The sequence below is a fragment of the Hypomesus transpacificus genome, chromosome 11, assembly GCF_021917145.1.
Source record: "Hypomesus transpacificus isolate Combined female chromosome 11, fHypTra1, whole genome shotgun sequence".
In the NCBI taxonomy this organism is placed as follows: Eukaryota; Metazoa; Chordata; class Actinopteri; order Osmeriformes; family Osmeridae; genus Hypomesus; species Hypomesus transpacificus.
This window is the reverse complement of record NC_061070.1, coordinates 1,649,984-1,794,162: the sequence shown is the minus strand read 5'-3', so window position 1 is coordinate 1,794,162 and position 144,179 is coordinate 1,649,984. Positions and strand designations below refer to the sequence as shown.

The window sequence follows — 144,179 nt, the reverse complement described above, 5'->3', positions numbered from 1 at the left end:
TTAGATTAAACTTTATTGTCCTTTTACAGAGTATAGTACTGAGGGAACGAAATGCAGTTTAGCATCTAACCAGAAGTGGAAAAACAGCAAAAAGTGGAGAGCATGGCATGTGTAAAGTGCAATAAGTGAAAAAATAGACACAAATATTTTTTTCTTTCGTTCGCACAGAATTAAGTCCAGGTCCATCCAGACACAGCTAAATACTTAACCATCCAGTATTGAAATTACATTGGTAAAAACTCATTTCAAACCATTTGGTCGTTTGTCATTGCTATTTCTGTTAAATTGCTACTTTGCATTCAGCAATTTTCCTCTGTTTTTCAAGGTTGGTTAGGGTTGGGATTCTCTTTTCTTTCAGCAGATGTTGCAGATACTCGTAGTGCCTATTTGTGTGGTGGGGAGATGGGGAGAGAGAGAGGTGGGGGGAGAGAGAGAAGGTTGGAGAGGAGAAGATTTTTAGTGCACCTGGAAGTTTGTTTCAGTGCACCCGGGAGTCCGTTTCAATGTGGCCTAAAGTCTGTTCATTGTATAAGGAAGGCACAGCCTACTTTCTGCCAAATACTTCAACATGTTGCTGCTCCAGATTTGAAAAGAAAATCAAGAGGGGCAACTTTCCTTCTGTTACGATATAGGGAGGAAATGAGGTGTAGCCTATAAAAGGAGGTGTAAAAGATGATGCTATAGCCTACTTGATGCGCAATGGCTGCTCTGGCACTGCTAGAAGATTTTTCAAATAGGAGAATCCGGAGAGCGTTTATTCAGAGACCAAACTGATATGCTGGCCCACGATGATGACTGGCTTATGAGTCGATTCAGGTTGCCATGGGCTATTCTGTTGGAACTCTGTGCTGAGCTTGGGCAGGCTTTAGAACGTGAGACAGCAAGGAACCACGCATCACCTGTCCCCTTGCAAGTTCTCACCACACTGGGCTTCCTCGCAACGGGGGCTTTCCAGCGAGAGCTGGCTGACCGGTCAGGCATTTCCCAACCATCCCTGAGCCGCACCATGCCAGCTGGATGGAACGGTCCATCCGTATGTCACCCCGGTACATACAATTTCCCTTCACTGTTGGTGCGCAGGCCAACATTACCTGCAATTTGCAGCGATGAGCCGATTTCCAAATGTAATCGGAGCCATCGACTGCACTCACAGTGCTATAAGGGCACCATCTGATCACGAATTTGCGATGTGAACAGAAAACACTTCCACTCCATTAATGTGCAAGTGATGTGTGATGCACAAATGTGTTTGACAAATGTTGTGGCATGGTGGCCTGGCTCTACCCATGATTCATTTATCCTGCGAAATAGCAGTGTGGGGAACAGACTTCAAGCAGGGGCCGTGCAGGATGGCTGGCTCATTGGTAATAGCATAAATGTCATTTATGATCATTAAGATTCGGTAAAATGAGGCAATTAGCTTGTATTGGTTAATGTATACTACCCGTATAGGTGACCGTGGTTACGCTTTGCAAACCTGGCTCCTCACCCCACTCACAAACCCCCAGAATGAGCAAGAGCGGCGGTACAATGATGTACACACTCTGGCTCGGTCAGTGGTGGAGCGGACCATAGGGCAGCTAAAAGGCCGTTGGCGCTGCCTGGACAAGACTGGTGGCATGCTGCTTTACAACCCACAGAAAGTGTGTCGCATTGTGCTGGCATGCAGTGTGCTGCACAATGTGGCTAATACACGTGGTGTGCCTCCGCCACAGGCCGAGGCAGATATGGATGAACCCGACCATGGGCCCCCCCAACATTAGCAGCCTTCCAGCTTAGGCTACAGGTCATACAGAACATGTGAAAAGGTAAGACATTATGCATTTACCTTTTAAGTTTTTTTTTATTGCGTCGCATATATTAGTCAGACCACCATTAACTCGTCTTAATTCTGTCACTATTTCCTTCATGGTGTTCACAATTTCGATTTGTGACTGCAGCACAGCATCTGTGAGAACACGGCCAGTCTGGCGTCCCTCAGCAGCGGAGGCACGTGGCGCAGCTAATCCAGTGTGCGCTCCATCCCCTGCGGTGGAGGTGCTGGCCACACATGGATCCCCCTATCCCCCCCCCTCCTCCTGGGTCTCGCTCGTGCCAAGCTGCTCAGTTTTGAAGAGGTCTGCCCTTAAACCACTGATCAGTTAACAACAATTAAAGACAATTATTACTTTATTCTTTCTATACTGTTTAAAATGTTTTGAATATAATAAACAATGTTTTATCTATACCTTGCAATATTAAGCTCATGAGCACATAACCTTTGATTATGTCCAGGAGAGAAATATGCCTATCTATTAATGACCAGAATCAGATTTATTCGCCATGAAAGTTTGCACAGACAAGGAATTTGCTTTGGCAGGATATGTTTCTTTTATCATTGATAAATTGATATTATTCTGTTTTATTATGCCTGCATAGCCATAAGTTGTGTTTTTGTAAGGTGTGACTATGAAAGGCCTGGGTCACAAAAGCAAGTCAGAGGTCACACTATTGCCAAAGTGTATAATGCCATGCAACTTTGAACGAGGAAAATAGAAGGAATGACAAGGCCATTTCTGGGAGCCCTATCAAAAGACCCAAACAAAAGCAATTTACCATACAGTGTCCTTTTTCAGTGCCTGCGAATGCTATGCTAATCATATTGTATCCTCCCATATTGTGATACCATATACTCTCTTGATTTCCTGTAATCATTGTCCAGTCTTCTGTGATACTCGACTTGAGTGTAACAGACACCTGCACCTCACATATGTGTAATAAATGCTTTGATTTTGTCTTAACCTTGTCTCGACTAGATCTTAACAATTCCTTTCAGTGACTTGGCACTTTCAGAGCAATTGGGTAAAAGAGACGCTTCTTCAGTTTCCACATTATCTGAAATAAACAAATTAGCCTACATCAGTTGGTTCAGACTACTTCTTGTGCGTAATTTGGGAGGAAATGTGTGGTTTTTGTAACTGGTTTTTAAATGTGTCTGAGTTGGTGTATTTCATACCTACCAGGATGAATGTTTGAGTCCCCCTCACTTGCTGGCAGAAGTCCAGCTATGAGTGTCTCGCCGATGATTGCAGCCACCCTTTCCTCCTGTGGCGTGAGCGCAGGTGCTCCCGCCCCCCCACCTGTAGCTGCCACGCTGGTACGATGCGCCACCACTCCTCTTAATTTCCAGTTTGACATCGGACCATTTTTTTTTATATCTGCCATGTCCGGTTCTCCGAACCCACAGCATTTACGGCCTTAGTGACAGTTTGCCACTCCGCCGACTGTCTTTTGTTAGTAACACCCAAACAGGACACATTTTCTTGCCTCCACCTCTGTTATAAGAACCTCGATCTCAGTCTGTGAAATTCGTCTTTTTTACCTGTTTAGTCATTTTGATTCAGAGGAAGAAATGACCTCGGGGGCGCATTTATAGGACATTTGCATATTAATTTATGGGAGGCGGCAAGGCGGAGTCAGTGGCTTGTTCACGTGCGGTCAATTTTCACAGATTGTGATTTATAAAGGAAAGATGCGCAGGACCTGGCGTACGACCGGTTTTATACATGTGAATATTTCTGTGCGTAGGTACTTTCCGAGTTATGGCCGTACGCTGTCTTCTCGTATGAAAGCTGCGCAACCTTTATACATGTGGCCCAAGGTAATTTTTGATATGATCAGATCCTGCTCCCCAGACTTTCAGAGATTGGGCATCTCTGGCACTGCACTTTAGTGTATCTCATCCTACCTGTCGGGAAGATCCTACCAGGTCTCCTGGGGAGGCAAAGTGTCAGGCCCCCGCCAACTGGTGTCCCACAGGGCTCTGTCCTTGGACCCCTCCTCTTCTCCCTGTACACCACCTCACTTGGACTAATCATCACCTATATTACTTTTATCACTTGTATTATTGTGGAAGTTTGTGGCCGACCCCTCCCACCCTGGACACTCCCTGTTCCAGCTACTCCCTTCCGGCAGAAGGCTGCGGTCCATCAAGACCAAAACCTCACGCCACAAGAACAGTTTTTTCCCATCTGCTGTTGGCCACTTTAACAAGGCCAAGGACTCACACTGACTTTAAATCTCAATCTGCACAATGACACCCAGCACATCTGAATTTTTTTGGTATTTTTAGGTTAAATTGTAAATTATTTTTTATTCCCCTTAGTATTAGCTAGACCCCCCTTAGTATTAGCTCAACTTTGCTCCTTTGTATAGTTAGTCCACATATTTAAGTTTCAATATTCCATTACGTTTAATGTATGCACCTCCCTGCCAAAGTAAATTCCTTGTTTGTGCAAACACTCATGGCGAATAAAATCCCTTCTGATTCTGATTATTGTTGTTATTGAATTTATGTAAAGCACCTTGAGCTGCAATTCTTGCATGAAATTTGCTATATAAATAAAGTCTTATTATTACATGGCTTCTCCCACCACTGCTACGCTGAAGACTGGCAGCTGTACCTGTCGTTCCACCCGACTAACCCAGGGATCTCAGCTAGAATCGAGGCATACCTCACATACATCTTCACCTGAATGACCAAGTACCACCTCCAGCTGAACCTCGCCAAAACAGAACTTCTCATCATCCCAGCCACACCCTCCATCTCCCACGATCTCTCTATCACCCTGGGATCTGCAACGGTGACCCCTTCAATCCTCTGCCAGGAACCTCGGGGTTACCATGGATGACATGCTCTCCCTCACAACCCACAATGCTGCAGTCTCCCGGTCATGTAGATTCACCAAACTCAAGGCCCACGGGCCAAATGTGGCCCGCCACGTCATTTTATGTGGCCCGCAGAAGCTTAATGGGCTATTGAAATAAGTCTACGCTGCTTTACAGCATGCATTGACCATAAACGACATCTCTCACCATGCATTTCGATTGTGTTACGGCAAAGTGACAATATCTCGCCTCTAGAAAGCAGTGTATGCACATCAGTGTTAAACGCAAAGTTTAACTGGGTGAAGGCGAGCATGGTTTGAATAACAGCACTCCAATGCAGCCGGTTCTGCGAACGTACCCCATGTGCATTTTCAAACCCAACCCCTCGGGCATTCAACCCAAGTTGGTATCGCTCTCGAACTTGGTTAGAGTACTCAGCCAAGCTAGCATGTTTCTGCTTCCCTTGTCGACAATTTGGAGCCAGAAATGAAGAAATCACCTTCATTAGACAAGGTTTTACCAATTGAAAAATGGCAATGTTTATTTTACATGAAGCTCAAAAAGCTATTCTGTGTTCAAATGAAGGGCAAAAAAAGTTTTTCTCTCGCGCTATGCGCGCTTGCATTTAGTCACCAAACACTGAGAAAAATATGCAAATGTATCCTGCAAGAAAAACAGCAGATTGTCCAAGAATTAAAAGGCGGATGTCAATTGCAGCATAATAGGCCCTATGTTCACAAAAGTTACAACAAAAACACCATGTTTTTACATTGTTACTGACGTTCCATCGTAGTTACAACTGGCCCTTTGACGGCAACCATAATGCTGATGTGGCCCTCGGTGAAAATGAGTTTGACACCCCTGCTCTACAACATCAGATCAGACCACAAGATCAGGAGATACCTGTCTGAGCATTCCACCCAGCTGCTAGTCCAAGCACTTGTCCTCTCCAAGTTGGACTACTGCAACTTGCTGCTCGCCGGTCTCCCAATGTGCACAACCCGCCCTCTCCAGAAGATTCAGAACGCATCAGCCCGCCTGGTTTTCAATCTACCCAGACGCTCCCATGTTACCCCGCTCCTCATCTCCCTCCACTGGCTTCCCATCACGGCCCGTATCAGATTCAAGACCCTGGTACTGACCTTCCGAGGGGTGAACGGGACTGCACCCGACTACATTAAGTCTCTCCTCCAGCCTTGCACCCCCACCCACCACCTACGGTTTTCTTCTGACAATCGTCTGGAGGTCCCACCGCTCAACAGCCCCTGCTCCCAACACAAGCTCTTCTCCTGTCTGATCTCCTCGGAGGTGATTCCCCCAGTGGTGGAACCAGCTCCCCACCTCCATCAGAGACACTGACTGTCTCCCCACCTCCATCAGAGACACTGACTGTCTCCCCACCTCCATCAGAGACACTGACTGTCTCCCCACCTCCATCAGAGACACTGACTGTCTCCCCACCTCCATCAGAGACACTGACTGTCTCCCCACCTCCATCAGAGACACTGACTGTCTCCCCACCTTCAAGAAAAGGCTAAAGACGCATTTGTTCCGGGAGTACAACGGTACTTAGGAATGATTTGCTGGACCTGACGTTAGTTTCCTCCAGAAACACAATGACTCTTATTAAGGGACTTGTTGCTCTTGTTGGTTAGTTGTAACTGATTTAACTTCTTGTACTGTATGTGAATTATGTTGTTGCTTGCTTTCCTGTAGGTACACATGCACTTTTTGAGGTTCATGTTGTTTAACTACATGCACTTATATTTCTTCCCATTGGCACTTATTTTCTTTTCACAATGTATGCTTCATGTTTTGGCTACCCACAATGTTTTTGGGGCTATCTAGTTGTTTATGATCATTGACCCAAGCACTTTTGGATAACAGACATACCTGCACATGAAGAGAAAACACAAAATATGTTAGCCCTTGGTGCAACTCCCAGCTCTTGGCCACCTGTGTGAGCACATGGAAACTTTCTCACCACTGTCCCCAAAAAAAACAATCAGTAGGCTACCTTAGTTAGCAAGCTTGTGGTATTTGTTAACGTACATTTTTAGGGTCCACATGGTTACAAAACATATGTTTGAATAACATCCCGTTGTGTAACTTTACCACAGTTTTCTGTTGAACAATTTTCTGAGCCAAGGACAACATACCTTGCTAACCAAAGGTCAGGTCGAAAAGAACATGTTGTTGCATAGCAGACTCTCTTATCCAGATCGACTTACAGTAAGTACAGGGACATTCTCCCGAGGCAAGTAGGGTGAGTTGGGTCAAGCACACTGTTCTTGCCTGTGATATTCTGCCCTACATGACCATCAAACCACTGAATCATTACTGCAACGTCATGAAGCTCTGTGGACAGTGTGTGGTTATTCCATTGTCTGCGGAAATCCCTCACCAGCCTTTGGATTCATGGTAGGTAAATGTAATGCAGTGGAAATATGTGCAGCTCTGACAATGAATCCAGATGGTTTTGGTTCTCCATTAATGTAAACATGTCCGCGGCCACAAAGACCCTATTATTGATAGCAGGCTAGTGACGGCAACTAGAGAGGGTACAATTTCTGGGGAAATTGTGAGGTGAGTTTGCATCGGTTGTCAATGGGTCCATTTAGTTATTGAAAACTAATATTTATTTATTTTATTAATACGTGTATACTTATTATTTATGAAGATTGCTTGGATAAAAAAAACACATTTGTTGCTGCTCAATTAAACTTCTAAATACTAAGAGTGAAGTGTACAATGAAACAGGTTTCTCCTGTCATTTCCCTTAGAGCTAGAGGGAATGCTGTTAGCCTCACATATTTGAAAATGTTGCATCAAAATAAAGAAATTGGGCAATCCTGTGTAAAAATTGTCCCAACCTATATCTAACAACGGTCACTAGCAGTACAGGGCTCTATAGTGCGCCCATTTTACTCGCATATGTGAGTCAAAATGTGTGCGATCATGAAAAAGGATTTTAGCGCACGGGTGCGAGCGAGTTTCAACCATAGACATACAGTCACTGTTTTTAACCTATTCAGCTGTCAGTCACATGAAAAGAGATGATGAAACCCAAAAATGCTCAAACCATTATTTGCAATGGTAAACGTTTATTCCTTCTTTTCTGAGATTTCAACTAATAATTGAGACTCGGATAAACCTCATAGGCTGCGTCCTGCGATAGCCTACTGCATCTGTCCTGCGCTTTAAGAGCCTGGCTAGCGATCTGGCTAGCTAACCTTCACCCTCGGTGTAAACAATCGAACTAAGCAAAGTAACGTCCAACAATACACATTTCAAAATAAACGATGTTCAGCAATAGACACATTTTCACCCTACATCACACGACTGTCAAGCAGGCTCAACTGCGCATGTCAGTGGCAAAAGCCGTACTTCTCCCGGGTATAATACACTTGGAGTGTCAATCAGGTCATCATATATGTCTGGCCACTGTATTGCAGGGCTTGACAAACCTTTTGAGGCACAAGTACATTTACCTTTCACTTGTCCATGCACATAAAGTCACTTGACTCCGATTAAAGAAATCCGAGATGCTGGCTATCTTCACCAGGCTCGTATCTACAAAAGGCAGTCCTCCCTGAAGTTTTTGGTGTAGAATGGAATGATATACGACATTGTGCCAGTGAGCGACCAGAGTCTGACTCTGAGGCTAACGTCAGAACAGTATAACGCCGTGGGACGCAGTCTCACTCAGATTGCCAGTTTTACACAATTCACAAAACAATCGGACCAGCTGGCTAAAAGCAGAATCACCATATATCTTGAAAGATGCCCTACTCGACTTTTTTTGGTGTAGAATTGACCGAACTGTAAAATTATGAACTTTGAGACATGAAGCGACCAAGACGAGACTGGCTGCCGCCTAACAGTGCGTGTCCACTGCAGCAACGCAAATCGCTTGCCATCGCTCGCCTTCCCACAGTTCACCACGCTCGGGGGCGTTTCAAACAGATTCATGTAGAATATAGTTCTCTTAAGTCACTGTTGTAATGGCCAAGTGTGCAGACTTGGGTTTGCGTAGTTGCAACATCGATCAAAATACAACTTGTATACAAAATTCAAAACTGTTTAATAGACATATACGTTGACATGTGTAAAAAACTTTTTTTTACTATATTCCTTGGTCTCTGCTAATCTGTCGATACGGTAGGGAGTTCCAGCCGGGCTAGCTAGCTAGTTACCACAGAACGAAGTTACGTAATGTGACTAAACTGAATATGAAAATACAAGCACCCACAACTTCAGCAAACCTTGCGCCATGCATCTTTTTTTTGTATTAACATCTCTGTACGAATACAGCTATGTATCGTACAGGACTGGGTAAGCGGCCACACAAACGATTAGTTTCTCCTCCACCATGAAACCTAGAAATGTTTACCATGGTTGCTACGTTGCGAGAAACAAGAAAACACTCCGATTGGCCATCGCTAGCGAAAATCGCTCCCCATTTGCATGAAGTTAAGAAAATCTCAACTCTGTCGCATCGCTACCCACAATGCACCACTCAAGCAATTCGCCTGGCTCCATAGAAAATGAATGGAAAACATGTTGTCACTCGCATTGCGTCGCTGCAGTGGACACGCACTTGTAAGACAATGCAGTCTACCGGGCCACATTCTCAGTCAAATGTCAAGACTTTCGTGACCCAAATCAAAATTCTGATGTGACAGATCAAATGGGAAGCGCTTTCTCTCTTAACGGCTATCTTCCTTGACCTTTTTGGTCTCTACAAATCAACTATTTGTATTATCCTCGTGGTCCTTTTGCCATAATAAATGCTGTCCTTTCCCAGTTTTCTGCAACCACATGGCGCGCCCATCCCGAATGTTTACAAACAAGAAATTGGTCTATAGAAACTTTAAAAATGCTTCATCAACAGAATTCACCCCACATCAAGCTTTCGGCGAGCACAACCTTTATTCTCTCACATATATATTTATTACTTATTTTCCTATCCCTAAGGATCCTTCAATATTTGGACTAAATAGACAAGGCCAGTGTCATTAGGTTCGTCTTGTTAGCGATTACGTTGCTTGTATTGGGATTTATGTTCCATTGCATGGTTTAGGCTTGAATTTTGTTGCAAAAAGTCCCTTTTGTCGCACAAGTGGACTCAGTGCTAGGTTTACGTCACAATGTCAGGACACGTGAGCAACGATGCATAGAAACAACGTGCTAGTAAGACTATCGTGCCATGGTGTACTAGCAGCATCATACATTTAAGCAGTTCAAGACTTGCATGTACAATAAGTAATGTCATATAAAATTATGTATTTAAACTCAAGCTTGTGTGATGAGTCGCAGACTTAAGTGTTGCCAATTTAGAGACTCGCTAGATCTGGCGACTTTTCACACCCTCCTGGCAACTTTGCTGTTAAATGCAACCAGCGACAAATCTAGCGACTTTTTCCAGTGTTGTTTGCGGCTTGTGACGTAAAAGCACGGATAGTTTTGCAGTAGGAGAGACCGGGGTTGTTTGGCACACGGCCTTTTTTAGTCGTTTTGAAGGTCATAGAATCAAAATTGTAACATCCAAATGTTTGCCTTCTTGACCTGCACTGATCTATGTTACAACATCTAAAGATCGAATGAACCTGAATAGGGGGAGGACCACAACAGACAACATGCTTGCAGCAGTGCGACAAGTGACACTGTACAATAAAATTATACGCAGTACTGCTAAAGATTTTAATATTCCCTTTCCTTTCAGACACTGACATCATACTGCAGTAAAATGACCCCAGACCAAATTGAGGGCAATGACCACCTCTCTATTGGGTTCAAAAGAAACACGCAGCTGTTCTCAACTGACATGTAAAGGGAGGTGGTCGAATATTTAATAAAACCTGCAGATATTTAATATGGCCTGTCTCCAGCAGAAGTTAGAAAGCTGGTGTACCACCTTGCCACTGCCCATGATATTGAAGTCCCCTTAAAATGGACAGTACTACAGCAAGCTAGCGCTGACTAGTTCACTGTATTTTTGAAGAGGCATCCATGCCTATCTATTCTCAAGTCAGTGGCAACTAACCTTGCTCATGCCGCAAGTTTCAACAAGGATAATATGGGTCATTTTTTTAACCTTGACCTTGTCATGCAGAGGCACAAATTTCAGCCCAGTGACATCTGGAATATGGATGAAACGGGGGTGACTACAGTTCATTGACCAAACAGAGTTGTTGCCAGGCAGGGCTTACAGCAAATCAGGCCCTTCACCTCTGCTGAGCGAGGGATACTGGTGACCCTTGCATGTGCAGTTTCTGCAACAGGGAACAGCATTCCACCCAATTTTATATTTCCCAGGGTAAACTTTCGGGGCCATTTTATAATAAATGGCCCTGTTGGCTGTAAGGGGGGGGGGGAGGTTGAATCCATCAGGCTGGATGAAGGTAGAACACTTCCTTGAATTCAAAACATTTTGAGATCTGCAAAGTGTTCAACTAAGGCCATGCCTCCTTCTCCTCGACAACCACATGTCACAAATGTCCATTGATAACCTTAATTATGTTAAGGAGAATGGCATAACAATGCTGTCCTTTCCCCCGCACTGCTCACATCGGCTGCAGCCACTTGATTGCCCCGTGTACGGGCCTCTGAAGAGGAACGTAAATACAGCATGCGATGGTTGGATGCTGAAAAACCCAGGGACAACCATGTCAATCTATGACTTGCCTGGGATTGTTGCCACAGCATATCCAGCAGCTGTTACCAGGCAAACAAGGTGTTTCCTTGTAATAGGAACATATTTTCAGACAAGGATTTCTCCCCACCCTATGTCACCGACCGGCAAAACCCAACTCCTGAGCTCCGCCCCAGCCCCACCCCAGCCTGACCAATGCTGTCCCACAGCCCCACCCCAGCCTGACCAATGCTGTCCCACAGCTCCACCCCAGCCTGACCAATGTTGTCCCACAGCTCCACCCCAGCCTGACCAATGCTGTCCCACAGCTCCACCCCAGTCTGACCAATGCTGTCCCACAGCTCCACCCCAGCCTGGACAATGCTGTCCCACAGCTCCACCCCAGCCTGACCAATGCTGTCCCACAGCTCCACCCCAGCCTGGACAATGCTGTCCCACAGCTCCACCCCAGCCTGACCAATGCTGTCCCACAGCTCCACCCCAGCCTGGACAATGCTGCGCCAAAAAAGCTTTTTTCCAAAAGCTGGGCCTAGGAAAGTGGGAGGTGCTGTCAGGTGGAAGACAAAAATCTGCAAGTCTGACAGACACACCAGAGGAAAAAGATCTGGAGGATGAGAAAGAAAATTTAAGAGTCTGAAGAATATCCAGGGCTTGGTTTACATCTATTGAAATTTCTACCCACTGGTGGACCAAAGGTAGCCTGGTCCTAACCAGACTGTCGTACATTTCATTTGTACAGAGAGTCTGGCCTCGCTCCATTGACAAGCGTTGACTTCCTTGTAGGCGGGTACTCTGTTGAAGTTTACCCACAGCCACTCTGATTTGCCATAACCAATCGCTAACGTTCGCCTTAGCCAATTCCTTCAACACTACTGTAACAGAGCTAGCTGCTGTAGCTGGAAAATCAAACTGTTCCCGAACCCCGTGGGGAGGAGGGCCACAACATCATGGCCACCAACAAAACTCAGCAAAACTTGTTCTTGCTCCGGCTTTAGTTTATAGATATTCGGCAGTTTTGCCACAACGGACCGAATGGCTTCGCTCGCATCTTTCTCCACCGTTATTATGGAACTACAACACAAACTAGCGCACAACATCAACATCATCGTTCTCAGCCTCTCCCTCTGTTCGCTAATTCGCCGATAGAAAATCAACCTGCAAAATTGGACTTACGTACCGAATGGCCAGACCAAGTACAGAAACAAAATCCAAATTGAGCGGAAGTATGTAAGACGGCAGAGCCAGGCTAGACCAAAGGCAGACTAAGGGAACTCATTAATATTAAATAACCTCCTAAAGTGAAGTTTTCTTGTCATGGGACCTTTAAATCCACGCTAATATTAATAACCTTTTCGAAATTGTGTGCCTGTTTGTGCACATTCTGAAGATTTTTTGCACTGAATTTTTACTGTCAGTTCTGTTTTTGAATAAAGGGTAGGAAATGCTTTTTTGTTTTTTCATCGGATTCATTGATTAATCAAAAAAAGAATCGACAGATAAATCGATTATTAAAATAATCGTTAGTTTCAGCCCTAAGCAGATGGTGCTGTTTGATTTGCGATTTATTTAAAGTTTTTAAAAACAGAAACTGACTGTGCCCCAAAATGTTTGTCTATGCCCCTAACGTTTTTCACTTGGGGGCACATGACCTCCTGCAAAAAAAACTTGCCCTGCAGTATTAGCTGTAATCGTGATTCAAAGAGTACCCTCTGCAAACTGAAACAATGCCCCAAAAAACTAGCCTGGTCCTAACCAGACCCTCGTACATTTCATTTGTACAGAGGGTCTGGGATGTCTCGATTGACAAACGTTAACTTCCTTGAAGGCGGGTCCTCTGTTGAAGTTTAAAACTATTGGATCCGCCCAGAGCCACTCTGATTTGCCATAACCAATCGCAAGCGTTCACCTTAGCCAACTCCTTCACCACTACTGTAACTACTACACCACTTCACCACTACTGCAACCACTACTGAGCTAGCTGCCGTAGCTGGAAAATCAAACTTTTCCGAACCCCGTGGGGAGGAGGGCCACAACATCATGGCCACCAACAAAACTCAGCAAGGAATGTTCTTGCTCCGGCTTTAACCTATATTCGGCAGCGTTGCCACAACCGCAGAATAGTTTCGCTCGCATCTTTCTCCGCCGCCATTACTGAACTACTCAAACAAGTGCACAACATTAACGTCATCGTTCTCAGCCACTCCCTCTGTTTGCTGATTGGACCTACAAAAAATGTGTTTCTGGAAACCGACTTCAGAACCGACATCCCAGACCTAGTACAGAAGCAAAATCCAAATTGAGCGGAAGTATGTAGGAGGGCAGAGCCAGGCTACCAAAAAACGTAAAGAAGCTTGAAATGTATTTCTTGAAAACTGGCTAATATAACAAGTTTAGGCTACTAGAAGTGATAATTATGTGTCAGTAACAATGTCCCTGTCTTACAGTGTGTGTCCAATACAGTGGAGCGGGAAGCGTAGGCTTCCAATTTATTTTAAAACAAGCCAGGCGTTAATACTTGCGTAGTGTGTTGTTGGAGAGCGAGCGGGGAGTGCAGCGTTGCGTCAATTCTGTGTAAATGAGAAGTGTTTAACGCTAGCGTTGACCAATCGGTTAGGTTTCTTGTAACGTAGCAACCGCACTTACCCTCTCACCCCTCTCCCACCCCTCACAGCAAGAAAGTTGTAGGTTTGATTCCTGCCTGGGACCTGTTAGGATTCAGGTGGGTTCCTGGGCCTTTCTACATGGAGTTTGCATGTTCCCAAGAGGTTTCCTCCACAAAGAACCCCAATATGACACCCTGCAGACAAGATCTCTCTTCTGCCCATGTTCCTGGCCAGGCAGGAGGTCAGCACCTGGACCTGACCCCGGTTTCCTTCCTGAAACAGGACGCTGCCTGGCTGCCTGCTTGGTGTGTGTGTGTTCCACCTCTCCTTGCATGTGCGTGTGTGAGATGAATAAAGGATTCTCTCTCCTTGTCTGTTCCCCCAGCAGGACATCAGCATGGCTGTCATCTCTAACACACAGCGACAGCTGTAATGCACACTGGAATGGACAGCATGGAGCTCAAGGATAACTCTGTACTTGAAGGACAAAGGATGAGGAAAGTCCTCAGATTGCAGGTGTGTGTGGGGGGGGGGGGTGTATATGTGTGTGGGGTAGTATCTGGGTGGGGGAGTAGAATGTGCAACTAACAAGCACTAGGATACTCTAAAGGTATTTCAATATTAAGAGGAATTAATGAGACAGTGATTAAATCAAAGACCAACCCTCTTTAGCCTACAACCCTTTCCCTCCTCTATAACCTCCTCTATCACCTCTCCTTCCTCTATCACTTCTCTCTCCTCCTTTCCCTTATCTTACCTCCTCTACCCCCTCTATCACCTAAGTCGCTGCCGGCAGACGGTTCGGTAGAAACAAACAAACAACGCGAGCCAATAGCGCCGTTTGTATTTGCAGTACTCCTATTGCCTTATGCATGAAATGTAGAGGGACGTAGCTTCACCTTGCTCTCCGTTCGCCGTCTCTCTCGAAATGTTGTTGTTGGTAGTGGTGAAGAGGTCAAGCGGAAAGGGCTGTATCACCAGTTGTTATAATGAAACCAGCGCCACGTATTGTACTGGGATATATGTAGGGCTGTCCCCGACTAAGATTTTCTTTGGTCGACCAAGACTCAACTAAGACGTCCGAAAAAAACTAATAATAAGACTCGTATCACCAGTCCTGTTGTAACCGAATGCCGATGGTATTTAGTATCTCTTACAATGTACTACAAATAAAAAATATTGTTTGTTTAACATGCAAATCATCAGAGCGCGCTTATCACTGACTGAAAACTTGCAGCATACGAACTTACGTAGAAGCTGAGTGGGGAACGGTGCAACAGAGAAAGATGTTGTTGTCTTGGCCGGAGAAGATAGTCATTCGATTTGGATGTGATTCTTATAATAGGCATGTTGATTTTTCAACCCAGCGCGTTAGCATGAGCGAAGTACGGCTAGACCAACTTACGTTTTTCAGGTGGTAGGCTACATCGTATTCTACGTCAAACTATGAAAAATAGCCCGTTGTTGGCAGAGTTTGCATTCATCGTTTTTTGAGTCACCCGGTATTTTGTAAATGTAAATGTACTTTAATGAAATGCTGCCATACCACATATTTCTTTGCCATTTTGACTAATAACACAGACAAAGTAGGCTATGGTAGAGTTTGTAATTCTGCAGCCAATTGTGCTTGTGCCGTGTGCAAAAACCGAACCAAAACAAAGCGCAGATTAATGAAAGGGAAAACAGTAACACCTTTTCTTTAAATTAGATATTTTTCGAGTTGGTTTATTTGTCTTAAATAATATAATCTACAATTTCTGTTGAACATTTCGTTAATTCAGCAATGATGACACAAGCGGGACTCAGATCTCACGCTGCCATATGGCAGGTCGACTAAAAAAAAATCTTGGTCGACCAAGAGCATATCGACCAGAAAATCGACTAAGTGGGGACAGCCCTAGGTATATGACATGCTTTCGGCCAATGATTCGGTTTATTCACTGCCATTAGGGGTGGGCGATATGGCCAAAATCTTCAATCACGGTATGAGTAATTTTATATCACGGTTACGGTATATATCATGGTATAGTAATTGTTCTGTAAATTCAATTAAGAAATGGTACAAAATAACCATACCGTACATCATCACACTCTATTATTTATTTATTACAAACAAAAACAACTGCCTCACATGAGACAACACTTGAGTTAAAAACAAAAGACTCAAACTGTATTGTAGCTACAATATCCAACTTATCGATTAAAGATTTTCTGGACTGCGTTAGCTTTCTAGCTATCTGTCTACCTAGACACAATAATTTGCGTTCAGGGGTTAACAAAGTACCTATCTATCTTATCGACTATGGAAACTTTATCAAATGGCTTCAAATTTTACAATGAGGTGGCTAACAAGTAACACTAGCAGGAAGTAGCATTGCTACGAGTGTTATGCTAGGTTGCTAGGTAACGGAAGCTAGCTAGCTAGCTCTTTTAATGAATGCTCATTATGTATTTGTAGCCTACTTATCATTTTGATAATAGGCTAATATAGACACTTAAAGCATGTGTTACCTTCATTATAAGGCTTATATTAGGCTTTAAATTTGTTTGCGGCTCCAGACAGAATAGATTTTTGTTTTTTTTGTCCAATATGGCTCTTTCAACATTTTGGGTTACCGACCCCTGTCCTAGAAAAAGACTGCTAGCAACGCCACAAGTGTAATTTAAAAGACCAGTTTAAAGTTTAAAATTACACCAATTTAAAGTGTAATTTTAACTAGAATTTTACAGCGCGAGACATAAAACTGGAACAACAAATCAAATTGGTTACCTGCAGAATGGGACATCAAATATATAAGTAATTAACATCGGCATGAATGTGGTCCGCTTAGACAAAATACACTCCACATCGAAAATTCCGTCAGACCAACGCAAATGTGCTTCAGGTCAAACGAAAATAGCAAATCAAATAGAAGTTAAACTACAATTCTAAATATCGCAAGAATGTGATTTATATGATGGCTTATATACAATACAACAGCCAGACTTTTAATTGACACGTTTAATACAAAAATATAGTATAAAGTATACCGCGGTTTAAACGGTATAGCCAAATCTCTCCCGGTAGACACATTTCAACCGTCACACGGTACATACCGTCATACCGCCCAGCCCTAGCAGCCATCATAACGTAGTTGGTTTGACAAAGCAGGTGCCAAGATGGTGTCCATGTGCAATTTAATCCCTCAAAATATGCAAAGGCTTATGGGTGATCAACAGATGTCATCCTTCATATAATGACCCTACTAAAACAGGATGTAATGTCAAATTTCAGTCAATGAGGGTCGAGCAGGAAGAGGAGGAGAGGGGATGGGAGGGGAAGAGGAGGAGAAGAGAAATGAAGAGCAGGAGAATGAGGAAACTTCATTTGAATTAAGGTAATTAGAGAGGCTGATTGATTGGCTGGCTGTTAACAGGCAGGACTGAGAGCAGAGAGCAGTGATGTGTGAAGGAGATGAGGTCGATATTTACACCTCTACTTTAATAACATCAGAGGCATCTCTTCTCCTCTCTCTTGGTTTCTCTCTTTCTTGGTCTCTCTGTCTCTCCATTTCTCAGTCTCTTCCTCTCTCCATCTCCCTCTCTTCAAGGTTAACAAAACTTTACGTAAATTCAGTTTACCAGGCTAGTTTTAGCCGTAGTCATATTTCCTGTGCTGTGGCTGAGAAGCACAGCCTACGCCCACACACACGCACCTGTCTGCTGGTCCTCTGTCTGCATCAGTAATTCTATTCCCCTCCTCTGTTGTCTGCCAGCTGAGTTGTTACTGTTGGTGTGTGCATGAGTATTGTGACTGTGTGTGTGTGTTTTCTGTGAGTGTTCAGTGTGTGAGCGTGAGTGTTCCGTGTGAAACAGGTGCTCCTCCTAGAACAGGTACATCATTTTTATGTGACGCTCAAATTAAAAGCCAACTCCTCCCAAAGGGGTGGAGGTTTTATAACAGCTTCATCACGACAGGAGGAAGCACCTCGGCTTCAGCGTGATGATCGGAGGATCTGTCGAAAGACTGCATCTCAGTTTACCAGGCTAGTTTTAGCCGTAGTCATATTTCCTGTGCTGTGGCTGAGAAGCACAGCCTACGCCCACACACACGCACCTGTCTGCTGGTCCTCTGTCTGCATCAGTAATTCTATTCCCCTCCTCTGTTGTCTGCCAGCTGAGTTGTTACTGTTGGTGTGTGCATGAGTATTGTGACTGTGTGTGTGTGTTTTCTGTGAGTGTTCAGCGTGTGAGCGTGAGTGTTCCGTGTGAAACAGGTGCTCCTCCTAGAACAGGTACATCATTTTTATGTGACGCTCAAATTAAAAGCCAACTCCTCCCAAAGGGGTGGAGGTTTTATAACAGCTTCATCACGACAGGAGGAAGCACCTCGGCTTCAGCGTGATGATTGGAGGATCTGTCGAAAGACTGCATCTCCTTTTGATTGACAGCGATTTTGTACTATAAAAAGTAGCAGAAGCGATTTGAGACAGTCAATTTTCATCATAGCTTTCATACAATTATACACCACATTCCTTGTTTCAGTTTAACCTAATTCCCATGTAAATACTTTTTTTTTTAAATACGATGTAGGCCAAAAATCATCTCTCCCTCTTTGAAAGACCAGCAGCCGCCACTGGTCTCCACTCACCTCCTCTCCTCCTACCCCTCTGCTCTCCTACATAGCTCTTCTCCTCCTACCCCTCTGCTCTCCTCCTACCTCCTTTCCTCCTACCCATCTGCTCTCCTACATAGCTCCTCTCCTCCTACCCCTCTGCTCTCCTACATAGCTCCTCTCCTTCTACCCCTCTGCTCTCCTCCTACTTCCTCCCCTCCTACCCCTCTGCTCTCCTCCTACCTACTCTTCTCCTACCCCTCTGCTCTCCCCTCAGCTGCTCTCCTCCTACATACCTCCTCTCCTCCTACCCCTCTGCTCTCCTCCTACCTCCTCTCCTCCTACCCCTCTGCTCTCCTCCTACCTCCTCTCCTCCTACCCCTCTGCTCTCCTCCTACCCCTCTGCTCTCCACTCAGCTGCTCTCCTACATACCTCCTCTCCTCCTACCTCCTCTCTTCCTACCCCTCTGCTCTCCTACATACCTCCTACCCCTCTGCTCTCCTCCTACCTCCTCTCCACTCAGCTGCTCTCCTCCTACATACCTCCTCTCCTCCTACCCCTCTGCTCTCCTACATACCTCCTACCCCTCTGCTCTGCTATATAGCTCCTTTCCTCCTACCCCTCTGCTCTCCTCCTACCTCCTCTCCTCCTACCCCTCTGCTCTCCTACATACCTCTCCTCCTACCCCTCTGCTCTCCTTCTCGTACCTCCTCTCCTCCTACCCCTCTGCTCTCCTCCTACCTCCTCTCCTCCCACCCCTCTGCTCTCCTCCTACCTCCTCTCCTCCTACCCCTCTGCTCTCCTACATACCTCTCCTCCTACCCCTCTGCTCTCCTCCTACCTCCTCTCCTCCCACCCCTCTGCTCTCCTCCTACCTCCTCTCCTCCTACCCCTCTGTTCTCCTCCTACCTCCTCTCCTCCTACCCCTCTGCTCTCCTCCTACCTCCTCTCCTCCTACCCCTCTGCTCTCCTTCTCGTACCTCCTCTCCTCCTACCTCCTCTCCTCCTACCCCTCTGCTCTCCTCCTACCTCCTCTCCTCCTACCCCTCTGCTCTCCTCCTACCTCCTATCCTCCTACCCCTCTGCTCTCCTTCTCGTACCTCCTCTCCTCCTACCCCTCTGCTCTCCCCCTACCTCCTCTCCTCCTACCCCTCTTCTCTCCTCCTCTCCTCCTACCCCTCTGCTCTCCTCCTACCTCCTCTCCTCCTACCCCTCTGCTGTCCTTCTCGTACCTCCTCTCCTCCTACCTCCTCTCCTCCTACCCCTCTGCTCTCCTCCTACCTCCTCTCCTCCCACCCCTCTGCTCTCCTCCTACCTCCTCTCCTCCTACCCCTCTGTTCTCCTCCTACCTCCTCTCCTCCTACCCCTCTGCTCTCCTCCTACCTCCTCTCCTCCTACCCCTCTGCTCTCCTTCTCGTTCCTCCTCTCCTCCTACCTCCTCTCCTCCTACCCCTCTGCTCTCCTCCTACCTACTCTTCTCCTACCCCTCTGCTCTCCCCTCAGCTGCTCTCCTCCTACATACCTCCTCTCCTCCTACCCCTCTGCTCTCCTCCTACCTCCTCTCCTCCTACCCCTCTGCTCTCCTCCTACCTCCTCTCCTCCTACCCCTCTGCTCTCCTCCTACCCCTCTGCTCTCCACTCAGCTGCTCTCCTACATACCTCCTCTCCTCCTACCTCCTCTCTTCCTACCCCTCTGCTCTCCTACATACCTCCTACCCCTCTGCTCTCCTCCTACCTCCTCTCCACTCAGCTGCTCTCCTCCTACATACCTCCTCTCCTCCTACCCCTCTGCTCTCCTACATACCTCCTACCCCTCTGCTCTGCTATATAGCTCCTTTCCTCCTACCCCTCTGCTCTCCTCCTACCTCCTCTCCTCCTACCCCTCTGCTCTCCTACATACCTCTCCTCCTACCCCTCTGCTCTCCTTCTCGTACCTCCTCTCCTCCTACCCCTCTGCTCTCCTCCTACCTCCTCTCCTCCCACCCCTCTGCTCTCCTCCTACCTCCTCTCCTCCTACCCCTCTGCTCTCCTACATACCTCTCCTCCTACCCCTCTGCTCTCCTCCTACCTCCTCTCCTCCCACCCCTCTGCTCTCCACTCAGCTGCTCTCCTACATACCTCCTCTCCTCCTACCTCCTCTCTTCCTACCCCTCTGCTCTCCTACATACCTCCTACCCCTCTGCTCTCCTCCTACCTCCTCTCCACTCAGCTGCTCTCCTCCTACATACCTCCTCTCCTCCTACCCCTCTGCTCTCCTACATACCTCCTACCCCTCTGCTCTGCTATATAGCTCCTTTCCTCCTACCCCTCTGCTCTCCTCCTACCTCCTCTCCTCCTACCCCTCTGCTCTCCTACATACCTCTCCTCCTACCCCTCTGCTCTCCTTCTCGTACCTCCTCTCCTCCTACCCCTCTGCTCTCCTCCTACCTCCTCTCCTCCCACCCCTCTGCTCTCCTCCTACCTCCTCTCCTCCTACCCCTCTGCTCTCCTACATACCTCTCCTCCTACCCCTCTGCTCTCCTCCTACCTCCTCTCCTCCCACCCCTCTGCTCTCCTCCTACCTCCTCTCCTCCTACCCCTCTGTTCTCCTCCTACCTCCTCTCCTCCTACCCCTCTGCTCTCCTCCTACCTCCTCTCCTCCTACCCCTCTGCTCTCCTTCTCGTACCTCCTCTCCTCCTACCTCCTCTCCTCCTACCCCTCTGCTCTCCTCCTACCTCCTCTCCTCCTACCCCTCTGCTCTCCTCCTACCTCCTATCCTCCTACCCCTCTGCTCTCCTTCTCGTACCTCCTCTCCTCCTACCCCTCTGCTCTCCCCCTACCTCCTCTCCTCCTACCCCTCTTCTCTCCTCCTCTCCTCCTACCCCTCTGCTCTCCTCCTACCTCCTCTCCTCCTACCCCTCTGCTGTCCTTCTCGTACCTCCTCTCCTCCTACCTCCTCTCCTCCTACCCCTCTGCTCTCCTCCTACCTCCTCTCCTCCTACCCCTCTGCTGTCCTTCTCGTACCTCCTGTCCTCCTACCTCCTCTCCTCCTACCCCTCTGCTCTCCTCCTACCTCCTCTCCTCCTACCCCTCTGCTCTCCTCCTACCTCCTCTCCTCCCACCCCTCTGCTCTCCTCCTACCCCTCTGCTCTCCTCCTACCTCCTCTCCTCCCACCCCTCTGCTCTCCTCCTACCCCTCTGCTCTCCTCCTACCCCTCTGCTCTCCGCCTCCTACCTCCTCTCCTCCTACCCCTCTGCTCTCCTCCTACCTCCTCCCCTCCTACCCCTCTGCTCTCCTCCTACCTCCTCTCCTCCTACCCCTCTGCTCTCCTCCTACCTCCTCTCCTCCTCCAGTTGTTTAATTGTAACTTGTTTACATGCTCTTATGGTTCTTCCCTTTGGCACTTATTTCGGTTGTTCACAATGTGTGCTTCATGTTTTGGCTACCCGCAATGCTTTGGGGCTATCTTGTTGTTATTATCAGTGATATGCACTTTGTAAAGCTCTCTCTTGGAAGTCGCTTTGGATAAAAGCGTCTGCTAAATGAATAAATGTAAATAAACAGTAGGGTAGGCTAGTGTCATAGGGGTGAACTATCCAGTGAACTAGAAAATTAATGTAAAATATATTATGATTTAGGCCGAAAATGAGCTTCCCCTATTTGAAAGACCAGCAGCCGTCTGCGCTTCAAACTCATGTTGTTGCGCTTATTGAGAACTTTATTTTAAGCTTATTTTCCAACAGAGAGGTATGCCATTCTGAATGATAAAAGTAGGATGCAAAATCCCTTCGAATTTTAGAGTCCTGATACTTTGCTTGAGTTGACGCTTAGTCCTGCACAAGAAACCGAGATGTTGCAGCTCAGCTGCGATCGCACTGACCCTATGGATCTGTGACCTTATCGTCATTCTGGATAAGCATTTTGTCAGAATATCCTGTCCTCTGTAGGGCCAGTATTTCTATGCTTAATCCTTCCACTACCACGTACATGTGCGAATTTAGCCTGGCTGCCAGCCCAACTTCGTCCCGCCCACAAAAAAATTTGGTCGGGAAGTTGGGTCTGGAGGATCTCGTATTGGGGACAACTACAGAAAACCAGGATCTGGGCGGACCAATTAAATTGTCAGGGCGGGCTTTATACGATTATGGACAGATGATCAACAGTAACGTAATCAACAACGTCACCAAAGAGCGCTTGGGCTGAATTCGTTTTCAACAAACAACATTTTACATTGCTCTGATTGGTTGTAGGTCTATCCAATTGAGCGAAGAGGCATTTGTTTTACGAGCTCGGTTGACACACGCCCCATAGTCACAGCCCAACGGAGAGTTTTCAGACTCATATTCTGACTAGAAATCATGAGTATGACAACGTCAGGCTAGTGCGAATTGGGATTTGCTCACAAAAATGAAGACAAAGCACAAAAAACTGACTGCATGCTGAGCCTGAGCACAGAAACTGACTGCATGCTGAGCCTGAGCACAGAAACAGACTGAATGCTGAGCCTGAGCACAGAAACAGACTGAATGCTGAGCCTGAGCACAGAAACAGAATGAATGCTGAGCCTGAGCACAGAAACAGACTGAATGCTGAGCCTGATATGCTTGATGCGCTCTCCTCCTGCACCCTGGACTAGAACGCGCTACAAAAACGCAGACAGATCCACCTATCCTATTAGCAATGTTGAAATGGTACAACATGTTTTGTTTAATTTGTAATCTTCTAGTAATTATTACATATTTGTTCCAATAGTTCTGGTTCAATTGAATGTTGAAAATAAGAAGAAATGGGCTATATGTTTTTTTTTTATAGCCTATATCTAGTGTCCAATTAGGCACGTATTGGATAACTTTTTTAAATATTGCTGGTTCAATTGTTCAGCGATGAGTGATCACTCAGTCTGAGATAGCTTATTAACAATGGCATTAGGCCTACAAGTTCTGAAATAACAATGAAATAACAATAGAATATTCTCATTATTGTTCAATAATGGAGAAATCCACCTTAATTTTGTAATTTACGAATAATGTCTATTGGCTTGGGTCGCGAAGGCTTGTGACTTTTAAAATATGGGTCCCCAGAAAAAAAGTTGGGGAAACACTGATCTAGAGAGACTGGCAGCAGGCTGACCAGGAGAGGCTGGCAGAGGCTGACCAGGACAGGATGGCAGAGGCTGACCAGAAGAGGCTGGCAGAGGCTGACCAGGACAGGATGGCAGAGGCTGACCAGAAGAGGCTGACCAGGAGAGGCTGGCAGAGGCTGACCAGGACAGGATGGCAGAGGCTGACCAGGAGAGGCTGGCAGAGGCTGACCAGGACAGGATGGCAGAGGCTGACCAGAAGAGGCTGGCAGAGGCTGACCAGGACAGGATGGCATAGGCTGACCAGGACAGGATGGCAGAGGCTGACCAGGACAGGCTGGCAGAGGCTGGGGAAGATAAGTCTAGGTCTGTTAGGAGAGTGTGTGTGTGTGTGTGTGTGTGTGTGTGTGTGTGTGTGTGTGTGTGTGTGTTGGAAGAGTGTGTGTGTGTATGTTGGGAGAGTGTGTGTTGGGATAGTGTGTGTGTGTGTGTGCTGGGAGAGTGTATGTGTGTGTGTTGGGAGAGTGTGTGTGTATGTGTGTTGGGAGAGTGTGTGTATGTGTTGGGAAAGTGTGTGTGTGTTTGGAGAGTGTGTGTGTATTTGGAAAGTGTGTGTGTATTGGGAGAGTGTGTGTTGATAGAGTCAAATCAAAAGGTATTTGTACAGCCCTTTTTACAAGCAATGTCACAGAGGGCTTCACATACGCCCATAGACCTGCCCCTCAACCAACCTAAACCCTCAAGGAAGTCAAGGATAAACTCACAGAAAAACTCACTAGAGAACAAATTGAAGAAACCTTGGGAGGAGCATTTCAGTGAGGGATCCCCTCCTCCAGAGACAGTTAGTGAAATAGAGGTACAGAACACAGGCTAAACATACAGCAGGGAAGTGTAAATGGGTGTTGAAACACCAAAATCCAACTTGGGTCAGTTGGTAAATGTCAGTATAAGCAGAGGTAGCCACAGGGCTGGGTACTGTGATCGGCGCAGCATCACAGGCCAGGGGGTGAGGAAAGGGACCGGGAACTCACTGTCGTCCTCACTGAGCCTCTTTACAGCCTTCCCTTCCTGCCCAAGTCCCCCACACCCGAGTTACAGGAAGTCCTCTCCTCTGAAACAGGAAGTCTTCAGCTCACCTATCCAGAACAACAGAAGTTCCACGATGGGCAGGGCTTGCATGTGCATGAACCCTGATTTGCAAACTAACACCTGTTCATCTGCATCCCCGTATTGCAAAATCATCCAATCAGGACTCCCTGCTGGTTTAATTAGACCAAAAGCAGGTAATCTTCACAGCAGGCACAACTAATATTTTAAATCTGGGTGTGTAGTCTGCTGATACTCTGCCTCACTGCTGAGTCAGCGCGCAGAGCGGGGGGAGAGCAGAGCAGAGGGAGTATGAGAGGCTGTCTAGGGTGAAATTCCAGAAAAACGTGCTCCTCGACGTGCACGCATCACTTGTGCTACCCCATAAAACACTCATACACATGCACTCATCAGTTACTCTTAAGCACTGTACTACTGATATCATGCCAATACATCTAGAGTTAACACATAAAAATGTGTAATTTTAATTTGTAATTTATTAATTTAAAAGAGAGAGATGTATCATGTATAGATGGCCATGACATCGTCATACTATTAGAAACATGGTGTCGGCAAGACACAGACTCTCACTGTCCCCCAGAATACACAGAAATTCTACTACCATCCCTCAAACAGAAAAGTACCAAACGTGGCAGAGACTCTGGTGGGGTTATTGTATGGTACAAAAGCGAGTTATCAAACCAATTAAAACAAATTTAAAAAGCACCAACACATATCTGGCTTAAATTAAACAAAATCACCATCACATGTGACAGCGATTTATATATATGTGCAGCCTACACTCCCCCTCAGGAATCACCATATTTTAATGAAAACTTCAAGAAAGAAATCTCCAAGTAGAGATCAACCACTACGAGGCCCAGGGTAATATCTTACTGATCGGAGACCTGAATGCCAGAACAGGATGTGAGCCTGACATGGTTGATGCTGCTTGTAAGAATCACATCTTTAGACAACCCTCACTGTACCATACCCACACGATCTCCCAGAGAAACAACCCTGATTGTGTTGTTAACAAAACGGGCAAAGAATTAGTGCATCTCTGTCGCTCCCTAGGCCTCTACATGCTCAATGGTAGGACCAGAGGGGACTCTTTAGGAAGGTTCACATACTGTTCAACTCTTGGAACTAGTGTAGTCGACTACGCTATCACTGACATGGACCCCTCCTCCATCAGCGCATTCACTGTCAGACCTCAGACACCACTAACAGACCACTGTCAGATTAATGTCTATCTGAAAACAAACGGACAAAAAAATAACAAACAACCTGAGCCCTGCAAAATGTTTGAACTACAAACATACAAATGGGCTCCTGACAGTGACGACACTTTTAAAAATATATTAACATCTCCTAAAATTACCAACCTAATTCATGATTTTCTCTCAGCCAAATTCCAAACAAATCAATCTGAAATAAATAGGGCAGTAACAGAAATTCTTAACATCTTTCACAAATCTGCCAAGAAGGCAGGTCTTACTAAAAAGAGTTATATGACAAAACAGAAGCCCAAAGGTGATGAATGGTTTGATGAAGACTGTAAAAACATCAGAAAAAAATTAAGAAATCTGTCTAATCAAAAACACCATCAACCTCAAAACACAGACCTGCGTCAGAATTATGCCGAAACACTGAGAGAATACAAACGAACTCTAAAGCAAAAAAAAGGAAAACATTACAATCAAAAGCTAAAAGAAATAGAAGACTCAATTGACCAAAACCTATTCTGGAAAAAATGGAAGAACCTAAACAAAAATGAAAACAAACACTTAACTATTCAAAATTGTCACATTTGGAAAACACATTTTGAAAACCTGTATAAAGAAATGCCACTTAACAGTCTAAACTCTATCCAGAAACAGATACAAGATAAATTACGAATACTTGAAACAACCATCAAAAACAATCAGGACCCACTTGATTACCAAATTACAATAAAAGAACTAGAAGACAACATAAAAAAATTAAGATCAGGAAAAGCCAGCGGTCCTGACAGTATCAGGACAGATATGCTTAAAAACAGCACTCCTGAGCTGCAGCAGGCCCTGCTTAAGCTGTTCAACCTGGTCCTTGAAGCGGGTTGCTTCCCTGAAATATGGAGTCAGGGATTTATTTCCCCAATATTCAAGAGTGGAGACAAATTGGACCCAAATAATTACAGAGGCATTTGTGTGAGCAGTAACATAGGGAAGGTCTTCTGCAGCATTATCAATGCCCGAATGCTGGCCTTCCTTACGGAACACAATGTCTTGAATAAAGGACAAATTGGCTTCCTACCAAATCACAGCACTACTGATCATGTTTACACCCTACACACCCTAATAGATCAACACATATACCAAAACAAACAAAAAAAGATATTTGCATGCTTTATTGATTTTAAGAAAGCTTTTGATTCAATCTGGCAAGAAGGGTTATACTATAAAATTCTTCAAAGTGGTATAGGTGGTAAAGTTTATGACATAATCAAATCAATCTATGTAAAAAATAAGTGCGGAATAAAAATTAACAATAAAAGAACGGATTTCTTCACTCAAGGACAAGGTGTTCGCCAGGGATGCAACTTATCTCCAACGCTCTTCAATGTGTACATTGATGAGCTAGCAGTACTGTTGGAACAATCTACAGCCCCTGGCCTCAACCTAAACAAAAGGGAAGTCAAATTCATACTCTATGCAGATGACCTAGTGCTGTTGTCACCCACAGAGCAGGGCTTACAGCAGCATCTGGATCTGCTAGAGCAATACTGTCAGAACTGGGCCCTGACAGTAAACTTAAAAAAATCTCAAATAACGATCTTCCAGAAAAAGCCCAGATCTAAGGAAAACAAACATATGTTCACTCTAGGAAACACCACACTAGAGCACACCCTGTCCTATGACTACCTGGGGATCAAAATCAGTGCCTCTGGAAACTTTGGACTGGCAGTGAATGCGCTAAAGGAGAAGGCCTCTAGAGCCTTTTTTGCAATTAGAAAAAAATTCCACAAAATAGACATACCAATCAGAATCTGGACAAAAATATTTGATAGCATAATAGCACCAATAGCGCTATATGGAAGTGAGGTATGGGGTCCACTCAGTCAGCATTGACTACACTAGATGGGACAAGCATCCAATAGAGGCCCTGCATGCTGAACTCTGTAGAATTATATTGAACATACAAAGAAAAACACCCACAAATGCATGCAGAGCAGAATTAGGCCGATATCCATTAATTATAAACATCAAAAAAAGATCACTAAAATTCTGGATACTTCTCAAATTAAGTCCCCAAGATACACTGCAATTTGAAGCACTGCAAACCCAAGAACTGAACCCCCAAAAGAGTCCTTTCAGTCAGCTGGTCATGAGACTAACCAACCAACACCTAACATTGCCCCATCTCAGATCAGCACTGCTCCACAATCAAAAATCAGAGTACACCAAATTGTTCAACAAACCAAAAAGGCCTATCTGGAACATTGGAACAACCAAACCAAAACACAAAACAAACTAAGTTGCTATCGGGCCCTAAACAGAAACTATGAATTGGCTAAAGATCTTTATACTGTAAAAGATGTAAAACAGAGACAGATCCTGACCAAATACAGGATCAGTGACCACAGTCTAGCCATTGAAAAAGGCAGACATAAGAAAACCTGGTTACTGGAAGAGTCCAGAGTGTGCAGCCACTGTACGACAGGTTAGGTAGAGACAGAGATGCACTTTCTACTACACTGCCAACGGTACAAAAATACCAGACAGCATTTCTTTGTTAAATTTTAATCCCTTGTACCATCGTTCACTTCACTGTCTGATGATGAAAAGCTAAAAGTGCTCTTAGGGGAGGGACACACAGCCCCCCTATCTGGACGATTTCTAAAAGAGGGTTGATTTTATGTAAAGCACCTTGAGCTGTAATTCTTGTCTGAAATGTGCTATATAAATAAAGTCTTACTTACTTACTAAATGCCTTTGAATTTGATAAAACTTGGGATAACGCAACAGTGATTCAGAAAGTTTGTGACGCATTCAAAACCAGAGGACAACTTCCAGGTGGTGTGGGGCTAGTTACATTTTGTGGTTACCAAGAAATAAATGGCATTGGATTATGCCATTGACATATTGTTATAATTATACAGAGAGAAATGTGCTACAAATTGAGCTAAAATCTTGATTTAAATCCTTGGCCTAATTTATTATACAAGTGTTCACAACCTTTTCCATTTTTCCCCTTCAGTTTGGAAATGCTTATGCCATGTGGAAACAAGCTGGTTGCTGCAGCAGTATCTGAAGGCAAGCAGTTGGATGCCGAGGTCATTCATAAGGTTTTTAAGAAGTCATCCCTATACCTGAGGCCATACCAAACACTTGAGGTGAGATTGATGTATTGAAGAACAGAGGCATATTAAGTAGGCCTAAGATCATCTGCTTTCAACCCTGGTCCTCAGTGATCCTCTGCCCTACATGTTTGATATGTTTCCCTACTCCAACCATCATCTGGCCAACATGAGACACAGTCCCATACCCGGCCATCATCATCTGGCCAACATGAGACACAGTCCCATACCCGGCCATCATCATCTGGCCAACATGAGACACAGTCCCATACCCTGCCATCATCATCTGGCCAACATGAGACACAGTCCCATACCCTGCCATCATCATCTGGCCAACATGAGACACTGTCCCATACCGTGCTATCATCATCTGGCGAACATGAGACACTGTCCCATACCGTGCTATCATCATCTGGCCAACATGAGACACAGTCCCATACCCTGCTATCATCATCTGGCCAACATGGGACAGTCGGCACAACCGTCCACAAGTAGTGAGACCGGACCCTGCCAAAGTGATTATGGGACATATATAAATCTGATAAAAGACTCATCTGAGGAAGAAGATTATTTTTACAGCGCCATTAGAGCCAGCATCGATGACCAGACATGAGTGTGTTATGCTCCTTTCTTAATAGATTGGACGACATTTACCAAATAATTCTCTGAAATCACAATTGATAAGTGTGTTAATTTGTATGAATCAAATATGACCTTATTCAGTGTGTTCTGAAAATACCTTTTAGGACATTCCTTAAAAAATTGCTTTACCTATCACAATTAAAATTATTCAACAAAACTCCTTTACAGACAGCCGCAAGAAGATATCCTGGTCAGCAACATCTTAAAGGAGCTGTCAGAAAAGATCAACAGCAGGAGCATTTGCAAGTTCAACATAAATCGCTCCAATGATCTTGATGGTGCCATCCGAGGCTTCAAAAAATTGACATACAACCCCAATAACACCATGTCAATCAAGTTTTCTGACAATAAGGGGACAATTGAAGAGGCTGTTGATCTTGGGGGGCCAATAAGAGTTTCTTCGGCTGCTAATAGAGGCACTCTTCAATCAGGGATGTTTGAAGGTCGTGAAGGCCATCTTAACTTGGCTCTGGATTCCACTGGTTTGTATACCTCATGTTGTCTATAAATAGTCTGAATGTTTAGGCTACTGATGGTCTGGCAATAATAGACCTTTTTCACAATAACTGGAAATGCGCAATCAATGTGGAAGTTGACTTCCTGTCAAGCATCAACACATCAGAAAATGGATCCGAGACTCTCTGAGAGTCTTCACAACTTCGCTCACAGATTTACCAACAATTACATTTGCTGACGTTGCAAGACGGGTGGAGTAAAACTCAAAAAAGGAAATAAATAAAGGGTACACATTTTTCCATGAGGGATTTGTCCATCAGTATCAATGTAAGTGGGAGCGATCAGGCTAACTGTTAACCACTGAACTGGGCAGCGCAACGATCGAGCAAAACACGAAATCATCGTCATTTCTTACGTGCGTTTCCCAAACATGCTCGTAAGGAGTAGGCTAATCTATGCGCTTTCAAGAGCTACGAATTTTCAAGAGACACTTTAGCTGATTCCCGGCTGGGAATCATCGTAGCTACATTTACATTTAGTTATTCAGCAGACACTCTTATCCAGAGCGACTTACAGTAAGTACAGGGACATTCCTCCCGAGGCAAGTAGGGTGAAGTGCCTTGCCCAAGGACACAACGTCATTTGGTACGGCGGGGAATCGATCCGGCAACCTTCTGATTACTAGCCTGACTCCGTCACCGCTCAGCCATCTGACTCCCGTTCACTGGCTGCAGTTGAAGCCCCTCTGGTTTCAAGAGGCGAACAGTGATCCCTAAAACGTAGTCGTCTAGGTAAAGTGTCTGTAGTGTTTTAAAAGGCACCCATACCAATGTTTCCACAGATATGATTGATATCTGACCGAGCTACACCTGGGACTCGTGATCATCATTATAATACAATTTTGTGACTCATCAAGTCGAGACATAAACTTAACCATCAGGTTCCTCAATAGAGCCTGTAAAGTGCTTAGCCCTGAGTCAACAAAGAGCTTACTAGCACTGCTACACCTGGGCTTTTTCAGCAGTATCCTCAGACAGTCATTATATGCTACCTGAAGTTTGCGCAGGGTTTCCTTTTTGTAGCTGCCCCATAAAGAGGCTGCATACATGGGGGTGCAGTAAGCACGAAACAAGCTCACTTTCACATCATCAGAACAGCAGTGGAACTTCCTGACCAACATGTTTGCCTGGACATACAACATTCGTCTCTGCCTGTACATGTCAGCATCATCTTCCATCTTGTCAGTGATGATGTGCCCAAGATATTTCGTACAGTTGGATCCACAGAGGGATTGCCCTGACAGGTAAAACATTGGAAAATGTAGCTTCTGATCTTCCTTGGTCCTACATATCAACACAACACTCTTTTTTGCATTGTACTGTACGTCAAACTCGACCCCATACTCGGAGCATATATCCAACAGTGTAAGCGGCCCCATTATCGTCCACAAACGTTTCTTCCGTTAATTTCTTAAAGAAGATATGCAGCAGCAACAAAAGAAAGTAGCCTAACTCATCGATATGTACACATCTTATATTGCTGCACACCAAATTACAGCTTCTTACTTTGAGATGTAAATACGCTCTCAAACCGTATGTGTAGCATCTGCCTTCCGCAGCATCAAACTGACATTTCTCCATTGAAAGTGATTGGGTGGACGATAATGGGACCCCTGGCTAACTCCTAAAATCAGGAAAGTAACTTTTCTAGGCATATCTTTATTGGATTTCAAAACTGGAATGTTATAATATAGGTATCTACATATTAAAGTGCAATGCTGTGACATAACGTTTTTTATTTGTTTTAAAACGACATCTTGGAAACATTTCTAACGAGCGTCGAGAGCTACTGTAGACTCACGGTGTTCCGTGCAAACTCGGACGTAGAGCGACTTTAAATAAGGCTGCAACGGTCAAAAATAAGGCTACAGCTAATCTGATAGCATCGTTGTTGCCGTAAAACGCTTGGCAACTTTCTGAGCTATGATTGACATGATGTTGAACCAATAATATAGGTCAAAATATAAAAAAACGGCGACATCCGGCGTTGTTCGGCACACCATGAGTAGCTCACGGTGTTCCGTGCACTCTATTATTTAACTCATGGTGTAACGTTTGCTCCTTTCCACCAGGGGTCCAACAGATGGAAACATGTTTAACTGACAACCACAACGATAAAACATTTAAAGACACTTGTGAGACACATATAAGAACCTTATATGTGTTTATACTCATAATATAATATACATAATATGCATAAGTATAATATGGATACTATTATATGGATAATAATAATCTGTATAATAACCTAATATACATTATTAGTCTTGTCTAGCTTGTATTTGTGTGGTTGTATCAGTTATTCGCTAGCACACAGGTTTTCAGGGATACTTTGTGGGAATACAGTGGAAGCTCCTGTGATTCTAGTGGTTACCCCTTACCTTGAATATGCGTCTCAAAATGAAAGCTGTTGGAAAGTTGGCATCCGTCACAGGGTTCTCACAGGGACAAGTTATTCCTTTGGCTAGACTACTTCTCAGCATTAGAAATACAAGGTGTTGTGAAATGGACAAATTGTATGTGGACAAAGCCAACTTCAATTCATAATTGCATTCACTCTTTATTTCCATAGCTATTGTGGTTTCAAACTAGCATAACTACATATCCTACACAAAGATATAAAATTGTAACCCCGAGCCCTGCCTTCAACAGAGAACTGTGAGATGTTGTGTTTAGAAATACATTAGGATCATTAGCTTCCCTGCAAGAACAGGTACTGACAGGAGGCGCAACGAGAACGCTGATCCATATGCCTCCCAAAAAAAACTATTAACATTAAAGTTGATTTTAAAAGATTAAACTGATTAAAGATTGAACAGTTGAAATGCCAAAGATAGGCGGACAAACCGATTGCGCGACGCCAAAGGTGTCTTTTTTCCTTCTGTCACTTCTGTCCGGACAGGATAGGAAATGCAGAACATATTCAACAAAAACATTAAACAGAACTGGTTAAAATAGCCAAAGATAGCAAACATATATACAAAGTGCTAGATCTCACTAAGATAGCACTTGGGGCAGTACCAGTCCCCTGCTGGCACACTTGCAATCCCCAAACAGGTGAGGTGGAACCAGAGCTCGCAAAGTTCACACTGTACCCACTCGTCACACTGTACCCACTCCTCCTCACCTGAGGGAGGGGATAGGCTACGGCAGACAGCGCAGTGTCCGCCAAGCTACTCCACTACTGCCATCTGCTTCTCCTTCTCTGCCCTCTTCCTCTCCTTTTCCTCCCTCTTCCTCTGGGCCTCCTCCCTCTTCCTCTGGGCCATCTCCCTCTTCCTCAGCACTTCTGCCTGTCTCCAAAGCCGCGCTTCCTCCTTCTCCTTCTCCTCTTCCTCCTGTCGGACCAGCAGCTCGTTATATTCGTCACTGGTGACGACCCGAGCACCAAGTGGTGGCCTCCTCCTCACCACTGGTAGCCGCTGGTCTTGACGGTTGGCCATCACAGGGGGCATTAAAATGTCTCCCCACTTGGCTGAGACCAGACCTGCCCGCACCAAAGGATTAGATGGAGCAGGTCCATGGCAGGTGCAGGTTCGGCAGCAAGGGGTTGCTGCAGGGGGGGCAGGGCCGGTGGAGGGGGCTGGGCCGGTGGTGGTCGCCGTGGTGGGGGCTGGGCCGGTGGTGGTCGCCGTGGTGGGGGCTGGGCCGGTGGTGGTCGCCGTGGTGGGGGCTGGGCCAGGGGTTGGGCCGTTGGTGGGGGCTGGGCCGGTGGTGGGGGCTGGGCCGGTGGTGGGGGCTGGGCCGGTGGTGGTCGCCGTGGTGGGGGCTGGGCCAGGGGTTGGGCCGTTGGTGGGGGCTGGGCCGGTGGTGGGGGCTGGGCCGGTGGTGGGGGCTGGGCCGTTGGTGGGGGCTGGGCCGGTGGTGGGGGCTGGGCCGGTGGTGGTTGCCGTGGTGGGGGCTGGGCCAGGGGTTGGGCCGTTGGTGGGGGCTGGGCCGGTGGTGGGGGCTGGGCCGGTGGTGGTCGCCGTGGTGGGGGCTGGGCCGGTGGTGGTCGCCGTGGTGGGGGCTGGGCCGGTGGTGGTCGCCGTGGTGGGTGCAGGTCTGACTTTGGTCAGCTGCGTCTTGTCGTAGCCTCCCCTGTTGCAGGGGAAGAGGCCTGTCCTCCTGAAGGCTGCTCTGATGTTTTCAGGCTTGGCAGCCTTAGGCCAAGCCTCCTTAAGGAGGGGGGAAAAGTTTTTTTTCCCCAAAAAAACATCCCCCCTCACCAGGCCAAGACGGGCAGCATCCCTGTCAAAGATCCTCTTGAGAGGACCAAACACCCCCACATCCAGTGGCTGCATGATGTGAGTGGTGTGCGCAGGGAGGCACACAACCACCACCATGTTCTCTCTGCAGAACCGGATGGCTTCCCTGTTCTTATGTGGCTCCGCCTGGTCCACCACAAGGAGCAGAGGCCTCTCTGGCGGGGCATGTTTGATGAAGTGGCCTAGCCACTTCAGCCACAGGCCACTGTCCATGTACCCCTTCTCTGACCTTCCATAGATGGCACCAGGGGGACCTTCCAGGGCATATGGAGCACTCGGGAGGCAGCCAGTGAAGATGGCAACTGGGGGATGTCTGCCCCTGCAGCACTGATGCAGCAGTGCACGGTGATGTGCTCCCGGGTGGTCACCTGCTGCCGGTACACGTGCTTCTTGCCCTTAGGCGCCAGCACCCGCTCCCTGGACTTCGGTTTGTCCCCAAACCCCGTCTCATCGGCATTAAACACCAGATGAGGTGTTGTGTGGAAGCCGTGCTGGTGGAAGATCGGCTCATACAGCTCAAAAAACCCATCGATGGCTTCCTCGGTGGCCGCAAACACCCTGGCCCTGTCTATTTGGCTGGGGATCCTGGTAGACAGCTCCGGATGGCGAGCCCGGAACCGTGACCACCAGTTGTCACTCAGGCCCCGCTCCAGATTGACCAGAGATGCCCTCCCTGAGGCTCTGACCATCTCCAGCGCGTACACCTTGATGGTGGCCCGGCTCAATGGCCACCCATGGTCTGCCATCCACAAGGAGTACCTGATGAGCTCCTCCTCCTCATCCGGAGTGATGGCCAGGTTGGTGTGGGGCCCATGGGTGTACCAGTCACCCAATCCTGGAGGGTTGTGGCAGGCATGCCACATTCCCTGGCCACTTCCCTCACACTCCTCCCCCCACTCACCTCTGCCACCCTTACCTCCATCTCCTGAGGGGTGTAGGTTCTCCTCCTCTTTGCCTGTTTTGATGTCATGGCTGTAGAAACAGGCAGATAATTTGCGTTATCATTTGTGGCATAATAGATGAAGCTCGAGTTCTTCTAGATATTGTTTTGGCTGGTGTGCCACGGTTAGGCTACAATACAGTATATTGATGATCATATATTGATCATACTAAGTCTACTAATAAAGGCAAAAGACACCACAGGGATTTGAACCCCGTCCTGACAAAGCAGGAGTGCCACCACTGGAGTCAAAGGGAGCGCCACACAGTAGTAGACCCTACTGTACCTGTTTTCTATTTCATAATATATTAAATAATGTTGACTATAGCATCAGTAATAACTGTTCAGTAATTGTATTTGAAGTAAGAGAAATATCACGTCTAAACAATATTGTTCAGTCCTATGATTTTAGGTTGCGGCTGCATAAGACACAACATGACAGTTAAGGTTTCCTGAGGTAATTTAAAAAAAATAAATTGTCTAAATGGGTAGTTTCGATAATGATTGTAAAGGAATACTTTGGCGTTAAATAAAATACGATCAGTTTGACGTAATTCAATACATAACAAGACATTTATATTAGTTGAATTATTATTATGAAATGAATTGATTTCAAAAGATATAGCGAAGAAACACTCAGCCATAGGCTACACAAATCGCATAGGAAACGAATGTTTCCATGTTGTGTTACGCGTATTTTGATCGTATTGTCTGGGTTAGCAGCGACGTTCTTCGTATGAATTTTTAATATGTGGTGTCAGAAGGAGCTTTGATGTCATGGTAAATACGGCTATTGCCTCGGAACAACCCCAAATACGTGATTAGTAGCCTACATTCGGGTAGTGTCTATGGGAACCAGTTGATTCAGAAGAAGCCAAATCAAAATGTTACCTGAAGGCCAACTTAGTTGACAAGTACGTAATCATATTGCTTGCATCTCAGATCTGATATGGCACGCGGTGTAAGTCAACGGACTTACGTGTGAACGTATTTTTGCTCTAGTGGGATCGAATCCCACTTCATGCGAGCCTGCAAATGTTTTATTTTGTCTCCATTTATTTTGTCGCAAATGGTAGCCTAATGTAGTGCGCACGTAGGCTATTGGCCTACTTTCATATTTGCCGCAGCAAATATGAGATCCGACTTGAAAATCGCCAGTAATATGTTTGCGAATTTGTGACGAATCTGGTGATGGAGGCGGACTGATAGGTGCACGCACAGCTGGGGAACCAGTTGAATTGGGAACCAGTTGGGACGTAACACCGGCCATTGCTGTCAGCTTGGTACATGGAGGCCCGTCCCCTCTGTTCACATCTGTGGTTGAGGCACCAGACATGACCAAACCTGACATTGATGATATCACAGATGTGGATCTGCGTGAAAAGCTGACACAGGTTTATTGGGGAAAAATTACAATTTTATATTTGTCACCTGTATATTGACTCTTTTTTCCGGAAAGGGTAGGTACTACACTTCATCGCTGATTGGATGCAGTAGGCTAACAAGAAATAAAAAATTGATCGACAGAAGTACAAAATGCAATAGCCTAACAGTTACTTGCACCAGGACATTTGTTTGGCTATCGAAGAATGTAGAAAATAGTAGGCTACTTATGCAAAAGTATAAGTTGTGTGTTAAACGAAAAAATCTACAGCCAAACAACCATGACGGCATTTCGTAAAAACTACACTGTTGTGGACTATTAGTTTGTTCTTCTGAAAAATCCTGCTTCCTTCAACTGCATTTTTAGCGTGCGCATAAGCTACTTATTTTAATGTTGTGAAACGTTAACTGTATTTCTAAAATTGTTTAATAGGAATGTCCATGATTAAAATAAAGAGTAGAGCAAGTCATGACTGAATTGTTAACATGTTTCTTATTTTCTTCCAACCAAAACGATCAACTTCATGATAATGACAGTTACGTGGACCAGGATGGTTGTTTGGCTGTCGATTTTTACGTTTAACACGCAACTTGTGCTTTTGCATAAGTAGCCTACTATTTGCCTACTGCATCCAATCAGCGACAAAGTGTAGTACCTACCCTTTCCGTTCAGAGTTAATGTAATGTGTTTTTGGGTTAATATAATGTCTTTTTCCATTTGGGGGAGCGTGTTTTTGTATTGAACAAGTCATCCTATTAGGGGTTAGTTGACTCGTATTCAGGGGGAGTGTTTTCATTTTGGGGATGTACTCATATCGGGTGGTATGTTTTGCACTTCAGGGCCACCATAGCTTACAGAGGAAGAAGGGACAACAACACTACAGGACTTGCTAGTATTTTAGGAGTTAGGAGTTTCCTCCTCCGCCCTCTTTGAAATTCCTGCACAGTGGAGGAATGTATCCACTAGCCAAAAAGTGTGTTAACTGCTTGCGCTTGCCTATCTATAGGCACTTTGAAGCTTTCAAAGAAGCTATGGACTTTGCCATTCACAACACACAGGGTTTCGGCATGGCCTAAATCCAGTACAGGATTTCCCTGGAATATGTATCAAAAAGGCTGAATACATAATCAAACTAGCATAGTACTTGCTTTTATCGAACCTGCAAACTTGTCGCTTTTCTTGGTCAATTGGGTCATTTACATGAATCGTGTAGAACCGGAGAGTTTTTTTGGGGGGAGGGGGGGGGGGCTGCCCTGCCCTTCTTCTGCATGCCATGCAGGATAAGAATTGCTATAAAAAAATATATAATTCTTATAATTGACATTTCTATGGGCCAATTGGAATCTTAGCACGTTTTCTTTGGGCCAACAGAATCTTAGCACTTCCGTCAGAATCTTTGAGCACACAGCGTCAACTGTTACTTGCACTGGCCAGCTTGCACTGAGGATAGCCTACCGAAGTTACTTGCACTGGCCAGCTTGCACTGAGGATAGCCTACCGAAATTGAGTTAGCCAATGTCGTTAGCGATGCTAGCTAACGTTCGTTTTCTAGCTGCATATAACATTTCCCTGTGTCTTGCAGCTGTGTGTTTAGCAAGTAGCAGTATTTCCAAGCCCTGATAGTTTAACTGAGACGACGCAGTAGATACGACGTGCATATATGTGCTAGACTCGATAGAACTAGCACTATAGAGGGTTTTCACGGACGTCACATTCTGGGTAGTAACCCGGATGCGCGGCCATCTTGGAGGCACTCGATGTAAACAACTCAACGGAGTACAACGAAAATAACGTAAATTCTACACTCTTTGGTACAACTGTAGCCATGTCTAAACGACCGAAAAGGTCACCAAAACATGTCATTCAACTCATGACAACTCATTCATTTGTAGCAGATAAACATCTAAAAACATGCAAGCTAGTAGGCCCAAAAACTAGGATTGAGCAAATGCCTGTGTGAATACCGTCCAGAATGTGGCACTGGCGTTTTAACAGTTTAAGACGTATGTAATTAGCCGAGTGGTCTTTACACCCTTGGCTACTAACCTGAACTTTAATGCCACAACCTTAACTTGATGTCAATCTGTTCAGGAACATTTCATCTACAGGACTGTGAAACCGCTAAACTTTTTCCAGTTGGGACTATTGAGATATTTGAGTTTAAGTCCGATGAGTGCCTGCACCCATTCACTGCAACAAAATAGCTTCATGGAACTCGACTCGGAATCTGAGCTTCAGGGACGCTTGACAAGAAAAGGCAACATTTGGCGTGTCAAGCATTTTAGGTTTGTTAATGTAACTGTATACATATCTCAATCATACTGGCTTATCAGCTCACATGTTAAAGTAGTTTACATCCAAAATCGCTTTCGTAAAAGTAGCCTCTTTTTCACAAACAGCTGATTAACGGAAGTAGCTTTGAGGTAAAATTAAAAACCTTTAAAAACGTCTACATTTAGCAAGTATTATTGATATTATTGTGCACACGTATTTTAGTATCGTAAATATTTCATTTAATTCCTTACTTTCCCCAGGAATAACTAATAAAACGTATTTCAGGAAAAACGCTCAAACGGGTTTGTCCTCCCTACTATATGGGATAGACTGTTGCACAGTACTAGCGTTAATAGCTTAAGTACTATCTATCGTGCCGTGGTGTACTGGCAGCATCATACATTTAAGCAATTCAAGACTTGCATGTGCAGTAAGTAATGTCTCATTAAATAATGTATTTAAACTCAAGCTTATGTGGTGCGTCACTGTCTTCAATGTCACAGGCTAAACTTTATGTAAAAAGAAACGTTTTTCATATCCGGCACATTCAGTGAAGTTTGGCTAGCAACATCAGCAGGGCTCTAGACTGAGACCAAAGGGTTGGCTTTTTTTACTGACAATAATCGCTTCCAGCAAACTTCTTTTGAATCAGCCATTTCCCTCTAAATAAATATCAAGCTTATTTATGTGTTTGGCTGCATATTTTCAGTTAGCAGATGGTGCTGTTTGAATCGCGATTCCATCTGAAAAATACTGCTGGTGACAACGTTGTTAAAATAGTTAGTTTCAAAGGGGGTTTGGCTTTTTTTATAATAAACTGACTCATCTGCAACCGACGCACGCCCTACAATTTCCCCCATAAATTGTACCATCTCTAGTTCATCTTTCAAGTAATAAGCCCCTGTGTCCAAGTGTTGAGCATTGAATTAGCTGCATGGTCTGTAGAGATCTTGGGACGAAGCTGCAATAGCGTACATAACAGAAAGTGTTACATTCTGTAGAAATTGTGTAAATGATGTGTTGTTAGATAGTCCGAGGAGAATGAGTGGAGTTGGTGAGTTGCAGTCATTCGCTATAGTTCTAATACTAATCTGAGGCTAGTCTCCATAGATATCTATATTATGTCTATGGATATCAATGCCTAGTCTCCACGTCTCCCCAACGTGATATCATCACCTAATTGCGCTAATAGGCTAATGCTAACACCTAAAACAACAAAAACTGGTCTTTAACACCATTTGGAGATTTTTTTTAATGATATACATATCTTGAGAACTTCATGTACCCATTTATCAACAGGGATGTTTAACCTGCAATATGGCTTTTAATCACGCTCAGAAATGTGTCATTTGCATATTAAAATCACAAACAAATCGGGGCGGAGGCACGCCCGCCCCTGCGACAATGTCACCTTTTTTACTCTGAGGAGTTTGCAGGTCTGTTTACTGAAATCAAGGTAAAATAATTGTTAGCAAATGCCCTAATACTGATTGTAAAACTGTTGTTCAGTTTACTTACATTTATTCATTTACTTTACTTGTAGTTTACATTACTTTATTTTACTTGTCAAAATGTTTTGTATTTTTATCTTTCCATATTTATCTCCTGGCAAATTAAAGATTTAAAGCGATACTGTAAAACTTTTGTTCAGTTAACGTGTCAAAATGTTAATGTTTTTATTTTTAGCTTTCTATGTTTATCTCCTGGCAAGTTAAGGATTTACAGCACTTTAAATCAATACTGTAAAACTGTTGTACACAAAATGTAAATGTTTGTATTTTTATCTTTCTATGTTTATATCCTGGCAAGTTAAGGATTTAAAGCACTTTAAAAGCGATACTGTAAAACTGTTGTTTAGTTAACTTGTCAAAATGTTTATGTTTGTATTTGATATCTTTCCATGTTCATCTCCAGGCAAGTTAAGGATCTAAAGCAAGACTGTAACACGTTAATACTCTAAAAACAATACTGTACAAACATTTGAAAAGGCTTTTATTCAACTGCACATAACAATAACAGAAGTTTAAGACTATTCCATTGAACATCTTGTTAACAAGAAAGCAATAACGATTGTGAAAAGATTAATGCCATTCTTTCCATCATCAGTCAAAGGATTAATTATTTGACAGATTTCTTCTAATGTAGAGTCATTCACAACAAAAATGTTGCCAGGAACGACTACGCTGCTGTTGAGTTGATGTTCGGCCAGTGTTTCACTGTCAGCAATAACTGGGTCTTCGGAAGGGTCAAGCACTGTTCACGCGTTTGATACTCTGTCCTATATGACCATTCACACCTCTGAACCATAATTGCAACGGTGTCATGTAGATCTCTTTTGACAGTGCGTGGTTATTCCATTGATTGCGGAATTCCCTCGCCGACCTATGGATTCGTGGTAGGAAAATATAATGTAGTCAAATATGTGCAGCTCTGACAACGAATCCAGAAGGTTTTGATTCTCCATGAATGTAAACAGTTCCGCGTATAAGTACGAAACGACACGATTCAGCTCAGTCAAAAGTCGTTCAATTCTCTGGTTGTGAACACTGCGGCCAGCAATAATGCATCTCCTGTTCAACCCTCTCCTGCTCAGCATGAAACGAGCTACCTCAACGTTCTCCGTTCCGCGATCACAACTGACTCTTGATGGCAACCCAAAGTTACGCACTCCCTCTTCAAACAGTGTTAGCACACTGGACACACAGTTGTTTGTTAGACAATCTAAATATATAATAGAACGGCCCGTCAACACATCCGTGGAACACCATTCTCCAGTGGATAAGTTTGTGATTTCTATCTGTTCTGTCATGATATGTAATAAATAAGTCAGCGGTCAATCAGGATGTGACCCCACATTACATTTATGCTTCCAGGTGGTGGTAGGTGACTTATTTATTACATATCATGACATGTGCCTGTGAATGAAGATGGAAAAAGACAAAGAAGAAGTATATTTAGTTATTAAACGTCAACTGTTATTATTTTGAATTGGATCAGACCTTTAGGGGTGCTCAGCCCCCAATGAGAATGTGACATTCTACAGTGCCTTGCAAAAGTCAGAGTCAGATGGCTGAGCAGTTAGGGAAACGGGCTAATAATCAGAAGGTTGCTGGTTCGATTCCTGGCTGTGCGAATGACGTTGTGTCCTTGGGCAAGGCACTTCACCCTACTTGCCTCGGGGGGGAATGTCCCCTGTACTTACTGTACGTCGCTCTGGATAAGAGCGTCTGCTAAATGACTACATGTAAAAGTGCGAAACCCCATTGCTATAAATCCCTAATTTCCCTGTATAACAATTAATACATTTATCAAGTTCAAGTCTTTTATTTGTCAGATGCACAGAACAACACAAGGTTAGACTGGGCACTGAAATTCTTAAGACAAGACAACGCAAGCACCTGACATAACATAACATATAAGTACACAGAACAAATTTACATCTATGCTGAGCTTAGATAAGTGAACTTCCTGAATATACAGATAGCAATAAATAAACGACTATACTAACCCTAAAACTTCTAAAATTACAGATAACAATAAATAGTACGCTATACTAACCCTAATGCACAAAAAAAACTGTTTCAACCCTATAACCTATCTAACCTAAGTGGAGTACAGTGCAATAGTGCAAATTTGCAGATCAGTGACTATGTCAATGACCAAACAGGAGCCTGGTGGCGAGGTACAGTAGTGCAATGTTACTGAAAGAGCAACCAGTAGCTGAAAGTGACAGTGTATAAGTGACTAGTGTGCAGTAATAATGTCCATATCAGTGTCCATTGAGAAGCCTGATGACCCTTGGGTAGAAACTGTTGTCCAGTCTGCGTGTGCGCGACCGGATGCTGCGGTAACGCCTGCCAGAAGGCAACGGGGTAAAGAGACTGAAGGATGGGTGGGAACAGTCTCTTAGAATCCTGCTGGCTTTCCTTAGGCAACGTGTGTGGTAGGTGTCCTGTAGGGCTGGGAGCTTCCTGCCGATGATGAACTCAGCAGAACGGACCACACTTCGTAGGGCCTTGCGGTCCCGGTCTGTGCAGCTCCCATACCACACTGTGATACAACCAGTCAGAATGCTCTCTATAGTATATCTGTAAAAGTTAGTGAGGATGACTGAGTCCAGTGCTTATCATTGGCTTATCATAATACATTTATGTATTATTATGCAAAATATTGAATGAATGAAAAAAACTAAGGATGTCTTCATGAACTACCATCATCAAATGATAATTAACAATAATAATTACATTTTTGTATTATTATTTTTAGGGGCGCTGAGATTAAATTTCAAGCACCCCTTAAAAGGATCTAAAATCGCCAATGATAAGCACTCACGGAGATCCAGATGTTTCGTTGAATAGTTGCAGTATTTATTACGATCAAAAGACAGATGATAATTTGCCAAAGCTGAGACCAAACCTACGCCCTTGGCTGAAAGAAAAGAGAATCGAAACCTTGACAGATGTGAAAATCGCTGATCATAAAGCAGCCATTTAACTGAAATAGTAATGACAAAATTGCTTGAAACTACCTTTTACCAATGTAATTTCAATACTGTATTGATTAATGTTTTAATATTTAGAAAAAGCCATGAATGGATCGTCCTATGCACCTGACAGTAAAAAACTTGAAACTGAAACTCCTAGAATTTGATCTGTGCGAAACAAACTTCCAGGCACACTGAAAATCGTCTCCTTTCCCACCTTTTGTTTCCCTCCCTCCTTCTCTCTCTCTCCCCTCCCTTCTCTCTCTCTCTCTCTCTCCTCTTCTCTCTCCCCTCTTCTCTCTCCCTTCTTCTCTCTCTCTCCCCTCCCTTCTTCTTTCTCTCTCCCCTCCCTTCTTCTCTCTCTCTCCCCTCCCTTCTTGCTCTTTCCCCTCCCTTCTCGCTCTCTCCCTTCTCTCTCTCTCCCCCACCTCTCTCTTCTAAAATAATAATTTACTAATGAAAATTAGTGTTAATTCTGTATTGTATTGGCATGATATCAGTATAACAGTGCTTAAGAATAACTGATGAGTGCATGTGTTTGAGTGTTTCATTGGGGTAGCACAAGTGATGAGTGCATGTGTTTGAGTGTTTCATTGGGGTAGCACAAGTGATGAGTGCATGTGTTTGAGTGTTTCATTGGGGTAGCACAAGTGATGAGTGCATGTGTTTGAGTGCTTCATTGGGTAGCACAAGTGATGAGTGCATGTGTTTGAGTGTTTCATTGGGTAGCACAAGTGATGAGTGCATGTGTTTGAGTGTTTCATTGGGGTAGCACAAGTGATGAGTGCATGTGTTTGAGTGTTTCATTGGGTAGCACAAGTGATGAGTGCATGTGTTTGAGTGTTTCATTGGGTAGCACAAGTGATGAGTGCATGTGTTTGAGTGTTTCATTGGGGTAGCACAAGTGATGAGTGCATGTGTTTGAGTGTTTCATTGGGTAGCACAAGTGATGAGTGCATGTGGTGGAGCAAGTTTTTCAGTAATTTCGCCCTAGACGGCCTCATAGCAGTAGCGGAGCCAGAGGGGTGTCCGGGGTGGCACTGGACACCCCTGACATCTGATTGGCCACCCCGGGTGCCACCCCAAAATGTAATTAGCTACTGGAAATCTTATGCTGATTGACATTTCATTTGACCTCTTGTTGAAAGAGCTTGTTTATTTTTCTGCGTTGCATTATTCAAATGAAAGAGAGACATTTGTTGTGAGATCCAGAAGAATAAGAACAGACAGCAGAATACAGATAATTTCCACAGCTCTGCAAGCTCTTTTCGCGATTGAAAAAGGCTTAATATTTGAAGTAAGTTTTAAGGTTTCGGTTTCCTGAATTTTTTTTAATTTTTAGCATACAGTACCTGTGTAAGTTAATGTAGGAACTTCGACTCCAATATCAGACAAACTGAGACAGTTAGTAGACTTGTACTCCGATTTTACATTGTTTTATCATCCGGTTTTAGAAAAAAAAAGTGGCTTTGTCTCAAGATTTCTACAGACCGTGCAGCTAATTTAATGCTCAACACTTGAATGGGGGCTTATTAGCTACTTGAAAGAGGAATTATTGAGGCTATCTCAGTTACACTATCATGGCTTGGAAATACAGTGACTTGCTAAGGTAGGCAAATGGCTAGTAGAACATAACATTTCATAATAATTTCAGTTAATCAAACACTAACAGCTGCAAGACCCAGTGAAATGTTATAGGCTAGCTAGCTCTAGCAAAATAACGCTAGCATCGCTAACAACATTAGTAATTCAACTTTGGTAGTGTAACCGAGCTCTTTGTAAGTTCGGTTTAGATCTAATTGTATATGATCCTGTGGACAAAAAGACACGGACGCTGTCTCTTTTCATAACTTGTATTTTTACCACTGCTCTTCTTGACATCGCTATTCGAACAGCCCTCACTGATTTCACAAATTCGTTCAGAATCAAGCCTACGGAAACTCCCGAGGGACAAAACACCCTTGTCCGTTGTCACATAGAAAGGTCTGCTGCAGTAGGCTATCCTCAGAATTTGCAAGTTAGCTAAACTTATACTAGCCTATGTCTTCAATAATTTTGTAGACATAACAATGGATTCTGCCACTAAATGAGTGACTTGGCTTTATTTCTGGACATACTATCCACAACCAGGGCTGGACTGGGACAAAAAATCGGCCCTGGCATTTTTGGCCCAGGCGGTCCACAGATTTAATTTGGTCTTGTTTAGGCCAATTCCAAAACCTTTCTTTGCTATTAGTTAACATAATATATATGAACATAAATATTATACTGTAAATGTGTAATGTGGTTGGGCACCAAGTTATTTATATTTTTCAAGTCCATTTCTACTTGATTTCTGCGACCAGTCTAGTCAAATTGCAGTGTTTTTTGGGGTTTGTAAATTCACTTTGTTTGTAAATAAACTATGTACTGTGTTATTTCTAACACATAAATGCTATTATAAGTCCCTGGTGCTTGAGCTTTTTTCCCAAAAAATATTTTGTATGTTCCAGCACTTATAGACCCAGATTATACTGTATATATTAATTAAAACAGTGACCCAAGACTCTGGATCCCCTGAAGTAGCCTTGGCCACCCCATGTATAAAACTCTAGTTCCGCCACTGCCTCATAGGGGAGAGCAGGGGAGAGGAGAGCAGAGCAGTGGAGAGCAGAGGAAAGAGGAGAGTACAGGAGGGCAGAGAGGAGAGCACAAGAGAGAAGAGGAGAGCAAAGGAGAGCAGAGCAGGGTAGAGCAGAGAGGAGAGCAGAGCTGGGGAGATCAGGGGAAAGGAGAGAATAAGACACTGGAGACTGAGATAGATAACCCTGTTGGGATGGGTGTCATGTTTGGACAGGTGTCAATTATATCACGCATTTACATCTATCCCTCTGTCACGCTCTCTCTCGGTTTTCACACTCTCAATCTCGCTTCTCTCACCATTTCGCTCTCTGTCTCCTACTTTCAGACATACACACACCCAAATAAACACAGAAATTATCTCTCTCCCCCCCTTTCCCAGCTCTATCTCTCCCCCCACCTCACTCTTTCTATCTCTACTTCTCTCCCCCCTCTCTCTTTCTCTCTTCCTATCTGTCTCTTGCTTTGTGTCTCTCTGTCATATCTCTTTGTCTTATCTCTACCCTCTTTAATTGTCTTCCAGTGTCCTTGAGCTATTTCAGTTTAAACTATGTCTCAGCACATCTTGGTAAGACAACTCTGCCCCCCTGCCCGGCACCTCTTCTCAGGAAGCTGTGTGGGGCTGTTGGCGTTAGTGATGCTGTATTGCCGTTTGTGGGGGTGGAGAGACCCCACACAGGAACCTGATCCACTCTGCATCTCCACCATCCTCAACCACCAACACATGAAATATTCAACAACCTCAACTCTTACTCCACTTTCTCCTTCCTTTCGTCTCTCTGTTCATCTTCCTTCACCCCTCCCCCCTCTGCTCTCCTCTCCTCCTACCACCCCCTCTTTGCTCTCCTCCCCCCCTCTGCTCTCCTCCCCCTCTCTGCTCTCCTCCCCCCCTCTGCTCTCCTCCCCCTCTCTGCTCTGCTCTCCTCCCCCCCTCTGCTCTCCTCCCCCTCTCTGCTCTGCTCTCCTCCCCCCCTCTGCTCTCCTCCCCCCCTCTGCTCTCCTCCCCCTCTCTGCTCTGCTCTCCTCCCCCCCTCTGCTCTCCTCCCCCTCTCTGCTCTGCTCTCCCCCCCCCCCTCTGCTCTCCTCCCCCTCTCTGCTCTCCTCCCCCCCTCTGCTCTCCTCCCCCTCTCTGCTCTCCTCCCCCCCTCTGCTCTCCTCCCCCTCTCTGCTCTCCTCCCCTCTCCTCTGCTCTCCTCCCCCTCTCTGCTCTCCTCCCCCCCTCTGCTCTCCTCCCCCTTTCTGCTCTCCTCCCCCTCTCTGCTCTGCTCTCCTCCCCCCCTCTGCTCTCCTCCCCCCCTCTGCTCTCCTCACCCTCTCTGCTCTGCTCTCCTCCCCCCCTCTGCTCTCCTCCCCCCCTCTGCTCTCCTCCCCCTCTCTGCTCTGCTCTCCTCCCCCCCTCTGCTCTCCTCCCCCTCTCTGCTCTCCTCCCCCCTCTGCTCTCCTCCCCCCTCTGCTCTCCTCCCCCCCTCTGCTCTCCTCCCCCCCTCTGCTCTCCTCCCCCTCTCTGCTCTCCTCCCCCCTCTGCTCTCCTCCCCCCCTCTGCTCTGCTCTCCTCCCCCCCTTTGCTCTCCTCCCCCTCTCTGCTCTCCTCCCCCCTCTGCTCTCCTCCCCCCCTCTGCTCTCCCTCTCTACTCTCCTCCCCCTCTCTGCTCTCCTCCCCCCTCTGCTCTCCTCCCCCCCTCTGCTCTCCTCCCCCTCTCTGCTCTCCTCCCCCCTCTGCTCTCCTCCCCCCCTCTGCTCTCCTCCCCCCTCTGCTCTCCTCCCCCCTCTGCTCTCCTCCCCCCTCTGCTCTGCTCTCCTCCCCCCCTCTGCTCTCCTCCCCCTCTCTGCTCTCCTCCCCCCCTCTGCTCTCCTCCCCCCTCTGCTCTCCTCCCCCCCTCTGCTCTCCTCCCCCCTCTGCTCTCCTCCCCCCTCTGCTCTCCTCCCCCCCTCTGCTCTCCTCCCCCTCTCTGCTCTCCTCCCCCCTCTGCTCTCCTCCCCCCCTCTGCTCTGCTCTCCTCCCCCTCTCTGCTCTCCTCCCCCCTCTGCTCTCCTCCCCCCCTCTGCTCTCCCTCTCTACTCTCCTCCCCCTCTCTGCTCTCCTCCCCCCTCTGCTCTCCTCCCCCCCTCTGCTCTCCTCCCCCCCTCTGCTCTCCTCCCCCCTCTGCTCTCCTCCCCCCCTCTGCTCTCCTCCCCCCTCTGCTCTCCTCCCCCCCTCTGCTCTCCTCCCCCCTCTGCTCTCCTCCCCCCTCTGCTCTCCTCCCCCCCTCTGCTCTCCCTCTCTACTCTCCTCCCCCTCTCTGCTCTCCTCCCCCCTCTGCTCTCCTCCCCCCCTCTGCTCTCCTCCCCCCTCTCTGCTCTCCTCCCCCCTCTGCTCTCCTCCCCCCCTCTGCTCTCCTCCCCCCTCTGCTCTCCTCCCCCCTCTGCTCTCCTCCCCCCTCTGCTCTGCTCTCCTCCCCCCCTCTGCTCTCCTCCCCCTCTCTGCTCTCCTCCCCCCCTCTGCTCTCCTCCCCCCTCTGCTCTCCTCCCCCCCTCTGCTCTCCTCCCCCCTCTGCTCTCCTCCCCCCCTCTGCTCTCCTCCCCCTCTCTGCTCTCCTCCCCCCCTCTGCTCTGCTCTCCTCCCCCCTCTGCTCTCCTCCCCCCCTCTGCTCTGCTCTCCTCCCCCTCTCTGCTCTCCTCCCCCCTCTGCTCTCCTCCCCCCCTCTGCTCTCCCCCTCTGCTCTCCTCCCCCCTCTGCTCTCCTCCCCCCTCTGCTCTCCTCCCCCCTCTGCTCTGCTCTCCTCCCCCCCTCTGCTCTCCTCCCCCTCTCTGCTCTCCTCCCCCCCTCTGCTCTCCTCCCCCCTCTGCTCTCCTCCCCCCCTCTGCTCTCCTCCCCCTCTCTGCTCTCCTCCCCCTCTCTACTCTCCTCCCCCTCTCTGCTCTGCTCTCCTACACACACACACACCACCCACATACAGGGGTGGACTGGCCATCTGGGATACCGAGAGAATCCCTGGTGGGCAGACAGGGTTGGGATGGTCCAAAACACCTCCCCACTTCCATTACCAACCGGCCCTCTGACATCACCAGCATCTCATATTATTTCACGTCACAGTTTGAATACGTATAAATAGACCTTTTGTATGCTAGAATCACTGACAGGTTCATACTGGGGCCGCGCACTGAGTGGGCCAGTCTGACAGTATAACTCCCGGGACACTTTTTCCCCCCAGTCCGCCCTGCCCACATACACACTCACGCACCCACTAACACACCCCAAAACATCACCCTCACACACACACACTCAAACACACACACAGGTTTAGCTGATCCAACCCATACACTTGACCATGCCAGGGGCACCAAACCTGAGCCTGGCTGCCAGCCCAACTTCTCCCCGCCCCCAAAAATATTTGGTCGGGAAGTTGTGTCTGGAGGGTCTCGTATTGGGAACAACTACATAAAACCAGAATCTGGGCGAACCAATGAAATTGCCAGAGCGGGCTTTATACGATGATGGACAGATGATCAACAGTAACGTAATCACCCACGTCACAAAACAGCACTTAAGTTGAATTCTTTTTGAACAAACATGGCTACCGCTGGAGATCTGGGATGTTATGATTCTGCCATCGAGTCTGTTTTAGAAGACATCGACAGCGCATTAATTTTGAAAGAGGAACAGAGAGACGCAATCAAGGCATTTGTCGATGATATGATAAAAATATGTTTTTGCCGTCCTTCCTACGGGATTCGGTAAAAGTTTAATTTATCAGCTGGCCCCGATGGTCGCGAAGAAGATGGGACACAATGAAAACCCAGTGGCCATTGTGGTTTCTCCTTTTCTTTTGTGGAGTTGTAATCCTAAACGGACAACTTGTTCGTTTATGCATTGCCCTTTATTGTTTCGCTCTAAAAGGTTGACCGTGTGAACAAGTACTCCCTCTACCCTTAAATTAATTTTACAACACCGGCAAAAATCGTTTGTATTCATTCTTCAAGCATACTTCAAGTCTGCTTGTAGTTTAGTTCTGTTGACAACAACTATGCGGTGCTTAACATACGTCACATACTCTGTTGCTCTGATTGGTTGTTGATCTATCCAATTGAGCGAAGAGGCATTTGTTTTCCAGGCTCGTTTGAAACACGCCCTGTAGTCAAAGCCCAACGGAGAGTTCTCAGACTCATATTCTGACTAGAATTATGAGTATGACAACGTCAGGCTAACCAAACCTAGGTGTGTGTCTTAAAGGTGTGTGTGTGTTCAGGGTGTGTGTGATAAGGGTGTGAGTGTAAATGTGACTGTATACCTCTCTCTCTGATGTGGTCTACTAGCTGACTACACAGGCTTGTTTGGCCACCTCACCACACGTCTTTACACCCTCACAGAAAAACGCACCCTTTACACACACCCTTCACACACACCCTTATACACATACACTTATACACCCACATCCTTTACACAGACAACACACACACTCTGCAAGATTAACTGTCCGGCAAATTATCTTTAGAGCGTCAGGACCCAACATTAACTAACCTGAATAGAGTAATTAAAATGTAGTTTTAAACCAAAAGCTGTGCTTTATCCATCTCTCTGCATCTGCTGACTGGGGACAGAGGAATCCTGCGTGTGTGTGTGTGTATATGGTTGTACTATATGTATACATGGTTGTGGGTGTGTGTATATGGTTGTAATTAGAGCTGTCAAACGATTAAAATATTTAATCGCGATTAATCGCATTAATGTCATAGTTAACTCGCGATTAATCTCAATTAATCGCACATTTTTATCAATTTTAAATGTCCCTAGATTTCTTTTTCATCCATTCTTTTTTCAAATTTTTAATGCTCTTATCGACATGGAAAAGTAGTTCGGATTGCTTCGTGCAAATGTTTTTTTTAATTGAAAACAACATTGCAATCGCCTGGCTTTGACGAGCGGGCGGAGAATTCGCATCAGCTGTGTGCTTGGCTGTGTGCCATCAAAATTGTATTTTAGACTCCACAACGTGCTGCGATGATAGTTCATTCCCTCTGGCTCAGTTCACAACGACAGAACACACTGATCACTTTGGTCTTGTCAATGGAACCATTTGGCACCACTTTAAAAGTAAACTTTCCATTCAGAATCTTATTGGCATCCATTTCGGCATCTGGCGCTGGCAATCAACTCAAAACGTAACCTTAGCCTACTACCAGAGAATGTCTAATATCCGTAAATGGGCTCTGCTACGACTTTATAGCCGGCTCGCAAGCCCAAACAAGTGTGTGGCGTGCCTGTTGTTTAGTTTCAGGTCTAGCTAGATCCGGTGTGGTATTGTATTTTTTCTAACATCAGTGGTTGTTGCAACAGAATGTGACAAAAAACTAAAAAGTTTGCTAGGTCAAAAAGAGCGTTAATCGCGCGATAAAAAAATTGACGGCGTTAATATGGGTTTGCGTTAACGCCGTTATTAACGCGTAAACTGACAGCACTAGTTGTAATATATGTTTACATGGTTGTGTGTGTGTGTATGGTTGTACTATATGTATACATGGTTGTGTGTGTGTGTGTGTGTGTATGGTTGTACTATATGTATACATGGTTGTGTGTGTCTGTGGGTGTGGTTGTACTGTATGTATTAGGGGTGGAACGGTACATGTATTCGTATTGAACCCAAACGGTACGGGCGTCACGGTTCAGTGCATGAAATTACACAAAGAGTACACAGTATAAAAATAAATAAAACTTCCGTGCAAATGAATGAATGAAATGCGGAACTACTGTTAGATACTCGTGTTCTTTAGGGACACCTAATCTGTTGCCCCGCTGTAGCTCTGAAGCTCTGATTGGCTATGGCGAGTGGTGGCGACACACGAGAGATAGAGGACCCGCCGGCCTCTTTAAGATCGCAAGTTTGGGAAAACTTTGGTTTCCCATTCAGTTACAGTAGTACAGGCAGTGTTGCCAGGTTTGTGGTTTTCCCGCTGAATTGGGCTACGTTTGAAGGGTTGCCGAGGGTTGAATTTTTGGTTTGCTGGTTTGGTTAGACGTATTTTGCATGCAAATTGCATGAATATCTTTATATAAAAATCCATATTTTAAATGAAATAATGTATTTATACCCAAATCCTACCAAACTGACTCCAGATCAGCATGTACACACATGAACTTGGGACACGCCCACAAACATACACGCACTGTGCGTGTGCACACGTGCCTAATGTGCTTCCTGTGAGTTTCCTGAGAAAACCTTTTAATGCTGGCATACTAAACAATTGGTGGTGGAATTTAAAACCAGTGTATGTGGTTTGGCAGGAGCACATTTTGAGTTCTGATATTGGTCTGTTTTTTGGGCTAGTTTTGATTGGTCAATTGGCTGGTTTTGTCACACAGACCTGGCAACCCTGAGTACAGGCGAGAGAGTGGTGGATGAGACAAGCACTGTGAAAAAAAATCACTGACGCAATCAGACTTTACATGTCATCTTCACTGCACCCGTATTCACTTGTAGAGGAACCTGGTTTGTTTGGCTTTTCCCTCCGTTGTACCGAACTCGTACCGAACCGTGATGTCTGAACCGCGGTACGAACCGAACTGTGACTTCAGTGTACTGTTCCACCCCTAGTATGTATATATGGCTGTGTGTGTGTGTATGTATACATGGATGTGTGTGTGTGTTCATGGTTGTGTATGTGTCTGAGCGGTGTTTGTCAATATGTATTTATACATTGTCATATATATATGATATCATAGTATGTGTGGATATAAATGTGTGTGTTTGTGCAAATGAGAGCGTGGATGTGTCTGTGTTTACACATAAACAGTATGTGAGTGTCTAATGTGTTGGCCATCAGCCTCCATAACCCTGTGTGATGATTCAGCAGATTATGGAGCTAACCTGACTGCTTGTGCAGGGTACAATACTCCTCAACCCCTTTCCCTATTTTATCCTCCTTCACCACCTCACTCACCCGCTCTTTCCCCCCCCCTCTTTCTCTCCCTCCCCCCTTCTTTCACCTTCTCTTTCCCCTTCTCTCTCTCTCTCCCTCTCTCTCTCTCTCTCTCTCTCTCTCTCTCTCTCTCTCTCTCTCTCTCTCTCTCTCTCTCTCTCTCCCCTTCTCTCCCTCTCTCTCCCCCTTTCTCTCCCCCCTCTCTCTCCCCATCTCTCTCCCCTCTTCCCTCCCTCTCCCCTCTCTCTCTCCCCCTCTCTCACTCTCCCTCTCTCCCCCTCTCTCTCTCTCCCTCTCTCTCTCTCTCCCCCTCTCTGTTTCTCTCCCACCCCCTCTCTCTCCCCCTCCCTCCTCCCTCTCTCTCCCTCTCTCTTTCTCCCCCTCTCTCTCTCTTCTTCTCTCTCCCTCTCCCCCTCTCTCTCTTTCACTCTCTCCCTCCTTCTCTCTCTCCCCTCTCTTTCTCCCTCTCTCTCCCTTCTTCCCTCCCTCTCCCCTCTCTCTCTCCCCCCCTCTCTCACTCTCCCTCTCCCCCCCTCTCTCTCTCTCTCTCCCCTCTCTCCCTCTCTCCCCCTCTCTCTTTCTCTCTCTCCCTCCCTCCCCCTCTCTCTCCCCTCCCTCCTCCCTCTCTCTCCCTCTCTCTTTCTCCCCCTCTCTCTCTCTCCTTCTCTCTCCCTCTCCCTCCTCCCTCTCTCTTGGGACCAGGAGCTTCCTCAGAGTTCTGGTACCTTGTTGTCATAGTAACCGTGGATGAAGGGTGTTCATTGTTTCAGTTCTAATCCCCAACACCATGGCAACCTGGCTCACATACCTGCCCTAGTTCCTGCCCACACCTGCTTCTCCTGGTTTCTGTTCTCATTTACCAGCCGTTCTTCCAAAAATACCTTCTCTCTGCCAAGTGTGAGGGGTAAAGGGGTGGGGTGAGGGGTAAGAGGGTGTGGTGAGGGGGTGTGGTAAGAGGTGAGGGGATGTGGTAAGGGGTGAGGGATGAGGGGATGTGGTGAGGGTTAAGGGGGTGTGGTGAGGGGTGAGGGGGTGTGGTAAGGGGTGAGGGGGTGTGGTAAGGGGTGAGGGGGGGTGGTAAGGGAGTGTCTGAAAGCTTCAGGAGAGATCCAGCCTCTGTAGAAGAGCACTACAGCCACCTACTGGTCACACATTCATTACTGCAGCCTCTAAACCCCAGCCCTCAGACCATAGCCCCCATAAAAACCAACCCAGACCATAGCCCCCAGACTCCAGTCCATAACCCACAGCCCCCAGACCATAGACACCAGACCATAACCCCCAGATCATGACCCCCAGACCATAACCCCCAGACCATAACCCCCAGACCATAGACCCCAGACCATAACCCCCAGATCATGACCCCCAGACCATAGACCCCAGACCATAGACCCCAGACCATAACCTATAACCCCAGACCATAGACCCCAGACCATAACCTATAACCCCAGACCATAGACCCCAGACCATAACCCCCAGACCATAGACCCCAGACCATAACCTATAACCCCAGACCATGACCCCCAGACCATAACCTATAACCCCAGACCATGACCCCCAGACCATAACCTATAACCCCAGACCATAGCCCCTAGGCCCCGACCCCAGTTTCCATTTATAATGTAATGGAGACATTTCAGTGTGTTCGGTGGATCTGCCTCTAATTACATTTACACAGACACAATCACAGACACATGGTTACCCTGCCAACTGACACATATGGATGCACAAACGTCCAAACTATTTATCACACACATGATAACACTTTAACAACATCATACACAGTTCCACCTGTTTGTCTTACCAATGTTTTAAAGCTGGCAGACAAGAGGATCTTATCAGATACAAAGACTTCAGAACATGTTTGTGATCCTTTGTAAATCCAACATAAATGAACAATCCAGGATGTGATGTTCAGATGTAACATTCAAATGTAACGTTCAGATGTAATGTTCAGATGTAATGTTAAGATGTTATGTTCAGATGTAATGAGAGTTGGAGTACAGTAGGCTGAGTGAGGTAAGTGGTTAAAAAATGGTGGTTACCCTGTCTATCGTTTCCCTGTCAAACTTCCTTTTTAAAGTATTATAACAATTAAAAGGGCTTATGCGGTAACATAGGAGAGGGGGGATCATTCCAGAATATGACAACCAGAGGTGTCAAAAGTATTCACATCATTCACATAAAAGTATAAAAGTACTGGTTTCAAAACTACTTAAGGTACAAAAGTAAAAGTAGTAATGTTAGGGGGGAAAAATGGCATTAAGGATAAAAGCTTAGGCCACACCACAGGGGCCTATAATGAACAACCCCCACCTCCACAAGACACATTTTCTAAAGGCCATAATGACTGTGTTATATTGAAATGTTAATGTTGAAATATTTGGTTTGCACCTGTTTATGCCCACTGAAAATGAACGCATTTTTGTACAATGCAAATACATTAAAGAACCATATATTTTTAGCACTTAACATTAACATGTGTTTCGTGGAGCGGAAACATGATGACTAGTTGCCTATAAGTATTGTAATGGTGCAAAAAGTCAAACTTCAGAGGCATGTTCTCAATAGCCTTTATTCAAATTAGACTGCAAGTTTTTGAAAGCCATTAGCTTGTGGTACTTGGGCGCAAAGCTTGCAGCGCATTCGAAAGTAGTTTTTTCATCAAACCATTTCAAAAAATTCTTCCAGGTACGGCCAGGGATGTAGAAGGGTTGGCTGGTCTTCCTGGATTCCAACCTCTTCCCTTGTGCTTGGTTGGGACATTTCGCTCAAGTTCTCTTGGGTCTCTGCCACAGATATCCAGGCTATTTGTCTGTATTGTATGTTTGCGACATGTGCAGGTGCGATGGATCGCTTACAAACCAAGGGTGTTGGAATGGTATATGTTTATACTTCTCATCCAACCACAATAAAATTCACTCTATTCGGATGGCGCGATTTATCTGGATAGGTTATTTTTTGGTGAGGTTTTTTTTGAACGATGATAAGCCGGAATGAAAACAAGCCAAACTGAAATTGGAATAACGAGGCTATTTTTAGAGGAGTAGAAAGTACAGATAATTGCGTGAAAATGTAAGGAGTAGAAGTAGAAAGTCGCCTGAAAAATAATTAATTCAGTAAAGTATAGATACCCAAAATTTCTACTGAAGTAAGGTAACAAAGTATTTACTTGACACTTCTAATGAGAACGTTTCAAATTAGATAACCTCAACTGTCACATTTAGAATATATATATGTGCACGATCTCTGGCTGCTGAAGATGTTTGTGTGTGCGTGTGTGTATGCATGCATGTGTGTGTGTGTGTATGCATGTGTGTGTGCGTGTATGCATGTGTGTGTGTGTGTGAGCATCAGAACCAATATTGATTCATTATATAGTGTGCACTTTCATCCAAAACAACCATCAAGCAGAGCAGAAGCTGCTGGTTCAACATGGTCCTGAGAAATGAGCCTCTGGTCTCACACTGTCTGACACGCACAGGTGAGGAGGAGACAGACAGGCAGGCAGGCAGGCAGGCAGGCAGGCAGGCAGGCTGGCAGACAGACAGACAGACAGACAGACAGACAGACAGAGAGAGAGACAGACAGACAGAAAGATAGAAAGATAGGCAGACAGACAGATAGAGAGACAGAGAGACAGAGGGTCTGGGAAGAGTAGTGTAGCAGATTGTAGAACTGCGTACATTTTATGAATGACAGCACAGGCGTTTCCTCGGCAGCGGGCAATCAATGGCACTTGACCCTTTTAAATACCAGAAGTGCTACCATGCTGCTGTGCCTAAAAAACTGGCTGGTTTATTGGGAGCACCAGCGAACCAGCCAGCCAGGACAAGAGAACCAGCCATCCAGGACAAGATAACCAGCCAGCCAGGACAAGAGAACCAGCAATCCAGGACAAGAGAACCAGCCATCCAGGACAAGAAAAACAGCCATCCAGGACAAGAGAACCAGCCAGCCAGGACAAGAGAACCAGCCATCCAGGACAAGAGAACCAGCCATCCAGGACAAGAAAAACAGCCATCCAGGACAAGAGAACCAACCATCCAGGACAGAGCAGCTGCAGGTTGTGTGGTTCGTCTGTTTGCCTAATGGAAGGTGACAGACATATCAGAAATACCATACCATATCAGAAACACTGTGAACATCACACAAACTCAGTTTCATCATCTGGATGTACAGTGTGAAAACAACCCTGCTGATGCAGCCAGACAGAGGACAGGGAGTGAGGCGTTCCACAGTCATCAGGGTTATTCACATTATATTCAATTTCCCTCATCCTTTCTCCACCTCCTCATCCCCATCCACCTACCCATCCTCCACTTCCCCATCCACCTCCCCATCATCCTCCTCTACCCCTCTTCTCGACTTGCCCGTCCCTCCCATCGCTGTTGTTTTATCTCCATCTTAGCATAAACACAAACATCTCTCTCCCTCCCTCTCTCTCCATCTCCCTCTCTCTCCATCTCTCTCTCTCTCCTTTACATTTAGTCATTTACCAGACGCTCTTATCCAGAGCGACTTACAGTAAGAACAGGGACATTCCCCCCGAGGCAAGTAGGGTGAAGTGCCTTCACCCTACTTGAAGGACACGTCATTTTGCGCGGCTGGGAATCGAACCAGCAACCTTCTGATTAATAGCCCGATTCCATAACTGCTCAGCCATCTGACCCCCCCTCTCTCTCCATCTCTCTCACACACATACACATGCAGAGGTGTATAACTGTACAACATAGTCCTCGTCTGGCTGCTAAATCATCTTCTACAACTCAGGGTTCCCCAGCATAATCCTGACCTTGCCTCTCTCTCTCTCTCTCTCTCTCTCTCTCTCTCTCTCTCTCTGTCTCTCTCTCTCTCTCTCCTCCACCGCCCTGAACACAGACTGGTCCAGAGCTCACAGAGTGGCTGGTGCTCCGTGATTAACGGTCCCCCCCCCCCCCCGTCTGACAGGCACCAGGGCCAGTGTGCTGCGTGATAAACCTCTGGCCAAATTGAATTCCTTTATTCGATATAATCGAGTGTGATAGAGCTGTCTCTGCGAGTGTGTATAGGTGTGTGACAGAGTTGTCTCAGTGTGTGTGTATGTGAGGTGTGTGTGCGTGTTTGTGTTGGGTGTTTGTGTGTTCATTTGTGTGTGTGTAGGTGTGTTACAGAGTCGTCTCAACACTCCTGAAGTATCGTCGCCGTTGGTTACACTGCATCCAACACTGACGAGGACCGACAGGGGATCCATCAGCGCCACGGCAACGAGAGCAGCCTGGCCTAGCAACACACACACATCCCACACACACACACACTATATACATACCACACACACACTATATGCATACCAGACACACACCATATACATACCACACACACACACACTATATACAAACCACACACACACCATATACATACCACACACACACTACATACCACACTTATACACACACTATATACATACCAAATACACAAACTTAAACACACTATTTACATACCACACACACAGTATATTTGTATTGTTTGCTTCACTTTTGTTTAAAATTTAAAGATTTTACTGTTTATTTTTATTGTTTTCTTGCACTTTATCAAAATAGATTTGTAGACAATTGTTCATTCCTGTTTCTGAACTCTCTGTCCTGGGGTCAGTCCTAGGGTCAGTTTTAGGGTCAGTCCTATGCTTGGAAAATACTTTTATTTTGTTTGTCTTCGCTTGATTTTGTTGTTTATTTATGTTCTCAAGAACCTGTGTCTGTGGTTGTGTGTCTGTCTGTGGTTGTGTTTTTCTTCTAGGATCCTGAAGAACTTGGCCGTGCTCCTGGTCCTGCTCTGTAGCAGGCAGAAGCTGTCTGTGTCCCGCTTCCTGGTGTGTCACCTGGCGCTGGCAGACCTGTGCATGGGCCTGTACCTGCTGCTCATCGCCTGCATGGACCAGTGCTCGCGCCGCGAGTACTACAACCACGCCACGGCATGGCAGACAGGCTCGGGTTGCGGTGTGGCTGGCTTCTTCACCGTGTTCTCTAGCGAACTGTCTGTATTTACGCTGACTGATCACGCTGGAGCGATGGCACACCAACACGCCTACCTGCGCTCTCACAAGAAGCTGCGTCTGCGCCAGGTGGCGGCCATGATGGCGGTGGGGTGGGCCTTCTCGCTCCTGGCCGCTCTCCTGCCCATGCTAGGGGTCAGCAGCTACTCAAAGGTTAGAACAACTACCGCGAGCACCACCATACTGGGTAACACATCCACCGCTAACCCAGTACCACCATACTGGGTAACACATCCACCGCTAACCCAGTACCACCATACTGGGTAACACATCCACCGCTAACACAACCATTGCTGGATTATTATTTATTTTTTTACATCTTGGGTCTTTAGGTGCCTAGAGAATAACAGTGTTTCAATGTGCCTGCAGGTGAGCATGTGCCTGCCCATGGACATCGAAGGCGTAGGCCCGCAGGTGTATGTGGTGTCCATGCTGCTCTTCAACGTGGCAGCCTTCCTGCTGGTGTGCTACTGATGTGCACGCATCTACCTACGCGTGCACAACCCTGCCTTGGCCTCACGCCATGGAGACGCCAAGCTGGCCAAGCGCATGGCCGTGCTCATCTTCACAGACTTCCTTTGCATGGCACCCATCTCTGCCACGCTGCGAATGCCGCTCATCACAGTGTCTCACTCCACGATCCTGCTGCTGATGTTCTACCCTCTGAACTCTGTGTAACCCGGTGCTGTTCGGGCTGTGTAACCTGGTGCTGTACGGGCTGTGTAACCCGGGGCTGTACGGGCTGTGTAACCCGGTGCTGTACGGGCTGTGTAACCCGGGGCTGTACGGGCTGTGTAACCCGGTGCTGTACGGGCTGTGTAACCCGGTGCTGTACGGGCTGTGTAACCCGGGGCTGTACGGGCTGTGTAACCCGGGGCTGTACAGGCTGTCCATGCGGGGCTTCCGCCGCAACGTGGCCCTGCTGCTGAGCTGCTGCTGCTGAGCTGCTGCTGCTGAGCTGCTGCCGGGTGCAGGGCCCCCCCCCCGGACCTCCAACTCCCTCCACTTGTACGCCAACCACATCAAGATGCAGGGTAGCTTTCTCAACAAGGGCCCTACATGACCCATATAACCATTGTTTGCTTTTTTGGTAATGATGAAATTAGACAATTATAAATGTAGTTGTTATTGGAGCATGGATTTACATATATTGTACATATTGCAAATCTCAGTTCAATATTTTTTGGTACCTATATTTCTCAGATCACAATTGAAGTTCTCTTGAAGTACATGTTCAACCTCCCCATCATCTAGTCATATTGCCAATGCAGTGGTAGCCTATACATGCAAATGATTATGTATTTGTCTGCTGTTTCCTAAGTTATAAATTGCTTATGTTGTGTTGATCCAAATTTACTATATTTACTATATTGGTTCTGTTAAATTGTCTTACCACCACAAACATCTAAACATTTAGTTCATAACATATGTCATTACATGCACAATGGTTGGGCCAGTTGTCATAATTGTAGGGTTAGGGCCTAATTCACCATAAAGAGCTTGTACATGTGCTGGCAGTTGACATCAGTAAACACATTCATTTATGTAAAAAAATGCACTGATCTATACTGAAAGTATCCACTTTAGTTTATATTGTTGTTCTGTTCACTAGACAGCCCCTTTGAAAGCAGCTGAATATCAGTCAGCCTAAAAGCACATTTGCTTCTGAATAACATTACAGAACACAGTGAACGGAGTGCAGAACGGCACTGCACTCCGTTGGGTTATAAAGAGAACGTATGCAGAATATGATCTTGGCAGAGTGTCTAGTTCTTTAGTTGAGTGTGGGAAACTAAACCCATTCTAATTTGTTTACACACATTTACATTAAGTCATTTAGCAGACGCTCTTATCCAGAGCGACTTACAGTAAGTACAGGGACATTTCCCCCCGAAGCAAGTAGGGTGAAGTGCCTTGCCCAAGGACACAACGTCATTTGGCACGGCGGGGATTCGATCCGGTAACCTTTTGATTACTAGCCCGACTCCCTCACCGCTCAGCCATCTGACTCCTACACACACGATTTCGGTAATTATTGGAGAGATGCTGAGATCACTGAGTGAAGTAGACCTGCTGCTCATAGTGGATCTGCTACGACAGAAAACACAACAAAAGATGAGATACTTGATATTTAATGTGGGCAGAGCAGTCACATGGAGGATCCTGCATCACCAGGCCACAAACAAAAAGCACTTTAAAACAAAATGTTTGCAACATCGCAAAACTAAATCTTATGTTACTCTAATAGAGGCACTATTACAGGATTTCCATAACAAATGAAAATATGATTAATAAATGTACAACTGAAAACATAAATAGCATTAACAAAAGCTACTTCACAGTGCTGGCTAACTGGATCATAACTGGAACTCTATATCCAATCATTCACATTCTCATTGGTTACCACATTTGATGAACATGGTAACCATAGCAACATTCATTACTTAATACAGACTTGAGGCCTCTCTCCCAGCACACCCCTTTCCCCTCACCATTCTGCCTCCCCCACAGCCTTGGAGAACACGTAGTCCCTCCCTCTGTAACACATCACCCCATCCTTCAAGTAGAACTTCCAGCGATTCTTACTGCGGTGGATCTGACAAGTAGGAAAACATTTTCAGTACCAAAAACACCCCAACACTGTACACTAACCACCCCAACACTGTACACTAACCACCCCAACATTGTGCACTAACCACCCCAACACTGTACACTAAGTACATTAACCACCCAAACACTGTACACTAACTACCCCAACACTGTACACTAACCACCCCAACACTGTACACTAACCACCCCAACACTGTACACTAAGTACACTAACCACCCCAACACTGTACACTAACCACCCCAACACTGTACACTAACCACCCCAACACTGTACACTAACCACCACAACACTGTACACTAACCACCCCAACTCTGTACACTAACCACCCCAACTCTGTACACTAACCACCCCAACACTGTACACTAACCACCCCAACACTGTACACTAATCACCCCAACACTGTACACTAATCACCCCAACACTGTACACTAACCACCCCAACACTGTACACTAAGTACACTAACCACCCCAACACTGTACACTAACCACCCCAACACTGTACACTAACCACCCCAACTCTGTACACTAAGTACACTAACCACCCCAACACTGTACACTAACCACCCCAACACTGTACACTAATCACCCCAACACTGTACACTAACCACCCCAACACTGTACACTAATCACCCCAACACTGTACACTAACCACCCCAAGACTGTACACTAAGTGCACTAACCACCCCAAGACTGTACACTAAGTGCACTAACCATCCCAAGACTGTACACTAATCACCCCAACACTGTACACTAAGTACACTAACCACCCCAACACTGTACACTAAGTACACTAACCACCCCAACACTGTACACTAACCACCCCAAGACTGTACACTAAGTGCACTAACCACCCCAAGACTGTACACTAAGTGCACTAACCATCCCAAGACTGTACACTAACCACCCCAACACTGTACACTAACCACCCCAAGACTGTACACTAACCACCCCAAGACTGTACACTAAGTACACTAACCATCCCAACACTGTACACTAATCACCCCAACACTGTACACTAACCACCCCAAGACTGTACACTAAGTGCACTAACCACCCCAACACTGTACACTAAGTACACTAACCACCCCAAGACTGTACACTAACCACCCCAAGACTGTACACTAAGTACACTAACCATCCCAACACTGTACACTAATCACCCCAGCTCTAGACAGGCTGACCCATGCACCACTGGGATTACCTTGTCATACTGGCACACAATGACGTTGTCGGTGTCAAACAGGTCGGGGATGTCCTGCTCACTGACATCATCTCCAGAGTTCAGAGGGTCCTGGGATCGAACACAGGTAGAGACAGGTGAGGGTGAGACAGGTGAGGGTGAGACAGGTAAGGGTGAGACAGGTGAGGGTGAGACAGGTGAGGGTGAGACAGGTGAGGGTGAGACAGGTAAGGTAGAGACAGGTGAGGGTGAGACAGGTGAGGGTGAGACAGGTGAGGGTGAGACAGGTGAGGGTGAGACAGGTGAGACAGGTGAGAGTGGGACAGGTAAGGGGAGGACAGGTGAGGGGAGGAAAAGATGTCTGGGACTGTTCAACGCACACTTTGGTACGACTTTGGGAAGATAACCATAACAATATGAAATGCACGGACCAGTGGTTTAATACTAACATGTTTAAACACAAGGCTGGTGAAACAAATCACATTTATCTTAAAATTCCAGAAAACTAACTTTTCCTGGATTTATAAACATTCCCCAAGGACTACACGACTCATGGACACTATTTCAATGACAGTAGTTGATGTGTTATAATGTGTGGTTTTCTCATTGTTTAGAATGTGGTTTTAATTGATAACTTCCTTTCAGGCAGAGTACGTTAGTTATCCGAATAATTGTATCATACTAAAAAAACATTTATGAATGTTGTATTGTTATATTTTGAAGATTAAGCAATGCATGAACGTTTCAAACACTGAAACCAAAGTTACCGGCCATTTGACACCTATACGTGAATGTCAGAACAACGCCCAGCTTGAGTAACAGACCAATGAATGTACGTATTCACCTTCACAAAGATAACCCCCTTTCCTCGTGGATTGTAAAAACCCACAACGAACAATCACTCCTGCTTTTTCGTAGGACTCTCACTCCTAACCTATTCTTCTAAATCAGCAACTCACTGGACCACCGGGAACTTTGACGAAAGATCCCTTTGTTCTATATTACGGACCGTTTGACTAAGAACACGGAACTTTGACCCCTTCTTCTCACGACAAAAGTATCTGCGACTAGCTACATTTCTTACTAGTGACATTGGCATGTTGTGGTTTAATTTGTCTGTTTGATTTAGTTTACAAATGATTGAACCTAACTCCCGTTAGGATTCCCGTTACACTAGATTTTCCACCAGTGTTCACGAGGCCCCTCTCTCTCCTTCCCCCAACCCACGCGTTCTTCACAAACCCATTGTGTATAATTGTTCTATTCAAACCCAAGACTAACCCATACATTCTCTGGTATTGTTCATGACAATTACATTTTTTTTTTTTTTATAAATCATTGTGTATACTACTCGTATTATCCCATATGTTATCTGATCTGCTCTACTTTCATAGAATTCATTACTTAAGAGTTAACTGATTATTACTAGGGGTGCTCCGATCAGGATTTTTGGACCGATCGCTAGAAGCATTATCGGCCGATAACGAGTACCGATCTTTTATCTTATCCTAAATCCTTACAGCCCCTTAGGATTAATTAGACCTTGTACCGTTAGTATAGTTAGACTTGTACACCACTATTCAAGATATATGATACCTATATGTTGAATGTACGCTCCTTCCTGCCAAAGTAAATTCCTTGTCTGTGCAAACCTTCATGGCGATTAAACCCCATTCTGATTCTGATTAAGGGGTCTATTTGAAGCCTTCTATTAATCATGTAGCATTATATATTTAACTATTCTTAAAAACAATGTATATTAAGTATAACAATGAAGAGATTATAAAATATCATGATTTAACAACTTTAATTAGTGGCAGGAAACAGAAAATCTCTCTTACTTAGAGACGCTTTTCAGAGACGCAACATAAACCATAGCAGCCTATGCTGGGTTATTGACAACCGCTTATAAATAAACAAATGTAACTATCCTGCCAAATAATAAATTACAAAAACAGAATAAAAAGAGTCTTTATACATTTTTACTTTAGACTATACAATCTGCAACATAAAAGGCCATAGTCAAAATATTGTTTAAAAATGTTCTCTGCAATTAGGCAGGGTCGGATGCAGCCTGCTTTGACTGGGGGGGCAGTGAACATTTCTGGGGGGGCATCATGATTATGGAAGGGGGTCGTATAATTTTTTATATAACTATAGACGTTATAGACGTTATACACATTCGGGGCTTAACCTTTTCTGGGAGACTGTTAATGTGCCTAAAAACGCCTAAACAGCATACCCAAAGTAAATTGACTGCTGTTCTTGAACCATTTGGAGTACATGCATGTAAATGGACTCTTTTGAAAGCTGACACTCTGAAGTTATGTTCCTTGTTGTCAGGACCCCTGTCAGTCCTACTGGTGTTGAGTAATAGAAGCTTGAACACAAGGAAAGTGAAAGTTTCTATTTCCGCCTAGATTTTGTTTTGAAAACAGAGGCCTGAAGAGGCCTAGAGGTGGTAGGTATTAGCTGGAAGACAGAATTGGACCACAGGTTGAAGCCTTACCCAATTCAGATCAAAAGTCAAACATAATACCACAATATATTCATATTTGACACATGTTTTTATAAGAGCACATCCAGGCGTTTTCTAAAAGGGCCTTTTGGAGACTCCAGAATGACCCTTCTAACCAAGGTCAAATTCTTAGGATAAAAAGGTATAATTGTTATCTCTAATGAAAGGTGGTCCTTAGAACTATCATATATAACAGCTAAATCCCTCATTAGTATTACTGAAACACAAAAACTGAAGCATGAACACATTGGAGTGATTTATCTGATTCCCAGGATTGGCACACAAAGAACACTGACATATTGCGCAATCGACTTTTATTTTGAAGGCTCCACAAAACCTGGCATATGGGGTATCGCCATTTACAGCTAGCGCTAAGCTACAAGGATAACTAGCTCTTTTCAGAGTCAGTCCAAGCCAGTTAGAAAAAATCGTGTAGAGGGGGCGGGGGGGGCGGGGGGGGGGGGCTGGACCTAGTTGGCTTTAGAGGACTGTCACCGGGGCATGGAAGCTCCTATTGGCTAAACCAAGGTGTCTATCAACAGGTCAGAGTGTAGCGGGCGGGCCCGCACGGAAAACAGGTTAACCCAAACCCATGACATATCCTAAGTTTGATCTGATGCTGGATAGGATCCTTCACAGTGCTCGCGCGCACAGCGAAATTTTGGGGCATTCATTTCAGCGCAAAATAGTTTTTTGAGCTCTATGTAAAAGAAACCGCTGCCGTTTTCCAATTGGTATAAACCTTGTCTATGAAGGTGATGTCTTTATCATTCTGGCTCCAAATTGTCGATAGAGGAAGCAGAAACATGCATGTAGCTTGACTGAGTATTCTAACCAAGTTTGAGAGCGATGCCCTAGGACCTTGGCTGAAAATGCGCATGGGGTACGTTTGCAGAACAGGCTGCATTGGATTCAAACCATGCTCGCCTTCACCCACAGCAGCGGTAACGTTGGTACCGAGAGAAAGGGAAGTGCTTCCACTAGGACCAGCAAGCTCTGCCTGCTCTGGAGTATGACTTTAATATCCATTGTTGCAGGGGCAGTAGTAGATGGTTTGGGGATCAGAAATCGATGCATGATAAAACGTGTTTCTTGTAGCTAGGCCTACAAACACGCACGCAAAGAACAATCGATGGCTAACAAAGCTAAAAGACTACTGTTAACGTCTTTAACCCGTGTGTCTTCTATGAAAACAAATAAAGATTACAACTGAAACAGAAGTATGAAATTCCAGGGTCTAACATTAAACATCAATGCTACACTTAACTATTCGTCAAAAGCCCTCCACAATAGACCGATGTACAATAACTTCGAGAACAAGTGAGCGGCAAGAGATTCGAGGTTGATTTCACTTTTATCGATAAACGTGGATGCGGAGCTCTAACCATTGTTGGCCATTATCAACCAGACAATCACTGGGGAATCTTTTAAAAAGATTGGTAAAAAAAAAAAACGCATAATACTGAAAGCACTAACAGACTGCGGCAGAAATCTGGGGGGGCGCGGCAGAAATCTGGGGGGGCGCAGCCCAGCCCCCCCCTGGATCCGGCCCTGCAATTAGGTAGGAGATAAAGGACCATGGGCAATAAAGTGCACAGCAAAAAAAAATAAAAAATTATCGCCCTTTATAGTGAATACCGATCTCAGTATTTAAAAAGATAATCGGCTGATAATGATCGGCAACCTATCAATCAGAGCACCCTTAATTATTACAAAGGTTATTAAACTAGGTTCCCTCAGCCCCTTTAAACAAATTCTGAGGTGGTGCCCAAGATACTTTATAATAAATAAAGTTATTTCTAATAAATAAAGTTATTTCTATCTAAAAATGACCAAACCCCGCTCCAGACATCTGAAAAATAGCTTCAGTGGTCGTTAAACAGTGGCGTCCATTATGAGTAAACTAGCTTGCTGCCTTCTAATATTAATTCCAAGTTCACTAGCAAACTTAATTTTTGGACCTTTGTATTTCTCAAACCCTGCATACGGCCATGACCACAGCCACTGCCGACGTGACAAGACAACCTGTAGACTATCACTTCAATTTATACATCAAGGTAATGACAAATACCGAGCTAGCTAACTAACCAAATGGGGACCCACATCAAACGGCTAGCTCTTGACACACTCGTCAGGAATTTCAAACATGAAGATCTAACATGTAGAGTTAATACAAATGTATGTAGATACTAGTGTCTTAAGTCACAGTACCAACATTTCAATTTCCACTCCCCCACCCATCTTCCCTCCCCTCCACCACATCTTCTCTCCTCCCCTCCTCCACATTTTCACCCTCCTCCCCTCCTCCCCTCCTCCACATCCTCACTCCATTCACCTCCCCCACATCCTCACTCTCCTCCCCTCCTCCACGTTCTCACCTCCTCCTCCAGCTCCAGTCCATCGCTGTCACAGTGGGAGGTGTCGTCATCACTGCTCCCCTCCGCCTCATGTAGAGCTTTCAGGGCTTCCGCATTGATTATTCCCAGGTACTCATTCTCTCCCATCACCTCTCTACCTTCCTCCTCTTCTTCCATCTTCACCCCTCTATCCTCCTCAAGCTTCCCTCTCTGCCCCTCCTCAAACTTCCCTTTCTCCCCCTCCTCTAACTTCTCTCTTTCCCCATCCTCAAACTTCTCTCTCTCCCCTTCCTCAAGCTTCCCTCTCTCCCCCTCCTCCTCCTCCTCCTCCTCCTTCTCCTCCTCCAAGTCTGACAGGTCTGCAGAGCCATCCAGCTGTACCAAGTCTGACAGGTCGCTGTAGTTGTAGTCTCTCAACACATCCACCTGTAGGGAGAGAGGAGGGAGAGAGCATGAGGGAGGGGAGAAAGGGAGAGGGAGCGAGAGAGGGCGGAGAGAGCATGATGGAGGGGAGAGGGAGTCAAAGAGGGGAGGGGGGTGCATGAGGGAGGTGAGAAAGGGAGAGGGAGTGAGAGAGGGGGGGAGAGAGCATGAGGGAGGGGAGAAAGGGAGCCAGAGGGGGGGGGGTGCATGAGGGAGGTGAGAGGGGGGAGAGAGCATGAGGGAGGGGAGAAAGGGAGAGGGAGCGAGAGAGGGCGGAAAGAGCATGAAGGAGGGGAGAGAGGGAGCCAGAGAGGGGGGAATAGGGAGCCAGAGAGGGAGGGGAGAAAGTGAGCGAGAAAGATGTGGATGGACTGCTGAACTGAGATGCCGGCCTGCATGTTGAGACAGACTGGTGAGGTGATGTCCAGGTGCTCTCACCTTGGCAGGGTGGTGAGGGAGCTCCTCCACATCACTCAGCCCTCCTGCCCTGGCAGCACCATCCTCCTCCTTCACCATCTGCTCCACCTCCTCCATGATGCTGCTGAACTCTGACCCCTGGTAATCAGCCAGCTGGCCTGAGAGGCAGGAGGACATAGACATATCTACAGGCTGGGGGCTGAACTCTATCCCCTCCAGGGTGAATTCTCCATCGAAAGGGCTGTCTGAGGAATCCTCATGTGGAGCCTGGGCATGGTACTTGGGAGGGGAGAGGGGGGCCAGGGGCTGGGCCTGGGGCAGGTGGGAGGCCTGGGGCCAGAGCAGGTGGGGGGCCTGGGGCTGGGAGAGGGCCCCCTGGGGCAGTTGGCTATGTGAAGGCTGGGAGAGGGCCCCCTGAGTCTGGGTCTGAGGCTGGGAGAGGGCCCCCCTGTGTGTAGGCTGGGTGTTGTGTCCTGCAGCCCTCCAGAGCTCCACCTCAGGGCCCCGAGGCACCGCTCTGATGGGCAGTGAGGGACGGAGGGCAGGGGGGAGGGGTGCCTGGGAGGGGGGCCGAGGCACTTCCTTCCTCACCACAACGCTCTGGGGGGGCCGGGTAGGGGGCCCCCCGGGGGCCTGGGTCACCATCACCGGGACGTTCACCTTGTACAGCTGACCTGCACCAGGCAGAGGACAGGAAATGTTTACCTCTTACCTCTTCAGAATGGGTGGCTGAACATGAGGGCCCCATGGCTGAGGGCCCCATGGCGTCTCACCTGAGGCGGTCTGGAGGGTGACCCCTGCAGGTATCTGGATGGGGTAGCTCACCCCTGGAGGGAGGGAGAAGGTTGCCATGGTGCCCGAGTTGCTCTACTCAACAACACAAACATTTATACATAAAAATACACCAGATACATCAAATTACTAAAGATACTGAAGTATATAGCACAGGGGTAGAGCGTTAAACTGCAGATCTTCAAAATCAAATCTCCCCTGTACATACCTTTTGATAAAGGCATTTGATACAATGATGCAATGTGCCTCCAATTTTTTTGGAGGCACATTGCTAAAAAACAACATAAGTGTTTAAAATTAATGTTTGCTTTTCTTCTGTGAAGTACGGCACTCGAGGCTGGTCCATGTTTGTAATTGGTCATATTTTGCAAACACGTCCCTTTTTATGTGCACGCGCTCAAGTGGGGAATCCTCGGTTGAGTTAAGGAGTTAATAACCACCGTTATCAAGGTTGTTAGGCTTAGTGATGCAAGATAACGAGAATTGATCCCAGACGTGTAAAACTTGGTCTAACAGTGCCCAGTAGTACAGGGCCCTGGTCTAACAGTGCCCAGTAGTTCAGGTCCCTGGTCTAACAGTGCCCCTAGTACAGGGCCCTGGTTTAACAGTGCCCAGTAGTACAGGTCCCTGGTCTAACAGTGCCCAGTAGTTCAGGTCCCTGGTCTAACAGTGCCCCTAGTACAGGGCCCTGGTTTAACAGTGCCCAGTAGTACAGGTCCCTGGTCTAACAGTGTCCAGTAGTACAGGGCCCTGGTCTAACAGTGCCCCTAGTACAGGTCCCTGGTCTAACAGGGCCCAGTAGTACAGGGTTTAACAGTGCAGACTTCGAACTACTCTCAATAGGGGTTATGCGCAACATTCTAACGGGTTCTACAAAACAGATGTAACTACTTCCGGCCGGCCGCTTTTGAGGTAAACACAGCGTAGTTAAGGCCACCTACTATAGCCGGTGTTTAAAGCAGCTACCCTTAATTACAATTTCCCATGTACACAGGATTGCCAAACGGACTTCCAGAGCCCCGAGTACCCTGGGGAGTAGCCTTTTTTTTTGCTTGCAGACGATTACAACAGTCAAACCAAGACTGTACCTGTAGAAGTCCAAGTGGACTCAAAGAATGCAGTGTTTGGCAATCAACTGCAACAACTACCAGTGTGACAGTATTTATTTACAGCTCAATTTTGTCGGTAGCGTAATCTTATACACCTGCTAACTTTAACGTTTTTTTTGGCCTACTAGTAGGTTAGTAAACGTAATTCCTTCTAGGAACGATAGGTCCTAGCTATAGAAACCAGAATAATGATATGAATATGACACTAAATTAAAATGAGCTTCTTAAATTAATTTGCTGAATTCATATATTTCATTGATAACTTAGCACTAGTTGTGTAGCTATGTAGCCTACTGTAACGTTGTAGTTAATGTGTAGAGCTAGTGTTAGTGCTACCTCCTGGGAAACGGTCTAACGTTAGGCTATTATAACGTTATATGAGCTCATCACTTTATTCCTGTAACACTTAGCCTAATGTAGGGAGTAATACAACTTATAAAATCCTTGAACTTCCCTGTCAATATAAGTTATTTGGATCACCTAGCGCTGCAGAGACAGTACAGAAGTGAGAAGCGGAAACGATTACATCTGTTTTCCGGTCTGAACGCTGAGCGCTCCGCATAACCCCTATTCCAAGCTGTTGGGAGCAGATGATATGTACACACACGCAAAGGAAACTTACCTTGGTGGTGAAACTCCCGACACACTGACCTGCAGGGATGACGATAGAGGATGGGGGAGGATTAGAAGGTTGTACTAGTAAAAGATAAAACAGTACAGTGATGGAGAAACAAGAGAAGTGTCTCTCCTCACCTGCAGGTTTGGAAGCAGCCTGGCCATAGCTGGCTGGAAGCTGCAGCAGGAAGTTAGACGAGGTGAGGGTGTCCTTAAATCCCTCCACCGCATTAGACTGCATGACTTTAGACTCCCATAACTGACAGAACAAACCAGCGCTTCAAGATCGGTAATTCTGCCATTTAATTCTGTTTCTTTTCGGGGCAGTTGAGCTAGCACCGACCTGTCTTAAATCGGCCAGGACGCGGTCCTCCAGCCCCTCGTCTCCCATTATCTCCTGCATACTCTCAATCACGTCGTCAATGACGGACAGGTAGAGTTTAGGCTGGCGTGTGATGCAGTAGGATTTACTAAAACATCAGCTACTGCATTAAATATGATCAACTACTTAGCTGACCAGAGATGCGGTAGGAATACATCATTAAATATAATCAGCTAAGACAGACATGACGACAACGGCAACTCTGCTGCTAGCTACAGTAACTGCTAACACCGTTTACAAAGTTGCTAGAAACATGTTAATGACCAACGGCTTACCACTAGGCTTGAGTTTGACAGCATTTGTTCAAAAATGTATTTAAGACAAAATCATTGGATTCAACTTCAAACGGGTTTGGAGGTCAATTTGTTACCGAATGAACCACCTAACTAGAGCTGCAGACGTCGGCAGCGGTCGGCTGGCATGACTGGGCACGAGCAGGTGGTATAATCAAATGTGGAGTTTACCGCCATGTCACAAACACGGCCCTTCAATGAACACGCGCACAAGGAAAATATACTCTCATACAAAGTTTTAATCAGGTCTTTTCTTTTCTTTTTTTACTAAAGCCATACATCGATGCTTAAATATTTCATACAGTCCGAGAACCCAAAAGCAAAATAATTAATTTACAGTTTAGTAAAGCTATTTATCTATCTATATTCATAAAATATTGCTACGTGTGCAAAAAAACGTCCATGGTCAGCTATTCAACAGTTGCTTGTAGGGGATCAGGTAAAATGTTTAACGTTTCGTTTTAAGATAAAAACCCATTTTAATGCTAATGCAAGTCAAGAGCCCTCCTGTCATTTACCATGAATCATATTATGAGAGAAATGTAAAGTGCATTGGTATGGGGTAGGATTAAGTTAATAAAATACCAGGCCTAGGCTTATTAATAAATGTCTTCAACACCATATTAGCATTGGCGTAGCAACGGGGGAGGGTGGGCAGGCAAGCCCCCTAACTCACACAGACATTGATTGACAAACATTGAGTTGTTCTAAATACCCCCATTCAGCAGTAGAATACACTTTGCATGGTATAAACACTGTTGATACATGTGCCTCCACAGAATAACTAATTCTGCTTCCCTGTGATGCTCACAGCTCATAAAGCTTTTCTGAGTTACGGGGAGGTCTGTCAACTTGGAGAGACATCGTTACTATCCTCAGATGCTGGGCTGTGTTAAAAGGATGAACTATGACATCTAGAAACTGTTATTGCTCTCCTGTAGGCTTTTGTCCCTTTTAAATACATCCATCCTTCTGATGCTCACTGTGTCCTGCAGCCTGATGGCCTCTGAGACTCCATCTCTATCCACTTCTTCTCAATCTCCACCTGGAACCATACACACATGATATCATTCAGAACATTTAGCTAGTTTATATAAATTGTAAATATACGCCTACTGTATTATACATTGTTTTAATGTCATTTTGATGTGTATCAGTCACTATCAGTTGATATTGATAGTGTTCCTAAGAGCATTGCTAACGTATCGCTACCTGACAGTGACAGTGAGTCCTACTGATCACGTGTTTGTGGGGCTGGATGTCACTCTCGGTGCCCAGCGAGCGCACCCTGGTCTGGGATGCCAGGGCCCCGGTTGCCTGGTACTCTATGGAGGCGTAGGGGTACCAGTCTCTGGGCACGTCCTGGTCCGAGCCCAGCTCCAGCCGGCAGGAGAGGGAGTGTGGGTGCTCCACCGCTGAGGGGGACAGCTGCAGTTAGCCCAGCGTGCCACTAGAGGGAGCCGCAACCTACGCAATTGATTTTCTGCTGAACTTTCTATAGACCAATCATCACCCTACGTCACACAACTGTCAAGCAGGCTCAACTGCGCATGTGGGTTGCAAAAGACGAACTTCTCCCCGTTCTATTACTCTTGGAGTGTCGTTCAGGTCATAATATATGTCTGGCCACTGGATTGCAGGGCTTGATATTAACTTTTTGAGGCTCTTGGCCTTTGGACAAATACATTTACGTTCACTTGTCTACGCTCAAAAGTCACTTGACCCCGATACCCTTAAATAAATAGCCCGTCCAAGTGATCGGGCAAAACCATAGAGTTAATATAACTAGAGTAAGCTACTCTTGTCTTCCAAGATGGCGTCCCCATTCATTCCTATGAAAAGTGCTCAGTGGCGCAGTGAGGCAAGCGAGATCGCGAGACTGGACGCTGCCATCCTTCCACTTCCGTGTCTTCCTGTCTAACTTTAAACAGTGGCTCTTTTTTTCCCTAGCTCCGAGAGCTCATGTAAATCGGCTATCGGCCAATGTGAACTTTTGTGCTCGTGCCCTGTTAGTATCCGCCAGCACATTTGCAGGCAACTTTCATTGACTAAGCAAATAAATGGGTTGCTAGTTTACCCATTTCGGATTGGTTTCAAACTTAGCAAAAATCTGGAAAAATTATTCTATGAAAAAGCTAGTAGTATGAGCCGATTCGAGAATCAAACAAAAATTATTGGGGGAGATAGTTTTGTAAATGTTGAATGGAGTTAATAGAATAAAAACGACTGGAAAAGTCGGAAACCTAACAGTACATGCAATACCCACAATACCCACCCACATCCACCGGGGCCGTTGCTTCAAGCCGAGGGGCGAGGGGTGGGGGCTTGGGCAAAACTAGCGTGGCTAACGGAGGTCGCTTTCTCAGGCAAATGACGAATGAAACAGACAGGTTAAAGAAATCCGAGATTCTGGCTATCTTCACCAGACTCGTATCTACATTAGGCAGTCCTCCCTGACGTTTCTGGTGTAGAATGGAGTGAAATACAACATTGTGCACACTGCCAGTGAGCGAGTCTGACTGAGGCTAACGTCAAAACAGTGTAACTGGGATGTAGTCTCACTCAGATTGCCAGTTTAAACAAATCAGAAAAATAATCAGACCAGCTGACTAAAAGCAGAATTCCCATATCTCTTGAAAGCTGCCCTGCTCGACTTTTTAAATGTAGAATTGACTGTAAAAGTGTAAAATTATGAACTTTGTGACATGACGTGAAGATATGGTTGCCGCTCGACTATGCGGTCTGTACCGGGCGATATTCTCACTCAAATTTCAAGACTTTCGTGACCCAAATCAAAATTCTGATGCAACAGATCATTGGGTAATCGCTTTCTCTCCTAAAGGCATGTCCTCCTCGACGCTTTTGGTCTTTTTAAATCGAACTATTTGTATTATCCGTGTGGTCCGTTTGCCATTTGAAATGCTATCCTTTCCCAGTTTTCTGCAGCCACAGTGTGCGCGCATCCCAATTGTTTACAAACAAATAATTGGTCTATATGATCCATTTAAGTTGTTTTGTAAATGATACAGGACAGCGTAGTGTGGTTTTGGACAGGGGGTCATATGACCTTAGTGGCAGAGCATCTGTTGTCTTTGTTTGTCTCTGTGTGGAATGCTTAATACACATACAATACTAATACATGTAATTAATACATATATACTTTCATAATAAAATATGGTATTCATACCTCCAACTCTATGGACTCGTAATACATAATGATAACATATAGGGGGAGGGGTATAACTTAGTGGAAGAGCATTGGACTCAAATTAATGCAGACATAATATCCATCAGTTAAAGTGTGCCAGAGTCTTACCCATGTTCTTAACAGGCAGCCTGTCGATCCTCCAAACGATGGCCGAGTAGACGTTCTCGTACTTAACCGTGCCAACCGTCACCTGAATGACTGGTTGAGAGTCTGCAGCGCTCACTGAGCCCAGACAGGCGTTCCGGTTCATACGGGCCTTAAGGGACTTCTGTCTCAGCAGTGCCACCGTTCGTGCCACCTTGACCCACTCTGGTGGCACTGGCACGCGCACCTGGACGTCCTCGCAGAGCGGAGGCCCGTCGGCCGGCCAGGAGGATGTCATGTTGAGGAAGGCCTGCAGCTCCACATAGGCTCCCTGCACGGTGACCGACGCCTTGATGGAGAAGGGCATGTCGGCTCCGGCCGGGGACAGGGTCCGGTACCGCAGCAGCTCCACCCTGCAGCCGTCCGGAGGACAGAACTTCAACAGCCGTGTCCTCTGGAACTCCTGCTCGCTGACACACCGGTGTAGGTGCCACTCGGAGATCTCCATCCAGGCATCCTCGGCCTCCTCAGGGCCATAGCTGGCGTCGCAGCGCAACAGGCCATGGTCGTTCAGTGCCAGGAAGCAGTCGCCTGCTCCGTTCAGGAAGGCCAGGCAGTGGACGTGGGTGTAGGTGGCTCGGTCCACCAGCACCCCGTCCTTGTCCAGCTGCAGCCAGACGTGGTCGGTGATGTGCAGGGAAAGCTCCTGCTCCTCGTGGTGGCGTCGCTGCAGCGGCGGCGGCAGCCGGAGCAGCTCCTCCTCCATGGCAGCCAGGAGGTCCTCCATGTCAGCGTGGTCCGTGGTGCCGAACTTCAACAGCTGCTCGGCTTCGGTTTCATGGCTCAGCTCCAGCTTGGGGTGGTAGCGCTTCTTCTCGGAGTAGGACACATGCTCCACCTTCACTGTGAGGATCTTGCGGGGCTCCCCATAACTTTCCAGCTTCAGCTTGGACAGCTGGCAGTGGGGGAGCAGCTGGAACTCCTTGAAGGGCTTCTCCAGGCCTTTCTCATAGTACATCTGCAGGATGCCACCAGGGAGGAGCCTGAGGTAGATGGGGCCCCACTGTCGGGATGACATGCGGTTCTTCTTCTCTGGTATCCGCAGCATCAAGGACCAGCCGTCCCGCCTCTGACTGCGGAACAGGCCCCGAGGGATGAAGGGAGACGGACCCTTGTGGCCCTCCTCTTCCTCTCTGCACCCGGACCTGCAGGCCTCTCCTCGCACCACTCCGTGATCCTCCTCTGCTCGTAGGCCCTCCAGCTTATGGCAGATGTAGGAGTAGGAGTTCTGCAGCAGGTCTCTCTGGGGCTCCTGGCCGTCCTTGGTCCTGATGAAAAAGCGCGGAAGGCTTGAGCCAGACTCGGAATCTGAGGAGGAGCTTCCGGAGTCAACGCAGGTCCCTGCACCCTCCCAGAACGGGTTGAAGTGTCCGGGCTCACCCTGGAAGACGGGGAAGGGACGGAGGCCCTCTGAAGGCTCTGGCAAGGCCGGGGGGGAGGAGGCATCAGGGCCTGGGGAGGGGCCGGTGGCCGTGGAGGAGCTGGAGAAGCTACGGAAGAAGTCGTTCTGTTCCCAGGGGCCGCTCAGGGTGGAGGCGGGTCCACTGAGCGGCGTGCTGAGTGGTGTGCTGAGCGGCGTGTTGCAGGGCACGCAGGCACCCCCCTCCAGGCTGCAGAACCCAGCAGGAGACTCCAGAGGGGGGAAGCTCCAGGAAGAGTCTCCTACGGGCGGGAGGACCAGCTTCAGACCATTCGGACGGGGAACCGAGTCCTTTCTTGACCCTGGCGACTGCAAGGGCTTCTGGGGGAACGGGGGAGGTGACCCGTCATCCTCAAATGTCACCCAGTTAGAGCTCTTCATTGAACACATGCCGAGGGCTGTCTGGTGAGCAGGGACGAGTCAGCGATTCCTTTCCCACAACTTTATCACTCACCGCCTTGAAGGCCTTCTTCTTCCTGGCTGTGGAGAAAACAAATTGGCATCTGTTTAAACTGTTAAAATGTTTTCACTGTGAATAACACCAGAACAGGCAGGAGAGGAGAGTGATCCTCCTGTCCCCAGCCCCTGTTCACCTCTCATCCAGAGGAGGATACATTGAGGCCCAATCCCAATGTCCAGCCTCAACTCTTAGCCCTGAACCCCTCACAGACTTACTTGACGTAACATGGTAAGTGATAAAGTGCAAGAGAGCTCAAAATGCTCAAAAACTGGAATGGGACAGCACTTGGCATCATCTGTAAAATAGTAATGTTGCTGGATCAAATCTGAAGAAAGTATACTTGGAATGTATCATCAAAGTACAAACTACAGTTCTGGCTAAAGTAACCATCAGTGAGCTTTGTATTTAAATGAACATGTTACAACTTTTATTTCTAACCATGTTTAGGTCAGGGTTGATTGCTCCTTTCAGGCTTGTTTGTTTACTATTCTTTTTATTTCTTGTCTTACTAATGCTCAGTGCCCGTGATGCAGTCGGTGATTAAGATATCATTGAAACACACAAATTCAGAAGTATAGATAGTGTATTGTGCCTGTGATAAAATTGAAGGCACACACACACACAGATTTCTGGAATTATAGATAGGGTACAGTGCCTGTGATGATGTCGGTGACACAGATTTCTGGAATTAATAGATAGTGCAGTGCCCATGATGCAGCTGGTGATGACATTTTTCTCAGTGGTTTTGGTACCTATATTTCTCAGATCACAATGGAAATTCTCATCTCTGAAGTACTGGTTCAATCTCCACATCTATTCTTGTCAAATTGCCAATGTTGTGGTAGCCTACATTCATGCAAATGATTACATAGCCTTTTTTTTTTTCTGCTGTTTCCTGGCATATAATACTATTGCAGTGGGACAGCCCTAAGCCCTCACAGACTTAACGAGAACGCACCTCAAAGTCTGTGAGTCTGTGAGGGTGGACATTGGGTTTGGGCCATAGACTGTACTGACTACAGCTTGGAGAGGTGATGGCAGCAGCTGTTCTGATTGGTAGAGGACAACAGGTGTGTGTGTGATTAGTAGAGAAGAGTACAGCTGCTCTGATTGGTAGAGAGGAGGACGGGAGCTGCTGGACTGGTAGAGATGAGTAGAGCTGCTCTGATTGGTAGAGAGGAATAGAGCCAGAAGGGCTTAATGACCTCTCATTATGAGGTATGCAGAGCCATGTTCCCAAACGTGACGTGTATCATTTGCAACACCTTGTTTGTGAATGGGTAGAGTAAGATGATGGTTTGAATTTCCTTTCTCTTAAGGCTTTTCATTAACCATAACTCACCACAAAGCAGTCTAAAGAACTCCAGTATTCCAGTAGGTGAGATGAGAGATGGCAACACTATTGTTTGTGTGTACCCGGATGGTACAGGGAATCCTCTTGGCCTTTACTAGGGATGAGTCACAGCAGCAGATAACCACCTCTGCTCTGCAGACGTCCGTGTGAACTGACCGGGCTGAGAACATCTGCTGCTGCAGGAAGTTCTGGAATATTCAAGACAGCTGGTGAAATGTGGAACACTTTTCAATTATAATTGTGTGCAAGAGGAAGAGGATTCTAGTGCGTAATTCTACATTCATGGGTCCAGTCATGCGTGAAACATAAATGTGCAAATGTGGCAAACGTTTGTGGGAACCTCATTTCTATACTGTTTCCCATGGTTTAATATTTGGCTAAACATCCCGATAATTTGTGGCTCGGGATAATGAGAGAAAACATCAGGGAACTGTTAATAAATGCAGGCTGTATTATGGGATGCTTGTTGCCAAGAGGTGGAAACGTAGTCCTAGGCTGTGATGTAATCCAGTGCTACACCCACCTGATGATTAGCTGCCATGCTGTAATCAGCTGACTAGCCAACTAGCAGCCACAAATTCCTCTGCAAGTCAGTCAGGTAGACCTAACTCCAGCTCCCTATCCCCAAACTCAGCCACAGCCTTGACCCTAGTCCCAGCCCTCACAGTGCCTGCGATGATGTCGGTGACACACAGAGATTTCTGAAATGATAGATTGATAGTGCAGTGCCCGTGATGCAGCTGGTGATAACAATTCTAATCAAAGTCTTTGGTACCGATATTTCTCACATCAAAATGTTAATTGTCATCTCTTAAGTACTTGTTTATGGAGGATTCTAGGGGGCAAAACAAAATAAATAAATACATAAATAATTAATTAAATAATTGAATGGCAAGACACTCGTCACCAAGTCAGGGGCGGGTTAAAGCCCCTGATTGGTGGTTCAACTTCAATCAACTGCTTTTGACTAATTCAAGATGACTAGTGCGGATTCAATGAATGAAATATTGCATGCTACAGTGGTCGAAATGTTGGCGGTAGCTGAAGAGATGAGGCAACTGCCAATTCACTTTTTTTACATCATATTGAGAGCTTCGCTGAAATTATAGCAATGATATCGGCCCTGACTGACACAGACATGAATGAAAATGTGTTCACGATCCTCGGCGAGATGGTACTGCATAGGGGTGGGTTAATCAATCTCAAGCAGTGGCGGTTCTAGACACATTTTACTGGGGGGGCCAAAGGGGGGCCTGTGTTTAATCAGAGGGGCACATTAAAAAACTACGGAAACAAATGATATTTAAAAATTAAACATCTTTAATTTTGCATTACATTAAAATCATACAAACGGTTCGGGCTTTCCCTCTTCCAGCTCCTCAGCTCTCTCAATACCTTGATGTTTCTCTCACTTTTTTATTTACTGGGGTAAAAATGGCTGCCATGTCCCTTCCTCGTTTCATGATGACTACTAGAAGAAGAACAATTTGTAAAAATAAAAATAAATATTCAGTTAACTCACGGCGGCCACAGGGGGGGCCAGGGAAATTTTTACAGGGGCACTGGCCCCTGTAGGCCCCCGTACCGGCCCTGATCTAAAGAAGGCTATTGATAGTATTAATGCCAACGTTGGTATCAGTATTGATTGATACTGGCGTGATGAGATCGATACTTTTCAGTAAGTTTCAATTTCTGTTCTCTACATTCAGTACACAACTCCCTTTACATCATAGTGGTTGTGCAAACTCCGCTCCTCTCACTTAGCTCAAGCTCACTTTGCCCTTCCCCTGCTAGGCTGTTGTTGCCGGCGTGCACATGCAGTAACACAATTCAGCAGCACACTATACTAACAGTATTTTTGACAAAACTCTTTGTCCTGTGTTTTATTATGATCGTAATCATGAACAATTAATTACAAGAAAAATCATTCAATGATCATGAAGAATTTCAATTTTCATCCCAAACAAAAGTCTACAAAAGCAGATACACTGCTTTTCTAAGTAAAAAGTATCGGTATCGGCAATACTGGCCCTGTATTTCCTACTTGGTATCGGATCGATACCACAGTTTGCAGTATGAGGCTGCAGAGTGATACTATAGGATCCCTCTGGATCGAAGAGAGCTTGATCGACTGGTTGAGCCTGCCTGGTGTGTAATACTGTTCATTCACCAATCAGAGACTTTAACCCGCCCCCTGACTTTTGAGGGGTGGGACAGATTTATTTGCTGCAACAAGTTACACCGTGGATAAATGAAAGGATAAATAAATAAATGTGAACACATGAAAACGTAAATCTATAGGCTATACATACACACAAACACATGTAACATTTTATATATTTAGTATCTCATTTAATTTGTACTGTATACGTTTTGTATGTCAATTAGGCATTAAATTATATAATTGTTCATTGCCTTTGCATAAATAAGACATGACAACTGACCGGGGAGACTAAATTCGTAGGAACATTGTCCCTGTCGTATGCCCGTTTGAGGAAAACGAAAAGAAAATGACCAAGGAGGTTAAAGTGGTAGGAATAGTGCCCATGTCCGTGATGCAGCTGGTTCAAAAATACGTATTTGTGAATTACCAATTGAAAGGTTGTCCAGTTAATTAGCTAACCAGTATTCAATCAGTATAACAGTCTTGGATTTTCTGTAGCGCAGTGACATAAATAATATTGTTTCTGTCAGATGCCCGTTTCCGGCTCGTTATATCCCTATGGTTTCGACTCGTGAGCCCAAACTGTGCAGCTCAGTCAACTCAAGATGGCTGAGACTAGATCGAAGAGAGCAAGCCAAACTGGCGGCAAATCATTTTATGGAAATGTCAAAATGCTTATCCAAACAACGTCAATCTCGGCACCGCACTCCATTGGATTTTAAAATGGCCACGTGCGAAAAATGAACTTTCCACAGTGCCAGGTTATTGAGATAACCGTCAGGAACTCTCTGCCCTACAATCCCATTTACACAATATACACAGGCAGATCGACAGACAGACAGACAGACACACACACACACACATTCCTGGCATTATTAGAGAAATACACACAGCTGAGACAGCTATCCTCAGAGAGAGGACAGAGGCTGAAAGAGGCTACCCTGTAATGCAGGGGTGTAGTTACGGGTAGGCCTGGCTGGATGCTTGACTGGCTGGATGCATGACTGGCTGGATGCATGACTGGCTGGATGCTTGACTGGCTGGATGCTTGACTGGCTGGATGCCTGACTGGCTGGATGCATGACTGGCTGGATGCTTGACTGGCTGGATGCATGACTGGCTGGATGCTTGACTGGCTGGATGCATGACTGGCTGGATGCTTGACTGGCTGGATGCTTGACTGGCTGGATGCCTGACTGGCTGGATGCATGACTGGCTGGATGCTTGACTGGCTGGATGCATGACTGGCTGGATGCTTGACTGGCTGGATGCATGACTGGCTGGATGCTTAACTGTCTGGATGCTTGACTGGCTGGATGCCTGACTGGCTGGATGCTTGACTGGCTAGATGCCTGACTGGCTGGATGCTTGACTGGCTGGATGCTTGACTGGCTGGATGCCTGACTGGCTGGATGTGTAACTGGCTGGATGCTTGACTGGCTGGATGCTTGACTGGCTGGATGTGTAACTGGCTGGGTGCTTGACTGGCTGGATGCCTGACTGGCTGGATGTGTCACTGGCTGGTTAGGTTTGTGTTAGGGTTACCCTAGATCCTCCCAGACACCTGCAGCTACTCACCCAACCCAGGCTACCCTAGAATTTGTTTTAAGAACTAAAAAAAAAAAATGCCTGACTGGCTGGAGGCCTGACTGGCTGGATGCCTGACTGGCTGGATGTGTAACTGGCTGGATGCTTGACTGGCTGGATGATTGACTGGCTCGATGTGTAACTGGCTGGGTGCTTGACTGGCTGGATGCCTGACTGGCTGGATGTGTAACTGGCTGGATGCTTGACTGGCTGGGTGCCTGACTGGCTGGATTTGTAACTGGCTGGATGCTTGACTGGGTGGATTCCTGACTGGCTGGATGCCTGACTGGCTGGATGTGTAACTGGCTGGATGCTTGACTGGCTGGATGCATGACTGGCTGGATGTGTAACTGGCTGGATGCTTGACTGGCTGGATGCCTGACTGGCTGGATGCATGGCTGGCTGGATGCTTAACTGGCTGGATGCTTGACTGGCTGGATGCATGACTGGCTAGATGTGTAACTGGCTGGATGCTTGACTGGCTGGATGCCTGACTGGCTGGATGCCTGACTGGCTGGGTGTGTCACTGGCTGGTTAGGTTAGTGTTAGGCCGAATCCCAATACTCCCCCTTACCCCTTACCCTTACCCCTTCCCCTTAGTTTTGCGCGTTCCCGTGAGAGCTAGTGGTGTCCAAATACTCTTTTGGAGCTAGGGGAAGGGCTAAGACTAAGGGGTATACACCCCTTAAAACCAAGTAAGATCGGGAGCTTACTTGAAACCTAGGGCTATGTGAAAACTGTGCGACCGGCAACAATGGCGACCAAATCATTCAGAGAGTCCGATAAATGTTATATTATCGGCTTAATTAATTGATAAAAAAATTATGACAGTCTTGTTTTGTGTTATGAAGTAGTCAGACATAGTCATGAACATATATATTTGCAACCATTTTCCTAATTGAAACGTTTCTAAAAATCGCTAGTTTGGTACGTTAATGTTACAGTTCTGAATTGCACAACAGTCCCACCTTTCTTTGACTAGCATGTCCACAGTTCTAAGTAAACTCCATTAGCAGCGAATTTCGTTTAATATCAGTGCATAACACTACTTGCTTTGGAGATATCGATACGTGCTAGATGACGTACCTGTAACCAAGTGGCGTCCCATTTCCTAGGGCTATGTAGCCCTTACCCCTTACTTTCGAGGGCCAAGGGGAAGGGGTAAATTAAGGGGAAGGGGTAAGGGGGAGTATTGGGATTCGGCCTTAGGGTTACCCTAGATCCTCCCAGACACCTGCAGCTACTCACCCAACCCAGGCTACCCTAGAGGAGAATCCCTTCTCAGCCTCCACCCCAGCCTCCACTCCAGCCTCTGTTAGCTTCTACCTCAGCCTTCAGTCGAGGAAGAAGAAGGCAGAGTTGAGGAATGTCAAATATATACAATGACAGTGTCATCTGGACAATGATAAGACAGAGAATGAGAAGTTGCCTCCACCAAGACTAGAGCAGACATTCCACACAGTCCACTGAGACTGTAGCATTCACGCAGGAAATACCAGGCTACTCACACACACACACACAACAAACATGGAGTCTTCATTGCTCTCACACACACACACACACAACAAATATAGTCTCCATTGCTTGCTCTCTCTCACACACACACACACACACACACAGTCTTCATTGCCCTCTCTCTCTCACACACACACAGTCTTCATTGCGATCTCTCTCACTCACACACACACACACACACAGTCTTTATTGCTCTCTCACACACACATACACATGGAGTCTTCATTACTCACACACACACACAAAAAACCTGGCCTCTTCACTGCTCACACAAACAACATGGCTTCTCTGTGAAGCGACACATCAGAATACCTCCTTCCTGCTCAGCTGACGGATGAGCAGAGATGAGGTTACTTTACACTGTACCTGGTGAACACTTTACACTGTACCTGGCAAACACTTTACACTGTAAACACTTTACACTGTACCTGGTGAACACTTTACACTGTACCTGGTGAACACTCTACACTGTAAACACTTTACACTGTACCTGGTGAACACTTTACACTGTACCTGGTGAACACTTTACACTGTAAACACTTTACACTGTACCTGGTAAACACTTTACACTGTACCTGGTGAACACTTTACACTGTAAACACTTTACACTGTACCTGGTAAACACTTTACACTGTACCTGGTGAACACTTTATACTGTACCTGGTAAACACAGACCATTCCTTGACTCTAAAACGGTAGAACTCTGCATTTCTGATCCTTGATCTTCTGCTGTACTTTCTATGTGCACTGTCGCTTTAGAACAAATAATATGCAAAATTAATAAAATATAACAACCTTAAACAAATGTCAACCATGTCATCTTTTTTATGATGGAACAGGCAGACATTTTTAGAAGACAACAAAGGCAGAAGTGGATAGAATTAATCACCCTCACATGTTTGGAGAAGATATTTTTGTTTTCCAACTCCCATGATCCAAATTATAATTTTGTAAAGTAGACGGTAGATTACCATAGCTGACCAATAGCATGGGGGAGGATCCCATAACTGACCAACAGGACAACAAGACAGAATAAGAGTCAAATCCAATTGAAAATAAGTATATGAAGCACCATATTCAGTTCTAAACACCGCACTAAGACACAGTTGCTGAAAGACAGAGTCAGTCAGTCAGTCAGTCAAATCCTTGGATAGAAGGAGAGCAGAGAGGCTTGTCTCCAACTGTCAGCTGGTTAAACAGCTCACTTAGACCACATACTGTTTGTTAAACCTAGTTTCTCTCAATTTCTGTTTCTGTCAGCTACATACATTCTTGAAGTCCCTTCAGGATCAATACAGTTAATTTTGGATATCCATCGGGGTCAATAAAGTGAATTTTGTATTTATTTCAGGATCAATAAAGGTAATTAAATGAATATATCATATGGATTCCACCGTCATCCTGCTCTGCGTATTCCACCGTCAACCTACTTTGAGTATTCCTCTACATCTCCTCTGCCGTTTCCTAGGTTTGTTATTTTACTGCTAATTTACAGCCTTTGTCTCTTTAGTGGCATCATATACATCTAATCTGTCTGTGAGGCCTGCTCTACTGAAACCTCCCTAAGCTGGCCCAACCCTGCCGCTGAATGTGGGCATAGCAATACCGCTGGTTACTGTGGATCAGGGAGGTGCTGAGCAGTGCATGATGGGAAGGGTCTGGCTTCACTCCTCCTCAGATGTAAACACGCTGTTCCTGTGAACACCCCAGTGTGATACGGATCTGCTTGGTTCTGATGCTCAACCCTGGGGCCTCCTGACCAAGATCATCAAAGTTTGGTCAGCGACAAATCAATTGCAATTAATTATGTTTATTTGTTGTTGTTAATTTGTATAATTTAGTTTATTAGTTAAATTCATTAGTATAGTTTTATCTATCTTAATTCCAGGAATGTGTTTGTGTGCGTGTGTCCCACCTCAGTTTCTCAGGGTTATCTGAAGCACCGGGCACTCCGCAAAAAATGTCGCAGATGTCCTCTTTATAATCCAACGGAGTGCTGTGCCGTGATTTAAGTTGTTCGAATCAGCATTTTGACATTTTAAAAGCAAATCCGTCTTTCACGTGCATCATCCCAGCCCCTACATTCCAATTGGTCCTCTGGTCATCCCTCGCCCCATGCAGCACTAGCGGCACTAGGATGCTGTATCAGAGGCTGTATGGTAACTTCAGTTAATGTTGTTTTGTTAATGAACTAATGCGATTAACTAATTAACTAAGAGCTTAACACACAGGAGTTAGAAAAGGAAAGGAAAATAGGGAAATTCAGTTTCGTTATTAAGAAGCGAATTCACTTTTACAACATATAATCAGCTGCTTTCAAAGGGGCTGGCTAGTGAACAGAACCACAATATAAAGTGGATACACTTTCAGAATAAATCAGTGAATTTTGAATCAACTCTGACATAAAAAACTGATAGTTCACATGTACATGCAAGCTTTGTATGGTGAATTAGGCCTACAATTATGACAACTGGCTCAACCATTGTGCATGTAATGAGTTATGTTATTACTAAATGTTTAGATGTTTGTGGTGGTAAGACAATTTAACAGAGAACAAACATAGTCAACTTGGATCAACACAACATAAGCAATTTATAACTTAGGAAACAGCAGACAAATACATAATCATTTGCATGTATAGGCTACCACTGCATTGGCAATATGACTAGATGATGGGGAGGTTGAACATGTACTTCAAGAGAACTTCAATTGTGATCTGAGAAATATAGATACCAAAACTACTGAGAAGACCAAATGCATCACGGGCACTACACTATTTATCTATAATTCCAGGAATCTGTGGGTGTCACCGACATCATCGCAGGCACTGTGCTTTCTCTATAATTCCAGGAATCTTTCTGCCACCAATTTTATCACGCCACTATGCACTATAGGGTTAATACACAAATACAGATTACTTGAACTATACATGCACAGCTCTGGGAAAAAATGAGAGACCACTGCACCTTTTTTCTTTCATTCAAAAAGGTTGCGAAGGAAAGTTTTGAGTAAGGAACAGAATGTCAACATTTGCAGTGGCATTTTACATTTTACCCTTCTGTTCCTCACTCAAAATTATAAGTGAAAACGGTGCAGTGGTCTCTATTTCTTCCACAGCTGTGCATGTGTAGTTCAAGTATACTGTATTTGTGTGTTTCACTGACATCTTGATCTTAATCACCGACTGCATCACGGGTAGGCTACTTTGCACAAGTTAGTTTAGTTTACTAATACGGAGAAGTCATTCTGAGACCATAGCCATTACAGATCATCTCTGGTTTATACGCAATATTATACAAATATACGTAAAATATTAATTAGGCCTCCAGTTTAAAAACTATAATATGAAGAAAAAAAACTATTACAGAAGACGTCAAATGGTTTATCTTCATCGACACTGAATGTAGTAGGCTATTTTGCTTTTAACCTGCGTATTGTTCTATCCACAACGGCTGTCTACTTCATCTGTCAGTTAAATTGCAGGCCGACGTGTTTCGGGATGAGAGCAAACTGAGAAAATTACCCATAAATGCCCACGAATTTGAATATGGGCCTCTTAAAGATAAGATATTTCCTCTACTCACGCATAGCAACAAAAAACTGTTTAGATGCGGTGTCTTCAGCCACCTCTCAAACTATTCAACCGTGATCGCTGACTCTTCCAGAAGAAAAACCTCAACAATTAAGTCTCTCCACTAAAGATTGTCATTTGCTGCTTTCGTTGTGCACAAATGGCAGAATAAACTAGAACAGTGTATAACACGGCATTCATTCTCGAAGACTTTTCCAACATTAATGTGAAATCGACAATAAGTATTACTAAATACCAACGCTGAGTTATATGGCCTAGGCTACTAAAGAGAACATTTTAAAACGGCCATGAAACATGACGTGGATTAGTCTAATGTCAATTCTCGGATCAGCCTATGAGAACTAAATGTATTTGCTAACTAATAGCCTAGGCTACAACTTGCTTTGTGTGGAACCGACGGAACACCATCCCGTTAGAGTTTACGCTTCGTTGGCACACAAAACACACAAAAACAACAGTAGACTACTTACATTTACAAGTCAGGTCATTGTGAGTTCCTTTTTGTCGAAGTTTAAATCCCTTTTTTTAGGTCGACCGGTTTCACTCAAAATGGCAGAGCGTAAAAGCTTCGGTGTTATTCCCCCTTCCCGATGTAGTAACGGGACAGCTAGCAGTGTGACATGCAGAGTGAACAGAGGATGCACACGATCCCCACACGATCCCCTCCCTCCTCTCAGCGCATGACAGAGCAGCTGGCGGAGGGAGTTCGTGTTTGCAACTAAAAATCCCTAAGGAGGTGAAGTGATGAAGGCAGTTTACAAAGTTTGTTTCTGTGTTGTAACGAGTTGTAGCGACTTACACTTTTATCAAATCAACACTATTTTCATTGCCTTTAGTCTACCTTCTGGGAAACTATTATCTTTTCTTTGAAATATAGCCGATATAAGCAGGGGCGGATCTAGAAAAATATTCATGGAGTGGCAAGAGGGTGGCAGGAGATTTTGAGGGGTGGCACCCCGTGGCAAAGGTGTGTGAGATCAAATTGAAAAAACTAAAGGCTGTGCAACATGTAGCCTATACATAGTCAGTGTAAACTCAGAGTCAGATGGCTGAGCGGTTAGGGAATAGGGCTATTAATCAGTAGGTTACTGGTTCGAATCCCGGCCGTGCATAATCCCGTCCTGGATAAGAGCGTCTGCTACATGACTTAATGCAATGTATGTAAATGTACACTCTAAAATGAATTTGAGGATTATGGGTCAGATGACCAAAAAATCTTTTGAAGTTTTAAACTTTCAAAAGTTCATCTAAAATAGTGTGAGATAAAAATGAAAAAACTGACGGCTGTGCAACATGTATGCATAGTCAGTGAACACTGAAATTGATTTGAGGTATATAGGTCACATGACCAAAAAGCTATTGAAGTTTGAAGATTTATTTTGAATAAAAAATGTTTTTTTAACAACCTGAGATGAAAATGAACTAAATAAAGGCGGTGCAGCATGAATGCATACATTTTCAAAAGTTTAACATTATTTTGACGCTCCTAGTTCATGTTGTTGAAAACCTTTTGACTTTTGACATTTGTAATTTGTTGATGGTGCCCTAAACATACGAGTTGTTTAGGCAGCCAAAAGCATTGGCTAGGCGGCTGGTCGTAGCGATGCTAAACACCGGTTAAAATAACACAATACTGGGCGTCCGAATATCTGTTGAAAGTTGAACTTCACACGGTCATCTAACTTTAACTAACTTTACCACGGTCATCTTTGTTGTTGCTTTCCCAAAGCATTCACGAGTTAACGTTATTTCAACAGGAAAACTAGCGATGCAACTCTGTTAGACCTGCACTTTTCTAATTATTCTTAGTCATTAATAGGTAATTGCTCATAACACCTCCTTCCTCCGGTGTGGCTGTCCGTGCCGACGATTGCTTCCTTGAGTTGGAGCCTTCTATGGTCAGTTTGCGCCTTCCTTGTGTTCAAAGGAAAGCAACTTCGGTTGGTGGAGTGGGGAGGGTGGATGGAGTCGTTTCGTGCTGCATTTACTTGCATTCGGATTTTAGAAATTCGCTCTCGCAAATGTCGAATTAGTTGCAACTTTTCTTTGTTTTCAAAGCTGCCAACTGGGGTGGCAGCTGGGGTGGTAAGGCTATTTTTAGGGAGGCAGATGCCACCCCGGTAGATCCGCCCCTGTGTCGAAAAATATTTCTGTTGTCGACAAATCGTTTGATCTCATAGGACCTATTTTAAGTGGCTGCAAAAACGATTTGACCAGTGCGGCGCTGTAGCGCTAGACAAATGCAGCCCTCCCGTATGCTATCCAATAGAAGAAAACAGCGGTTAAATGTCAGCGTGCAAACGGAGCAGAACAAGTCGCGTCACTAAAAATACTGTCATCTGTAATGCGTGCAAGGCGGAACTTGCTTTCCATGGGAGCACAACGTGCATCCTGGAAAATTTAAAAGAAAACATCCCGGCACGAGAGGAGATGGAAACAGTGGTGTAACTATAGGGAGTGCAGGGAATGCAGCTGCACTAGGGCCCGTGGCGAAAGGGGGCCCGTCCTCGATCTCAAGTGAGAACTCTACCTGAAGAATTGACCGGGTCCCTCGCTCCGCGTAAATCACAGAAAGGTTAACATATGATCCAGTCCGATCAATTCGCAAACATTTCTCAATTATGGTGTCAATTATTCTCACCTGCCCAATAAACATTTTAACAATAGTCAGTCTTAACAACAGCAAATAATTAATTTTGCCTCATTTGCCTTTTGCTGAATGAAACGAATCTCGTTTTTATTAAGTAATATTGTCTGGGTAATATGTTGTCAAAGATTCTATAGCCCACCCACAAGTTGTGATCGTTTGCCATCCTGTTGTGTTGCATTGCGTTGCGTGTTGAGTAATTGCGGTAAGTAGGCTACCCCATGCCCTTCATTCCAAAACACAAAAGTGGCTGCATGAAGCGGCACAAACGCAAAGAGCAGGATTAAAGGGTGGCAAAGCTGGCAAAACGATCTTCATTTGGATTTGTGGCGAGGTGTTCAAGAGGACGCTACGTCTGACCCCCAGCCCAACAGCAATGAGTGAAACTCAGCCACCAGGGTAGGTTAACGTTTAGGCCTACTGGTATAGCCTATTAAATGCATTTAGCTATTAAACGTCATTAAATGCACGTATAGGCAAAAGGCAGCAACCAGGTTAGATATTGAAAACAATGTGCAGGATGTTGTTGGAAAATAGCTAAAGCTAGATAGGCTAAACGTTAAGCTAGCATATCTAGCTAACAAAAATAAAATCAAACATTCACCAATCAATTCACAGTGTGTATTGTAATCAGCAGTGTTGGGAAAGTTCACTTTCTACATGAACTAGTTCAGTTCATAGTTCATAATAAAAAATTTTGAACGAAGTTCAAAGCTCCAAATAATGAACTAGGTTGGTTCAGTTCTTTTTTTCAATATGTGGCTGCTGTCTGCAATACCTCTGTCTGCCTCTACGCAATTCAGCGTTTTCACACTTGCCATGCATAGACAGTAGAAGAAAGAAAGAAAGCACACGCAGCGATTGACAGGTTGGGTAACCCTGGACACAAGACTGTTAATGGTGTGTTTTTAGCCTGGAAGGAGTAACACTGTGTAAATGATAGGGTGTCTGACCACGCTCCTCATGTCAAACATTACAGGAATAATACACAATGTAACAGTTTTAAATAAAGTGAAAAGGGCTTTATTCTGTATAATTATGTTGTGCTGTATAATTATGTAAAAGCGTCTGCTAAATGAATAAATGTAAATGTTGTGAAACACAACAATGTAGGTTATGTCTAGATAATTGTGAATGAAATCTGACAACACCAAACCCTGAGACAATAAACCTATGAACTTGAAATGATGCACACTAAGGCATAATATAATTTTTATTTGTTGAAATTAAATATATACAAATTTAAATGTAATGTAAACTGACTCAAAGCCATATGACAGCCACTTTGTTTTTAACTTTTTCATGTTTAACTTTTGTACAGAAATGTTGCCCTTCTCTCCGTGACAGATGCAAATTTCTCGATGACTCTGTGGTTAAAGTTGGGGATGTTTTTGATGAGTTTCTTCTCCATAGAGAGCATGGCCAACACATTGAGACGATCCTGTGACATTGTGTTCCTGAGGAAGGTCTTTATTCTCTTCAGTGTTGAGAAGCACCTCTCCGATTCAGCTGTTGTCATGGGAGTTGTGATGAGGATCTTCAGCAGAGCCACAGTCTCTGAGAAGGTGTCTTGCAGGTGTTTCCCCATGAAGAGCTGGTACAGAGCCAAAGCACCACTGCTGTTCTTGAACTCATCAGTGCTGTAGATGAGTAACAGTTCTGTTTTCAGCTTGCTCTTGTTCAGCAGTAGGTAAGCCTCCATGGTGGTGTTCAGTGCTGCCTCAGGGAACTGTTTGTTGTACTGCTGGAATTTGTCTCCCTGGAGCAGTGTAGCACTGATCAGGTGTTTGGTGAACGCAAACCGCTGTTTTGCATGGCCCAAGATGGTGTCACAAACCTCTGTAGCTAACCTCTGAAGTTCACCTGGGCCCAGTGTGCGGCGTTTCTTGGCCAGCTGCTGCTCAGATACACTCAGGGTAGGTATGGAATTTCTGCTTGTTTGTACGTTGTCTGTGAAGTGCAGCATGATTCCCTGGACAAAGACTGAGTCTATGGTCCGCTTCTGAAGCTGACTGTAGAGAATGTCCACATGAGGCATGATGGAATGGAAGAGCTTCAGGAAGAAGCTAAAACCATCATCCTCCAGTAGCCTCACAAACCCTCCAGCTTCTCGCATAGTGGTAAGATCAAACTCGCCAGAGTCCCTGATAGCTTCAAAACACTCGAGGAGATCATCTTTGTGCTCAAACAGTGTTCACAATATAGCTGTGGAAGTTCCATCTTACTGTGCTTACTCTCGGGAGTCTGTGTGCCACCACTCTATCAAGCACGCTGGTTCTCTTGGGAGATCTTGAAAAAAAGGTGGAAAATCCAGCCAGGTCAGAGAAGAACTGACTAACTCCAGAAATGTGAGATGTCACCTGCTGCATGATAAGGTTGAGTTGGTGAGCATAACAGTGGACATAGTGTGCATTTACATACACATCTTGCACCTTCTTCTGCACACCACCTGTGGCTCCTCTCATCACACTTGCACCATCATAAGCCTGAGCAATAAGCTTGCTCTTCTGGTCATCAGGGAGAATGGAGCTCAACCTATCCAGAAGGGCTGTGGCAATGGAATCAGCTGTGGCTCTCTCGAGCGGTATAAACTAAAAAAAACCTCTCTTGCACATCATGGGCTTTGTCAATGTAACGGATCACAAGCACCAGTTGACACTGAGTGGAAATGTCCGTAGTTTCATCAGCCTGGATGGAGAGAAAGTCTGCATTCCTGATTGCTTTAATGATTTCTTCTCTCAAAACTGACAACATACAGTCAAGGAGTTCATTCTGTACGGTCTTTGATGTTCCCTTAAACACAGTAGCAGTCTGCAGATGCTCTTGCAGAACTGCATCTAGTGATGCTACTAAATCTACCAATCCTCTAAAAACACCAGGATTTTCTGAGCTTTCACTCTCATCATGGCCACGAAGGGCTATTTCAAAGGCACCACAGAACTTTACACAGTCTATTAATTTATACATGCCGTGCCTGTTTTTGTCAACCTCCTCATTGTGCTTCCGGATCCCTATTCTGTAGCCTTCATCAAGTTGAGCAGATATGTTTAATTTCCCAAACATGGCTAGTCTCATTGCATTTTCCATGTGGACACATGTTTGCTCATGTTTTTTACTTTTTATGAAATGTGTTTCAGATCCCTCAATCCTGTCTGGATCCATGCTGGGTCTGATCCTGTCTTTGAAAAAGGAGGCAAGGAAAACAAAATAAAGCATTTGTTTCTCCACAACCAGTTAGCCAACTTGTCTTGCTATAGCAGGTCCTTGAAAACGACCTAGTGTGTTGTCTTCCTTGTCATTCGACTGTTGCTTAATTAATATGTTAGGCCGGTCCAAGCTCCTTCACTTTGAGCTTCTCTTGAAAGTTTCTTTTTTCAAAGGGCGTATTTTTTTAGCGACTTCACTGAATTGTTTCTGTCATGACGTTAGCTATCTAGCTTTATAAGGTTAGAGCTCAATCAGTAGCTAGTTTAGTCAAATAACTTATATCGACTATTGATTATAGTGCTTCTATACTCTTTGGTTCAGTTCTGAGAGAACATCATGACAACGTAAATAAACAACTTCTTAAATGTGTTGAGTGATGTGATTGGATGTGACAGACATAACGGGCCCTATCATAATGTATTTGACAAACCCTCTAGTAAATCAGCAGTTTGGGGTGCAGGTGTATGGAGTTAGATTAGTTTCATAATTCAAACAAACAAACGCAACACGATTCAAACAAACTTAACACGATCCAAACAAACGTAACACGATTCATACAAACATAACACGATTCAAACAAACAAACGTAACACGATTCAAACAAACGTAACACGATTCACAAATGTATTTCGTGATTCACAAATGTAACGCGATTCACAAATAAATGACCCTATTACATTCGTTTGCAACCTGACAAACACAAGTTACAAATCCCTGCATTCGTTGGTGTGAATCCTTGCATTCATTCGTGTGGATTTTTGGAACTTTCCTGACGCGCTTTGATCCACAAATGCATTTTTTCTAAAAGATATCCTCAGCAGCCTATCAGATCGTCTCTTCCAATTTTAGCCAATCATATTAACGTGTCTATGTGGACTTCAACAACCTGCCATAATGACGGACATCGTGTCCTTCAGATCACGAGCAATATCGTCTGGTAGCATGTAGGTGAAATATTGCTTGTTGATCTTATTAAACCGATGATCATACCTGATTAAATATTGTTGAGAATGGCAGGATTCATGTTTAGTCATTTTCCGTGTTTCCTAGGCTAACGCAGAGCCCGTCTACCCATATTAGACATTCTCCGGTGATTGGCTAAAATTGGAGACATCTGATAGGCTGCAGAGGATATCTTTTAGAAAAAATGCATTTGTGGATCAAAGCGCGTCAGGAAAGTTCCAAAAATCCACACAAACGAATGCAAGGATTCACACCAACGAATGCAGGGATTTGTAACTTGTGTTTGTCAGGTTGCAAACGAATGTAATAGGGTCATTTATTTGTGAATCGCGTTACATTTGTGAATCACGAAATACATTTGTGAATCGTGTTACGTTTGTTTGAATCGTGTTATGTTTGTTTGTTTGAATCGTGTTATGTTTGTATGAATCGTGTTACATTTGCTTGGATCGTGTTAAGTTTGTTTGAATCGTGTTGCGTTTGTTTGTTTGAATTATGAAACTAATCTAACTCCATACAGGTGTTCTGTGCCCCGGCGAGGTCCTATCTCTTGCATTGAGATGAGCGAACTACGCATGTACATCTTATACAGTCAATGGGGCTCCTTGGGCGCAAGTAACTTGCCGTTAATACGTAGCCTATCAACTAACTTAAGACAATGTAGATTTTTTTTCTTCCACACATTATTGCAGATTCAACATTCTATTAGCTATATAATATTGACTTTAGCTACTCATTAGACATGTTTTTCTTTCTTTTTAAGTATTATTCAATACGTTTCAGCTTTCAGGTCAGAATGTGATGCAGCAGTGGTGGGGCGGCACCCTAGCGCCCTCTATGAGCCGGCCGCTGCTGCAGTAGCCGCTATGTTGCGATAAGCGCAAAACCACATCTTCCAGATTATGTTTGTTAGAATATCACTAGTGCCTCACAGAAATGTATTCCTGTACCGTATGTGTCAAATATAAAATTAGACTTATTATATTACTTGTGAAAACCAGTATAACTCCTCACCAATTACTCAAGCATTACCTTGTCATGCTGCAGGAACTACTTGTGATGTGGACAATTATTTTTATGAGAAAAACATGTTAACTCATCACTAACTACTGAAGCGTTACCTTGACATCCCACAGGGACTACTAGTGATGTGAACCATTATTTTAAAGTGACAAACATGTTAATTCCTCACTAATTACTCAAGCGTTACCTTGTCATCCCGCAGTAACTGTAATCTGGACCATTATTTCTAAGTGAAAAACATGTAACACCTCACCAACATGTCAACTCGCAAGATCTACAACATAAAACAACTGCAGTGATTGGGTGACATTTTTTTTTATTATATGCACAGGAAGATTCCCATGAAATTGTAAAAGAAAATCCTACATAATGCAAAAATGCACATGGGCATGCAAGAATAAAGCACTTTGTAAAATATGTCTGAATGAAACATTCTTTGTTTGGCACAATGATGAAACCTAGCATTAAAAAAATGCTGTATTTTGGAATGAAACATTCAACAAACTGTGATAAGAAACTGAATCAAACATAATGGCTAAATAAGTTATGACTAACCAAAACCAACGTATGGGCCTACTCACTCTATAATGAGTCTGGCATTGGCCACTACTAAGAAATACAACAGCAACGCAATTCCAAAGTGATGAAAATGATGAAGGAAGAAATAACAAATGACAGGACTAAATCAGAGATAACCCAATTCAGAGAACAGGAACATGGCCCAAAACGCTAGCTACAGTTGTTGCTAGCTGTAAAGCCAGGCTAGCTGTTGACTAGCTTGTAAAAAGTCCCATTCATACAAACTGTATAGTATTGCAATCGAAATTTGTACTAATTCCACAATTAGAAATTTTGCACCAATTCTACAATTAGAAATTTCGCACCAATTCTACAACTCGAAATTCTAGTGAAATTCACTTAGTCGTTATTTAAGGGATTTTGTTAGCCAAATACTAGATATTTACCATCCATAAAAATGTGCCGAATGAATTCGCGCTCTAAACTCACATTGCTCATACTTACCTTGGAATACTCCTGGGCCAACTTGCTGTATTTCGCTTGAAGGTCTCCAGCCATTTTTGACAGTACTTCTGCAGGCTGCTTAGCGAGACTACTGCTAAGGTAGTTAGTTGCACAGAAATGACAACCGCAGCAAAGAAGATAATTAGCTGGCTGCAGGGGCGGATCTACCGGGGTGGCATGGGGCGGCATGGGGTGGCAACTGCCACCCTAAAAGTAGCCTTGCCACCCCAGCTGCCACCCCAGTTGGCAGCTTTGAAAACAAAGAAAAGTTGCAACTAATCCGACATTTGCGAGAGCGAATTTCTAATATCCGCCTGCAAGTGAATGCAGCCGAGTTGGACATTTGCCAGAGTGCATTTCTAGTATCCCACTGCAAGTGAATTCAGCACTAGATGACTCCAACTCCCCTCCCCACTCCGCCAAGTCAGACATTGGCGAGAGCGAATTTCTAAAATACAAGCCCAAACAAAATCTGTGGATTTTTTTCACATTTTCTGCAGTTATTCAGAGTGAAAATCTGCAGAATTCCGATTGCATTCCTGTTCTTGTGTCAGAGCTACCGAAGATGTTCCACAACAGTTTGACGCCGAATATGGTTGATTGAATGTTGACAGACTTTGCAGAAAAGTATTGATCCATTCTCATAAAGATCGCCTGAATACTCTCTGGCCCTATCTATTCCTGTAATTTTGTTTGATAAGTGTTTCCGTGTCAGTTTTTCTAGGCTGAATCTAGGCATTTTTGACTTAATGTTTGCATATTGTCTACACTAACGTGAACATAACTGTATCAGTTTCAGGGTGGACAAACTTCCTTTGATTGCTATCACAGACCTACTACCTACACTGGTAGCAATGGGCTCTGTTTAAAGGTTAATTATTTTGAAAGAATAGAGATGTAATATAAGTGGACAAGTTCATTAAATGGGGAGTCAGATGGCTGAGCGCTGAGGGAGTCAGGCTAGTAATCAGAAGGTCGCCGGATCGATTCCCCGCCGTGCCAAAATGATGTTGTGTCCTTGGGCAAGGCACTTCACCCTACTTGCCTCGGGGGAATGTCCCTGTACTTACTGTAAGTCGCTCTGGATAAGAGCGTCTGCTAAATGACTAAAATGTAATGTAAATGTTTGCCTCAGACCAATGCATTCAATTTGAAATTCCGCGGGTTTTTGTCAGAATTCTGCTCTCGCGTATTACTTTTGGGCCTGCTAATATCCCACTGCAAGTGAATGCAGCACTAGACAACTCCAATCACCCTCCCCAATGCGCTGAGACCAAGGTGAAATCTGTTTTATATTTGAGATTCAACAGACATTCATATTCGTACCTCCATTCAGGCTCCATGTCATATTTAGAGTAGACAGTGTGAATGCCGAAAATATCGTTTCTTCAATATCTTTGTCAAAATCGACCATACAAACTTCTAACTTTTTGCACATTCTTCTACTGACCAAGTTGTCCAACCTTCGGTTTGGTTGAATCAACATACATGTTGATTTGTTTCCTCAATATCTTTGATTTAAGGCCATAATAATGTAGCCTAATGTTTTTGAGTTAAAACGTCTTAATTTTGGGGCATTCCTAATAAACATTGATTCCAAATAAACCTTGATTAATATGACTGCGATTAAATCAGTATATATACTTATGCCATGGGGGTGCCAGCCCTCAGAATCTCCTGCCACCCCATGAATATTTTTCTAGATCCGCCCCTGCTAATTGACGTTGCACCAGAGAATACGTATAGGGAAAACATGACATGGATTTCAGGATAAATAGGTTTCAGTAAGCCAAGTCGACTGGATTTGGAAAATGGACTGGCCGGGATTTGTAATTTTCGGAGCTGCAGAAAAACGTAATAGCAGTCACATCGAAATTGCCCGCATAATCATACAGTATGATCAAATATTGGGGGGGATGTGTTATAACGTTAATATTCATAAACTGGTTTCCACAAAGAACTCTTTTGAGGCACAAGCTTCTGAAAGGTAATGACCATGTTAAGAGTAAACATTTAAAAAAAGTTCACTTTTTCGAAATTACTTTTGTGATTAGTAATTAATTGGTTATTCTTTCTTAATTGGTCATAGTTCACAAGTAGTTCTTAATGAGGATATATTTTTTTAATAAAAAAACAAATACCAGTGATGGGGAGTAGCTTAGTTAATCTTGGTTCCATATTAGTTAATAGTTTTAAATTCGGTGTTAATGTAGTACTACCTATTACTTCCTGCATAACTACTCATTAATAACGGACCATTATTCTAAAGTGTTACCAGCGCTTGTATTTGTAAAGTGCTGGCAGTTTTTACATCACGCATTAATTAAACACATTAATTTAAGTATCAATTCATTGATCTATATATCTGAAAGTATATTCACTTTATATTGTCGTTCTGTTCGCTAGCCAGCCCCTTTGAAAGCACATTTTCCCTGCTTAGTTTATTTTCATTGCGAATGCTTTGCTACTCGCATTAGTTCAATCGCGGAAGGCTACTTAGGCAGCTTTGACATCAGTAAACCCATTTATGTAACAAAATGTACTGATTTTGAAAGTATATCCACTTGATATTGTTGTTCTGTTTGCTAGCCAGCCCTTTTGAAAGCAGCTGAATATCGGTTGTAAAGGCAAATTGACTTCTAAATAACTAACAAAATTGTTCTTACTAACAAATAAATGCTTATCCAAACAACATCAATCCCGGCACTGCACTCCGTTAGGTTATAAAGAGGACCTATGCAGAATATGATCTTGGCAGAGTGTCCGGTTCTTTAGCCGAGCGTGGGAAACTAAACCCATTCTAATTTGTACACACACACACAGATTTGTCATTATTTGAGAGATAATGAACCAATCACACATATTGAGCAAACTCAAAATTGTCAGGTTAAGTTGGAGATCTACCGGTATTAAAGCCCCGCCCACTGTTATATTTAGGTATTCATCGGTCTTCTGAATCAAACCATGACCAGAGATTCCTTGGTGTTGCACCTGGCGCCAGCCACTTTATTTGCACCGCCATACAATACCACTTCCTCACCACTACGGTAGCCTAGTGATGACATTCAGTACTAGACATCCCTCCTTTACTTTGACATGAACTTCACTCTTCAGTGGATAACCATCTCTTGCAACTGAACGTTTAACCCATTAACTGAAGTCATACACAATGCAATTACTTAAATCAGAGTCTACCTTTGTAAATCTAACACAAATATTTTGCACACCTTATTTAAACAGACTTAGTGCAAATAAACATGTAAACTCGTTTGTACTTGTCTAGCTCACTTAATAACATAGTCAGACAGGTTCTTAGGCATTTTGGTCTTCCTATTCGGCCTGCCCATTTGCGTCTCATAATGACTTCCATTATGGTCTTTCACTGACACAGACATGGCTGGTTGTTCTTTCGTGTCAGCGTCAGCCATCTGCACATCCTGTGCCTGTAGCTCCTCTGCTGATGTTTGTAATGGTGTCCTGCTGACATACTTTTTAACAAAGGATGTATTTCTGATGTACCTCACCCCCGCCGGAGACTCAACCACCACACAGTTCCCCGTTTTGCTAACCACCTACTGCGGCGTGGCGTTGAAGTTAGTTGTGAACTTGAGACCACCTTGTCTTGATGGAGTAGAACTTCGTCCCCTACATTCACAGTTGAGTACTGAGCACCTCGCCGTGCATCAGCGTACACCTTGGACTTTGCCTTTTGTTCAGCATCTCGATCCTGGACTTCCAGGTCTGTGTGTGAGTCGGTCACCACTACGGTAGCCTAGTGGTGACATTCAGTACATGACACCCACTAACTAATTCTTGAGGAGAATGGCGTCACCGTTCATAGAAGATCCTGTGGAGCTTGGTGCCCGGATAGTGAGAGGTGTGCTCAGAAGAGCCAGAACATCAGAATCAGAAAGGGTTTTAATCGCCATGAAAGTTTGCACAGACAAGCACTTTCCTTTGGCAGGAAGGTGCATACAGTAGGAATCTTAAAACATTTAATATGAGTTCTAACTATGCTAAAGGTACATAGACTAGCAATGCTTAGAATGAAAATAATTTAGAGAAACATTTAGAGACCGATAAATCCATTTGTCATTCCCAGATGATTATCTTTATGAAAGATATAAATTCTCAGCTGAGGGAATTACATATCTTTTCCAGCTTCTTGAGCCGAGTTACCAATGTAACACATCGAAGGCGTACGCTCACTGTCCCACAGACTGTATGCATGGCTTCGCTTTATTTCGCAACGGGTACTTTTATGTAGTGTCATGGTGATATGTTATTCCTATTCACTGGGGTGTCTCCCCTTAACCCCTGCTGTTATCCTTGGCTTGCTTTGACCCATTTTCTAATAATTTCCATATCAGAAATTTGGGTTTCCTTCAACCAAAACATTTAAAACCAAAAAGAACAATGTGTATGCTACTCTCTTCACAAGTTACATAAAGGATCATTTCACTACTTTCATTGAATTTGGATGTTTCATTCACTTTTAAAGCATTTTTCAAAAAGAATAAATAGGACATTGAAAGAAAGAAATGGTGAAAACCCCCACAAAAGACTCTAAAGGCACAACATAAAAGCCACAAAAAGGTATAGAAAGACAAAAACGTAGAAAAAAGTTGAAAAAATACAAAGGGAGTCAAAGGGAGTCAAAGGGAGTCAAAGGGAGTCAAAGGGAGTCAAAGGGAGTCAGATGGCTGAGCGGTGAGAGCGGGAGTCAGGCTAGTAATCAGAAGGTTACCGGATCGATTCCCCGGCCGTGCCAAATGACGTTGTGTCCTTGGGCAAGGCACTTCGCCCTACTTGCCTCGGGGGGAATGTCCCTGTACTTACTATAAGTCGCTCTGGATAAGAGCGTCTGCTAAAAGACTAAATGTAATTCTAAAACTGGTTGTTCCCATCCTTGATTGTGATTGGCTATATCGCGTTCCATGCCGTTGTAAATCCAGCATAACCTCACAGGTTGTCCTCGTAACATTCTTTAACATTCCATATTACTACGCATTGAATATTTCAAATTGAAACAGACGGCAAAGATGTCCATCTGGCTGTTGCGTGGCAACGATTTATGTAGGAACTATACTTTGTAGTAGCGGAAGAATTACGGTGTATTATTAAACTATTTTGTTTCTAATTGGTTTTATCGATAAAACCATATCAAATATGTGTAGTAACAGTTTTAGAAAAGCAATAAGCCCCTCGAGTCCGTGGTTTACGCAGATTTTAGAACAGGTAAGGGGGTTTTCGTCACTCTGCTTCGCGTCGCGCCTAACAACTCCCCTTACCTGTTCTAAAATCAGCGTAAACCACGGCCTCTTGGGGCTTATTGCTTAAATACATCCTCATGTGTTCTCCCTTTCCTAGGAAAACAAAAGAATGTCAGTGTAATTAAGTTGAGTGTCTTTCATTCAGTCATGTACTATCTCTTCTCATATTCCAGTTAACCCATCTCCAGCCTTGTTGTTTTTTTTTTTTTTTAAAGCCTCCTATACTCTATAATCGAACTCCAGGGTTCTTTTATACAGGGCCCTCACATTGTCTGCTCCAACCTGAAACAAATAAGGAACATCGTCCCTTTGCAAGGCACACTTGGAGAAAGTTGAAGGTGTCATTTGACTACTGTGTTTCAAGGTTCATTGCTTATACCTTGTGTCTTTGTCTTGGCCTTGAAGTGGAGGCCCTAGGCTCAGGGGGAGGAAGAAGTTCCTCTTCCTGCTGAGTTTAACACCAAAACAATTTAATCAATTGAGTCATATTTGAAATGAGCTATTTGAAATGAGCTGTCTCGTGTTCAGACCACCACCATTAGCAAGTCATTACAGACACTTCAATCACAGCCACACGTTCACAGACTCTCACCATCTGTGTTGCAAGTGGTAAAGAATACTCAAAAGCGTACCCCCAAAATGCTCTCTGGGCAGGCAGACAGTTTCCTGATCATCTAGGACCTCCACTTGAGAAAGTAAATGGTATATTTAATCAACATTCAGCAACTACATACATACTGGTGTATGACTATTAGTTTCACTGTTACCTCTGTATGGCACAGTGGGACGACAGTGGGTGGTGGCAGCAACACCACAGTAATACATTTTACTCCTACAATATTCATAAATAATTGTTGAATGAACATGGTCACATAGATTACTTGAAACATACATATGCCTGGGTTTCCGAACTACTGCCACCAGGGTCTGAAGAAGTTCCCCTTTCCACTCCTTCCATCATGGGGTGACCCTGATAGCTGGAGAGGGCCAGCTCCTCAGCAGGAGTGAAGTCCTGTGGAGGAGGGCCCCTCCAGTTCTTTGCCTATTTTTTCTTTCTGTTGGCTGCAAGCAATTTCACTGTTCTATAGGCCCTTTGTATACCAATATCTTCCAAAAGGGACTCAGGCAATTTAGACTTGTTGGCCTTAAAATATATGCAAATATTGCCTACTGCTACTTACCGTTTTGAATGATGTTTGTATATTTATTTTTTATTTGCTACCACGATCGTTTGCCACTGACAGGGTTGCAACAAAATAATACAGCAACAGATTATTGTCTGCTCCTCCTGCGTGAAATATGCAGCTCCTGTTTTGTCCATGTTTGCGATTGGACATTCGGTGCAAACACTGCCCCTGTATGTGAACGCGCATGTCTTTAGATTGGAAAAATATGGGTTGAGTTAGAGAGTTGATAACCACTAGCCTGGCTCTGCCCTCCTACGTTCTTCCGCTCAATTTAGATTTTGCTTCTGTACTGTGTCTGGGATTGAGGTACATACGTCAGATGTCTCAGGTTAACTTTCTACCTGTTGTGAGGAAATGATAGCATTATACTGCTGATCAATGCTGCTATACCAATCAATATCTAATATGAATATGTAAACACACATGTTTTGTAATGCTAATAACTAAGATACAAATATTGAATGTGATCAATTGATTTAATAAAGTAACAGATAAGAAACATTGAAATGTAACTTTGGTGTGTGGACAAGAATGCAGATGTCAGGCAAACTGACTTGGGAGGCGAGTTTGTGACGCTCAGGGACTGGTGTGAGCACAATGAGCTAGTCAGCTCATGGGAGTAAAAGTGTCAACTTGGGAGATAAGGTGATGCTGGGAACATAACTCTTCTCTGCTTCAGGACGAGTCAGACCGGACAGTTCTTACTATGGATAATATGCCCCCTTCCCCTGGAGACCCTGCCCCCCCCCCCCCTTCTCAATGGATGCCCCCTTCCCCTGGAGACCCTGCCCCCCCCCCCCCCCTTCTCACTGGATGCCCCCTTCCCCTGGAGACTCTGCCCCCCCCCCCCTTCTCACTGGATGCCCCCTTCTCCTTGGAGCCCATCTGCCCCTTTACATCATCTGACCTAGGAGTGGTCTTACCCTCTCCCCTTCCCCTTGAAGACCCCACCCCGTATATCATCAGGACCTCGAGATGACCTGCTCTCAACTCTGGAGAACTCAAACCCCCCCCCCCCCCCTTGGATTGCATCAGACCTGTGGGTCTCGTCCACCCCCCTCCCTGAACAACACCAGACCTGTGGGTCTTCTCTGCCCCCTCCCTCTCCTAACATCACCAGGTCCGTGGACTGCCCACCTTGCGCCAGCATGAACGCCCTGGACATTTAATTGGTTAACAATAGCCACCCCAAGGTCTCCTGACCAATGGCCACTCACCAGACCTCCCTCTTTGGGGAGTACAAGATCTGTCACCCAAGGGCGGGGAGACAGAACTTGGGAGGGGCAGAACTTTCTCTGATATTCTGTCACGACCACTTTCTCAACGAAGGCCTTCGTTCGTTCTAATCTTATACTCTGTTTTGGTGGGACGACTGCTTTTGCATCATCGACTGATTCATTGTACTAGACTACGGACATCTTGGTGTGTTGTTTTCATTGTGTATCTTGTGATTGCATCATTACTAATTAAACTACAAGTAACATGGTCCGATGCTTAACCGTGTATCATTCTTCCTCTCAACACCCAGTTTACACTATCCTTAACAATTGGTGACCCCGACGTGCCTGGGTGAGAGATCTGGACGAGAGGTCCCTGAGAAGGGGACCCCAGCCGGCAGGAGCGGGACAGCTGTGGTTCACTGACACTCACTTGGATATCCACAAAAATAAGGTAAGCAGAGCCTGTTTAAACGAAATCTGCATAGCTTAGGACTTTAGCTTTTAGGAGTGAGTGTCTTTAAACTGCACTGTACTGTGACTCTGGGCTGCACACTTTGAATCAAATTGTCCATAGAGAGATTAACGTTGATGCAAACTCAATGATACATTTGTAATTGTGAAACGAGGTGAGGTCTGGCAGAATGTGGCACTGTGACAGGAGCGCTCGGCAGTTTCTACGTGGTACGGGGCGTTGCCTGGCAGTGGTCACACTGACGGGAACACCTGGCTGTTTCTAATTGTGTCTATTGTGAAACGAGGTGAGGTCTGGCAGAATGTGGCACTGTGACAGGAGCGCTCGGCAGTTTCTACGTGGTACGGGGCGTTGCCTGGCAGTGGTCACACTGTGACGGGAACACCTGGCTGTTTCTAAGTGTGTCTATTGGAAAACGAGGTGGGGTCCGGCAGAATGCGGCACTGTGACGGGAGCACCTGGCTGTTTGAGATAGACGTAAATAATATGTTTGTGGAGATTTAAGGAGTAGCAAACCTCTTTTTCTTGCTTTCTCTCTCTTTCTCCCTATCTACTGCATTGCTGGAATGGGCTATGCCGAGGTTCGAGCAGGGCACATTTCACAAGCAGACTCTCTCTCTTTCTTGCTCTCTCTCCCTTTCTCTATTGCATTGTCGGGATGGGGCCATGCCGAGGTTCGAGCATGGCGCATTTTAGACAAACTCTCTCTCTCTCTCTCTCTCTCGCTATCTCTTAGCATTGTTGGGTTAATAATGTGTATCCCTCCCTTTCTTGCTATATGTGGGAAAAGAAGGAGTCGCAGCATATTGTGAACTAACACCTGACCAGATGGCATGGTACACACTGACCACTGAATCTGTGCCCCACATCACCCTATCAGTTGCAGCAGGAGGAGAAGCAAGGTGTCTCGGTCCAATGGTGAAAAAAGCACTGACGATGACATGGCTGCCCACAACAGCACCAAAATTGCATGTGAACGCCGCAGGAGACATGTGGAGAATTTCTGACACACAAGACAACGAAGGAGATATGGAAGAAGTGGAGCTGGAAAGGGACCATGGACGGGAACACACAAATCACCCAAACACGGACCACTATCTAAAAGATGTCCCAGACAAGTTGTGGACAACAGGACCATATGATGTAGGGAGGGTGACCAGCGAGATTGGGATGACACTGAAGAATCCATCTGACACACCAATCTGGCGTCCCCAATATAAACTCAAAGAAGAACAGATAGAAGGGATTGGCGAGACCATTGCCGGGTTGCTAGCAGCTGGAGTGATACGGCCGTCAAACTCTCAATGGAACACACCAATACTGCCAGTACCAAAAGCAGGAGGAAAAGGATGGAGAATGGTGCATGATCTCCGCCCAATCAACGATGTAACAAACACGCGACTGTTGGTCGTACCAGATCCCTATGTCTCGCTCATGAATTTGTCGCCAGAACAAACCCACTTCTCAGTCATAGATCTGGCGAACGCTTTCTTCTGCATCCCGCTGCGTCAAGAAGTACAGGACTGGTTTGCATTCACATACAATGGACGGCGATACACCTACAACCGCATGCCACAAGGATACAAGGACTCCCCGGGAATCTTTAACTTAGTGCTGCGCGATGACCTGTCAGACATTACCCTGCCACAAGGGACAGTAATTATCCAATATGTGGATGATTTATTACTAGCAGCGACCTCGGCTGAGCAGTGCCTCGAAGCAACCCGAACATTGCTGACAGTGCTGGTGGAAAAAGGATATAAGGTGAAGAAAGAAAAAACTCAGATTGCCAGACGAACAGTCACGTATTTGGGCAGATTGATCTCAGCCAACAGCATGACACTAACAGGCTCACAAAAGGAGTCCATTTTGAACCATGGGAAACCAACAATTGTCAAACACATGCTGGCATTTCTGGGATTGACCGGATACAGCCGAAACCACATCCCTGACTACGTGTCGCTAACCCAACCACTAAGGGACATACTCAACACCGCCGGAATCAGGGAACACCAACAAGTACTCGTCTGGACACCAGAGGCCGAGCAAGCATTTATCCGCACCAAACAAGCACTGGGACAGGCCGAACACCTCTGTCCCCCGGACTACACAAAACCATTTCATCTGGATGTTTCTGAAACAGGTGGTACTGTTACGGCAGTTCTGTTTCAGAGAAAGGAGGGAGAAAGAAGAGTACTTATGTATCACAGTTCAAAACTTAGTAATGTAGAAATGGGACAAACAGGGTGCGGCAGACACCTGACGGCTTTAGCCAAGGCCATCGAAAAGACAGCACACATTGTCATGTGCCACCCGCTAAAAGTCAACACAACACATGGGGTGGTGTCATTTCTTACCTCAAGGGCTTTCACCATCTCTGCAGTACGAAAAGCAAAAATATGTGGGACATTGACAAAACCACACATTTTCTATGAGACTGGAAACATCAACATGGCCCCTGAGTTGGATCCTGCTGAACTCATACCACACAACTGTGAATATGTATCTCAGAAGGATCTGAAGATAAGACCCGATCTTACCACCACACCACTAAAAGACCCGGACAGCACACTGTTTAGCGACGGATGTTGCTACAAGGGAAACACTGGAAATGTGGCCTCCTATGCAGTTGTTCAGCAGGAAGGAACTGGCAAATGGAACAATCACACTACCTGGGAAGCAGAAATCATTCCACAACCAGCATCGGCACAGTTAGCAGAAATCCACGGGCTCACAAGGGCTTTGGAATTAAGCCAAGGGAAAGCCGTAAACATCTACACCGACTCAGCCTATGCACATGGAGCAGTGCATGTAGACGGGCCACAGTGGAAAAGGAGAGGATTTCTTACGACCAATGGAACCGCCGTCAGACACTCCACGACTCTTAAGAGACTGCTCGAGGCAGTACTGCTGCCCACTAGGGTAGCCATAATGAAATGTCCAGGACACCAAAAAAGCAATAATCATGTTGCCCAAGGAAATGATGCGGCCGACAGAGCAGCCAAAATGGCAGGAGGATACACCAAGCAATTGATGTGTCTGGCCGAGCCAATCAGACCAGCCCTGACCACACAAGACCTAGTGGAGATACAAAAGGAAGCAGGAGTGTACGAACAGAGCCAGTGGATACACAAAGGAGCTACAGAAAAAGATGGACTGTGGAGAGCACACGACGGACGATTAGTAGCACCGGCAAAATTAGTGACAATACTGACAGCGCAAGCGCATGGACCAGCCCATGAAAGCAGAAGACGAACCACAAAAACCATAGAGACAGACTGGTGGCATCCGTACATGAAGGAGTTGGTCGAGAACTATGTACGCGAATGCGACACATGCCTGGCATTTAATGACAAGAAAACCTTCACCTGCCCAATGGGGAGATTCCCGGTTCCGGAGGCCCCGTTTAAAGAAATATGCATAGACTACACGGACATGGGGGCAGAAAACATAGTACGAGGTTTCAGATACATGCTGGTGATGGTGGACAGATTCACAAAGTGGGTGGAGGCAATACCCACAAGACGAGAAGACGCGAATTCCGTGATCAAATGGTTAAAAAACGAACTCATACCCAGATATGGGGTCCCAGCAAGAATCCGATCAGACAACGGCAGCCATTTCACAAGCCAACACCTGGCAAAAGTGGAGCAACAGTTGGGAATAACACACAGCTTTGGGGCAGTATACCATCCGGCATCACAAGGAATAGTAGAAAGGGTGAACGGAACATTGAAACGGAAGACTGCTAAGATCTGCTATGGCACCAAGATGTCATGGGTGGATGCCCTACCACTAGCCCTAATGTCAATGAGAAGTTCCCAATCCGAAAAGACACACTTGTCCCCACATGAATTGCTGACTGGGAGACCCATGCCAGGACCGCCTAGGGATGGGGGCAGGGGCCCAATTCTAGACTTATGGAAGATAGAGGCTTCTGAGTATATGAAAGCACTGACGGACCTTACCAACGTTTTGTCCACACAGGTGCGGCAGGCCGAGCAGGAAGCAGACGAGCATCAGGACACAGCAGTAGGGCCTGGAGACTGGGTGAGAGTTAAAGTACACAAACGAAAGTGGACTGAACCTCGGTGGACAGGTCCGTGGCAGGTAACAGAACGTGCCTCCCACGCTTTGAAAGTCAGAGGAAAAAACGGAGATCATTGGCATCACCTCACACACTGTGCATCGGCGGAGGCCCCCTCCCGCACTCTGGGGGAAGTTAGAAAGGATCTGTGTTGCCTTGAAGACAAACCCACCGACAAACCTGAAGTTTAAGGAAGAGGACAGAACGAGACAGAGCTGCAGTCCAGATCGAAAAAGTGGACGTACTCATCATATGCTTAATAATCATACGACACTTCTTCTAGCCCAACCGGTTTCCTCACTTCACACATTCCGCGGCAACACATCAATATGTCTAGATTGTGCTTTTGGGGACTGCTCGTCTGCACCATGGGTTGTCTCAAAACAACCACTGAGTGCCTAAGCAGCCTGAAATACACCCTGGGCCAAACAGCGACACTGAAGGTAGACCTCTGCGAAATGTTACCATGCAATTGGGGCAGTCAAGAGTACTACAGTTCAGTAAACATCTACATGGGAATAACCACACACTGTAGCTCATGGGGAGATATCGGATGGAACACTGGACCACATGACTGGGGATACAAGCCTGCCACTGCGCTAAAAAGGGTCAGTAATGGAAACATAAACCAACTGGAGAGACTGTCTATAAGCAGAGGGAAGGCTCCCAAGGACTGCAAACCTAAATCATCATGCAACCCACTGCTTGTCACCCTAAAAGATCCCTACGAAGGAGATAGGGGAAGCTACTGTCTAGGAATGGAGGAAAAGGGAAAAGACACAATCAGAACTTTTGAGATCATAATATCAAAGAACACATTTCCAGACAGCACCAAAGCCCAGAACTCAGGACAGACCACACTCAAGGACACCATTGTAGCTGAAACAGGATACGCCGACAGAAATGAGTGGGTAGACTGGATGATGTACACTGCGGAACAGCATAGAGTTAAAAACTGTGTGGCTTGCGGGACCGCAAGGCCACTACTAGGAACGGTACCTTTTCCTATCACCCCGAGGGATGATGAAAAAACGTTCAAATGCCTGTTGAAACTTTTCAGCCAGCTACACCCAGAAGGTTGCACCACTATCAAACTGCTGTTTCCCTCAGTACCCATGGCAAGGCCGCCCCATTTCACCCCATATGATGGAAGATACACCTGCATTCGAAAATTGTCAGGGCACGTTGATGTCGGCCGCCTAACACAGTGCAACCAAACTTACGCACCAAGTGGACACACACTCGACGTTCTGAATGAAATGCATTATCCTAGAGCGGATGTGTGGTGGCTCTGTGGGACGACATTGTATCCAATATTGCCTCATGACTGGACAGGAGTGTGTGCGCCAATTCAGCTTGTAATGCCATTCTATGCCATTCCACGGACGGCCGATGAGATCGAGAGGCTGGCAGACAGAGGTATTGGCCACATCAAGAGACAGACAAGGGCAGTTAAAGGATCATTTGACTCTGGTATCTGGATGGATGCTATAGGCGTACCAAGAGGAGTTCCAGACGAATACAAGGCAAGAAATCCGATTCTGGCAGGTTTTGAGTCACTGTTCATCTTCCCATCGATAAACAAAAACATGGAGTGGATAAATTACATATACTACAATCAGCAACGATTTGTGAACTTTACTAGAGTCGCTATAGGGGGACTAGCCGAGCAGCTAGACCAAACCAGCACCATGACACTGCAGAATCGTATGGCATTGGATATGTTGTTGGCCGAGAAGGGCGGAGTGTGCAGGATTTTTGGAACCCTGTGCTGCACATTTGTCCCTAACAACACTGCACCAGATGGCTCCGTATCCAGGGCATTGAAGGGACTGACGTCTCTGAGTAAGGAACTGGCCGAGAACAGTGGAGTGGACAACTACTTCACATCAATGTTGCAGTCCTGGTTCGGTAAATGGACATCTACTATTGTCTCAGTGGTGGGGGCAGTGACAGCGACGGTAGTCATTCTGATCATGTGCAGCTGCTGTTTCATACCCTGCGCTAAGAACCTGATTGGAAGACTGACCAATACTTTAACAGGGCAGCAGGCACAGTGTTATCTGGAGGAAATGGTGGAATTTGAAGTTCACTCAGAGATCGAGCGTTTCTGTGAGGCTACAAGTGGACAGGACTGGAGCGACGGCTGTCGCTAGGGCCATGTTCTCTTTCCTCACGGCATTATCTTTTGAACCCCTTTACTTTCACTAATCACGTCCTTATTTACACTGGGACATATCTTAATCAGTAATGTCCAGTTTGATTGTTATTCAATGTTCTCAAATTTATTTTATTACAATTCTAAAAGCTTGGCTACAGTTGTATGTATGTGGTGAAGGGGACCTGTGAGTATGTTCAGGTCTGCCGTGGGTACATGGATGTCGAATGTCCACTCTGTGGAGTGACGGTGGGTTTTCCCCTATAACATCATTAGGGTTTTCCCACTGTGTCCAGTGTGTCCACACCACTTGGCCATAACGCTGCATAGTCTCATTATTATCGTTCTAAGCATTGTGTTCCTTAACGGGATATTTTAAATTTTGTGTTAGTTGTCACACCCTTTAAAGGGTGTGAAAGGAGGGATTCCAAGAAAACTTTAAAATATCCTGTCCGAATTAACAGTTTCTTTCTACATGTATTGACTCTTTTAATGTTCTGTTTAACAGATTGACTGATCGTAAGGCGTCACACCCTTTAGAGGGTGTGAAAGGAGGGTGAGTTCTAGAAAAAAAAAAAAAGTCATATATATCTTCCTGTAATCTGACTGACTGTTTCTTATTGCTCATCTGAACTAACCTCCATTGTTTGCTCACACAGGTTCATAATATTTTAAATTTGTGTAGTCACACCCTTTAAAGGGTGTGAAAGGAGGGATCCATGAAAACTTTAAAAATATTAAATTTTGACTGTTTTGATGACCATATGCGCATGTTTAACCTAGTTATCGACTGATTTTGCATTTTAACATCTAGTTTGACTGTATTTTGGTTCATTGCTTAAGTGTTTTACGCATGTTTAACCTAGTTAACAACTGATTTGCCTTTACTGCCAGACTGGTATATTTTAAATTTGTGTTGTCACACCCTTTAGAGGGTGTGAAAGGAGGGATCCATGAAACTTTAAAATATCCAGTTTTAATGTTGACACCACATAGTGGTGTCAAAGGAGGGATTGTGAGGAAATGATAGCATTATACTGCTGATCAATGCTGCTATACCAATCAATATCTAATATGAATATGTAAACACACATGTTTTGTAATGCTAATAACTAAGATACAAATATTGAATGTGATCAATTGATTTAATAAAGTAACAGATAAGAAACATTGAAATGTAACTTTGGTGTGTGGACAAGAATGCAGATGTCAGGCAAACTGACTTGGGAGGCGAGTTTGTGACGCTCAGGGACTGGTGTGAGCACAATGAGCTAGTCAGCTCATGGGAGTAAAAGTGTCAACTTGGGAGATAAGGTGATGCTGGGAACATAACTCTTCTCTGCTTCAGGACGAGTCAGACCGGACAGTTCTTACTATGGATAATATGCCCCCTTCCCCTGGAGACCCTGCCCCCCCCCCCCCCTTCTCAATGGATGCCCCCTTCCCCTGGAGACCCTGCCCCCCCCCCCCCCCCTTCTCACTGGATGCCCCCTTCCCCTGGAGACTCTGCCCCCCCCCCCCTTCTCACTGGATGCCCCCTTCTCCTTGGAGCCCATCTGCCCCTTTACATCATCTGACCTAGGAGTGGTCTTACCCTCTCCCCTTCCCCTTGAAGACCCCACCCCGTATATCATCAGGACCTCGAGATGACCTGCTCTCAACTCTGGAGAACTCAAACCCCCCCCCCCCCCTTGGATTGCATCAGACCTGTGGGTCTCGTCCACCCCCCTCCCTGAACAACACCAGACCTGTGGGTCTTCTCTGCCCCCTCCCTCTCCTAACATCACCAGGTCCGTGGACTGCCCACCTTGCGCCAGCATGAACGCCCTGGACATTTAATTGGTTAACAATAGCCACCCCAAGGTCTCCTGACCAATGGCCACTCACCAGACCTCCCTCTTTGGGGAGTACAAGATCTGTCACCCAAGGGCGGGGAGACAGAACTTGGGAGGGGCAGAACTTTCTCTGATATTCTGTCACGACCACTTTCTCAACGAAGGCCTTCGTTCGTTCTAATCTTATACTCTGTTTTGGTGGGACGACTGCTTTTGCATCATCGACTGATTCATTGTACTAGACTACGGACATCTTGGTGTGTTGTTTTCATTGTGTATCTTGTGATTGCATCATTACTAATTAAACTACAAGTAACATGGTCCGATGCTTAACCGTGTATCATTCTTCCTCTCAACACCCAGTTTACACTATCCTTAACACTGTCCGAATATCCATAAGCCAAAGCCGGAGCAAGAACAAGTTTTGCTGAGTTTTGTTGGTGGCCATGATGTTGTGGCCCTCCTCCCCACGGGGTTGGGGAACAGTTTGATTTTCCAGCTACGGCAGCTAGCCTAGCTCTGTTACAGTAGTGGTAATGTAATTGGCTAAAGCGAACGCTAGCGATTGGTTATGGCAGATTCTCAACAGAGTACCCGCCTGCAAGGAAGTCAACATTTGTCAATGGAGCGAGCCCAGACTCTCTGTACAAATGAAATGTACGAGAGTCTGGTTAGGACCAGGCTAGATAACCGCCGTCGTGATACCGCTCATCGTGATTGCGATTGTTAGGCTTTGTGTACCCAGGTAACTGAAAGTAATTCAGAGCATGTTGATCTTGATTCGTAGTACAGGCCCCAGGTGTCTCCACTAGTAATGTCATCACAATCTCTCCGCCAACCAGATATGTCATACTTGGTTAGAGCAACAACATGTTGTAAGTCCTCACAAGAGCACATGTCTCAGGTTGTATTATTGTTAAAAGAACTGACAGAACAATAATGGATATAACATGATTTCATGAATATATATTCACATGGACACATTTTACATCCATTCATGATCGAGTACAAGTTTGGAGAATGTACACATGGCATTGCTGTTAGTGTACACACACACACTTTGGTGTTAAAACATCACATACAGAGGCAGACTCGTCTCTGCGGCAGGAAGACACCACCTGCTGTAAGCTAACTTGTCCTGCTGTCTGTTAGCTCTATGCTCAATTAATATACGTTGATTCACACACTCGGACTGTTGGGCCAGGTCAGGTACATAGGTCCCTAGCCCAGACGGCTTCCCATTCCATCGGTAAAAAAACAGTCAGTGTAAAACAGAAATGCTATTATCACAGTTCTGTGCCCCACCCAGTCACACTGGACCGACCAACACATTCTCTAGCAGTGACCACCCACTCATACAGGTCCACATACATTCTCCTCCTCCCACCCAGAAACAAAAGTGAAATCACTGTTTCCATCGATTCCTCAGTCCTTCCTACACACACACACGCGTACATTTGCATAAACCCTCAGTAACTCTAAGAATGTGATCTTTACAGCTTGACTAGTGAGTAACCCTAGCCCCACTAGCCCTGCTATTCCATCTTCACTTATCCAATACCTCTCTCCATTTCTCCCTCCCTCCCTCACTTCATTCTTACTTCCCTTCTTTTCTCTGCTCCCTCCACCCCTCTCCCTCCCTACTATATTTCGAAGCATGGATGACAAACTGCTCCAATGTCCTCGATTGCCCCGGTCTGGCAGAGAGAGGAGCGGTTTGCAGGGTCTCTGGAATTCGTCCAGTGGAGGAGGAGGAGCAGGAGAAAGAGTCTCCATGGTTCAGCCTAAGGAGGTGCAGGTCTGGAGCAGGAGGAAAAGCAGGAGGAAGAGGGGGAGCAGCAGGAGGAGTCTGGTCCTAGCGGCCCTTGTTCTTCTTGGTGCTTCCCTGCAGGATACATTACATTTACATTTAGTCACTAAGCAGACGTTCTTATCCAGAGCGACTTACAGTAAGTACAGGGACATTACCCCCGAGGCAAGTAGGGTGAAGTTCCTTGCCCAAGGACACAACGTCATTTTCATTGGCCGGCCAGGAATTGAACCGGCAACCTTCTGATTAATAGCCCGATTCACTAACCTGCTCACCCATCTGACCCCCTATATACAGATGGGTCAGGGGTCAGACAGCACACAAGAAGTGTGTTTCCTAGGTAACATCAGATGCTAAGATACTTTCGGCAGGAGGTTCTCATCACCAGCTTCCCAGTGGGAGGAGCCCTGGGCAGAGGAACGGGGCTAAGGTCGTACCTTGTTCCCCAGTTTGAGCGTGTCGATCTCTTCCCTCTGCTTGCTAAGCGTCTCGTTCATGCTGCACAGATGGTCGCTCATCATGCTCAGCTGCTCCTCGTAGCTGCGCTTGGTGGTGGACAGCTCATCCTGCAGGAACAAGGGGGGGACGGGGACAGGTAATACTACCGTATTTTACGGAAAATAGGCCGCATTTTCTATAAGCCACATCCCACCAGAATGGGAACTTTGTAAATTGGAGTCTAGGCCGCACTGGAATATAGGCCGGCTGTTTATTTACCCAGCAACACTTTTACATCGGACAGCTTGCATAGCCTTCTAACTAGACAACATTCCCACATTCCCAATCAGGGTGAACACTCAAATTATCTACACTACAGACCATAGCATTACACATATCAAAACAAAACTAACACAACAATAGAACTCGGAACAACGCTTATCTGACTAAGCTAACGCTCTTAGCTTCGTAGCTTTTCAGCTTGCCGCGGGCATTCTGGGTACCATAGGATAGTCGCTACAATACCATAACTTGTTTAAGGAGAGCCTTGCCATTCCCTATTAAGCTCCATTGTACCGAATTTGGCTGCAGTTCCTCCAGAGTTCCACTGGGGGTGATCGCGAGCGAGTGCATGTTGAATGGGAGTCTATGGAGTTAAACGGCTAAATTTGTCTCTTACGTCTAAATGTCGTTGAGAAATCTCTGATTTGATTGTAGTTTTTTTTGCCCATAACACGCTAGCATTCTGCTAACGAATGCTGATTGGTTAGTGAAGGACTGACTACGTCCAGAGATCCCGCTTGATGGCATACGAAGCAGAATCAGAATGTCAGAGCATTAGCAACATTAGCAACAACATTAACAAGCCAAAACTCTTTTCTAGCATGTGTATTGACAGGGAGAGCCTAACCTGTCAGCTGTGTTGTCGATGCCTTGAGAGAAAAAAGGAAGTGACCAGAGCTTGCCGTCAAGCAGTAGCTCTGGTCGTACGATGTGTATGACGTCAATGACATTTTCAAAGGCTTTTTAGAACAGAAAGGCGACTTTAAAATAATCTAACAGCCAACAGTGTTTTTTTTTTTGCCTCCCCTTTCAAATTACTATACAAAAAATTATATCCTGCGAAATCCTGCGGATTTGGAGGGGTACCGCTCATAGACATCCATTCATTCTGCACTCGCTCGTTAGCGCCCTCACATGGAACTGCTACCAGTTCAGAACCCGGAAGTTTCCCGAGAGTGGCAGTTCTCCCTATATTAGACATTCTCTGAGAATACCAAGCAATACACGAGTATAGGCGATCTTACAGCAATGTGTAACACACTTCGGTTGTGGATAGTATGTCCATAAATAAACCTCACAAGTCACTCATTTAGTGGAAAAATCCATTGTTGTCTACAGCATTAATTTATATATTGTATAAGTTTAGCTAGCTTGCAAATCTTGAGGATAGCCTACAGTAGCAGACCTTTCTTTGTTCAACGGACAAGGGTGTTTTGTCCCTCGGAGTTGCCGTAGGAATGATGCTGACGTAAGCATTACATGAGGTCAATGAGGGCTGTTCCAATGGCGATGTCAAAAAGAGCAATGGGAAAATACAAGTTGTGAAAAGAGACCGTGTCCGTGTCTTATTGTCCACGACCATATACAATTATATCTAAAACTAACCTACAAAGAGCTCGGTTACATTACCGAAGGTGAATTAGCCACTGTCGTTAGCGATGCTAACTAACGCTGTTTGATTTACTGAAATTATTATGAAATGTTATGTTCTACTAGCCATTTGTAAATAATTCCTCTTTCAAGTAATAAGCCCCTGTTGAAGTGTTGAGCATTAAATTAGCTGCATGGTCTGTAGATATCTTGGGACAAAGCCACTTTTTTGTTCTAAAATGGCTATAAGCCGCTTCGAAAAGTAAGCCGTACAACTACAAGAAAACTGTAAAATCGTGGTACAGGCCGCGGCTTTATTAAAAAAAAATATGGTACTTGTTCCGGGAGTCCAAAAACACAATGACACTCATTGAGTGACTTGTTGCACTTGTTGATTAGTTTTTAACTGATTTAACTACTTGTACTCGCCTTAAATTATATTATTGTTACTTGCTTTCCTACAGGTACACTCTCGCACTTTTGAGGTTCATTTTTAATTTGTAATTTGTTTAGCTACATGCTCTTATCTTTCTTCCTATTGGCACTTATTAGCTTTTTCACAATGTATGCTTCATGTTTTGGCTCCCCACAATGTTTTTGGGGCTATCTCGTTGTTTATGATCAATGACATGCACTTTTGTAAAGCTCTCTCTTGGAAGTCGCTTTGGATAAAATCATCTGCTAAATGAAAATGAATAAATGTACATGGAATAGCAGGGGGACAGTTCATCCTGCAGGAATGGGGGGGGGACAGCTACTACATGGAACAGCAGGGGGACAGTTCATCCTGCAGGAATGGGGGGGGGACAGCTACTACATGGAACAGCAGGGGGACAGTTCATCCTGCAGGAATGGGGGGGACAGCTACTACATGGAATAGCAGGGGGACAGTTCATCCTGCAGGAATGGGGGGGGGACAGCTACTACATGGAACAGCAGGGGGACAGTTCATCCTGCAGGAATGGGGGGGGGACAGCTACTACATGGAACAGCAGGGGGACAGTTCATCCTGCAGGAATGGGGGGGGGACAGCTACTACATGGAACAGCTCATCCTGCAGGAATGGGGGGGGACAGGTACTACATGGAACAGCAGGGGGCTCAGGCACTAGATGGAACAGCAGGGGGATAGGTGCTAGATGGAACAGCAGGGGATCAACTACAGTGTTGTTGTTGTTTACCTGCAGCCGTGTGATGTTCTGATTGGCCAGTCGGACCTCCTCCGCCAGGGCCTCCCGTGTCTTCTCTGCGATGGCCAGACGCTTGGCAAGGGCCCGGCACTGGAGACAACACACATGTTATACACCACACACACGTTGCACACCACACACACACATTACACACCCCACACACACACGTTACACACACACACACATTACACACCACACACATTACACACCACACACATTACACACCACACACACAGTGGCGGTCCTAGAACATTGTGCGCCTAGGGGGGAAGAAATCTTGTGCCGCCCCCTACCCCGTCGGCCCCCTCCGACAGCCCACGGAATGAGCACCGCTACTACCTGGCGGCGGCAAACGAAGGAAAATGCTGCACGGCACCGTCTCAGCAAGCAGGGGTGCCTGCAGCTGCCTGAAGGGGGTGCCAATATGCCAATTCCACACAAACTGAAATGATAAATACGAGAAAACCCTGGAGAGATTTATTTAGCTGCCCGGGCGGCTGCCCGGAGAATGTTCCGTCGAGTAAATTCCTGTGCGCAAAGCACTTTGTTCAGAAACATAAGTGCAGACTTTTTGAAGTGCAGACATGAATGAATCTACGTGTTTACTTCATCTCCACAGAATGTATTTATTTAAATAAACAAGTTGAGAAATAATGTCACTTGTTTTCAAAAGCCATTGGTTAATTGACATAAAATAAGGCCTTAGAAACTAAGGAGAGCATCTAGACAAGTTACAATCAATGATGGCGTATCCGTTCTTTGACAACCCTGTCAGTGAAGGTGCTCAGATTATACAAAGAGTGTTTATCCCACCAGCCCCAAAGGTCTTCAGAGACTGAAGTAATGCTTCCCTGACCAGTATCTGTGGAAGCGGTATAGGTTCAGCAGGCCCAGCATAGTTTATCTAGATAGATTTTATTGTCATTCTTAAATATATATATATATATAAAGAATAACTCTTAAAGGATGGAAATGAACACATAAGAGCAGCCTACCATCTTTCGTAGAAAGTAGTAGAAAGGAGAGTAGTAGACAATAATAGTCGAAAGGAGGGTAGTAGGCCGCGTCTATGTAGGTAGGCCTAGACTGTGTAGTCTGCTGGAATCACACACAAGGAAGCAAGCTCACTGTAGCCAAGCCTTGACCACTGTTCAGTCTCTCTGCATCTCTGTGTGTCTTTGCATGTGGGACATTCTTGAACAGGGTTGGTGACTTAAAAAGGTTTAGCAAAGGCAACCATGCCAGGAAATATGAAGGGTATACCTTGCTCCAAAGCAGTACCTGAATATTATCATAATTTTTCCAGGTCATCTTGAAACACAAATAATCAAGGAGACTTTATATTCAATTGTATAAAGCATTTTCATTGTTTAAAGTAGCCTATATGTTGACAAGTCTCTATATTACTTCATCCTCTCCTTCTGGCTTCCCCAATATTATAGATGCCGTAGACTGTCCCCATGGGTGTATCCAGGTCCACTGGAAGACTCAGGGGGTGACTGCCTGGTGCCCCCCAAAAAAGCGTTTCTAAAATGCCCTCTAGAGTGGCAAAAATTTGACCAAGTGCCCTATTGTCTGCCATTCACATTGTGAAATATGCTTGAGTGCCCAGGGTGCCCCTTAATGTAATAAATTATAGTGTGCCCTATATCAATTTCAAAACATGTCTTAAGGAGTTCCTTTATAGTAGAGAAAATGTGGTGCAGTACCCTATAAGGAGCCCTTACAATGGTCTATATTTGACTGTTCCAGTGCCCTTACTTCCAATGGAAAAGGGTGCTGTTATGAAGTGCCCTTTATAGTGACCCCTACATGACAGTGTCCCAAATGGTGCCCTTTGCAAATAAGACGATTAGATGTTATGCCCAACAGTCTCCCCTACAATGTACTCGGGGTGTCGTCCCATTCCCTTGTTACACTGGTGAGAGCCCATGTCGTGCAATAGCAGCCCTTTAAAAAGGTTCGCCCCTGCCCTTCAAACAGCAAGTCTGCCACTGTCCAAGCCATAGATATATATAAACACTAGATGTCTCGTCCGCGTTGCCGGCCAACGGAGTCGAACGTCCGCACATGGTGGCCATCTTGCTACAGTGAACTCACTCACCCATAACATTGGGTTGGTGCTACATGTAATTTTTAAATAACCATAACTTGCTCAATTTTCAACCGATTTTTAAACGGTTTGGTTTGTTATCAACGTCAGAGATGTAGCTATGCCAATACATACTTATGAATAATTATGTAATACAAAAATAAATAGACTTGAAGTATGCAGTGGAACTGCATCACTGTAGCAAGATGGCCACCATGTGCGGACGTTCTAGACTCCGCCGTAAGACATCTAGTGTTTATATATATATGGTCCAAGCCCCCTCTGAATCTGTGGAGGCAGACTATGTTAATTGTAAATCTGGAAATAATGGGGCAGCTGTCCATACACTGTCAACCAGAATAGTAATAATTGGATTTGGATTAAATATGCATGCGTAGTATAATAATTATATATTCTTAGTCATGCTAAGCAATTTGAAATGACTGTTCTGCCAAGCAAAGTGTGCTACAGTTTGGGTCACATTCAGATCTGAAAGTTTGTGCTGGATCTGTGCAATAATACTTATATCAGTGAATCCCCATTTTAGTCATGGTTATCTTTCCCTTTTATCTTAAAGCTCAGCATTTAGCCTATCCGTTAATAAATGTGTGTGACAAAGTTATTTTAAAGTAATTTATTAATTTAGTTCAAAATGAGAAGACAAAAACAGTATTAGCCCACATCAAGTGTAATTAGGAGTGCAGAGGAGTCAGGTGGCTGAGCGGTGGGGAATCGGGCTGGTAATCTGAAGGTCGCCAGTTCGATTCCCGGCTGAGCCAAATGACGTTGTGTACTTGGGCAAGGCACTTCACCCTACTTGCCTCAGGTGAATGTCCCTGTACTTACTGTAAGTCGCTCTGGATAAAAGCGTCTGCTAAATGTAAATGTAAATTAACCATGGCCGTCTTCAGTGTTTTGAATTTTATGCTACAATTTTCAATTGCTGCCACAATCTTTTTGGGGTTATTTTTCTCAATCTCCTGTTGAGAATATCGGCCATAGGCTACTGCCAGAACGGTTTCAGACAGCTCCTCAAATTACACAGTACTAGGCCTAAATGCATATAGTTATGTTAAGTAGATTTGGTAGCCCTACAATTTACGCTAGTTGTCTCCCTCGCTGTGTTAATTGTGGCAACATTGCCCTTTTTGGGGACAACTCAGAAAAAACTCACAAAATCAATTAACGCTGCTGAAATAACACCACTCTGCTGGTTTAGGCTTTGCTTTTTGCGACAAAACTCCTCTTTTCGACGATCGGCTGATCCGGGCTGCATAGTCTAAAGGCCGATGAAGGGTTCTCCGTTTTGCAAAAAACTGACACAAGGGAACGCCCTCGTCTACGTGGAACGCCCTCTCTGTGAGCCCCCGGAGAGCTTGACGTGCACCTCCTGAATTTCCAAACAATCCGTTGTAATTTCGGATTGTTACAGATACCCCCTTGGCTGTGATTGGTCTGTATTAAGAACCGCTTGCGTCAGGGGCGGGGTTGCCGTGACCAACAAGACGAACAGAATCCTTTGACCGACATTGGTGTAAGTTTTTAAATTTTAGCTAAATAGTACATGTAAATCAGCATCTGAATAAAAATGTGACGAGAAATGGGCAGTGTAGTTGCTGAAAATGTGCTTATTTTATTGATGAAATGGCTCATTTCTAAATTTGCTCCGACTTTTCAATAACCTAGGTAAATAAACACTCGACGACGACTTCTACACAAAGATGGTTTCTCTAAGGTCGTCTTTGACAAAAAAAACATTGCGCCACCTACTCTTCTAGCTGTGAATTGTTTTCAGCACCCACAGCCTAAGGAGAACCATAAACAAAGTCTATCCGTCCGTATCCGCCCGCCCATCCGTAAACAGAGTCGGACTAGCATATTGCGGATTTAAGATTATTGAGGTCTAGCTTGACTTAGCGTTGCCTGTTAGTGGAATGGAACGTTAGTGGAACGGCTTGACGCTTAAGTCTAAGTTGACTTTTACTCAAGAGAGACTTATTCGTGGTTGCACGACTTGTGTTAGCGACGTTGATGGAACACGCCCCAGATGTCCTCACATGTATGGTAAACTAACGTGTGTGTGTGTGTGTGAGTGAGTCTTACCTCAGCATGGAGGTGGACAGCCTTGCTGTCTGACAGCTGCAGCTGTGAGGTCAGCTCTGACACCCTCACCATGTAGTGGCTCTTAATCAGCTGCTCTCTGCTGGCCTCATCCCCGACCTACACGCATGCACACACACAGTGCATGAGAAAGAAGGCTTGTATGACTGAGGAGTGTGTGCTCTTGTGTGTGTGTGTGTGAGTGCATGAGTGTGTGAGCGAGTAAGTGTGTGTCATACCTCATCGTTTATGGGCGTAGTGGTCAGCATGCCAACCTGCTGACAGACAATACAGTAAAACATGCTCTGCTGTGATGGCTAGATTACTTAGATAAACAGCCAGGAAGAGAGAGAGAAAGAGAGAGAAAGAGAGAGAGGACGTACAAGACTGGTGGAGAGCGTGGCTTCCCTCCCTGCTCCCTTCTCCTCCTGCTCCTCCTCCTCCTGGCGTCCCAGGCCGGGGGTTCCGGGGGGCCCGGAGGCAGGGCCCCCCAGGGCGGAGCAGAGCTGGGCCTGCAGCTCTGAGATGCGCTGGTTCTCTTTCTCCAGCCTCACCCGGCCCAGCTGGGCCTCCAGGAGCCAGTGCTCCTTCTCCTGCTCCAGACGAGCTATCTTCTCCTGGCCCTGATGCACCTGAGGGCAGGAGAGGAGGAGGAGGAGAGGGGAGAGAAGAAAGGTGTGAGAGAAGAGAGGAGGAGGAGGGGTGAAAAAGAAAGGTGTGAGAGAAGAGAGGAGGAGAGGGGAGAGAGAAGAGAAAAGGAAGTGAGAGTAAGGGGGGGAGACGGAGAAGAGAGGAGGGATGAGAGACGAGAAAAAGAGTGAGACAGTGTGTATGTATGTGTGTATGTAGGTGTGTATGTATGTGTGTGTGTGTGTATGTATGTGTGTACCTGCTGTGTGAGACCCTCCCTGCTCTCTGTGGAGGAGGTCAGGATGTGGCGGTTGGACAGAGCCTCCTTGTACGGCACAGACTCTGGCCTAGGCTGGACACACACACACACACACACACACACACACACACACACTACAGGTTATATGTGCTGATCTGTCTGTGAGACTGCTACACACAATCTGATTGGTTCTGCTGCTACACAGAATCTGATTGGTTCTGACCTTCCTGATGGTCAACATGTAAGCGGCTGCCCTCCTCTTGTTTCCCAGCATGCTCTCTGCCTGCAGGGGGCTGAGGGTGCACGCACCACCCTTTGGCCCGTACCCTGGAGACGCCGTGAAGAAGTCCAGGTTGTTACTGAAGAAGGTCGCCACCTGGAGGGAGGAGCACAGGGACTCTTAATATTTATACACAGTGACTGTAGGGACTCTTTATATTTATATACAGTGACTGTAGGGGCTCTTTATATTTATATACAGTGACTGTAGGGACTCTTTATATTTATATACAGTGACTGTAGGGGCTCTTTATATTTATATACAGTGACTGTAGGGACTCTTTATATTTATATACAGTGACAGTAGGGACTCTTTATATTTATATACAGTGACTGTAGGGACTCTTTATATTTATATACAGTGACTGTAGGGGCTCTTTATATTTATATACAGTGACAGTAGGGACTCTTTATATTTATATACAGTGACTGTAGGGACTCTTTATATTTATATACAGTGACAGTAGGGGCTCTTTATATTTATATACAGTGACTGTAGGGACTCTTTATATTTATATACAGTGACAGTAGGGGCTCTTTATATTTATATACAGTGACTGTAGGGGCTCTTTATATTTATATACAGTGACAGTAAGGGCTCTTTATATTTATACACAGTGACAGTAGGGACTCTTTATATTTATATACAGTGACTGTAGGGACTTGTTATATTTATATACAGTGACTGTAGGGACTCTTTATATTTATATACAGTGACAGTAGGGACTCTTTATATTTATATACAGTGACTGTAGGGACTCTTTATATTTATATACAGTGACTGTAGGGGCTCTTTATATTTATATACAGTGACAGTAGGGACTCTTTATATTTATATACAGTGACTGTAGGGACTCTTTATATTTATATACAGTGACAGTAGGGGCTCTTTATATTTATATACAGTGACTGTAGGGACTCTTTATATTTATATACAGTGACAGTAGGGGCTCTTTATATTTATATACAGTGACTGTAGGGGCTCTTTATATTTATATACAGTGACAGTAAGGGCTCTTTATATTTATACACAGTGACAGTAGGGACTCTTTATATTTATATACAGTGACTGTAGGGACTTGTTATATTTATATACAGTGACTGTAGGGACTCTTTATATTTATATACAGTGACAGTAGGGACTCTTTATATTTATATGGTATGCTTTATGATTGTAGAGTAGCAGTGATCCAAAGTGTTCCCTTCTCTGGTGGGGCATTTGATGAATTGTCTGTACTTAGGGAGTTCTTGAGTGAGATGGGGAGGAGAGTGTGTGTACCTTGGAGGAGGTGATGGTGAGGGAGGAGAATGTGTGTACCTTGGAGGAGGTGATGGTGAGGGAGTGTGTGTGTACCTTGGAGGAGGTGATGGTGAGGGAGTGTGTGTACCTTGGAGGAGGTGATGGTGAGGGAGGAGAGTGTGTACCTTGGAGGAGGTGATGGTGAGGGAGTGTGTGTACCTTGGAGGAGGTGATGGTGAGGGAGGAGTGTGTGTGTGTACCTTGGAGGAGGTGATGGTGAGGGAGGAGTGTGTGTGTGTACCTTGGAGGAGGTGATGGTAAGGGAGGGGCGTGTGTGTAACTTGGAGGAGGTGATGGTGAGGGAGGAGAGTGTGTGTACCTTGGAGGAGGTGATGGTGAGGGAGGGGAGTGTGTGTACCTTGGAGGAGGTGATGGTGAGGGAGGGGAGTGTGTGTACCTTGGAGGAGGTGATGGTGAGGGAGGAGTGTGTGTACCTTGGAGGAGGTGATGGTGAGGGAGTGAGTGTACCTTGGAGGAGGTGATGGTGAGGGAGGGGAGTGTGTGTACCTTGGAGGAGGTGATGGTGAGGGAGGAGTGTGTGTACCTTGGAGGAGGTGATGGTGAGGGAGGGGAGTGTGTGTACCTTGGAGGAGGTGATGGTGAGGGAGGGGAGTGTGTGTACCTTGGAGGAGGTGATGGTGAGGGAGGGGAGTGTGTGTACCTTGGAGGAGGTGATGTTGAGGGAGGGGAGTGTGTGTACCTTGGAGGAGGTGATGGTGAGGGAGGGGAGTGTGTGTACCTTGGAGGAGGTGATGGTGAGGGAGGGGAGTGTGTGTACCTTGGAGGAGGTGATGGTGAGGGAGGGGAGTGTGTGTACCTTGGAGGAGGTGATGGTGAGGGAGGAGTGTGTGTACCTTGGAGGAGGTGATGGTGAGGGAGTGTGTGTACCTTGGAGGAGGTGATGGTGAGGGAGGAGAGTGTGTGTACCTTGGAGGAGGTGATGGTGAGGGAGGAGAGTGTGTGTACCTTGGAGGAGGTGATGGTGAGGGAGGAGAGTGTGTGTACCTTGGAGGAGGTGATGGTGAGGGAGGAGAGTGTGTACCTTGGAGGAGGTGATGGTGAGGGAGGAGTGTGTGTACCTTGGAGGAGGTGATGGTGAGGGAGGAGAGTGTGTACCTTGGAGGAGGTGATGGTGAGGGAGGGAAGTGTGTGTACCTTGGAGGAGGTGATGGTGAGGGAGGAGTGTGTGTGTACCTTGGAGGAGGTGATGGTGAGGGAGTGTGTGTACCTTGGAGGAGGTGATGGTGAGGGAGGGGAGTGTGTGTACCTTGGAGGAGGTGATGGTGAGGGAGGACTGTGTGTACCTTGGAGGAGGTGATGGTGAGGGAGGAGAGTGTGTGTACCTTGGAGGAGGTGATGGTGAGGGAGGAGAGTGTGTGTACCTTGGAGGAGGTGATGGTGAGGGAGGAGTGTGTGTACCTTGGAGGAGGTGATGGTGAGGGAGTGTGTGTACCTTGGAGGAGGTGATGGTGAGGGAGTGTGTGTACCTTGGAGGAGGTGATGGTGAGGGAGTGTGTGTACCTTGGAGGAGGTGATGGTGAGGGAGTGTGTGTACCTTGGAGGAGGTGATGGTGAGGGAGGAGAGTGTGTGTACCTTGGAGGAGGTGATGGTGAGGGAGGAGAGTGTGTACCTTGGAGGAGGTGATGGTGAGGGAGGAGTGTGTGTACCTTGGAGGAGGTGATGGTGAGGGAGGAGTGTGTGTACCTTGGAGGAGGTGATGGTGAGGGAGTGTGTGTACCTTGGAGGAGGTGATGGTGAGGGAGGAGTGTGTGTACCTTGGAGGAGGTGATGGTGAGGGAGGAGTGTGTGTACCTTGGAGGAGGTGATGGTGAGGGAGTGTGTGTACCTTGGAGGAGGTGATGGTGAGGGAGGAGTGTGTGTACCTTGGAGGAGGTGATGGTGAGGGAGGAGAGTGTGTGTACCTTGGAGGAGCTGATGGTGAGGGAGGAGAGTGTGTGTACCTTGGAGGAGGTGATGGTGAGGGAGGAGTGTGTGTACCTTGGAGGAGGTGATGGTGAGGGAGTGTGTGTACCTTGGAGGAGGTGATGGTGAGGGAGTGTGTGTACCTTGGAGGAGGTGATGGTGAGGGAGGAGTGTGTCTACCTTGGAGGAGGTGATGGTGAGGGAGGAGAGTGTGTGTACCTTGGAGGAGGTGATGGTGAGGGAGTGTGTGTACCTTGGAGGAGGTGATGGTGAGGGAGTGTGTGTACCTTGGAGGAGGTGATGGTGAGGGAGGAGTGTGTGTACCTTGGAGGAGGTGATGGTGAGGGAGGAGTGTGTGTACCTTGGAGGAGGTGATGGTGAGGGAGGAGAGTGTGTGTACCTTGGAGGAGCTGATAGTGAGGGAGGAGAGTGTGTGTACCTTGGAGGAGCTGATGGTGAGGGAGGAGAGTGTGTGTACCTTGGAGGAGCTGATGGTGAGGGAGGAGTGTGTGTACCTTGGAGGAGGTGATGGTGAGGGAGGAGTGTGTGTACCTTGGAGGAGGTGATGGTGAGGGAGGAGTGTGTCTACCTTGGAGGAGGTGATGGTGAGGGAGGAGTGTGTGTACCTTGGAGGAGGTGATGGTGAGGGAGTGTGTGTACCTTGGAGGAGGTGATGGTGAGGGAGGAGAGTGTGTGTACCTTGGAGGAGCTGATGGTGAGGGAGGAGTGTGTGTACCTTGGAGGAGGTGATGGTGAGGGAGGAGTGTGTGTACCTTGGAGGAGGTGATGGTGAGGGAGGAGAGTGTGTACCTTGGAGGAGGTGATGGTGAGGGAGTGTGTGTACCTTGGAGGAGGTGATGGTGAGGGAGTGTGTGTACCTTGGAGGAGGTGATGGTGAGGGAGTGTGTGTGTACCTTGGAGGAGGTGATGGTGAGGGAGGAAAGTGTGTACCTTGGAGGAGGTGATGGTGAGGGAGGACAGGGAGGAGAGGAGACACTCTGAGGTGGTTCGCAGCTTCTGGGAGACGCTGGGAAGACCCTCTTCCAGACTGGCCTTCTGACTGTAGTGCTGAGAAAGTTCTGACACACAAACACGCACAAACACGCACGCATTAGATCAACCAAGTTGGACAAGCAGTACCTTACTTTATATCCTATTATAGAAATATTTCAAACTGTTAACATTTAATTGAATAAACATTACGTTTAATGCAGGGGTGTTCAATCCTGGTCCTCGAGAGCTCCTGTCCTGCATGTTTTAGATGTTTCCCTTCTCCAGTACACTTGATTCAAATGAATGGTCATTACCCGGCTTCCACAGAGCTTGATAACAAACCCATTCATTTAAATGAGGTGTGCTGGAGCAGGGAAACATCTAAAACATGCAGGACAGTGGCCCTCGAGGACCAGGATTGAACACCCCTGGTTTAATTAATTCAAATGATCTTAACTTGTCACTTGTAATGACATCTTTCCCTAAACTGTTTGTATAGTGCTGTGTAAAGTACTGTGTATAGTGCTGTGTAAAGTACTGTAACCGGTACACTGATACCAAGTTGGTATTCAAAAACAAAAAACTGTACAACATTCTGAAGTTAGGGTCATACAAGGTCTACCCAGTACCCATGCAGAGTTGGGAATCTCAGACACTGACAAGCACAGTGTTGTCAAAAAGATCTCACCAGAAGTCGCAAGTGGCCCTCTGAAAGTCTCTACATTTGTCGCTAGTAGCTAGTTTCGCTTTAGATTCGGGAAGGCAAAAAGTCACTGAATTTAGCGACAAAGTTGTTCAATTGGCAACACTGGACAAGCATAAGACGCCGGCATGGCAACAAGCAGCTGCTGCTGTGTGGGCTCCACTTACACCTGTCCTCTTCTCATTCTCTCTCCCCCTCAAGGGCACCTCAGGGTTGAAGTAAGTGTTGTGTTGGAGTACAGTAAGTGTTGTTTTGGAGTACAGTAAGTGTTGTGTTGGAGTACAGTAAGTGTTGTGTAATTGGCTCACCCTGGAGGGCGTCATGGAGACTGTGCAGAGCAGCCGCCAGTTGAGTGAACGCTGCAGAACAGCTGCTCTGAGGCACGGCCTGCTCCCTCTGAGCTGCACACACGCACACACACACACACACACACACAGAGACACACACACAGAAACACACACACACAGACAATCACACACAGAGACACACACACACAGAGAAACACACACACACATATGCCATAATATTGAAACATATCTTTAAATCCCAGAGTCTAGAAGAAAATTATATTGAACAACTAGACCTGTTTACTGATGTAGATATATATACCTACTAGAGTGATGTAAAACAACTACACCCCTACACTGATGTAGCAACCCTCTACAATGCGAGTAAATCACTCGGAAATGCGATCACTGCTAGGCGACTAAAAAGTATCTTTAATCAGCCAATGGATAGTAAATTGTTCAATTTCACTCGCCTGTGACTGAGTTAGAGGCAAATAATACGTTTAGCGCAGATTTCAATGACGCACCTTTGCCTGACTGCGAGTTAACATGATTGGCTGCTATGACAACAGATGTACAATTAATTATTCTCCTGCTGCTCAATAACGAATAACGGAGATTGCCAAAGTAACGGAAAGTTGCTCGATTTGTCGCTCGACGCTAGATAAGATTTGTTGTCGCTAGGGAAGATAAAACGCTACCACTGCCAAACATTTAATAGTTATTTTGGTTATCAAGACAATTTAAGATTACTGCTAATCAGCTATGCCAACTGCGAAAGAGCCTTCAGTGACCAAAATAAAATAAAATCAGATGTCCGCAGCAGTCTCACATCCTCATGCCTTTCAAACCGGATCTTCATTTAAACAGAAGGCCAGAGTTTCAGCAGTATGATCCATCATCAGCTGTGGAGAGGTGGCTGAAGTCAAGTGGCAAGAGAAAGCCATTTGCTACAAAATTGTAGATTAAATCCATATGCATTTGATGTAAAAAGTCTGGCGAGTAAAATAAAAAAAATTACGCGCCAATGGCGACTCAAGCTTCATTGTGTTCGTAGAGGGTTGTGTAGACAATGACTGATGTAGATATAGACTAATCTAGATATAGACTAACTATAGACTAACTAAACTGAAATAGAGCAGACAGACTTGCAGGGCAGGATGATATAGATCTAGAGCATACAGACTTACAGGGCAGGGTAATATAGATCTAGAACATAGAGACTTACAGGGCAGGGCCAGCAGGGTGATGTAGCTCTGCAGCTTCAGGAAGATGGCCGTGACCCTGGTCAGGTCTCTCTGCAGATCCTGGTTCTTAGAGGAGAGAGCTGGAGGACACAGAGACACCTCACATTCCTCCTGCAGGCTGCACACAGGAAGCAGGGTCACACAACCACACACAGACACACATAGACATACAAACACACACACAAACTCCTGACCTCTTGAGCTGGTAAGGTAGAATCTTCTGGAGGAAGTGTGTGTATGATGAGAAGTGATCTGCAAATTCCTTCAGCTTCCCCACAGTTTCCTGTCAATCAAACACAGCACACTTCAGCCTGTCAATCAAACACAGCACAGTTCAGGGACCTGGGACGGTACATTCAGCGGTATAATGACCTCCATCCTCCTCCTCACCCCCCCCCACCCTCACCAGTACAGTGACCGTGTCCTCTGTGATGCTGTGGTGCAGTTGCAGCAGTCCGTCCTCTAGGGGGCGTACATACGCCGCGTTCTCATGCAGGTACAGGGAGAACTGCAGGGGGAAAGGGCTGCAAGTTAAATCACAGCGGGTCTGGGCTCGGGAGTCTGGGCTCGGGAGTCTGGGCTTGGGATTTTGCTAACCCTCTGGTTGAGTGGGGAGATGGGCTGGATGGAGGAGTCCAGGGGATAGATGTGCAGTCTCTGCTCGGTGTAGGAGTGGAAGTTCAGCAGAGCAGCAACCAGGTCCTTGACCAGCAACAAAGCCTGACCAGCCACATCCCTCGCCTTTAACTGGAGGAGGAAGAGCAAGAGGAGGAGAGAAGAGAAAAGGTGGAAGAGAGAAGGAGAGGAAGGGAGAGGAGAGGAGGTGGAGGAGAGGACAAGTGGAGAAGGGGAGGAGGTGGAGCGAGAAGTTAGGATTAGTAAGTAACTGTATCAGTGTTAGGACACTAGTGATGGTCTAGTAGTGTTGGTCTCACCTGGTGCCGCCGGTTGTGTGGAGGAACATTTAAACTGTTGAAGTGATGATACTCTGGAGAGGAAGAAGAACACAGTACATTTCTCCAGGTGGATGTGAGGGTTAGAAGAGCCTTACAGATGTATTGTATAAACTACAGGGCCCTATATACATACTGTATAGACCAATTATCACCCTACATCACACAACTGTCAAGCAGGCTCAACTGCGCATGTCGGTTGCAAAAGACAAACTTCTCCCCGGTCTATTACACTTGGCGTGTCGATCAGGTCATCATATATCTCTGGCCACTGGATTGCAGGGCTTGATATTAACTTTTTGAGGCTCGTGCCCTTTGGACAAATACATTTACGTTTCACTTGTCTATGCACAAAAGTCACTTGACCCCGATACCCTTAAATAGCCTGACCAAGAGATCGGACAAAACTAGACTGGCTAACGGAGGTCGCATTCTCAGTCCTTCTGGTGTAGAATGTAGTGAAATACAACATTGTGCACACTGCCAGTGAGCGAGTCTGACTGAGGCTAACGTCAAAACAGTGTAACGGGATGCAGTCTCACTCAGATTGCCAGTTTAAACAAATCAGAAAAACAATCGGACCAGCTGGCTAAAAGCAGAATTCCCATATCTCTTGAAAGCTGCCCTGCTCGACTTTTTTAATGTAAAATTGACTGTAAAACTGTAAAATGATGAACTTTGTGACATGACGTGAAGACATGGTTGCCGCTCGACTATGCGGTCTGTACCGGGCGACATTCTCACTCAAATTTCAAGACCTTCGTGACCCAAATCAAAATTCTGATGCGACAGATTAATGGGTAATGGCTTTCTCTTTTAAAGGCTGTCCTCCTCGACCTTTTTGGTCGTTTAAATCTAACTATTTGTATTATCCGTGTGGTCCTTTTGCCATTTAAAATGCTATCCTTTCCCAGTTTTCTGGAGCCACATTGCGCGCGCATCCCGAATGTTTACAAACAAATAATTGGTCTATACAACACAACAGAAGAAAGGAGTGCGGCTTGCTTACGGGTGTCGTTGAAGGGCACCTTCTCCTGGATCACACTGCTGTTCTCCTGCACCTGTCTGCTCAGCTCCACCTGGCACCCACTCAGCTGCTGCTGGCTGCAGGGGCACAGTACACCCACGTCTGTCCAGGTGTGTGTGTGTCCAGGTGTGTGTGTCCAGGTGCGTGTGTACAGGTGTGTGTGTCCAGGTGCGTGTGTCCAAGTGTTTGTGTCCAGGCGTGTGTGTACAGCTGCGTGTGTCCAGGTGTGTGTGTCCAGGTGTGTGTGCTCACCACTCCTCCGCCCGGGCCCTGCACTCCCGGGCCTCTCTCTCCAGGTTGTGAGCCCTGAGCTCCAGGCGTGCGGTCTCCTGGGCCAGCCGGTCTTCTCCAAGGGCACACCTGGCACTGAGCCCTTCCAGCTGGGCCTCCGCCCGCTCACGCTCCTGCTGCAGCTCCTCCACAAGCGCCTCCAGCTGGGCCAGCTGATGCCGGTGCTGCTCCCCCGCCTCGTAGAACTGGGAAAGGACCAGGAACCAGGGACCAGAACCAGGACACACTGTTTATGGCCTCCGATCCCCTCCTCTTCTCCTCCCTGCCCCTCTTCAGTCCCCCTCCCCAATCTCCCCTGTCCCTTTTTCCCTGCTCCCCTTCTCACCTCCTCCTCTTCTCCCTCTCCCCTCCTCAGTCCCCTTCCCCAATCTCCCCTGTCCCCCTCTCCCCTCCACCCTGTCCCCCTCTCCCCTCCACCCTGCCCCCCTTTCCCCTCCTCCCTGTCCCCCTCTCCCCTCCACCCTGCCCCCCTTTCCCCTCCTCCCTGTCCCCTTCTCCCCTCCACCCTGTCCCCCTCTCCCCTCCTCCCTGCCCCCCCTCTCCCCTCCTTCTCTACTCCCTCTCCCCTCCCCAATCTCCCCTGTCCCTCTCTCCCCTCCTCCCTGGCCCCCTCTCACCTCCCTCCTCTCTTCCCTCTCCCCTCCTCAGTCCCCCTCCCCAATCTCCCCTGTCCCTCTCCCCTCCTCCTCTCCCCTCAACCCTGTGCCCCTCTCCCCTCCTCCCTGTCACCCTTTCCCTGTCCCCCTCTCCCCTCAACCCTGTGCCCCTCTCCCCTCCTCCCTGTCACCCTTTCCCTGTCCCCCTCTCCCCTCAACCCTGTGCCCCTCTCCCCTCCTCCCTGTCCCCCTCTCCCCCTCACCTGAATGTGCAGTCTCTCGTTCTCCTCGATCTTCTTCTGCAGGTCTTCATCAAACACACTCTGGGTTTGACCCTGCTGGGAAGGAGAGTCTCCTTTACCCTGCTGAGACACAGTGGAGGCTGTATACACCCTTTACCCTGAGACAGGAGGTACAGGCTGTATACTACACCAGCCAACTTTAGTCAAGTTCTTTTGTGCAGCTGCTAAATGCTAATGCTGTAAGTCACTCTGGATAAGAGCGTCTGCTAAAATAAATGACTAAATGTAATGCTAATTGTAAACAGCCTGCCAGCCATTCCTTCCTCCCATCCTCTTCTAGGGCATTCACATGTGCCCCAGCTCTGACACCCGCCCCCACCTTGGTCTTCCTGCCCCCCCCCCGGGCCTCGCCAACAGACAGCTCCTCCTGTAGCAGCTCCACCCTCCTGGTCAACTGCTGGTTCCTGAAGCTCAGACTGTCCATCTCCTGCTCCGCCTTCCTGAGGCTCTGCTCCCTCTGCTTCACCTGGTCCTGGGGGGGGGTTACATTTACATTTATTCATTTAGCAGACGCTTTTATCCAAAGCGACTTCCAAGAGAGAGCTTTACAAAGTGCATAGGTCACTGATAATAACAACAAGATAGACCCAAAGCATTGCAGGTGGCCAAAAACAGAAGTACACATTGTGAACAACCAAAAATAAGTGCTAGGGTTATGAAAAAACACAACAAAAACCACAGATAAGATTACCGTATGAGTACAGGACCGATAAGCAGTATCGGTAACAGTAAAACTGTTCAAATCTAAACGATACCCATACATAGTCAGGGGTGAGTGTGTCAGGGTCAGGGGTGAGTGTGTCAGGAGTGAGTGTGTCAGGGGTGAGTGTGTCAGGGGTGAGTGTGTCGGGGGTGAGTGTGTCAGGAGTGAGTGTGTCAGGGTCAGGGGTGAGTGTGTCAGGGTCAGGGGTGAGTGTGTCAGGAGTGAGTGTGTCAGGGTCAGGGGTGAGTGTGTCAGGGTCAGGGGTGAGTGTGTCAGGGTCAGGAGTGAGTGTGTCAGGGTCAGGGGTGAGTGTGTCAGGGTCAGGGGTGAGTGTGTCAGGGTCAGGGGTGAGTGTGTCAGGGTCAGGGGTGAGTGTGTCAGGGTCAGGAGTGAGTGTGTCAGGGTCAGGGGTGAGTGTGTCAGGGTCAGGGGTGAGTGTGTCAGGGTCAGGGGCGAGTGTGTCAGGGTCAGGGGTGAGTGAGCTACCTTTAGAGCCGTGGAGCTGGCCTGTTCATCCACCACAGCCTTCTTCAGGACCTGGTTCTGGGCCCTGAGCTGGGCCAGAGGAGAGACATGAGGCCTTCACAGCAGATGATCCCTGCATTCCTACTGTAAGTACTCTCATCTTCCGAAAAAACGTACCTGTACGTTTATTTTTTTTACCCGAAAAATCCACCCGGTACATTCTTATTTTGGACAGTAGGTTTATTTTTTGGGGGGAAAATCAAGACATAATTTTAGAAAATTCCATGCATTTTTTTCGGAATTTGAACTCTTTGATGTGAAAACGTTAGCTACCTTAGCTAGCTAGCTACTGGCAAGTAGCTTACATTAGCCAACGACATTAGCTACCAACTGGTTGTCAGTGCAAGCTAGTAAATGTTAGCCAGAGCCTCATTATGGCTCGGATGTTAGCTCTAGCTACTGTACACTCACATTACGGTTCCCATTCAGCACACCAGCATGACAGTCACAACCTATACACAACGACCCTCTCATCGTCAAATAGAAATCCCAGGGCATTTACTTTTTTATATTTTGCAAAATCAAGTACAGTAGATACTTTGAAGGTGGAACTAGTACTGGTGCAAGTTCAGGATTGTATGCCGCACAAGACGCGGAATATGAGGTGCTGCGAGATGATGTCATTAGAAATATCACAGCACCTGCAATTGTGCTGCGCGGCAGTCGTGTCTACTATAAGTTTGTTGAGGTACCGTATACCAGTAGTCATGGCATGTTTGTTATTTGACAGATTTGTAACTATGTATTTCCAAGCTAGAGGCATTGAAGTATTTTCCTAGCAATGCTTTATTTGGTAGTGGTTGTCATGTTGACTGTAGTCTGTTTAAGGAAAAGTGATAGTACTAGTACATGTATGTTTGTAACTACACAGCCTCTTTTTTTACTTTGTAATAACTAAGTATGTCCAGTGGTTTTCATGTTATGTTGCAGTCATGTTGACTGTAAGTTTTTGAGGAAAACTACCATATATTTGTAACAGCTAGGGATGGGACATATGGCACTGACGCATCGATGCTTGTGTCGCAAAACCAGTACGCACAGTTTGGAAAAAGTGGTTTGGAGCTTGTGTGAAAAGTAGTGATGTGTCGTTCGTGAACGATTCGTTCATTTTGAACGAATCCTTATAAGGACTCGGGAGTAACGAGTCCTCTCAACGAGTGATTCGTTCATTTCCCGACTCGGTCTTTCTACGAGTCTTTGGATCATTTTTCACGTGACCTGCATAGGCTCTGTAGCTAGAGGAAACGAACGATTCGTTCCTTTCCCGACTCGGTCTTTCTACGAGTCTTTGGATCATTTTTCACGTGACCTGCATAGGCTCTGTAGCTAGAGGAAACGAACGATTCGTTCCTTTCCCGACTCGGTCTTTCTACGAGTCTTTGGATCATTTTTCACGTGACCTGCATAGGCTCTGTAGCTAGAGGAAACGAATGATTAGTTCCTTCCCCGACTCGGTCTTTCTACGAGTCTTTGGATCCTTTTTTCACGTGACCCGCATTGTATTTTTTAGTAGAGGAAACAGTTTCCTTATTCCCTTTCGCGTGGCCGCTGTTTTAGTAAGACGTGAATGAATGATATTCGCTCAAGTCATCATACTGACTGGTTTTGTTATTTTCACTTTACATTTACACTTACAGTTTAGTGCAGTGTAATTGTTTGACGTGATAATTAAATGCTAGTGTGATAATACATGACCAAATCATACAACCTCATGATACATTATTTTAATGCAGGAATTTATTTTGAAATAGTATTTGCTGGTGCACATGTCATGCACTAACCTACAGTGGACGTATAGGGGCTATACGTCCTTTGCAGTGGACGTATAGCCCCCAACCCCCCCCCCCTGAAATGAACAAATGACTCGAAAAAAGATTCGTTCATTTTACTGAACGAGATTCAAAGAACCGAATCAGCAAAAAGAACCGAACTTCCCATCACTAGTGAAAAGACGATGCCACGTGATTGATGACGTTCAATGCTTCAGACGTCACAAACTGGTTCAAAGTTTTGGCGCACTTCTAAACCTTAGAAGAGGGAAAGAAACCAGTGCTTGTCGTCTTAATAGGAGGTGAACACTACATTGGCAGAAGCGCAAACAGTTATTAATAGAGTACATAGTTATTATTAGAGGACGATTAGAGAATTATCATTAGCAGACGAGAAGAAGGTTATATTAGCATAAGAGTAGTTCAGCAGCAGAAGAGAAGTAGGTTATATTAGCAGAAGAGTATAGTTCATTAGCAGAAGAGTAGTACAGTTGAGAATTATTAGCAGAAGAGCAGAAAATAAAAGACGATAGAGTATGGATGCTACCGGAGTAAGAAAGCGATTCCCCTGAACCCTGTTATGGTACACTGCCTTTTTATATTGCACAAGCACACCCCCACAAGTATTCCCCCGATTCACAATACATATCACAAATGTAAGGAATGAGACAGCTATATAAGCAGAGTGGTTGTGTAAGCTACCGCTCTGTATCAGCAGCCATTTAATACTTCCATACACTTAAGCATTCTACCGCCCTTATACTGTTTGCAGAACATTACAAAGTGTGGTGTAGACCAGTACATCACAGTAAAACATATTTATTGTATGAAAATTACACAGTTCTCAATACACATGTATGGTTTTAATGAATGAATACGAAAATTAGACCATCACGTAGCCTTACAAAAATGAACGACATTGAATAATTAACGAGGCTAAGTACGACAGAAACTACTGGTATATCGCATTCAGTTGGTTTAAATGGCTGCTATAATTTTAGCTGACCACTAGATGTCCCTGTGCTCTCCAATTTCAATGCGCCAATAGTTCGGCTCTTAGGTTCGGAGCAATCCGGAAGAAACCACCAAAGCTTCTCAAGGCATCGTTCGCCCATCCCTAGTAACAGCCTCTTTTTTGAATATTTCTAATAATGATTATGTATTTCCAAACTAGAAGTATTTAAGTTTTTTCCTAGCAATGGTATATTTGCTGTCTATTTCTACTCCTGATTGCAAGTGACAGTAAAAGATGCGCACTTACACTGATAGGAACACATTTTGATCGCATATGGACACAGTTTGCGTGCTGATTTGCCCATTTTCCGGGGGGTACTTTTATTCCAGAGGTACTTTTATTCGGAAGATAAGAGTACTGCACTGTAAGCTCTGTTCTACTGAACTATACTGCAAGTTTGGAAGAGGGGCTCAAAACGGATCTGTGCTCATTCAAGTCCATAGTTACTGGACCCCCCCTTCCTGGACTATGCACTCTACGTTTGAGTCTAATGAGCCTGTTCCTCCCAGAGAGTAAATACAACTTCAGCAGTTTCAGTCAACATAGGTCCATGACTCTGACCACTGAGATACAGTAGGAACTTTGCACATCTGATCTGCATCTTCTGCTGTGCTTTATAAATGGACTATTTGTACATTGCGTTGTATAAAACATCTGATAAATTAACAAAATATCAAAAGAGAATGTATGATAACAGGAAACAGTTGTGCTGGAGGGGGAGGAAGGGCAGAACAGGAAACAGCAGACACCCTGTCAGCTGACTGACACCATAGACCAGGGGTGTCGAACTCCGGTCCTCGAGGGCCGCTGTCCTGCATGTTTTAGATTTTTCCCTGCTCCAACACACCTGATTCAATTAAATGGTTTGTTATAACGACCCTTCATTCAAATCAGGTGAGCTGGATCAGGGAAACATCTAAAACATGCAGGACAGCGGCCCTCGAGGACCGGACTTCGACACCCCTGCCATAGACCCACTCGCTCGACCTCTTCAGGAGACTCATTCAGCTTTTATATGAATTAAAACGAGTCACTCATTTATAGTACTGGTTATTAAAGTGATATAGGGTGTAATAGCCTTGTTTTGCTGACATGAGAACTTGGGGGGGGGGGGGGGGGGGGGGGGGGGGTAGAGGGCATCTTAGGTGACTTCACTGTACAAAGTGATTTGCTCAAGTTTCATATCCATTTTGTTCATATCCATATTGTCCTAACTGCATGTGGCTTACTGTCACCACACGACACCAGTCATTTGTAAGATCTACATCCACTGAGGTAGATCTTGGTCTCGCTATTTTATAAGTATTCTGTAAACCAAAATACTGTCAAAATCCAGACAGACAAAGGGTCTGCACCGAATATCTACCGAATCTAGCTGGTAAATAGCAAACAGTAGTAAACAGTAAATAGTAAACAGCAGCCATTTCTACCTAGAGCTAGTGAAAATAAAAGAGCTAGTCTAGCTAGCTAGATCATATAGGCTAATTATGTCGCTCCAACATCAGCTGGCATTGCTAGCACTTACCTTGGAATACTCCTGGGCCAACTTGCTGTATTTCGCTTGAAGGTCTCCAGCCATTTTTGACAGTACTTCTGCAGGCTGCTTAGCGAGACTGTGATGAACGATAGACGACTAGCTAAGTATGGTATGCTAAGCTAGTTAGTTGCACAGAAATGACAACCGCAGCAAAGAAGATACTTAGCTGGCTGGCTATCTAGCTACCGCTACGTTCCTATGAAAGCAGCAATATCACCGGTATTGATGAGGAAATGCTAAGTGATCATCTGACTACTACAGTATAGCCGGATGTCAACTGATCAGACATCTGCTAGCACTATTGTAGCGTCTGGTCTAGTTGGTTATTTTCTGCTCTGGTCTAAGTAGCTAACTTCTGTGAGTTACAACGCCCAGTCTACACTTGACTTCGCTTCATACAATATAATTTCCCTACAGTAATAGCGTTGAAACGCCAATGTTCAAATTGGTTTCATTTCAAATGTCTGTAGCTTATCCATTATAGCTGTAGACTTAACGGGCGGCTGTCAAAGGCCAGGGCACTGAGTTTGGGTTCAAAGTTCACAAAAATAAAAAATGTAAGACCTGAAAAATATGACCTCTGGCGGCGGGAAGAGCTCATCACTCATTTTACTAACGAAAGCAAGCCATATACAGAGACACGATTTCATCAATGTCTCCCTTCCTGTACTTTGTCGATCCGATCAGAAATATAGAGGTTCTCCAGACAAATACTTGATATTGGTTTATTGTCCAGGACATTCACTGATAGAACAGAACAAAGAACTAGAGGTGAGGAAGTGAGTCTACTGCGAGGGAGCTGTGGGAGAATTGATCATCAGTGTCACAAAAGATGAGTTCAGGCCTTCAAGCATGGTTCACCAGTATTGGCTCTCATGAAATATGCAGAAATAAACATGAAATCAATTATTTTATGAAGTATATGCTTTTAATTGTCCAGATGGCATATCTTTTGAGTGCATCCATGATAGTGCTACGGCCTAGCATGAAATAGTGTGGCTGTTGACTGACACAGGAGAGCAGCATTGTGGGAGAGAGGGAGGCGGGGAAGAGAAGAGATAGAGGGAGGAGGGGGAGAGAAGAGGGGAGATAGAGGGAGGAGGGGAGAGAAGAGGGGAGATAGAGGGAGGAGGGGAGAGAAGAGGGGAGATAGAGGGAGGAGGGGAACCTCCCCCCCTCCCCAGCCAACTCTAACCCAGTACTCCGAAACCCAGGGAACCTCATCCCCTCCCCAGCCAACACTAACCCAGTACTCCTAAACCCAGGGAACCTCAACCCCTCCCCAGCCAACACTAACCCAGTACTCCTAAACCCAGGGAACCTCATCCCCTCCCCAGCCAACACTAACCCAGTACTCCTAAACCCAGGGAACCTCCCCCCTCCCCAAACATCAATTGTACAAAAAAAGCGTCAGGTGGCTTAGCGGTGAGGCAATTGGGCTGGTAATCAGAAGGTTGTCAGTTTGATTCCCTGCTGTGCTTCACCCTACTTGCCTCAGGGGGAATGTCCCTGTACTTACTGTAAGTCGCTCTGGATAAGAGCGTCCGCTAAATGACTAAATGTAAATGCCAAGTACTCATCCACTAGCTTACACTAAGTTACATTTCTTTAAGTTAGCAGATGTTTGTATGCACAAAGAGTAGTGTAATTAATAGTAATAGTGCACAGTGCCTGTGATGCAGTCGATGATTAATATGCCAGTGAAACACATGTATACAGATTCGTTGAACTATAGATAGTGTACAATGCCTGTGATCAAATTGGTGGCACACACAGATTCCTGGAATTATAGATAGTACAGTACCCATGATGCAGATGGTGATGACAGTTGACAGTGACAGTCAGTGGTTTTGGTACCTATATTTCTCAAATCACAATAGAAATTCTGTCAACTCTGAAGTTCTTGTTCAACCTCAACATCATCTATTCTAGCCATTTATGCATTTCTGCATTTAGCAGATGCTTTTATCTAAAGCACATGCACATTATAAAAGCAATTTCTCATTATTTTAAACAAGTTGCCAATGCTCTGGTACATCTATGCAAATGATTATGCTGCCAAAGAAGTGTTTGTTATGTTTATATTAACATTTGTATTTTTACCTTGGTGCTATGCAATGCTATAAAATAGTATTGTATTTGCTGTATCACATTCTCATAAATATGACACAACTGATAAAGACTAAATTCATACAAACATTGTTCCTGTCGCTACATCCATGCCTAGGAAACCGACCAAGAAGGCTTAAGTGGTAGGAATAGTGCCCATGTGATGCGCAGTTGTGATTATAATGTCATAGTTGATTTGATGTTGAGTTTTGTGCACATTTGTAATGTGCAGGTAGTTTTGACATCAGTAAACACATTAATGTATGTAACATTAATTAAGCTTAGAGACTGTTGCTCTTGTTGGTTAGTGGTAGCTGATTTAAACTGTTGTATTTTATTTTAGTTAATCTTATTTTTACTGTTGCTTGCTTTTCTACAGGTACACTTGCACTTAGAGATTCATGTTGTTTAATTGTAACTTGCTTCACTACATGCTTTTATGGTTTTTCCCTTTGGCACTTTTTGGTTGTTCACAACGTGTGCTTCTTGTTTTGGCTACCTGCAATGCTTTGGGGCTATCTTGTTGTTATTATCAGTGACCTATGCACTTCGTAAAGCTCTCTCTTGGAAGTCGCTTTGGATAAAAATGTCTGCTAAATGAATAAATGTAACAGAATCCACAGATTTTTATTAAAAGTATCCACTTTATATTGTTGTTCTGTTAGCTAGGCCAGCCTTTCATACATACAGGATAAAGGAAACCCTTTGAAAGCAGCTGATTCGATGTTATGCTAGCAGTCACCACTGAACTAGTTGTAGTAAATAAAATGTCTCCAATGATCAATTAATACCATATCCAAAAAGAACAGTTCAATCATTGTAGTGTTTTCAATATCTTCATTAAAAACCATAATTATAATATATCTAATCTTAATGTATACTAATATGTTTTCCACCCAGTTGTTAATTCCAGAACACATTAAGCTTCTATAAACACACACTGTCAGTGGCTCCAGCTCTGTGTGGTTGCTTGGTAACTGTTGGCGTGGCGTGGTTGCTAAGGTGGTAGGGGAGAAAGGGAAGGTGCAGCTCAGATTTCTAGTTGAATGAAGCCAGTTAGTGAAGGGAGGAGGCTGGGGAGGGAGGAGGCTGGGGAAGGAGGAGGCTGGGGAGGGAGGAAGCTGGGGAGGGAGGAGGCTGGGGAGGGAGGAGAATGAGGAGGGAGGAGGCTGGAGGCTGGGGAGGAAGAAGGCTGAGGAGGGAGGAGGCTGGGGAAGGAGGAGGCAGGGGAGGGAGGAGGCTGAGGAGGCTGGGACTGGGGTTGAAGGTTTGAGGTTAAGGGTTGTCTTTACACAGGCCAGTGCTGGGTGAGACCTTCTTTGTCCTCAAGTGTCAAGCTCCACACTGACGACCTGGCAGTGGGGCCCACAGCCATCACAGGCCTGCCCACAGGAAGCAGACATCATGGCCCCGCCCACAGCCATCAATAATGGAGCAGCCTCCAGCATGATGACAGACTGAATCAGTGCCCAAAGAGGGAGGGAGGGGCAGGGTGGGAGAGATGGCTAGAGGAACGAGGGGGGAGGGAGAGAGAGGGACAGATGTTTGTGGAAAGTGTGTTTTGCCCCCAGCAGGTGGCAACGTTGATTCAGAGTGTCCTCATTCATGTTAATGCTTTAGCCCTGGTGCATCCTGGGAGATGGGAGGCTGTCCACTCCTTTAGCATACGCCATCTTTCAGAGCCACATTCAACTGCACATAGGAAGTACTGCATAAGATCATGGATCAGAAGTGCATAGTTCTATAGTATTTCGGTGCTCAGTGTCAAGGAACGGTCCGTTTTACCAGACTGTGCAAAAGTATCCACATCTTAGATACCAGGCTGAGAATGAAGAACTTCACACTTACTTTAATCTGCGGTACTTCCCATGTGCTCGGTTAGTCACTTGGATGAAGTCTAAATTAATCAAATGTTAAAAAGAAAATCTTAATGTCTCATATTGACACGTGTTACCGAAAAGCAACCACAGACACACTCAAAAATACACTGACAAAGCCAAGGTAAAACAAGACATTTTTATTTTGTAATACCATATATAATGCAATTGCATATCTTTGGCGAAAATAAACTTTATAAACATTTTATCAACAAAGGTTAGCATACAAAAACCAAAAGGTGTGTCTGCCAGAGAGCAGACAGCTGACACACTGGGTTGGCAGCTTCAGTTAGTCAAATGCAACAAAATGCTCTTCATAACCATAATAATTGAAAAGAAAAAAAGTATTTGGGGGAAAATCGCATATTGAATACATCTTCAAGGACAGTTTTAAACAAAGGATCACTGGGTGCTGTGTGTGTGTGTGGGGGGGGGGGGGGGGCAGCTAGCTGTTGCCAGGGTTTCCAGGGGCAGGGGGAAGTCCCAGACCCACGCCATCCACGTTTCATCTGTCACCATGGAGACAGATGTCTGTAACCCACACACATGGGCAGCAGAGTTGGCAGTGACACCATGACATAGCTAGTTAGCATGGCAGAGTTGACAGTGACACCATGACAGAGCTAGTTAGCGTGGCAAAGTTGACAGTAACATCATGACATAGCTAGTTAGCATGGCAGAGTAGGCAGTGCCATGATATAGCTAGCTAGCATGACCGAGTTGGCAGTGACACCATGACAGAGCTAGCTAGCGTGGCAAAGTTGACAGTGACATCATGACATAGCTAGTTAGCATGGCAGAGTTGGCAGTGCCATGACATAGCTAGCTAGCATGGCAGAGTTGGCAGTGCCATGACATAGGTAGCTAGCATAACAGAGTTAGCAGTGCCATGACATAGGTAGCTAACATGGCAGAGTTGGCAGTGCCATGACATAGCTAGCTAGCATGACCGAGTTGGCAGTGCCATGACATAGCAAGCTAGCATGACAGAGTTGGCAGTGCCATGACATAGCTAGCTAGCATGGCAGAGTTGGCAGTGACACCATGACATGGTCTTCAGGATCAATAATCAAATCAATACTCTTCTATTCAGCCAAACAAGGGAAACAACAGGCGGACTTGGCAGTGGTGGTTAGATGGACCCGCTCTACACAGACACACACCACCTGTCTACACAGGCACACACCAGCTGCTCTACACAGACACGCCCCAGCCGCTCTACACAGACACACACCAGCTGCTCTTCACAGACACACACCAGCCGCTCTACACAGACACACATCAGCCGCTCTACACAGACACACACCAGCCGCTCTACACAGACACACACCAGCCGCTCTACACAAACACCAGCCGCCCTACACAGACACACACCAGCTGCTCTACACAGACACACACCAGCCGCTCTACACAGACACACACCAGCCGCTCTACACAGACACACCAGCTGCTCTACACAGACACACACCAGCCGCTCTACACAGACACACATCAGCTGCTCTACACAGACACACACCAGCCGCTCTACACAGACACACCAGCTACAACACTCCCAGTCACAGTACTGGTGTCAGAGGGGAGCATCAACAGGGCCGTCAGCAGAGGGCCGTCAGCACAGGGCCCAGCTAACGCAAGACGCATTCAATAGTCTCATAAATTAAATATAAATAAGTCAATGATTACTGAACATTTTTTTTCCGATTCACAGCAGGGTAATACCAGTGTATATTTGAATTCCTGTTGAAAACTAACAGGAACGTTATATACCCACTACAAAAAAAACATCTTAAAACACAAAAGGGAAAACAACTTATTTAGTTATTAAGTCCAATTAAGTTATCAAACTTTTGCTTTAATAATTTTACCTCAATTATAAGTATTTCCCTTGGGAATCCCCCCCAAATCATAATTTATCTCATTGTTAAACTTTCAAAGCATAGTTTCAAAGTATTTCACGGCTGTATTTACAGCCTCAGCAAGTCCTGGCCTGTGAGAGTCACATGACAGGTCCTGGCCTGTGAGAGTCACATGACAGGTCCTGGCCTGTGAGAGTCACATGACAGGTCCTGGCCTGTGAGTCACATGACAGGTCCTGGCCTGTGAGTCACATGACAGGGTGAGTCACATGACAGGTCCTGGCCTGTGAGTCACATGACAGGGTGACTTCCTGCCAGAGGAGGTTGTGAACACAAATGTTTCTGGAGGAAGAGCAGACGCAGCCCTTACACTGCTTACAGACCTGGCCTCAGCCTCCCTGACACACAATCTTGTTGCCTGTTTCTTTCACAACTTGCCTCCACTTCCTGTTTCCTGTGAG

The 144,179-nt window shown here is 45.6% G+C and overlaps 2 protein-coding genes and 1 pseudogene across 5 annotated transcripts; 1 reads left to right on the top strand and 2 right to left on the bottom strand.

Moving 5' to 3' along the window:
• The first annotated feature begins 46,643 nt into the window (after positions 1-46,643).
• Positions 46,644-60,206, top strand: LOC124473670 (annotated as a pseudogene).
• An 859-nt stretch (positions 60,207-61,065) lies between these two features.
• LOC124473668 (stonin-1) lies at positions 61,066-87,872 on the bottom strand. The gene is made up of 13 exons (XM_047029303.1): positions 87,630-87,872; positions 75,032-76,967; positions 72,928-73,130; positions 71,384-71,485; positions 71,206-71,299; positions 71,048-71,124; positions 70,585-70,592; positions 69,298-69,389; positions 68,426-69,198; positions 68,066-68,110; positions 67,706-67,888; positions 62,831-62,920; positions 61,066-61,614 (listed from the first exon to the last, which is right to left on the bottom strand). Exons 2-13 carry the CDS (start codon positions 76,875-76,877, stop codon positions 61,507-61,509), a joined length of 3,621 nt encoding a protein of 1,206 aa, XP_046885259.1. The 5' UTR covers positions 76,878-76,967; positions 87,630-87,872; the 3' UTR covers positions 61,066-61,506.
• A 25,326-nt stretch (positions 87,873-113,198) lies between these two features.
• ppp1r21 (protein phosphatase 1, regulatory subunit 21) lies at positions 113,199-138,409 on the bottom strand. 4 transcript variants are annotated; one of them, XM_047029384.1, is made up of 21 exons: positions 137,865-138,409; positions 133,517-133,585; positions 132,647-132,799; positions 132,289-132,390; positions 131,391-131,614; positions 131,121-131,215; positions 130,094-130,146; positions 129,756-129,905; positions 129,565-129,666; positions 129,353-129,441; positions 129,140-129,276; positions 127,933-128,025; positions 126,880-127,007; positions 122,649-122,801; positions 122,426-122,518; positions 121,920-122,168; positions 121,776-121,814; positions 121,540-121,656; positions 117,336-117,434; positions 114,502-114,630; positions 113,199-114,139 (listed from the first exon to the last, which is right to left on the bottom strand). In XM_047029384.1, exons 1-21 carry the CDS (start codon positions 137,916-137,918, stop codon positions 114,110-114,112), a joined length of 2,358 nt encoding a protein of 785 aa, XP_046885340.1. In that variant the 5' UTR covers positions 137,919-138,409; the 3' UTR covers positions 113,199-114,109. The 4 variants fall into 4 exon arrangements, with proteins under 4 accessions (XP_046885340.1, XP_046885341.1, XP_046885342.1 ...); XM_047029385.1 differs by having other exon boundaries at positions 121,776-121,811; XM_047029386.1 differs by having other exon boundaries at positions 132,289-132,387.
• Between the last annotated feature and the right edge of the window lie 5,770 nt (positions 138,410-144,179).

Bases quoted from the DNA above. Each gene is read 5' to 3' on its own strand.
- LOC124473668 (XM_047029303.1), bottom strand. From the start codon at position 76,877: ATGTGTTCAATGAAGAGCTCTAACTGGGTGACATTTGAGGATGACGGG. The intron at 71,300-71,383 runs GTCGGTGCTAGC...TTGTTCTGTCAG, and splicing joins TCCTGGCCGATTTAAGACAG to TTATGGGAGTCTAAAGTCAT. The intron at 71,125-71,205 runs ATGGCCAGGCTG...TTTATCTTTTAC, and splicing joins GCTGCAGCTTCCAGCCAGCT to TAGTACAACCTTCTAATCCT.
- ppp1r21 (XM_047029384.1), bottom strand. From the start codon at position 137,918: ATGGCTGGAGACCTTCAAGCGAAATACAGCAAGTTGGCCCAGGAGTAT. The intron at 131,615-132,288 runs GTGAGGGGGAGA...GTCCTTTCCCAG, and splicing joins ACGAGAGACTGCACATTCAG to TTCTACGAGGCGGGGGAGCA. The intron at 129,277-129,352 runs GTCAGGAGTTTG...TCCTGTGTGCAG, and splicing joins CTACCTTACCAGCTCAAGAG to CCTGCAGGAGGAATGTGAGG.